The sequence below is a fragment of the Haliotis rubra genome, unplaced genomic scaffold (assembly GCF_003918875.1).
Source record: "Haliotis rubra isolate DU_JTF1 unplaced genomic scaffold, ASM391887v1 Scf513, whole genome shotgun sequence".
NCBI lineage: Eukaryota > Metazoa > Mollusca > Gastropoda > Lepetellida > Haliotidae > Haliotis > Haliotis rubra.
In genome coordinates, this window is record NW_025767206.1 from 656,827 (window position 1) to 801,005 (window position 144,179).

General features: G+C 39.1%; 3 protein-coding genes across 21 annotated transcripts; all 3 read left to right on the forward strand.

The window, feature by feature from the left end:
• Positions 1-3,829: 3,829 nt before the first annotated feature.
• On the forward strand, positions 3,830-72,533 carry LOC124292329. Of its 19 annotated transcripts, XM_046729402.1 has the most exons (41): positions 3,830-3,931; positions 8,865-8,962; positions 9,277-9,390; positions 13,213-13,227; positions 14,413-14,634; positions 14,896-15,108; positions 16,373-16,483; positions 20,897-21,115; positions 24,930-25,124; positions 26,212-26,352; positions 26,549-26,686; positions 27,253-27,387; positions 28,732-28,869; positions 29,236-29,370; positions 39,392-39,526; positions 39,783-39,920; positions 40,297-40,431; positions 45,982-46,116; positions 46,536-46,673; positions 47,331-47,463; positions 47,926-48,065; positions 48,731-48,865; positions 50,205-50,322; positions 51,388-51,467; positions 52,086-52,282; positions 52,831-52,918; positions 53,187-53,260; positions 53,935-53,971; positions 54,269-54,366; positions 54,935-55,066; positions 55,395-55,549; positions 57,283-57,418; positions 58,944-59,090; positions 59,514-59,613; positions 60,005-60,078; positions 66,576-66,707; positions 67,804-67,926; positions 68,486-68,622; positions 69,505-69,640; positions 70,643-70,729; positions 72,401-72,533. In XM_046729402.1, exons 2-40 carry the CDS (start codon positions 8,902-8,904, stop codon positions 70,712-70,714), a joined length of 4,962 nt encoding a protein of 1,653 aa, XP_046585358.1. In that variant the 5' UTR covers positions 3,830-3,931; positions 8,865-8,901; the 3' UTR covers positions 70,715-70,729; positions 72,401-72,533. The 19 variants fall into 19 exon arrangements, 18 of the variants coding, with proteins under 18 accessions (XP_046585358.1, XP_046585354.1, XP_046585357.1 ...); XM_046729398.1 differs by lacking the exon at positions 72,401-72,533 and having other exon boundaries at positions 70,643-71,186; XM_046729401.1 differs by lacking the exons at positions 26,549-26,686; positions 72,401-72,533 and adding an exon at positions 26,905-27,042 and having other exon boundaries at positions 70,643-71,186.
• Positions 72,534-89,570: 17,037 nt separating this feature from the next.
• Positions 89,571-90,635, forward strand: LOC124292324 (variant surface antigen E-like). Its single transcript, XM_046729393.1, has one exon. The coding sequence runs from the start codon at positions 89,571-89,573 to the stop codon at positions 90,633-90,635; it is 1,065 nt and encodes a 354-aa protein (XP_046585349.1).
• A 7,960-nt stretch (positions 90,636-98,595) lies between these two features.
• Positions 98,596-143,989, forward strand: LOC124292325 (carbohydrate sulfotransferase 15-like). Its single transcript, XM_046729395.1, has 8 exons — positions 98,596-98,779; positions 109,678-109,883; positions 120,748-121,009; positions 135,393-135,512; positions 138,679-138,835; positions 141,361-141,529; positions 141,952-142,099; positions 143,802-143,989. The coding sequence occupies exons 1-8, from the start codon at positions 98,596-98,598 to the stop codon at positions 143,987-143,989; spliced, it is 1,434 nt and encodes a 477-aa protein (XP_046585351.1).
• The last annotated feature ends 190 nt before the right edge of the window (positions 143,990-144,179 follow it).

A 144,179-nucleotide genomic window follows, 5' to 3' on the forward strand; every position in this document is an offset into this window, starting at 1 on the left:
CATTGCTACCCCACCCGAAAAACGGCCATACTGACTAAACCTTTTGGCAGGTGTTGCGAAACAGCAGTAATTGGAGAACAGGTCTTTTAATTTGTCTGCATCGTGAACCATGGTTTCAACCAAACAAAATAGCTTAAATGTTTCTACAAAAGAAATAAAGTCTCCATCGTCTAACTTCGACAGGAGTCCGTGTATATTCCATACACAAAAGTCACTCAGCTCACAATGTGAGCTGTGTTGATCATCCCTGTTGGGACCACGGCCGACGTCCTATGTGGACTGGTCTCCCCTGGGAGATGACGTCACGTCTGGAGCCCGTCTATCTGCAGCTGCAGCTGGCTGGCGATCTGCGGAGGAAAACAGCGGGGTAGAGCTCCGGCTGGCCCTGGTCCCCGAGTTTCTCCCGGAGCCAGGGTCAACCGGAACTCTGTTTCTCTGATTACTACGTCTTGTCGCAACTTGCCTGATACTGTTTCCATCGTTGACATCGTCCAGCACGAATACCTTGTTCTCCACGACGAGCTTGTCATAGGAGAGGTAGGCTTCCTTCCCAGCATCTCGTTCCTTTATCATCCTAGGGATCAGAGCTGACCTGATCTTCCTCACCCTGTCGGTGTAGTCGTCACTCACTCGGAGCTCTGCGTTGCCTTTCAGTAGTGCCCTGGCCGCCTCCTGTACACGACGCTTGTCCTTGTATAGGGAGAACTTGACGATCAATGGCCTCACTTTAGCCTTTGAGTAGAGACGGTGAGCCCTTTCAATGGAAACAGACTCGGCGTTGTCCAGGTCCAGCTTCTCCCTCATGAAGTCTCGTACAAGTCTCTCAGACTGGTCCCATATCTCCCCAGCTTTACCAATGAGTCCATGAATGATTAGATTCAACCGTCTGCTCTGCGCCTCTGTGTTATCTATTCTACTTTCCAACTCTCTTAATTTTCCTTTAAGTTCGATGTTTTCCTGTTTCAACAGCTCATGTTCACGTTCCATTTCGGCAGCAACTCTATCAAATTTGTTATTCAAATTCACCATGTCCTTCTTGATCTCCTTAAACATTGCCAGCACATCATTTTCGTTGGGTTCGAACTCACCCTCCGAGTCACACTCACCACTGAAAGTAAGCTTCGCCTGCTTGGATTTATCTTTCACCTGACGCTTTGGTGGTCCAGGATTTAACTCAATATCAGAGCACAGTTCCAGTAGACGGGCGATGAACGGATTGGTCTCAAGGTAGTCGTCACTGGCTGGGTACTTGGCCACACTCATACACATGGTGTCAGAATCCGAGTAGTCAGTCTGGGTGAGGTAGAGAGTCAAATTTATTATCACAATCACCTTTAATTGTCTCTCAATGAAACCCCCTTTGATTGTAATTGATTTAATTGAGTTCAATTGTTTACAGCGTGTCGAGTGGAAACACCCGACGCGCGCTCGCCAGCATGAAATCGACACACACATGTCAAGTCCGTGCTTCACATGAATACAGTAGCTTCACAGCTGAGTTTTTCAAGCATGTTGTTATAAAACTCTTTTATGTTATTTCTTCCAATATTTTTTCTCGCTACAAGTTCTATGAACTTACTATAATGTCTGTTGCGGATTTCAGCTTCTTTTGTATTCTGAGTATAGAGAACACTGTGTATACACACAGAGCACTGAAAACGTGACTCCTCGCTGCGAGCTCCACACACGTCATCCACACGTCATATAAATAGATATTACAACTCACTTTGTGTCGTGTCATATAAATAGATATCACAACTCACTTGGTGTCGTGTCATGTCATATAAATAGATATCACAACACACTTGGTGTTATGTTATGTGATATAAATAGATATCACAACTCATTTGGTGCTGTGTCGTGTCACATAAACAGATGTCACAACTCACTTGGTGTTGTGTCGTGTCATATAAAGAGATATCACAACTCACTTGGTGTCGTGTCGTGTCATATACCTACACATCATAACGCACTGGGTACCATGGCTAATTCAAGTCCCTGGATGTGCTTCTTTTACGCAATAAAGTACATCATCTTGGTTTACATGAGACATTTATGTTTACTGTTACTTATACAACATCAACAGAAGAGTTTACGGTTAGCTTATTTTCAGTCAGAGTGTCTGAATACTTTGGTAGCTAGGTGGTGTATGGTTTTCAAGTACATGTGTTAATGAAACGCTGTTATTTTCCTGCAATACGGTACAGGTTTCCAAACCTAGCACCGCTTGTCAACATAATAATAATAATAATAATAATCCATTTATATTGCGCGTTTATCCATGCACATTGCATGCTCAAAGCGCTGACATATTACCCCTGGTCAACGAGTACAGAACACTCCATGTGGAGAATACAACTGGTCGCCTGTCAGTTAACAACAGGTGGGTTATCAGAAAAGGGCCAAGGTATTCGACCTCTCAATACGCTGAAATTATCTAACGTCCTGTTTACGTCCTGCTTCTACGGTTTCAGCTTGGCTTGAACGGTTAAATGACTCAAAGTTAAACAGAAAGCTTATTTGTCGCGGGGACTCTCGAATATAAATGTAATTATCCGTAGGTCGTGACAATCGAATAATTAGACCAAAATATGGATATGCACATTCTATCGGAATATTTATGTTTCACTGTTATAAACGCCTATTACAATGTCTTGTTTGCTGTTCAACGGATTTGAGATGTTGAGAATTGCCTTTAGTAAATATACGTCTTAACTGGACAAATAACGACGTATTCAGAAATGTGTCATACAAACAAAGAATCCCCGTTCTTGTTTCATTTCTAGTTAACTGACAGTTTCAGATTTACTTTCCTAGTTTTTTACAACACTTATATTGTAAGGGTGGGTTTTAGCTAAATGCGGCCGTCTCCCCGTGGACAGGAGAACCTGTCAGAGCGGACACATGCCAGAGGTCCTCGCCATTGGTCAATGGGTACTTGGCTAAGTTCGTGGACGCTCACGTTGCTGATGTGTGAGACGCTGCATACTTGCCTTTTCATCAAACTTGCAATCAAAAGTTATAATATATCTTATCCAACACTAATGCGTGTTTTATTGCGGCCCAAACCTGTCATTTTATTCTTTCTAAGTGTAAAGTCTTATGTGTATGCATACGCGTATGTAAATGATACATGTAATTTAATTGCTTATATTCATTTATTATAACATTTATCGTTTGATACAATTATATATATTCTTTGCGTACATTTTACAGAACTTAGTTTCTCCTAACTCCTTATATGAGAGGCTAAAATGTCATTGCTTTTTGTACTGTGTCTATTTTATATTGAGTGAGTGAGTTCAGCTTTACGCCGCTTTTAACAATATTCCAGCTATATCACGGCGCGGGACACCAGAAATGGGCTTCACACATTGTACCCACTATTTTATATTGAGGTGGGACATTATAAAGCAGTCTGTCTGCAATAAATTTTGATCCATGTTCCTGTTCAGCATGCATGCAATGCCATCAATGCGATCGCTGAGGTGATCATGTGACTCGCTGTACGTGATGTTGTGTATCACCCTTTATGACCCACGTTGGTCGCCAAGAACATGTTCAAGAAGACTGCATGTTATTGCCGTATGTATAGCATCACAAGACACTAAAAAGAATCATCACTCAGAGTTATTGTCAGTAATGTGACTGTCAAGTTTCTAATTTGTTAAGTATACTACCAATGAGAGAGAATTCAGGAAGTAAAATTATGCGCTGAGTATAAGGTTACATGTGCACATGTGTATGATAAAACTCACGAAACAGGTTACAAAGCAACCTTTATAAGGGTCACGTTGATACATTGTCGGACGATCATTTCAGAGTGACTATATGGGTTATCAGTCATTTGCTGTGAATCCTGTCTCCATCTGGTGATAAGAGATTAATTGTCTTCCTTGTTTAAAACAAGCTGGCGAAGGCTGGAGAACAGGTGAGTGTTTTCCTTACCGGTATTTGTTCGTATCATTTTTAAGTGGATTTGCTTTACCTCTGGACGCAGCGGACAGTACCACCAGTTTTGACAAAAGTGGACCTGTTATACTTCAGATCGAAACTGACATAACTACTACTAGTTTTGACAAAAGTGGATCTGCTTTACTTCGGATTGACGCTGCCATTACCACTAGTTTTGACAAATGTGGATCTGCTTTACTTCGGATTGCCGTTGACATTACAAGTTTAGACAAAAGAGGATCTGCCTTACTTCGGATTGCCGCTGCCATTACCACAAGTTCAGACAAAAATGGAACTGCTTTACTTCGGATTACTGCTGTCATTACCTCTAATTTTGACAAAGGTGGATCTGTTTACTTCGGAATTTCGCTGTCATTACCACAAGTTCAGACAAAAGTGCATCTAGTTTACTTCGGATTGCCGCTGACATTACCACAAGTTCAGACAAAAGTGGATCTGGTTTACTTCGGATGCCGCTGACATTACCACAAGTTCAGACAAAGGTGGATCTGCTTTATTTCGGATTGCCGCTGTCATTACCACAAGTTCAGACAAAAGTGGCTCTGGTTTACTTTGGAATGCCGCTGTCATTACCACTAGTTTGGTCTAGGTCTACTACAGGTTGCTGTGGACAGTAAAGTGATATAAGTGAGATACAGGTGTAAAATTCAACATCACCCTAATTTTCTATAGGCATGAGGCTGTTGTTAAATTTGATATTGTATTAAGGGGGCAGTGGGGTAGCCTTGTGGTTAAGACGTTCGCTCGTCACGCCGAAGACCCGGGTTCGATTCCCACATGGGTACAATGTGTGAAGCCTATTTCTGGTGTCCCCTGTCGTGATATTTTTTAAAATATTATTATTATTTCACTTATTTTGTTGCACAACAAATCATATAATGTCATTCAATATATAAAGTGTCTTTGACGAATTCATAAAAGTTCAAACAAACAACTTATGCATGGCAACTGGTCAAATATTTTACAAATGTATTGTAGTCCCAATTGGAGTAAGCTATGACTTAAGTTTCGTTATTGTAATTTTTTAACTCTGTCTGGGATCGAAGTAAAGGAACGTTTTCTTCTTGTAAGATAAACTTGAAAACTGTGTTTTTATCACAAGACAGACTGCGTTTAACGTGTCGTTTCGTTTAGAAGGAAAGCCCTTAGAATGGTTTCTTTGGTAAGCCGCCATAATATTGATGGAATATAAAAAAAGCTGCGTAAAATTAACATCACCCACTCAAGAATTGAGGAAGTTGCTGAATGAGTGTCGATTTATGCTTCTCTTACAATTTCCAATAAATGGTTTACGGAAACTACATAATTATTATTATAGGATATTTATATAGCGGACATATCCACGCACTAGTGCATGCTCTGGTATTTTTGTCCCTCGATCAATGGATGTCAATCTCAACGGCACAGCGCATTATCAATCTCAACTCCCTGGGGAGTATACAACTCTTGCAGCCACTAGGCGCACCTAGTTATTGTGGCTTTCTCATCCTAACGAGGTACCCATTCACAGCTGGGTGGACTGGGACACATAGTCACAGTACTTTGTCCATGCTCACTGCACGTTGCTGTACCCGCAACTTGGTGTTTGCACGTATTCATGTGGCCACCATCTGGTCATATACCAACGGATTCGTGGGTTCTTCTAAGTGCACAGGGTTGTGTACTGTACACTAGGGGTTGTGACAACACTGAAAGAGTCTGCGCACAAAGTTGACTCCAAGGTTTTTACACCCGGTCACAGGTGGGCTCGATCCCGACACCTCAACCTCGCTGGATCACTAGCCTGGCGCCTTAGCCAGCTCGCCCACCGTGCCATATTAAGGGGAAATACATAAACATACTGATATTCATTTGCATCGCATATAAGCTATCAGTGGGAAATACACGCATGTTGACATTGGACGTTGGATTGGGAGTATGTCTGGTTGAATCCTAAACTGTCTTGAGAATAGAAGCGAATTCACGCGATACCTATAAGTTTGACTCTCATGGTAAATGGCGTGAAAGACAGAAGGGAGCTGAACCATCTAATAAAACGTTCAACGACTTATTCAGATCTGTTCCTGTACCACTGCTTAATTATCTAATTCATTATAGATATAAAATATCAATAGTTGTGACTCCTTTTTACTGAATATCCCCTTTCTTTTCTTGATAGTACAGATTTCAATTTCAAGAAATTCAGGGCTGATTTATCTCAAGTTTGAGCATTGTCAACTCTGCAAATAAACACATTTAATACATTCTCATCTGTTGAGCGAGCTCTACATCCGGGTCTGGGATTGTACATGTGTCCAGTAGTGACTCGGGTGATACAAAATATGTTAATTCGATATCTGCCAAGTTGTTTTGAAGTAACCCGCGCTGATGAGAACACGATATGCACGAGGCAACGTGGCCCACATGTTATAACGTGTATGATAATTGTAGCACACTGAAAAAGATAGGATGTATATTCCATGGAGAGAGAGAGAGAGAGAGAGAGAGAGAGAGAGAGAGAGAGAGAGAGAGAGAGAGAGAGAGAGAGAGAGAGAGAGAGAGAGAGAGAGAGAGAGAGAGAGAGAGAGAGAGAGAGAGAGAGAGAGAGAGAGAGAGAGAGAGGGAGAGAGAGAGAGATAGAGGGAAGGGAGGGAGGGGAGGGAGGAGAGAGAAGGAGGGACATTAGCCACTATTCTGCACTGCACGACCCTGATTAAGCTGTTACCACTTTGCCGTAACCGAGAAATACTCACATCTGTAGCGACGTTGACCTGCCAGGTAACACCTCTCTGGTCATACGTACGACGCAACTATTTCAGTCACATGGCATGAACTTATAGACATCTACAAATATACATTGTTATAAGGGTAACGCTATTTTTCAGGGCATCATCATTTGCAGAAGTTCGAGGTCTTTCATTAACTGCCCGACGAAGGAGGCAGGTGAAAAGATCGAGGGTTATTATAGCTAAAATGGATAGAATTTCTAATAACATAAGAATAAAAACAACGGCATCCGTTTTGAAGCATTTATTGCTAACAACAAACGAGGAGGTCACTGACACACCTTTTACAAACATGGAAACGTCATAGAACAAAACAGGTGACGTCACGATGGAGAGTGACGACATTTGACCTTGACCTTTGCCCATACTACCAGCCGCCATTTTATTCAGTGCTGAACAACGTTAGCGTTCCAGTCAATGTTTTCATTGCTGTATGTTGTAATTTATGGTACAATTGTTATGGTTGACACCGGCAAGAGAGTGCATAAAGGCACAGGTATATGTGACGAATGTGAGTCAGAAATTTCGTCAATATTGAACCCTAGTTCAAACGAACCGTAGGTGATTGCACATCAACAGCTGAGCTACTTATGACGTCACCTAACAACGGGCTTGATAATGGCCCATCATCAAGCATTTTGCGGGCATTATCAAGTTACAGTGACCCGCTCATTTCTGATAACGTGCGGGCGTTTTAAAGATAATTCTATCCACTTTAGCTATAAGTGCATGTAATGCTTAAAGAGGCATTGTGTCTTCGCATCTCAGTATGTATTATAATAGGTGCAGTAGGTTTACAAAGCATTACTGATAAGTAATTTCAGTGGCAGTATACTACAGCGTGACAGTACAACATCCAATGGCAGTACAGTTACGTTGACGGTATAAGTTAGTGATCGGGTGAATTTAGTTTTACGCCGCACTCAGCAATTCCAGCTATATGGCGGCGGTCTGTAAATAATCGAGTCTGACATAACATAAAATGGCTGTGGTAATACTAATTAAGTATATTCACCCAGTAGCAATAGGTGAATCTATGATCTTCACACAACCGCTGCTCTTGGAGTAACGTGAAATATTGGAGCCATGAACTTGCTCTCTTTTATGGTTTTAATGGTTTCCAGAATGTTCCATATTGTGCTGGATTAGCCTATGCTTTACCAGAAGATTTCAGATTTCACTTTCACAAGCTGGTATATTATACTATAAGGGTAATGCTATTTTTGAGGGCATTATCATTTGCAGAAGCCCGAGGTCTTCCATTAACTGGAAAAGACCGAGGGCTTCTGAAAATGATAATGCCCTCAAAAATAGCATTACCGTTATTATTGCTAAAATACATGGAATTTGTGTTGAAAAGAAAAAGGAAACAATGAAGGAATTTGACTGTACGTTTACCCAAATCAACTTCTGACGGGGTTGACTGCGCAAATGTAATTACGTCATCGAACAATTCAAGTGACGTCACAACAGAAAGTGACGATATTCGACCTTGGCCTTTGACAAGACCATAGCCTGCAACATGTCAAACTATGTCAGTGTTCGGTTTTGGTCCATCAACAGCCTTAACAGTGCAACTGTTAAGGTTAGCACCAACAAGAAAGTCAATATTACCGCTATTTAAAGTGGGAATTTGGGTTGCTTTGACTTGTTTGACCCAGAATATCTGCCAGTTGAAAGACAATTAATGTCGAACTATGACGTCACTTGACAACAGAACTGATAGTGGCCCGTCGTTAAGGTTGAGCGGTCCAATATCATTTGCAGCGGACCGCAAATTTCTGATAATGGGAGGGCCGTTTCATGATAATTCCATGTATTTGAGCTATAATGAATGTTAATACATGAGACGAATACCTCCGCCAAAACCAGTATCGACAATATCATAAGCATGACTGTGTATATTCACTATCAAATAGTGATGTTGCCAGCTTTTGCGGAAAGGTGAGCACATCCTGCTCTGAGGGTGACATCCGTCATAAACAAATGCAAAGGTTAGTCACTTGTACACCTGACAAAATACGGTGCGTGTGGTACAAATCAAAACAAGGAATTGCGTGACCGATGCACAATTTGGAAATGTTTTCCTCCTTTTTAAAATATTTTATTTCTGTTTTCATTCAGATAATTCGATTTTTTGTCAGTACCTGACCTGTGTAAGATGAGGTCTGCTGTCTATCTACTGGTGATCATCCAGGCTGCGTCGGGTACAGCTGCACAAGGTACTGCTGTGTTATTTATATTCCTGTTTCTCACCATGTTGGTATTCCGGGTTACAATAGGTCCCTGACAACCTACACGGGTCCCTGACAACCTACAGGGGTCCCCGACAACCTACACGTGTCCCTGACAACCTACACGTGTACTTGTTGGCGGTGGTCAAATAGACTGTGTCGTATCACGTGAATGAAAGAGTAATGTTTTCGAATCCAGAGCTGTGAACCATGTATTTGATTTCATAATATACTCTGTTGTTACATTATGGATTCCACTTCACAATCTGCTCTGTCAGTATGTTATTTATATGTTACCCGAGGACCAGGATCAAGTTGTCACTACAAGAATGGATGCAGTCCTTCTTCTCCCGACGTGTGTTCAGTGCCTCCTCCAGCTTGTCACACAGACTGGTCTGGAACGTTTTGTCAGATACGTAAGTTCTAGATTGCTATGTTCTTTACACGTAGATGCTATACATAAACACCAAGCATTGTGTGTTCATTCATTCATTCATTTATCCATCCTTCCTACCTTCCTCAGAACTCAGCCTACTTTTTAAACCAATCAAATGATCCCATTTCCCTGTGTCAATAGACTCTTAATGATTAAGAACTCGGCATTCAGCAGGCATATAGGACACGCCCAGGTGCAGATGTGTCAAAAGATACACAACAACAATGTTTTCATTTTTTATTGACGTGAGGTTGACGTTACTCGAATGTCGTGAAGACACAAAACTGAAAACTGAAGACTGCTGATGTTGCACTTTAACAACAAACATAATATATCACTTATTAAATGTCAACAGTGACTTTCTTTTCGCCTTTACAGATTACAACAGTTTCAACACAATCGGGTATATCCAAAACAATCCTTTTACCGTTTTCATTATGATCTTTAGAAACAGAGGATTATCCCTGATATTCTGGGTTGGGTTATTAACGCTTTCGTCTTTGCATTCGCGCTGATCACCCCCAGTTGGACATGGCGGCCCCAGGGTGTTACTGATGTCCTGTAGAAGTCCAAACTGTTCACGTTGGTTACTTCCCACAGCATTACTGCGATGTTTACTTCGACTTGTGACGGACTTGTCTGTAAATCCACTGTTGTACAATGTTGTACAGCATGTTACGCGGCCTGAGTGGTTGGAGATATTCCTGCCCTCGGTATCAATACCTGCCTGCTGATAAAACTTCTTATACATACCAGACAGTTTATTGTTTGGAACACAACTTACACTGAACCTGGGTAGGCCGTCATCAATGGCGGCATGCAATTTCCTGCACAGGGGTCCTTTTTCTCGGAATCAACGACAAATACTTGTCATAAAGTTTTACTAGACAGTTCGGGTTTCCGGGTTGTTCAGAATGAATGATAGATTCATTATCAACGCGGCGATGTTTCAACCCTCCTTGCATATTTTGCGAAACACGTGACACATACATAACGTTTTGTCCTTCCTCCGTATTTCAAGGATGAAACTTTGCCTGCAGAAATCAAGGTCGCGATTGTTCAACTGAGAAATATCCTCTGGAATTACACCAAATTCTAAGAGAGTTGAAGCTGCTGATTTCGGTACTGCACCCAGTCTTTCTATACATTTAGTGCCCACTGGTTGTTTTTTCGCGTTTTCTTCGGTATCGCTTCCTTTTGTTCTTGTTTGATTTCAGTACTATAGGATGATAGAGATGGGGCGACACCACCCTCACTTTCCTCATGTTTTACAAAATCTTGAGATGGAATAGACAGCAACTGGGTTAGACTTGGAGTGTGTGTACATTCAACCGATTCAAAGTCAGTATTGCTGAAAAGTTCGTCGAACAACAAATCAAAATTTACGTAATCGGACTGCTCGTTCATGACTCTCCACTTCTGCTCGGAAAATTTGAATTTGTGACGTAAAGAAATGAAATGACGGAGGATATGACCTTGCTAGTGACGTAACTACATAACTGTCGTACAAAAGCAGGTGGAGTTCTAAGCCCGTTAGAATCTATGTAGAGTAATCTTAGTGGCTCAGAAGGGGCTCGCTTGTTTCGCCCGCTTCACCCCTTCTTAACCACTAAGACTTCTCTACATAGATTCTATTTCATCCATCCATCCATCAATCACATCCATCCATCCATCCATCCATCCATCCATCCATCCATCCATCCATCCATCCACCCATCCCATCCCATCCCATCAATCCATCCATCCATCCATCCATCCATCCATCCACCCATCCATCCATCCATCCATCCATCCATCCATCCATCCATCCATCCATCCATCCATCCATCCATCCATCCATCCATCCATCCATCCATCCATCCATCCCATCCATCCATCCATCCATCCATCCATCCCCATCCATCCATCCATCCATCCATCCATCCATCCATCCATCCGTCATCCATCCATCCATCCATCCATCCATCCATCCATCCATCCATCCCATCCATCCATCCATCCATCCATCCATCCATCCATCCATCCATCCATCCATCCATCCATCCATCCCCATCCGTCCATCCATCCATCCATCCATCCATCCATCCATCCATCCATCCATCCATCCATCCATCCATCCCATCCATCCATCCATCCATCCATCCATCCATCCATCCATCCATCCGTCCCCATCCATCCATCCATCCATCATCCATCCATCCATCCATCCATCCATCCATCCATCCATCCATCCATCCATCCATCCATCCATCCATCCATCCATCCATCCATCCATCCATCCATCCATCCATCCATCCCATCCATCCATCCATCCATCCATCATCCATCCATCCATCCATCCATCCATCCATCATCCATCCATCCATCCATCATCCATCATCCATCCATCCCATCCATCCCACACATCCATCCATCCATCATCCATCATCCATCCATCATCCATCCATCCATCCATCATTCATCCATCCATCCATCCATCCATCCATCCGATCCCATCCATCTCATCCATCCATCCAACCATCCAACCATCCATTCATTCATTCATTTTCCATGCAGTTAAGTTCAAATGAGATTGACGCTACAATGTGGAACTATTTGATATCAGGACATTTCTGACAATATATTTCCGTTAGTCTCATTTATAACCCGAAATTCAAGGCCACGGCGGTGAATGTAGTGATCATCTTTTGGGTTAAGGTTTTGTTTTTCAGTGATGTCGGAATATCATAATGCTACGATAATGGCATTTCTACAGTTAACAATGCAATGCTGTAAACATTCCAGCAAATTGTTAGCCAATCAAATGCCACTGAGTCACTTGCGATCTTTTTATTTTTGCTTAAATACGATTTCTAAAACCATAACAGTGGGCAAATCCCAATAGAGATGTATTTTCGTGAGTTGTTTTGATACGTGCTTGGTATTTCTTGTGTATAGCCCATATTCATGGCTAACAATTAACGGAAAGATTCCATGATCCTAAAACAGCACGTAACGCCACAAGCGGACTGTTTTCGTGATTGTTTTGATACATGTAGGTGCTAGGCTTGTTATATGTCGAGCTCGTGTTAGGCAAAGTCCGGTGTTGATATATGTCACGGATTTAGTATTTGGCTTTAGAGTTTTCTGTTTAAGGTTTAAGTAATACACCTTGAAATCTAGAATCTGGTTGACATTACTTTATAAGCATTAACGTTAGTGGAGCTGTACATATAATAGCAGGTGTAACAGCAATACAGTCAGTGGTAATAATATTCACCCAGCTGCAACAGGTGAAACTAGGATCTTCGTTATAGCTCAATATTATTCTCAGAAATTGACATTTACTTTTAAAGGATCTGTTTTATGAGGTAGTGTGTGAGTGAGTGAATGGTTTTACACCATCTGGCAATATTCCAGCAATATCACGGCGGGGGACACCGGAAATTGGCTTCACTCATTGTGCCCATGTGGGAATCGAACCCGGGTCGAATGCTTTAACCACTGGGCTAACCCGCCGTCCCTTTTATGTGGTAGTATTGTGCAGGCAGAACCACAAGTTTATCAAACATCATATATGTACTTTTTGTATGCGTTCATAGATATAACCAACACACATATGCAACATTAGTAACATCATTACTGTTATAACATGTTATCGTTTTGTTGACAGATAACATCGCACATGGTAAACATGCAATATTAGTAACAACATTACTGTTATAACATGTTATCGTTTTGTTGACAGATAACATCGCACGTGGTAAACCTGCAATATTAGTAACAGCATTACTGTTATAACATGTTATCGTTTTGTTGACAGATAACATCGCAAATGGTAAACTTGCAATATTAGTAACATCATTACTGTTATAACATGTTATCGTTTTGTTGACAGATAACATCGCACATGGTAAACATGCAATATTAGTAACAGCATTACTGTTATAACATGTTATCGTTTTGTTGACAGATAACATCGCACATGGTAAACCTGCAATATTAGTAACAGCATTACTGTTATAACATGTTATCGTTTTGTTGACAGATAACATCGCAAATGGTAAACATGCAATATTAGTAACAACATTACTGTTATAACATGTTATCGTTTTGTTGACAGATAACATCGGAAATGGTAAACATGCAATATTAGTAACATCATTACTGTTATAACATGTTATCGTTTTGTTGACAGATAACATCGCAAATGGTAAACATGCAATATTAGTAACATCATTACTGTTATAACATGTTATCGTTTTGTTGACAGATAACATCGCACATGGTAAACATGCAATATTAGTAACATCATTACTGTTATAACATGTTATCGTTTTGTTGACAGATAACATCGCAAAAGGTAAACATGCAATATTAGTAACAACATTACTGTTATAACATGTTATCGTTTTGTTGACAGATAACATCGCAAATGGTAAACATGCAATATTAGTAACATCATTACTGTTATAACATGTTATCGTTTTGTTGACAGATAACATCGCAAATGGTAAACATGCAATATTAGTAACATCATTACTGTTATAACATGTTATCGTTTTGTTGACAGATAACATCGCACATGGTAAACATGCAATATTAGTAACATCATTACTGTTATAACATGTTATCGTTTTGTTGACAGATAACATCGCAAATGGTAAACATGCAATATTAGTAACAGCATTACTGTTATAACATGTTATCGTTTTGTTGACAGATAACATCGGAAATGGTAAACATGCAATATTAGTAACAACATTACTGTTATAACATGTTATCGTTTTGTTGACAGATAACATCGCACATGGTAAACATGCAATATTAGTAACATCATTACTGTTATAACATGTTATCGTTTTGTTGACAGATAACATCGCACATGGTAAACATGCAATATTAGTAACATCATTACTGTTATAACATGTTATCGTTTTGTTGACAGATAACATCGCAAATGGTAAACATGCAATATTAGTAACAGCATTACTGTTATAACATGTTATCGTTTTGTTGACAGATAACATCGCACATGGTAAACCTGCCAGTCAGAGCAGCACATGGACAGACAATACCGGTACATATAATGCCAGTAGAGCTGTTGACGGGAATGTCAGCACAGACTGGAACAGTGGTAGTTGTTCACATACAGACGAACAGGGTGGTGGGAATGCCAACTGGCATATTTTTCTTGGTGGGACGTACCTAATCAGCCGGATCACAATCTATCTCCGTAGTAACGGTAAGTTGTGTTCTCTCTCTTTTATGAGAACAAAATAAAGTGTATGACCATAAACACTTCCTGTCTGACAGCAGACTGCTGAAGCTAAGGATTTGAACTGATGTGTAAAGTGGATTTACGTAACTGTTTACAGACCCGACAATAACTTGCCTTCGATAAAGAGTCCATGTATGTAAAATGAAGGAACATACCACGCGACATTTCATTTTTAAACGTCAGATGTACTTTGATTGTTTATGTGTAACATATGCTCTATTGCAGCCATTGACAAATATCAAGCAATGGAAGTATTGGTCAACAACAGGACATGTCGAAAGCTACCTGTGACAGACATCAGAGATTCTCTAGCTCATCTGATAAGTAACCCTGTGACACTCAGCTGTATACAACCTATAGAGGGCGACACTGTAACCATTGAAATGGCGGGGCCTTGGTTGGCACTCTGTGAGGTGCAGGTGTTTGGCGAGAAGAAAGGTAATGATACAAACAGACCAAACAATAATGTCCAAATGTTGAAATTGAATAACAATAACTACAACCCCTTGAAAACTGCCATTCCACAAAACTGCTCCCAAATAAAATCCAACAACGCAAGCGTCTGAGGAAACCTTGTCTCAGTATTGAAATGTTAAGTGGATACTTTCAAACAATGTCCCTCCAGCTAGCCTTGTTCAAATGTATAGATATTGAAACAACCTATAGAGGGCAGCAATGTGACGGTTGTCATAGCAGGCGTTACTTAACATATTGTCAGGTGCATGTGATTGGTAAGATCAAAGGTAAATATGCAAACAGACAAAAATATTGAAGTCCTCACCAATCACCAAACCCGTTTCATACAACAGTAAACATCGTCTACTCGCTGTCTTCATCTGATGCTAAATGCATATGACTAAAATTCTAATTCTCCTGCCACAAAATCCCTCTTCACCTATACCCCTCGACTCTTACCTCTCACCATTTACCACCCCCTCCTGACGGTAGTAAACATCTAGCACCCGCTTTATCTTCTGCTGCTCTTAAATACATTCGACAAACACGCTTTTCAAACTGACATTAAATATTTTAGCATCTGAGGTGAGGTGAGGTGAAATTGGGTTTATCGTCGTGCTCGAGAATATTTCGCTCATATGACGACGTGCATGCGTGTGTATGTGTATGTGCGGCTGCTTGTACTAGCCCAGACTGAAGCTGGTTTTATAGTGCTAGCCCACTGAGATACCATGCCGCAGTGAAGCATGAATACCCCACTCAGACACATTATACTGACTCCGAGCCGACCAGTCCTTGTTATACCCATTAATGCCGAGCGCCAGGCAGGGACCAACAAGTACCATATTTTAACGTCTTTTGGTATGACGCGGTCGGGAATGGAACCCGCGACCTTCCGCTCTCCGGGCGGACGCTCTAACCACTACACCACGGAGGCGGTTTTAGCATCTGAACTGCATGGTTACTGTTGATATAAGGACTAGCTCCTGTGAGCCACTTCAGGGAAAATATATTTTATCAACATTCTTGCATAAACAGATCACACAAATAATTATGTTTAAAATACAACTTTACCCTCAAAAATTAATTGTGGTTTAAAGTTCCCCATTTACAATGAGAAGTGTTCTTCCATATAAAATTTTCCAAACGACCCGATATATACCACTGTTCAATAGTGTAATAATAATAGGACGTAGGTAATATTCAGATACTATGCTCAAGGTTCTATCAAGTGACTTCTTTGTAGTGTCATGCCACTGCTCTAATGGCTGCTCAGATTTCCCCAACACTCCATGTTCAGCCCCTTCAACGGGCCCAGTTTGCATACCACCATGGTTCGGAAGCTTTTGCCAGATGGGTAAGACAAATAAGGATAAGCACAAGGGAAGATTAATCAAATACCATGTATGTGTGTAGCGGGAAACGCCTTAGGCTGTTGACAGGGTCGGGCGTGCTTGTCAGTCGCTCCGCTGTAAGGGCCTGTGTTGGGTCTAGAATTTGATATTCATAACTGCGTTTGGCTTATATTTCTGTATTATCATTAAGGTAAGTGATTTTTGGCTGCATAGGGTCAAATATTGGCTCATTTTGCCATATCTGTGTGTTTTGTTGTGCCGCGTTGACTTACCGCACTACGTGGCCTCAGTTTTCGCGCATTGTGTCTGAGTGAAAGTTTTCATTTCGACTTGATCACAGAAATTTTTGGGTATGGAGAGCGACACTGATGGGGATTGGGATGATAATATTCCCTCTACCTCATTTGAGGAAACCTCGACAGATGCTGAATTTGCAGACAATTACGTGTCAATGATTTCCAAACGTTTGAAACGAAAACATGAGGATGACCGAGTTATAAATGATACGACTTCGTCATTACCTATCAAATGTAATGTCATTCTTACTTCTGTTGACCAAAAATTACGTTTACAAACTTGAGTCCAATTGCTTTGGCTCGGGATATTCATAAAAACATTGGCGATGTGGAGTATATGACAAAACTGGAAAAGGGAGATTTAGTTATAAACAGCAGGACTACTGAGCAACCTTGAACAGAATGTAGCGTGTGTCTGTGACGTTCGTGTCAAGAGTTCTGTCCCAAAGAGTCGTAGTGAATCTAAGGGAGTTATTTACAATGTTGACACAGATGTAAATGAGGATGAGATATTTGAGCAATTGAAAAGTCAAAAGGTTAAATGTGCCCAAAGACTTTTGCGTGGAAAAGAAAAGGAACTTACTACTTCCATTCTTCTTACTTTCTCAACACCACATTTGCCTGAACGTGTTAGGATGTATTATCACTACTTTCGTGTGCATCTGTATATCCCACCAGCTATTAGATGCTACAATTGCCAGAAGTTTGGCCATGTTTCAACCCGATGTAAAAGTAAAAAGCCTGTATGTCCCAGGTGCAGTGGTGAGCACAAAGTAGAAAATTGTTCGGAAAAAGTATCGAGGTGTTGCAATTGTGGTGGTAGCCACAGTGCTGCCTACAAGGGATGTGAGAAATACAAGGAGGCAGTATCTGTGCAAAGAGTACAGAGTAAACTATCTTATGCTGAAGCAACTCGTATAGTCAAGCCCACTCCAACTCCATCTTATGCAGCTACTGTAACCGCCGCTCAGAAATCACGATCTGTGTCGTTACAAGCCTCGCAATCAACAGATGGAACCCGTCCTGTTCCTCTTGCAGCTAGATCTGGGTCTAACCCTACCTGTATTTGTAAACGTCAGTCACGAGAGTCAGATATAAACCAGAGTGTATCGAATTCACCTGTTACAGCTCAAGTCAGCTCTCCACTGGTAGCCAATCCAATTCTTAGTACTTCTCCTGAAACCTTTTTGATTTCAGGATGCTTTAAAGAGGAGCAGATGAATTGTCTTGTGTCGGCGGCAAAAATACATCTTCAAATCGATGTTCCTAGTGATCTGTTGAGTGAGGTACATGTTGAGATGAATGATGGATAAAGCTTTAGTATTCCTGACCATAATGCAATGGAATGCACAAAGTCTTGTTGCACATGGGGATAATTTAAAGCATTTTCTATCAAATAGGTCACCACAGCCCGATATTATTTGTGTACAGGAAACTTTTCTTTGGCCAGAGAGTCATTTTAGAATTAATGGCAATCTTGGTCTCCGTCAGGACAGACTAACCATTAGTCCGAGTACTACAAATCCCCGGAGAGGCGGTTGTGCTATATTTATTAAGACTGATTTGTCGTATCCGGTTCACGAATTACCAAATACAGTGTATGAGGCTAACGCAGTAAAAATTCATTATGAGGAAGATTTAATATTTATAATACAGGTAAGCCAAACGTAGATGAATATCTGAAATTAATTGATCCCAATGGAGGCCCATATTTTATATGTGAGGACTTTAACAGCCATAATATGTTTTGGGGAAGCAACAAGACGGGTTATAATGGTCAGATAGTTTAACAATTTTTAGATGAAGCAGATCTTGTCCTTTTAAACGATGGTAAAATGACCCACATGGATCTTGGCAAATGGACTTTTTCTCCTTTAGATCTATCAATGATATCATCACACATAGCCAGTTAGTGTAACTGGGATGTATTTCAGGAAGATGCGTTAGGTAGTGGCCATTTTCCTGTTTTTACTGAAATTCAGGTTCGACCATATCGTGATTCTTGTGATAATGTCCCTCGGTGGAAATTCAAGAAGGCTAATTTGGCACTTTTTCTGGTCTGTGTGCTGAACATATTACATCCGATCTTATAAATGGTGATGTTAATATGTCTAATGAAAATATCACAACAAAATTAATAAGAATTGCAGAAGACTCCATTGGAAAATCGTCTGTTAAGAAAGCGGCATTTCCGCCAAAGTTCTGGTGGAATGACAGCTGTAAAAAACCAATAACGCAAGGAAGAAGGCATATAATAAGGTTCGTTACTCGTCATTGCCATGTGATTTGGCTGATTTTCGTAAGAAACGAGCTACGTTCCAACGTATTGTACGGAGTACAAAACGATTGAGTTGGAGGGAATATATTTCTAATATTAATAGATTTGCATCATTTACTAGTATCAGGTCCAAGGTGAAAACGATCGGTAGAAATAATATTCGTTCGCCTTTACCGTAATGGGAGAAAATGGGGAACACATATCAAAAAGTCAGAAAGTAAATGCCCTTGTTAAACAATTTAAATCTGTTAGCAGTTCTGAAAATTATTGTGATGAATACAGAGAATATAAACAAGTCTTTGAAACAAACTTTCTGCCTGAAATGTCTTTTGCCGTATTGGACAGTAGCGTGGAAATTAAAACAGCTATCACTCATGATGAACTTAAGGCAGCCATATCAAGAACACATAATTCGCTTCCAGGTGCGGATGAGTTGTGCTCTGAAATGTTTAAGCATATGCCAGATTCTACTCTAGCTGTTATTCGGGAACTGTTGAACATAAGTTGGTGTTCTGGATCCCTGCCTTGGACATGGGGACATGCAATAATAGTTCCAGTATCCAAACCAGGAAAACATCCATCGCTTCCTGCATCCTATAGACCGATTGCTCTCACTTCTAATTTATGTAAAATCGGTCTTTTCTAACTGTGGCCTTTGCAATTTGGAGACGCCTGAAAATATCGAACATTATCTAATTACATGCCCTGGGCATAACAACATAAGACAAAATCTCACTTGAGGTTGATGATGCATTTTCCTTAGAAACAGTTTTGGGCCCCAATATCATGTATGGTTCTGTGCAACGGGCAGTTTTAGATTTTATCTCGTCATCTGGAAAATATGATGTTATCTAGACAGGCTCTCGAATGGCTTAGACAGATTTAGTTCTGTGGTTTTAAATCATTTTAACACTCTGTCATCTGAACCTATTGCTTTTTTTTGATGAATGAGTATTAAATGTTTCAGAAATGGAAGTGATTACTTAAGGTTTTGAATCCCTAACACAAAGCAGAGGTTATTCGATATTTGTATACATCTATCCAATTTAATATTAATAGTGTTGTCATTTCTTTTATCTTAACAAAATGATGAATTTACCTATGATTGTTTATTAAATCAAGTCAATGTGTTGGGCGCAAATAGGCCTCTTATTGGTCCACGTCGCCCTAAAACTATAAACCAACCAACCAACAAGCGTGTGTGGTAATATTCATACTGGTTTCCTTTTGATACTGAACACACGTGCACGTACATGTGAAATATATGCCATGAATAAAATGTATTGGTGTATTTAAACTCCGCCCCACGTGAATGTAGGGTTATACTAAACATACTGTATTAGTGAACGAATTAACGATTAGCCCCTGCAGGCAATGTCGTTGGTCGAATCCGCTCAGACTGACGTGTGTTAGTCAATTGAACATCTATTCATAGATTTTACATCTTTTTCATTCTGCAGGAAGCATAATGAGCTATTGGTGTTTTAAGCTATGTGTGACCCTTGTAAACGATGCATAGAATCATTTTTTAGTTTGACGCTCACAATGTTATCAACTCTTTCAGCTGAAATTATTAAAGCACATTTTCTTGTCCATCTCCACAATCCGCTATGTGACGGTGGCTTGTAAATAATCGAGCCTGATTGATGTAGTAAGCAAAGACCTACCAAGCCACCGACCCTGAACACCCATCGGTCTGTTCACTTCTTGATAGTGTAATGTATTAATGATATTGATATCATCCAACTCTGGCGTCCTGATTACTATAGTCAAAGTGAACTAAAATAGCTTTAATGACACACGACTGTGCTTCTGATATGTTTCTGTTCATCTGCTTACAGAAAACATTGCCTTTCAAAGGACAGCAACACAGAGTTGCAGTTATAGTGGAGGCGGCATCCCCTACTGTGCTGCGTATGCTGTAGATGGGAACACTGACACAGACTTCAGTCACAGGAGTTGTTCTAACACAAACAACGCAGGTGCCAGCTGGCAGGTTCTCCTTGATGATCATCAGATGTTCAACATCAGCAGCATCAGGATCTACCTGCGAAGCGACCGTAAGTCATATACATTAACTCGTTCTGATTCACCAACATATGCAAGGTTCCACTATCCTGGATAAATGTTAGTTACAAAAACAAATACATTATGCAACGCAAGAAGAAGTTAGATTGTATTGACTAGTAAACACCTTCCTTGGTTACGATTAAATAATTGCCGTGACAAAAGGTTTAAGAGTCCCCTTTGAACCAGCAAAATATAACACAGACAAGTCTAAAATATCAAATAGTATATTGAGCAAACAATGAGCAAGCTACAATAAATAACAATGCAGCTATATAGTACAATGCAATTGAGTCACAAATCTAAAATAATGGGTCACAAATATGAAATATTAACGCATCAGAGTCTTGGCAATTACAATGAGAACAGATTTTCAAACTGAAGGTAGTTTACAATGAGAGCAGTCAGACTCGCACTGTCTTGAATGAAGGTCAGACGATGACAGACAGACGACGACGGTAGGCAGGTGACGACAGAAAGATGTACACAACTCAAGGTATATAAAAAGTCCCGTGTAATTCCGTGTCAACACAATAACTAGCCTTTATATATACTGACACAGTGTCTAGAACTTTTGAGCAAAGCGTGGCTGTATCATTATTCTCTCAGTGCTTTATGGAAATCTGTGGAACGTACGAGCGGTCAAAACAGAAATAAAGCCAAGGGAGGCAACTCTGAAGCGCTATCTCAAAAGGCGTGCAGCTAAAATACTATTGCCATTGAACATATATGATACGAAATGTGACCCACAACCCACACTCAAAACTTTAAACATTGTGACCCAATAATAACTATCACTTAATCAGTGATAATACAAATTAAAAAAACCCACTCTCGTAACACCTTACACAAGTTGACTTTGATATGATAAACAGCCAACTGTTTACAGCTTGTTTTTTCTAATTGTAAGCTATCAGCAGATAGTTTTCAAAACAAACACTTCGCTGAGTTTCCAGAAATTAGCTTGTTTGGTTTAATAAAGTGTAAACTTAAAAACATCCCGTCGTTGTCTATGAGAAAACGCAAGAGTATGATTGACTTTAGCGAGGTCGCGAACGCGACACACGTGTGAGGTACAGAATTAGAATGACAGTACCTGTCCTTTCAATCCACATCGAAATTATCATCCTCAATAAAACCAAAGCATAATAAAATTAATATCCATGAGTTGCCCATTTACTTCTGACACTACAAAAGAATACTTTTATCTTCTTTATCATTCCAATTCTAGAAGGGCGTTTTGGATATCATAAGCCTCTTGAAAAGTGGGAATACTCGGAAATAACTTGAAAATATAAACTACTTTGTAATATATTTCCGCTTCTGGTAATAGTGAACGAATTGGGAAGACATTACAACCGTTAGGGAAGTATCAGAATATGACCGCCAGCGATCACGTTATTAGGTCAGTAATGCATAATACCGATACTATTTCTAAAATATTCATCACTCGACGAGGCATATTGTTTTACCATAGTCGATTACATTGTCTGTCCCAATCGCCTGGCTGCACCTGGCATGGTGGTCAGTGGTCTACCACGTTGAGCAATGAGGAATTGTTTACGGTGAGCAAGGACATTATCTTCCTGAAAGACAAAACGTCGTCTTAAACGCCTTTGCAAATGGGACAACAAGGAATGTTCAGATAGCACTGTCCATGAGCCTACCTTGTACAGTATGGTGTGGAGTAGACTAACAACTAGTCTCTGAAATGAACATATTTTACTGAAAAAAGTTCATAGTAAAAAAAAAAATATAATGAAAAGGAGCCCTGAGACTTTCTTCATTTTCAGAGACTAAACAAACCTGCAGAGGGATAATTTCTTGGAATTTCACAACACATGCAAAGATTCTTATCACCCATTACTGCTTTAATTGTGTGTGACAGGAATATTTACTGCCCCCACCGCCTCCCGGTCCTACTGCCAGTGGTGTGGGCCGATTTGGGGTAATGAGTATCAAGTGTCGCCAAATCTATTTTGAGAGCAAGCAGGGATACCAGCTAAGGGTAGCATCTCTTGATATTCCTATGGCTGGACAACTGGATCTCAAAAAGCAGTGAGTGAGTGAGTTTTAGTTTTATGCCACACTCAGCAATCTTCCAGCTGTCTGTTCCAAGTTTGATGAAGCTTGCATGTATAGTTTGGAAGATCTGCTCCGGACAAGATGACTGACTGACTTACTGAGTTGGTTTTACGCCGCTTTTAGCAATATTCCAGCAACATCACGGCGGGGGACACCCGAAATGGGCTTCACACATTGTACCCATGTGGGGATTCGAACCCGGGTCTTCGGAGTGACGAACCAACGCTTTAACCATTAGGCTACCCCACCGCCCCCCGGACAAGATGAAAACCTCATGGTCACAACAGCCTAGGTCATGTTTCCATGGAAACAGCACCAAAAAAAATTTCATATCTGGGTCTAACCATCAAATGGCACATTTATGGATCATGCTTGATATGTGTACCAAGTTTACCATGTGTACCAAGTCAGGTTTCCATGGAAACGCAAAAAATAAAATTCATATCTGGGTCTAACCATCACATGGCACATTTATGGATCATGTTTGGTATGTGTACCCAGTTTGATGAAGCTAGCATGTATAATTTAGGAGCTTTGCTTCAGACAAGATGACATTCTCATGGTCACAGCCTAAGTCATGTTTCCATGGAAACAACAAAAAATAACATTCATATCTGGGTCTAACCCGCAAAAGGAACATGTAGGGATCATGGTTGACATGTGTACCAAGTTTGGTTAAGCTATCACGAATAGTTCAGGAGATATGCTTCGGACAAAGCGTGACGGACGCACGGACGGACGGAACTCGTTTCTATATTCCCGCAAATTCGTTGTTGCGGAGGATAACAATATGCCATCAGATCCCCATGACAATGTCTTTTTAAAGTTTATGGATAAAGTCACAAATGCCTACATCGTTGAGGTACACTGCTTTGAGCCTAATGATTTATATTTCTCTGTTTGTCTCTTCATCATGCAAATCAAGGATGACACAACAACAACAGTAGCATGGCTTGTATTTTCTACTGACTTGTCTGAATAGGGAGAATTTCGAATGTCCTTGATGGAGAACAAAACAACACATCTTCACCACTTAAGTACTTTTCAATCATTGTATTCTGATTTGGACGAATGCTGTGTATATTTGCTTTCATCCTCATCAAAGTTCCAATTCATTTTTACCTTGAGATGGAAAACTTTTCGAAATGATCACCTCTCCTCGCCTGTGTAAAATGAAACAGTTAAAGAAAATACTCAGATTTTATAAGTCATCAGGTCTCTTGTGTAATCACACACCTTGTTTGTCTGAAGTGAGAGGACAGGCAGAAGCAGGAGGTCTTGGCTCAGTGTGGGGTCTTGGGGAGAGGTGGGGGAGGCTCCCCATGAGTTAATATTAAACACTAGTGACAGCTAGAGATCAACTGATAATTACAAGCCATATTCTGGCTTGTGAATTCAGCAGATTGGTACAGACCCTGAAGCTGAAGCTGAGCCACATTTTCTAGAAATCTAGGACTTTTGCCACATTTTACTAGACTTGTGTGGGCTTTCTTGGATATATTTGCTCTCAGGGTCTGTACCCTGGCACCATTGTTAATCTACTATGATGTTTCTTGGTCTGAATCATAGGTCTTACAGAAATAAACGTTCTTGTGTAGGATGTTTGGCAACACTATTCTTTGTTCAAATACTTGTGATATTTTGGGCATTTCTTTGTATTTCATGATCCCTCTGATAATTTATTCATACATTTTGTATTTCATTTCAATTTTCAATTTAAAGTTTGGGACCGCAACGATGGCCTGCAGGTGCTTGTGAACGGCGACCCGTGTGTCCCTGTGAGTGGAACACCTGACTGGTTACATGGACCTGTCACAAACCCTGTTGACGTCACATGTACCCACGTAATGAAGGGGAACAATGTTACCATCACCAGAAGCGGGACATTTCTGGCATTGTGCGAGGTTCAAGTTTTTAGTAAGTATGATCCGATCGACATCGAGCTCGAGAGTGTGTATGTTGTTTATGATATTGTTGACAAGAGGCTGTGAATTTAATAGAGAATAAAATCAGTACATCATTACTCATGTTTAACATTGCTTCTGATAAGTGAGATATTTTTTTAACGGGTCTTACATGACGGGAGTGAGTGAGTGAGTGTATAAGTATTGCTTAACACCGCATAAGCAATTGCAGCTATTCACGGTAACGTGCTGAACGGACATGTTGCCACCTAAATGTCTGTATGTGTAGATGCTAAGAACCTTTGATTTGCTATTTTGTACAATATGATAACGTGTTATGTGTGTTATGGTGAAAGCACATAATTACAGATCAATCATTATTCAGTGGTGATGGAAGCTCAATGGGCGAATAGACGAAAGAAGAAAACTGAATTGTAACTGTACTTGTAATTGTAATTAATTGTAACTGAATTGAAACTTTACCTCGCTCAGATCACATATAACTAGGATAAAAGGATAGAGTTACATATTACAGAAACCAAAACATACGTCTGGCAGTTATTGCAAGTTTGTCAGGTGTACTTTTTAAATATCAGAAAAGGAATATAATTTGTAAATTTTGGAAGATTTCAATCAACAACATCTTCTAGATAGGTGTGTGACAATGTATGTTTGATTTCATATGGCAAACTCTGCACATGATGAAATAGGAGCTAGTCAGCAGAAACTGATTGAAAATTGGTCATCTGGACAGTGATATCTCTCAGAAGGTTCGGTCAGTGCCAATTGTGAAGTTAGGAAGGTTGTAGGAATTCGAAACTCTAAGTAAATCATAATGTACAAACGGCAGATCCACAGAATCCAACGAGGTTGATATATTCTCGAAACTCCTGACTTTGGGTTCATACCACATGCTGTCCAAAAGGTTATGTTTGGCGATCTCTGTTACTATGAAATTCAGTATCCAGCATGTAGCCATGAAATATGTTCAACATATGGGAAGGAAGTGATCAATAGTCTAGAATTTGATATCCATTGTTAGTCCTGACTATAGAAAGTATATGACGAACATTATCAAACTAAAACTGATGTCCTTGCAGTTTGCGGTGATGGATGGTTTGGGGAGAACTGTGAGAGGCAGTGTCAGTGTCTAAATACATCTGAAGTATGTGACAAGGAGACCGGATATTGCAGAAGTGGGTGTGCTGCTGGGAAACAAGGACAAGGGTGTCAGAACCCAGGTAAAATGGAAATATTCTGTAATATACTAACTGATAATACAATAGTTTGACAAAAAACCCTGCCATAATGGTGAGTTGAAGTTATACATTGTGATACACTTGGCCTTAGTCCAAGCGTTATATTTTCACACTGAAAAATCAAATTTTTTTTTTTTGTTAACAAAGGATTAATGGGCTCTCCGTTTTGTCCGTTCAGTTTGTAACGATAGATTCTTTGGCTCTAACTGTAGCCAGCAGTGCCAGTGTCTAGATCTATCTGAAGTATGTGACAAGGAGACTGGCTACTGTAGGAGTGGATGTGCTGCTGGGAAACAAGGACCAGGGTGTCAGCAACGTGTAACATGTCATTATATTCTCACATCTTCTGACTTTGGCTATATTTCCCGAGCTCTTCTTACGATAAAATAACGTATCCTGCATATCAAGCTTTCAGTGAAACATGTTCTACAAGAAAGTGATACATAACATAGAGTTTGATACCCATCGCTAGTTAAGACTATAGAAAGTATATTACGAACATTATCAAACTGAGACTGATGCATGTCCTTGTAGTTTGCAGTGATGGTTGGTTTGGCTCTGACTGTAACAGGCGGTGCCAGTGTCTAGAATCATCTGAAGTATGTGGCAAGGAGACTGGCTACTGTAGGATTGGATGTGCTTCTGGGAAACAGGGACCAGGGTGTCAACAAGGTCAGGTTTGGTCACGTTGATATCAACTTCAGATTATTCTGTTGTTCTGTCTTTCGAAAATTAAATATGTACATTTGGTGGCATTATGATGTTGTAATATATCGTTTGAAGTAATTATGATATCGTGCATATAATATATAATTACGTATCCATCTCAAGATATTTTTCTTTCTATATGCTGCTATATTGTGAGTATCTTACTCTGTGCAGACTGTGACCATGGTCACTACGGGGTCAGCTGTTCCTACACGTGTGGTCAGTGTACTGGGTCATCTGATTGTCAGAAGGTTAATGGAACCTGCACACAGGGATGTCAACAGGGTTACAGCCCCCCTTTGTGTAAAGGTGAGAATTACATGAAAATGTCCTAAAGTCCGATTTCGTTGTTGAATCAACGATATCACGCAAGTGCAGTAATGAAGTATAATCCAGTCGACGAAGTTTTCTTTAAAGGAATTTATAAGGGCTTTTTTCATGGATTTTCGTCATTTAGTTTGTTAGCGTTTAACGTTCCCTTCCCTCTTCTCCAACCTTCGGAACATTTAAGCATAATTTTCACTGTATCGAAACTTTTGATGGAATTACTTACGGATTTTATATACAGATGTTGCGGATATTCCGAAAATTACGCTAATCATATTTCTGTCTAAATCTCATGCACTTATATAGCTGTTATACATGTGTGTGTCAATTAAAATGAGACTGGTTCACGTATAAATACTTTGACTTGTTGACTTCTTCTCATATCGTGGCAACTCCGCATGGGTTTTTACCGCAGTTCGTTGATATTACTGTTAGTACTATTGTTATAAGACATTTACACGCTGGAACAGATTCACTTCATCAGTATGTTCTTTGTTATGTCAACAAGGTCTGACTGGAAGACTTCGATTTTTGGAACGGTTTAATCTCGTTGCGAACATCTGTCAACTCTGCACATCTGTTGACAATAGTCGTGTGTTTGCCACTACGTATAACTGCTACCAGACTTTCTTTGACAGTGTTAAATGGGTCAATCTTCCATATGTTAACCTGCATGTGTGTGGATTTCTCAGTTGATGTTATCACAGTTTTCGCTGATAACATGGTTACCGCAACATGAAGCTCAATTATGCTTCAACTGATCGACTATTAGCAACTTTCCGAAATAATAACATTGCCATGGAAAATCTAAAGTACTCAATGACAAAATGACAGCACACTATGACAACAGAAGAAATCCGATTGATAGGGTTGTGGTGCTGTTAGCCATGCCCTGTCACGCTTTGAATGCAGAGATCCTTGTTATTGACAATAGAGCCTATGTAGATTACAGTTTCAAGTCCTGGGAGTCCTGGGACGAAAGGAAGGGAGGTAACTATATATGAGGTGACCTCCAAATCTCATATTATATGAGCGCATCGAACAACACAACTTACTTTTCCTTATACGAAGAATGATCATTGACAGTTTCATTTGAATGTATTTCATACGTTAATATATGGTGGTTTTCTCAATGATATTGTCTCTTTCCATATTAGACTGTGCAGAAGGACACATACATACATATATATATGTGTGTGTGTGTGTGTGTGTGTGTGTGTGTGTGTGTGTGTGTGTGTGTGTGTGTGTGAATATAAAACCCCACTACAACAATAACTACAACAGTTATTTACATGTGAATGCTTACTAGGCTTTGAATATTTTCAGTGTGCAGTGATGGCTGGTTTGGCACCAACTGTAGTGAGCAGTGCAAGTGTCAGAATGAAACAGAAGTATGCGACAAGACCACAGGGAACTGTACAAGTGGCTGCCGTGCTGGGAAGACAGGGGTTGGATGCCAGGATGGTGAGATGACGCTGCTTCATGGATGAGAGAATCATACATTATGTAGAGTTTAATTTGCTACAGAACGATATTAGAAAACATAATAGGCATGACATATTTGCTTAGAACACCTTAAAATATTTCCCCCTCATAATAAGACCTCTTCTAGCGCTGGCCTCCACATCGCATTGACATGCTCTAAGCGCACACGATATGATGGACATTATTACCCCGGGTAACGAAAAACCGTCTGTGAGGCGCTAGAAGGTTGATCGGTAATTTGTTATTGAACATAAAATTCTGTTACAATGTTATTATCAATTCATGCGTTTAAAAAACAGACTGAATGAATGTTGATGTACGTCCCTTACTTTATCACCTGTACAGATTGTGACCAGGGTCAGTATGGGATCAACTGTTCCTCCACGTGTGGTCAGTGTAGCGGGTCGCCCGACTGTGATAAGGATGATGGAAATTGCACACAGGGATGCCAAACAGGTTACCTCCTTCCTTTGTGTAAAGGTGAGAAATATATGTTACTGACGAAAAGAGTCTTTCGTCACCACTCGCCCCTTTCCGTAACCTCCATGAAGAACTCGAAGCTTGTTACGTGCGAAAATACGACAAACGCGTAATGGTTGCGGTGCTTTGATAAAAATAATCCCGACTACTTAAATCGTTTATGGCATAATGTTATTGTCAACAAAATCATGAAAAATATATATCGTCATATTGAAAGTACTAAGAAAGTAGCTAACTGAATTGTGCTGTCTAATGTGAAGCTTGATAAGAATGATGCGATTGACAGTGAGAGATTCAAATACACGAACGTGCGTTTGTTTACATAACGGCTCACACTGGTTCAACTGAGTGTATTTCTGACTATATATGTAACTATAGTCTGTGTGCAGTGAAAACGTGCAGTGCAGTGATAAATTCAAATCGCTATTATTGGTTTGTATTACAAGGGGGTGAGCGCAGTAGATGGAACAGTGAAACAAATGCACATGCCGTACGTAATGAGCGTTAACTTAAACCAACACTACATTTCAACATACCCCTTGTAATGCAAACCAATAATAGCGATTTGAAACAACTTTCATCCTAAGTTGAATAAACTTCTGAGATTTGAATGTTCAATTGGAAAGGTAAAATTATGAGGATTCGCAATCTTAATTTCACTTTATTCGATTTACCTTTTGTTTAGAGTGAAATTCATCGGTACGTTTTCACTGCTGACTATAATCAACTTTAATCTTTAACATTGGGCATGTATACTGATGAGCAAAAGTAACTTTCTCTTGCAAAAATTTTTATAATATTAACATAAGAAAATGTAATCAAATGCAAATTGCCCCATAGTTATTGCCAACAACAAGGGTTCGATTCTGACCAACATCAGCGCTCAAACGCACCTCTTGACAACTTTGCATCGAAAACAGCAAAATGCACGTGTTTTGCAAGTAAGGGTGAAATGCACGTGCATGCATGGTATAAAATCACCTCACAGCACAGAGCAGATCGTACTTCAGCAGAAACCACTTTACAATGCCGAGAGAGGGCCATCGGAATGCTGCAAATGGGCGCTACAACGGGTCACGTTGCAAGAACCTTCAATTGCTCCGTCGTGACCGTCAGGAACCTTCGTCGGCGCTACCAACAAACTGGTCAGACCTCAGACAGGCAGACCCCGGGTGACAACTGCGCAGGAAGACCGCCACCTGAGGACGTTACACCTTAGAAACCGCTTCCTGACGGTAACTTCATCAGCGTCAACAGCACTCGGTCACCCAGTGAGTCGAAGGATAGTGTCAAGGAGACTACGGGCCTATGGTATCAGGGTCTGCCGACCGTACCGAGGGAGGCTGCTGACAGACAGACATGGTCGCTCGAGTTGTCCAGAACTTCTTTCACGCCAACAACGTCAACGTCCTGCCATGGCCTGCACGCTCTCCTGACATGTCGTCAATCGAGCACATATGGGACCACCTTGAGTTATTCAACGGAGACAGAATCCACAGCAAATGACTCAAGCCCTTGAAGAATGGAGGCGAATCCCAGCTGACGTCATCAGACGCCTCACAACTTCAGTCAGAAGAAGTGTGTTTGCATGTTTTCTATCCAGAGGTGGACAAACTCCCTATTAGAGACTTCTGTTCACGTTTTGCTGTGTTTCCCCAATGGACCCACTGATCGTGAATTCTCTAGTTTCTGCCCATGTCGACCATAACCTGTTCAATAAGTTATCAGCCTTGTTAACGTTTGTACGTCAGTATATTTCTGGGAATATTTTAGTCTGACATTTTTTGGGTCATTCATATATTTTTCCATTTGTTCATTTATAATTCCACTTGGGGTATGACAGCAAGGTTACATGTATGTTCCTGTTTGAGAAATATTTTAAAGTCATTTCTGCTTTGAGATTTAATGAGCAGGGTTTTTTTATAAATCATTTGCATATTCAATAAAACAAATCCCATTTATGATTATTAAACCCTTTTCAGAAATATAATTGTAAATATTAGATGAACATCTCATAATAATTACGACAGAATATGTCCTTATTTCTCTTTATTTTACTTGTACCATGGATAATTCTTTAAAGTATATAAGCAAAAAGAAAAACAGCCGTGCAATATACGAGTGCTTCGATGATATTAAGTACCATTGGAATGAAACAGGAATGGAGTTATCGTTCCTGTTTAAAGTAGTTCTGATGTTCATGCACCAATATGAAATCCTTCCAGAGGGGCACGAGTCGCTATTCGGCTTGTCCCGGAATAACACGAGTTGGTCACGAATGGAAAAAGGTGTAATTTGGGGTGACGTAATTATTCAAGTAATTCGTGTTAATTAGCTTTCTAAAAACGTCAGTGCATTTTTCAACAGCCGTTGTCTAAATGTGTTGCCAGATTCTAATAGAAATGATGTTACAGAGTATCTTTCACAATTGGCTATAACGTGCTGATTTCGATACTCTCTATTCAAAGTGGAAGCAAAGACATGTCCTGCCAACCATCTGATGTCTCGCTATTGAAAACATGCGCTGATGTCTGTATGCGGTGATAATTTATTTGAAAAGGACCTTGTCAAGTGATTTTAATAAAGTATTCCTGCACACTAGAATCTGTCCTGCATGGTAATTTGCAATACATTTGCATACATTCGCTTAAAAATGGGGAGGTTTATGTCCCACGATACCCGAATGTTTGACAAACAAAAGGTGTACTTTCACGACTGGAGGACAATTACCGTCCAATGGGTGGGGTTGCAAGAAGGCCTGAAAGCCTTATTTATGACGTGTGTCACCGGTGGGGCAGGATACGCTCACCTTTTCGCTCACACCTGGTATCCTCACCGTTTGACAAAGATTCATAAACACATGATAATCTGAAACCCATGCTTGTTGTAAGAGGCGGCTAACGGGATCATCTCTTCCAGTTTACCCAATGACAGTTCAATTTTCACAGCAGAAGCAAAAGCAATACTGACAGCTCTTAAATATATAAATATACACCCTAAACATAAACAATATATAATATTTTCTGCCTCTCTTTCTTGCCTTCAGGCTATTAAAAATCTGTCTTGTAAACATCCACTTTTAATTGAGATTATTGAACTTTATAATGATCTTGCAACTGGCCAATATGACATCGTCTTTTGTTGGCTACCCAGCCATGTTGGTATATCTGGTAATACAATGGCCGATCTTGCTGCCAAGGCAGCACTCAACAAATCTGTGACACCACTACTTATTCCATACTCTGATTATAAAGCTGTCATCAGGTCGTATATCCGTGATTTGATGCAGAAGAAGTGGGACACCCAAGTAGGTATCAATAAATTACATGAAATAAAACCCTATATTGGTTACACCTACTTGGGTTGTCAGTCCAGATTTGAAGGAGTCATTATGCGACGATGTCGTATTGGCCACAGGCGTTATACTCACAAATACCTGTTAAAAGATGAAGATCCTACGTTTTGTATCCCTTGTGATGAGAGAGTTACGGTCAAGCATGTCCTGCAAGAATTCTCCATCATAAGGGATAGATATTTTAATGTGAAAACAGTTATGTATCTTTTTAACACTGTCCTCCTGAGAGGGTACGGAAGACTATGGAAGCGTATTAGGGTCACATAGAAAAAAATATTATCTCCTAATTAGGTGATACTATCTCCTAATTAGGACTTAGTATCTCCTAATTAGGACTTAATATCTCCTAATTAGGACGTCATGATCTTATAAATACGTTTGAAAAGGGTTAATCAGTAGTCATTCTCTTCTTCTGTTTGGGTTTGGCATCTTGGATGAAGTCATGGATGAAACCATACGAATTCGTTTCATGTTGGGCTAGCCGTATTCAGAAATGTTGTCTTGCTTGGCCCATTTATATGTCGTTTGGCCCATTTAAACAGTCCTTTTAACCCAAAGGTGTCCTCACAATGCGCCTACATGCCATTCTGAATAAAATCTTTCATATTTCAGTCTGTAGGTTCTGTCTGTGTAGGCACTTTGACAAATAATGACACCCTTCATCACCCCATAACGACAAAAAGATTAGTCCAGAAACCAGTCCAAAACATATACATTAGACTCTGTCTAATCCAACATTGATTAAGAGTAGACTAAATACACAGTCGTTTTAAGAACGTTGTTTTACTTAGTTGATTAAGAATAGACGAAATAAACACATTTATCAAGCTACAGCTGGCTTCTGGGCTTATGAAGCTGTACTGTCAAAACAAAACATTAGCTGAAGTGAAGATTGATGGCCCTTGGTCCCAGACTAATGACAGTCAGCCTGTGCTTGTTATCGACGATGGTGGAGACAACAAGCTATTGGTGTTCTCATCGCCTGACATGCTGGATATGATGCAACAGACTTCTATTCTATTTTTTTTTTGATGGTACTTTCTACGCCTGTCCAAGTTTGTGGAATCAACTCTATGCCATCCATTGTATGTCTGGTAATACTATGTTTCCAGTTGCCTATGCCCGCATGCCAGACAACTAGATACTTATGTAAGACTCTTGAATCATATCAAAGATGTAGTCCTGACTACATCTGGAGCTGAACTTGGCCCAGACATCGTCCAAACAGACTTTGAATTACCTGCCGTTCAAGCCATCGAAGAAGTACAGCCAATGTATGCTCAGAACAATGCAAACCATTGGACTTGTTACAGACTACAAGGGAGATGCTGGAGTGCAAGCTATAGTTCGTCCAGCAGCATGTCTTCCTCTCTTGCCCATCGACATGGTACAAGAAGCTTGGATAGAAGCACTTGACGACAGACCCAAACAGCCCTTAGTGAATACATTTGCAGACTATGTGACAACAACCTGGGTAGACGACGATGTTATGCTTAAAGTGTCCATGTGGAATCAGTTCGGTAACGATGGCGATCGTACGAACAATGACTTGGAGGGTTGGCATTCCCAATTAAACAAATCACCGAGAAAAGCACATCCCAATGTCTTTGAATTCATCTCTCATCTACAAGGCATTGAGGATGCTAATAGAAAGAAAAGAGCCCAACTAGATCTTGGTGCAGCTCCAATGCACAGAAAACGGCTGTATAGAGAAATTGACTGTCGGCTGCAGAGACTTATGAAGGTCGCAAACCCAGGTTACAGTTCCTTGATGCTGCAAGCCATCTCCTCAAGCGCGGTCTTTAATGAACTATATTTTGAGTAGAGATGATGGATAGGAAAAGTGTCTTTAAGTAATGCTACGTTTGATGCTATCATTACCATCTTAATAAATGATGCACTCTGAATGTTGTTCTTTTTATCTGTTACTTAATTGGATCAGTACGGAAGCGCTGAAGGGACCTCATGAAATAAAAATTATCTTGAGCGCTCAAGTTAATATCTTGAGCACACAAGTTACTTATCTTGAGCGCTCAAGTTAATATCTTGAGCACACAAGTTACTTATCTTGAGCGCACAAGTTAGTTATCTTGAGCGCACAAGTTAGTATCTTGAGCACACAAGTTACTTATCTTGAGCGCTCAAGTTAATATCTTGAGCACAAGTTATTTTATCTTGAGCGCACAAGTTAGTTAGTTATCTTGAGCGCACAAGTTAATATCTTTGAGTGCTCAAGTTATTATATCTTGAGCACGAGAGCACAAGTTAGTATCTTGAGCGCACAGATTAACATCTTGAGCGCACAAGTTAGTATCTTGAGCGCACAGGTTAGTATCTTGTGCGCACAAGTTAATATCTTGAGCGCTCAACTTCGTGTTTAGCATCAAATGGCATTAATGGAACGCACATTTGTTGACTGCTGGCTAAAATGTACAAACTTATATCCTTTTTTGGAAGATTTTCAAAGCGATGCAAAGTCGGAGTTAACTATAGGGTGTTTATGATGAGACTATGTAAAGAGTATGCAAATGTATCATGAACATTGATAATATTTATCATAGTAAACGTTCATCGTCTTTATGCTTGTCAATACTATTCTTTGTATCTGATTTTACCACTTTTTGCTGTATTACATAAAGCAGGCCCTAGGTATGTGTCATGTCATAATAAGAATTAAAACATAAACATGAGTAGGAGTTTATTGCAGGGATGAATAGTGGTTTTACTTACTTCTTATATTGGTACATAGTATTACACTTGGATAGCTTGTTTTTGCCACGGCTATTATGTATATATAGTATTACATGACTCTGAAAAATGTAAACATTGAGTGTTATACTTAATTATCTTTAATTATAAAACTAATGTCTGATGTATTGATAAGTAAAAGTCGACCACTTTCAGGAACTATAGTTCGTAGTCTTGGTTTGCATGTATCAGTAATGTTTCCTAACGTGGGTACAATGGCAGTTTAACTCTGTACAATATCATTTAAAACCCGCCTGATTTATTTGATCCATTAGTATGTGCACGCATAGCATATATACCGACTTTATTTCTTACTAAAATACCGTGTTCCCCGTTTCACTTCTTCCGTATCAATCCCTTTATGTATACGTATGTGTGTTGTAGTTTATGTTTAACATGTTTTAACAACACAGGAAGTTGAAGAATAAAGACGTCGATGAAGACAGTGCCCTGAGTGAAATTCAACACCATTCGGGTCAACAACGACCGTACCAGGTATCCTGTTTCACGATTAAACCGCATTGGATACATTTTTTGATACATCAACGCAAGTTAGTATATATACTTTGAGCGCATATAAGTTAGATATCTTGAGCGCACAAGTTAATATCTTGAGCGCACAAGTTAGTTATCTTGAGTGCACAGGTTAATATATTGAGCGCCTCGTTAGTATCTTGAGCAATAAGTTAGTTATCTTGAGTGCACAAGTTAGTATCTTGAGCGCACAAGTTAGTTAGTATCTTGAGCGCACACGTTAGTATGTTGAGCGCTCAACTTAGTATATATTGAGATACACTGCTTCATAAGCAGTTCATGTGGAAGCAAGGAGGAGCGGAAACGCGAACTGATTCATGCTTATTTCAGTCTTTGGGTTCCAATACAAACACATAACACATCTTCTTGTCAAAACTCAGGGTATAGTATAGTACGCCACTTGAAGCGTATTCTGAGGTGTATGTCCCTCTCTCTCGTACCAGATACCAGATTTGCTGATGTTACAGTGAGTGAGTGAATACGGTTTACACCGCTTTTAGCAATATTCCAGCAATATCACGGTGGGGAACACGAGAAATGGGCTGCACACATTGTACCCAGGTTGGGGAATCGAACCCAGGCGTGACGAGCGGACGCTTTAACCACGAGGCTACCCCACCGCCGCGCTGATGTTACATACTTTATTGCGGACGACTTCGACGATCTGAACAAAGACATGGTTATCGTTGATGCATCAAAATGTATTCAATGCGGTTTAATCGTGAAACAGGATACTGTACGGTCGTTGTTGGACCCGAATGGTGTTGAATTTCGCTCAGGACACTGTCTTCATCGACGTCTTTATTCTTCAACTTCCTGTGTTGTTAAAACATGTTAAATAAACTACAACACACATACGTATACATAAGGGATTGATACGGAAGAAGTGAAACGGGGAACACGGTATTTTAGTAAGAAATAAAGTCGGTATATATGCTATACGTGCACATACTAATGGATCAAATAAATCAGGCGGGTTTTAAATGATATTGTACAGAGTTAAACTGCCATTGTACCCACGTTAGGAAACATTACTGATACATGCAAACCAAGACTACAGACTATAGTTCCCTGAAAGTGGTCGACTTTACTTCCAATACATCAGACATTAGTTTTATAATTAAGATAATTAAGTATAACACTCAATGTTTACATTTTTCATGGTCATGTAATAATATATATACATAATAAAGCCGTAGCAAAAAACAAGTTATCCAAGTGTTCATAATTCTATGTACCAATATAAGAAGTAAGTAAAACCACTATTCATCCCTGCAATAAACTCCTACTCATGTTTATGTTTTAATTCTTATTATGACATGACACATACCTAGGCCTGCTTTATGTAATAAAGCAAAAAGTGGTAAAATCAGATACAAAGAATAGTATTGACAAGCATAAAGACGATGAACGTTTACATGATAAACATTATCAATGTTCATGATACATTTGCATACTTTTACATAGTCTCATCATAAACACCTATAGTTAACTCCGACTTTGCATCGTTTGAAATCTTCCAAAAAGGATATAAGTTTGTACATTTTAGCCAGCAGTCAAGCAAATGTGCGTTCCATTAATGCCATTAGATGCTAAACACGGAGTTGAGCGCTCAAGATATTAACTTGTGCGCACAAGATACTAACTTGTGCGCTCAAGATACTAACTTGTGCGCTCAAGATAACTTGTGCGCTCAAGATACTAACTTGTGCGCTCAAGATATTAACTTGTGCGCTCAAGATATTAACTTGTGCGCTCAAGATACTAACTTGTGCGCTCAAGATAACTAACTTGTGCGCTCAAGATATTAACTTGAGCTCTCAAGATATTAACTTGTGCGCTCAAGATATTAACTTGTGCGCTCAAGATACTAACTTGTGCGCTCAAGATACTAACTTGTGCGCTCAAGATATTAACTTGTGCGCTCAAGATACTAACTTGTGCGCTCAAGATAACTAACTTGTGCGCTCAAGATAAGTAACTTGTGCGCTCAAGATATTAACTTGTGCGCTCAAGATACTAACTTGTGCGCTCAAGATAACTAACTTGTGCGCTCAAGATATTAACTTGAGCTCTCAAGATATTAACTTGTGCGCTCAAGATATTAACTTGTGCGCTCAAGATACTAACTTGTGCGCTCAAGATAAACTTGTGCGCTCAAGATATTAACTTGTGCGCTCAAGATACTAACTTGTGCGCTCAAGATAACTAACTTGTGCGCTCAAGATAAGTAACTTGTGCGCTCAAGATATTAACTTGTGCGCTCAAGATATAAGAAGATACTAACTTGTGCGATATTAACTTATGCGCTCAAGATAACTAACTTGAGCGCTCAAGATATTAACTTGTGCGCTCAAGATAATTTTTATTTTATGAGGTCCCTTCAGCGCTTCCGTAGATCAGACCATAAAGACATGGTTTTCACTTTCCATTGCCAATGTGCAACTCCCTATATATGTTTTAGGAGTGTAGGCAGAATGTCATGTAGGCACAATGTGAGTGAACCAACCCAAACGGAAGAAGTGATTGACTTTTTTACACGTATTTATAAGATCCTTAAGTCCTAATTATGAGATACTAAGTCCTAATTAGCAGATAATATGTTTTTCCTATGTGACCCAAAACTTTCAAAGTAGAATTTGAACATACCAAAATCTTTTAAAACGTAGCATTCTTGTTATTCTAAATTTCGGCTAAAATTTCCTACAATCGCCAGTGGCTGAGGGGATGGTGTAAATCCAGCTAGGGTCCATGCAGGTAGGAAAGGCACTGTAATTCCCCATGGTCCCTAGTATGGTGATCTACCTTCAGTTGCTGGCGATCTATAGCCCATTTTTATATCGTATTGTCTTCATGAATAAATTATTTTTACATTTACCAGCTAGTTTTAGACCCCATCTGTGATACTCTAGATATTTTACAGTCCTTTGATGACTGGTTATTTAACTACTTGTAATTAATCTGTATGTAAACCTTTTCTCGTCACTATATGGTGAAATATTGCCGATGTGACGTTCAATTTTAACTCACTCACTCACTCACTAACGGGATCGGGTGGTCAGACCCGCTGATTTGGTTGACACATGTCATCGTATCCTAATTACGTAGATCGATGAGCTTGCAGTCGATCACTGGAGTGTAAGGTCAAGACTCGCTTATATACGGACCGCCGCGATGTAGCTGAAATAGTGCTGAGTGCGGTGTTAAACAACAAACAAACGAAACATTGATAGTACTACTGGATTATCACGCAACACGGTTGCACCAATAACAATATAACTTAATTGTTTCTAAATGAAAATGAATCTTTGATGTTTTTATTAGAACTTAGTATTTCAGAACTCATTATTTGTTCGTCAATGATATCATTTCTTTCCACTTTAGACTGTGTAGAAGGACGCTACGGTGTTAATTGTTCACAACAATGTGGCTCGTGTAAAGATGGCTCACCGTGCAATACAACTTCTGGTGTCTGTGAGCTGGGATGTGCAGATAACTTTGAAGAACCACATTGTGAATGTAAGTGAGTTTTAATCAAACCCTTCTGATGAATTAATTGCAGTTTGGTAATAACACTAATGATTGAATACTTTGTAGCAACTCAAAAATTAAGCTACATATCGCCTGCGACAGCATATACACGTGTATTCTCTTTGTATTTAGTTTGGGTTAATACAAGACCCCGCCCTTGTTTTCAAATGTTTGTTGTTTTCTCCGAAGGAACGACATAGGTTATTCACATGTGGATGCTTACTGAGGCCTTGAATATTTTCAGTTTGCAATGATTGGTGGTTTGGCAACAACTGTAGTGAACAGTGCAAGTGTCAGAATGAAACAGAAGTATGCGACAAGACCACCGGGAACTGTACAAGTGGCTGCCGTGCTGGGAAGACAGGGGTTGGATGCCAGGATGGTGAGATGAAACTGCTTCATGGATGAGAGAAACATACATTAAGTAGAAGTTGATTTGCTATATCTATGTATGCTCTAACGATATTTGAAACATAATGGGTGGGACATATTTGCTTAGAACACCTTCAAATATTTTCCCCTCATAATAAGACCTCTTATAGCGCTGATCTTCACATCGCATTGGCATGCTCTAAGCGCACACAATATGATGGACATTATTACTCCGGACAACGAAAAACTGTCTGTGAGGAGCAAGAAGGTTGACAGGTAAATTTTTATTGGACATAAAATCTTTTAAAATGTAATTATCAATTCATGTGTTTAAAAACAGACTGAATGAACGTTGATGTACGTCCCATACTTTATCACCTGTACAGATTGTGTCCAGGGTCAGTATGGGATCAACTGTTCCTCCACGTGTGGTCAGTGTAGCGGGTCGTCCGACTGTAAGAAGGATGATGGACACTGCACACAGGGATGCCAAACAGGTTACCCGCCCCCTTTGTGTAAAGGTGAGAAATATATGTTACTGACGAAAAATGTCTTTTGTCACCACTCGCCCCTTTCCGTAACCTCCAAGAAGAACTCGTCCCCGTCTCGAAGCTTGTTATGTGCGAAAATACGACAAACGCGTAATGGTTGCGGTGCTTTGATAAAAATAATCCCGACTACTTAAATCGTTTATGGCATAATGTTATTGTCAACAAAATCATGAAAAATATATATCGTCATATTGAAAGTACTAAGAACGTAGCTAACTGAATTGTGCTGTCTAATGTGAAGCTTGATAAGAATGATGCGATTGACAGTGAGAGATTCAAATACACGAACGTGCGTTTGTTTACATAACGGCTCACACTGGTTCAACTGAGTGTATTTCTGACTATATATGTAACTATAGTCTGTGTGCAGTGAAAACGTGCAGTGCAGTGATAAATTCAAATCGCTATTATTGGTTTGTATTACAAGGGGGTGAGCGCAGTAGATGGAACAGTGAAACAAATGCACATGCCGTACGTAATGAGCGTTAACTTAAACCAACACTACTTGTTCTCGGTGTTTCATTTCAAGTGCATACCCCCTTGTAATGCAAACCAATAATAGCGATTTGAAACAACTTTCATCCTAAGTTGAATAAAATTCTGAGATTTGAATGTTCAATTGGAAAGGTAAAATTATGAGGATTCGCAATCTTAATATCACTTTATTCGATTTACCTTTTTGTTTATAGTGAAATTCATCGGTACGTTTTCACTGCTGACTATAATCAACTTTAATCTTTATCATTTGGCATGTATACTGATGAGCAAAAGTAACTTTCTCTTGCAAATATTTTCATAATATTAACATAAGAAAATGTAATCAAATGCAAATTGCCCCATAGTTATTGCCAACAACAAGGGTTCGATTCTGACCAACATCAGCGCTCAAACGCACCTCTTGACAACTTTGCATCGAAAACAGCAAAATGCACGTGTTTTGCAAGTAAGGGTGAAATGCACGTGCATGCATGGTATAAAATCATCTCACAGCACAGAGCAGATCGTACTTCAGCAGAAAACCACTTTACAATGACGCGAGAGGGCCATCGGAATGCTGCAAATGGGCGCTACAACGGGTCACGTTGCAAGAACCTTCAATTGCTCCGTTGTGACCGTCAGAAACCTTCGTCGGCGCTACCAACAAACTGGTCAGACCTCAGACAGGCAGACCCCGGGTGACAACTGCGCAGGAAGACCGCCACCTGAGGGCGTTACACCTTAGAAACCGCTTCCTGACGGTAACTTCATCAGCGTCAACAGCACTCGGTCACCCAGTGAGTCGAAGGATAGTGTCAAGGAGACTACGGGCCTATGGTATCAGGGTCTACCGACTGTACCGAGGGAGGCTGCTGACAGACAGACATGGTCGCTCGAGTTGTCCAGAACTTCTTTCACGCCAACAACGTCAACGTCCTGCCATGGCCTGCACGCTCTCCCGACATGTCGCCAATCGAGCACATATGGGACCACCTTGATAGAGTTATTCAACGGAGACAGAATCCATCAGTTACAGTACAGCAAATGACTCAAGCCCTTGAAGAATGGAGGCGAATCCCAGCTGACGTCATCAAACGCCTCACAATTTCAGTCAGAAAACGTGTGTGGACAAACTCGCTGTAAGTGACTTCTGTTCACGCTTTGCTGTGTTTCCAGAATGGACCCACTGATCGTGAATTCTCTAGTTTCACCCCATGTCGACCATAACCTGTTCAGTAAGTTATCAGCCTTGTTAACGTTTGTACTTATCACGTGCCTATGTCATTGCTTCACAAATTATAAATTGCAAACTTCGAATTCGTGTTGTTGTTTTTAAGTGAGATCAAATTGAACGAAGAGAAAATTTCTTTTGCCCGTCCGTTTATTTCTGGGAATATTTTAGTCTGACATTTTTGGGGTCATTCATATATTTTTCAGCGAGTTCATTAATTCCACTTGGGGTATGACAGCAAGGTTACATGTATGTTCCTCTTTGAGAAATATTTTAAAGTCATTTCTGCTTTGAGATTTAATGAGCAGGGTTTTTTATAAATCATTTGCATATTCAATAAAACAAATCCCATTTATGATTATTAAACCTTTTTCAGAAATATAATTGTAAATATTAGATGAACATCTCATAATAATTACGACAGAATATGTCTTTATTTCTCTTTATTTTACTTGTACCATGGATAATTCTTTAAAATATATAAGCAAAAACAAAAACAGCCATCAATGTACGAGTGCTTCGATGATATTAAGTACCATTGGAATGAAACAGGAATGAAGTTATCGTTCCTGTTTAAAGTAGTTCTGATGTTCATGCGCCAATATGAAATCCTTCCAGAGGTGCACGAATCGCTATTCGGCTTGTCCCGGAATAACACGAGTTGGTCACGAATGGAAAAAGGTGTAATTTGGGGTGACGTAATTATTCAAGTAAATCGTGTTAATTAGCTTTCTAAAAACGTCAGTGCGTTTTTCAACAGCCGTTGTCTAAATGTGTTGCCAGATTCTAATAGAAATGATGTTACAGAGTATCTTTCACAATCGGCTATTACGTGCTGATTTCGATACTCTCTATTCAAAGTGGAAGCAAAGACATGTCCTGCCAACCTTCTGATGTGTGAAATATCTCGCTATTAAAAACATGCGCTGATGTCTGTAAACGGTGATAATTTATTTGAAAATGACCTTGTCAAGTGATTTTAATAAAGTATTCCTACACACTAAAATCTGTCCTGCATAGTAATTTTCAATACAATTTCATACATTCGCTTAAAAATGGGGAGGTTTATGTCCCACGATGCCCGAATGTTTGGCAAACAAAAGGTGTACTTTCATGACTGTAGGGCAATTATCGTTCAATGGGATAATAATAGTATCCAGCCAGATATGCTCAAAGAAATATAACTTATTTTAACAATGACAGCACTGACTAATTCCAACGACTCATAGTGTAACATGAAACACTCATTTCACATAATATTATCATGAAAATATAAATATTAACTATCTATATGCTTAAAGCTATTATAAATGCATTGCTTAATTTGGAATGTGAACGACAGCAAAACATAACACTTTTGTCTTCATTCTATCTTTTCTTCAATGAGTGTGCATGATTGTGTGTGCTTGTGTCCGAGGGAACGGGGCTTTAACAGTTGTTGAGTTCTAACCATAGGTGGTCCGATTAATGATTTAGTGTAAATATACTTTCTGTGTTCTTTAAATGCATTTCCACTTAGGTACTGCATAAACAAAATATGACATTAACATTACAAATTTAAAGATTTTAACCTACAGAATAATTCTCACTAATGGGTTTTGTGGTTAATGTTGAACAACTCAGAGAAACAAACTCCGTATGATGGTTAACAGTTGGCACCCACCTTACCCTATTCACGACCTGTGACACCTCTTCATACCTGTCACGTGCACAGCTGACCTACATTGACGAACGTTGACCTTTATGACCCAACACTGCCGCTGTTACAGGTCATTGGCTCCCTCCCTCTGCAAGCCGTCTGCGTTCTGTTGTTTAGTTTGTTGACAGTTACATAGACAGATTCTTTAATGCAAATGCATAAAATCGGTGATTTACAATGTGATTAGGTTGTCTGACAAAACATCCACTTGCACAGTTTGAGATCGATTGGATCATTGGATGAAGAGATATTTACAAAAAACCGGGTCCTCATGCATTTCATGCCAAACTATAAGACTCTTTAATCATATCAAAGATGTAGTCCTGACTACATCTGGAGCTGAACCTAGCCCAGACATCGTCCAAACAGACTTTGAATTACCTGCCGTTCAAGCCGTCGAAGAAGTACAGCCAATGTATGCTCAGAACAATGCAAACCATTGGACTTGTTACAGACTACAGGGGAGATGCTGGAGTGCAAGCTATAGTTCGTCCAGCAGCATGTCTTCCTCTCTTGCCCATCGACATGGTACAAGAAGCTTGGATAGAAGCACTTGACGACAGACCCAAACAGCCCTAAGTGAATACATTTGCAGACTATGTGACAACAACCTGGGTAGACGACGATGTCATGCTTAAAGTGTCCATGTGGAATCAGTTCGGTAACGATGTACCTCGTACGAACAATGACTTGGAGGGTTGGCATTCCCAATTAAACAAATCACCGAGAAAAGCACATCCCAATGTCTTTGAATTCATCTCTCATCTACAAGGCATTGAGGATGCTAACAGAAAGAAAAGAGCCCAACTAGATCTTGGTGCAGCTCCAGTGCACAGAAAACGGTTGTATAGAGAAATTGACTGTCGGCTGCATAGACTTATGAAGGTCGCAAACCCAAGTTACAGTTCCTTGATGCTGCAAGCCATCTCCTCAAGCGCGGTCTCTAATGAACTATATTTTGTGTAGAGATGATGGATAGGAAAAGTGTCTTTAAGTAATGCTACGTTTGATGCTATTATTACCATCTTAATAAATGATGCACTCTGAATGTTGTTCTTTTTATCTTTTACTTAATTGGATCAGACCATGTAGATATGGGGATGATGAATGTTTTCACTTTCCATCGCCAATGTGCTACTCCCTATACATGTATATGTTTTTAGGAATGTAGGCAGAATGTCATGTAGGCACAATGTGAGTGAACCAACCCAGACGGAAGAAGTGATTGACTTTTTTTACACGTATTTATAAGATCCTTAAGTCCTAATTAGGAGATATTGAGTCCTAATTAGGAGATACTAAGTCCTAAGGATATAATATTTTTTTTCTATGTGACCCTAATACGCTTCCATAGAAGACCCAAAAGTAAAATTTGAACATACGAAAATCTTTTAAAACGTAGCATTCTTGTTATTTTAAATTTCGACGAAATTGTCCTGCAATTGCCAGTGGCTGAGGGGATGGTGTAAATCCAGCTAGGGTCCATGCAGGTAGCAAAGGCACTGTAAGTCCCCATGGTCCTTAGTATGGTGATCTACCTTCAGTTGCTGGCGATCTATAGCCCATTTTTATATCGTATTGTCTTCATGAATAAATTCTTTTTACATTTACCAGCTAGTTTTAGACACCATCTGTGATACTCTAGATATTTTACAGTCCTTCGATAACTGGTTATTTAACTACTTGTAATTAATCTGTATGTAAACCTTTTCTCGTCACTATATGGTGAAATATTGCCGATGTGACGTTCAATTTTAACTCACTCACTCACTAACGGGATCGGGTGGTCAGACCCGCTGATTTGGTTGACACATGTCATCGTATCCTAATTACGTAGATCGATGAGCATGCTGTTGATCACTGGAGTGTAAGGTCCAGACTCGCTTATATACGGACCGCCGCGATACAGCTGAAATAGTGCTGAGTGCGGTGTTAAACAACAAACAAACGAAACATTGATAGTACTACTGGATTATCACGCAACACGGTTGCACCAATAACAATATAACTTAATTGTTTCTAAATGAAAATGAATCTTTGATGTTTTTATTAGAACTTAGTATTTCATAACTCATTATTTGTTCGTCAATGATATCATTTCTTTCCACTTTAGACTGTGTAGAAGGACGCTACGGTGTTAACTGTTCACAACAATGTGGCTCGTGTAAAGATGACTCACCGTGCAATACAACTACTGGTGTCTGTGTGCTGGGATGTGCAGATAACTTTGAAGAACCATATTGTGAATGTAAGTGAGTTTTAATCAAACCCTTCTGATGAATTAATTGCAGTTTGATAATAACACTTATGATTACACACTTTGTAGCAACTCCAAAATTAAGCTACTTATCGCCTGTGACAGCATATACAGGTGTATTCTTTTTGCATTTAGTTTGGTTAATACAAGACCCCGCCCCTGTTTTCAAATGTGGGGCGGTGGGGTAGCCTAATGGTTAAAGCGTTGGCTCGTCACGCCGAAGACCCGGGTTCGAATCTCCACATGGGTACAAAGTGTAAAGCCCATTTCTGGTGTCCCCCGCCGTGATGTTGCTGGAATATTGCTGAAAGTGGCGTAAAACCAAACTCAGACAGTCAGTCAGTCTTTTCAAATGTTTTCAACAACCGTTATTCACATGTGAATGCTCATTAGGCCTTGAATATGTTCAGTGTGCAGCGATAGGTGGTTTGGGACTAACTGTAGTGAGCAGTGCAGGTGTCAAAATACAACAGAAGTATGCAACAAGACCACAGGGAACTGTACAAGTGGCTGCCGTGCTGGGAAGACAGGGGTTCGATGCCAGGATGGTGAGATGACGCTGCTTCATGGACAAGAGAACCAGTCCTTATGTAGAGGCTGACTTTGGAGAATCTGATTTTAGAAACAGTAACATATGTAGTATATTTGCTTGAAACCAGCACCTAAAATCATTTTCCAATCTTACCCTTATCGGTCAATCAATGTGTATTATTTAAGACAACATGTTCATAACAATGACATCAAGTAGATGTAGAGTGTTCCCGAATTGAATGATGTAAGGCTGAACCAATGAAATCAGTGTGAAGCCTATTCGGAAGGCTGAATTAATACTATTGGTACATGTACTTCACAGCTTGCAATCCACATGTGGTCACTGAATGCTTGGGAAATGACAAACCCCACCCCTGTCCTTTTGCCTTTTTCTGCTAGTCTGTTTCCCAACCAACTAAACACCCTCACTTGACACAGACACAGTTCAGTTGACACATATGTTTCTGTGTTAGTCATACTCAAGAAAACAATCAAATTTGAAAATGTACCTATAAAGTGACCTTGAAGAGATTACATTCAAGAAATTGTCTAGGCATATATTTAATGGATATATAATTATATAATCTGTAATTATCAATAATTCATGTGCATATTAAATAAAACAGACTCCCGTTGAACGATGATCTACGTCCCATACTTTATCACCTGTACAGATTGTGGCCAGGGTCAGTATGGGATCAACTGTTCCTCCACGTGTGGTCTGTGTAGCGGGTCGTCCGACTGTAATAAGGATGATGGACACTGCACACTGGGATGTCAACAGGGTTACAGTTCCCCTTTGTGTAAATACCGTATACCTGCGAAAGATGTGACCATGACAACTTACGATAGGTGACAAAGACTGGGACGGCAACATCAGCGATCGGCTGTGTGCACTGTTTAGAGACGAAGGCACATTTTACCTACTGTTCACAGATGGCTGACGTAACAACGAATAGTATGCCAGGATCACAGTTCTTGTCCATTACCGGTTTGGGCGCGACTGTGTCATACTGTAGGGCAGTACTGCGCATGACAGACGAAATGTTTTGAAACAGCAGGTTGAGAATGCCAGACCACATCACACCCAGACAATTACTGACTATTTCCGACAAGAAGACATACATTACCCCGCCCCGCTACGTCCCGAGTAACCAATTAAAACAGTAACATTGATGGTGATAAGATATGACAATTTTCTCTTCCAACTATATTTATCGGAATCGTCGGTCGCAACACTGCATGAGCAAATTTCCATTTTCCTTTCAAAGAATGCGTACAAGGGAGTTATGGAACCAACTGCACCTCCCTCTGTGGTCACTGCAAGGATGGACAAACGTGTAACAGCATGACCGGCCATTGTCAAAACGGATGTCAAGTAGGATATGAAAAACCATTCTGCTCTCAGGGTGAGATTAGTGAATCATCCTCCTCTATTTCATAGCTTATTCTTGTTAAATGAAAGACAATATCCGTATTTATGACCATCTCTACGTCATCTCTACCGACGTTTCGGTATAGATTCTTATACAACTGTCAAGCAAGAGAGAAGTACTGCAGCACAGAAAAGACTTGTATACATCCGATGCCTTCCATGTGGAATCTTAGGAATGACAAGTCTTTATGGATGATCAACTTCTTTATTTCAAGCTTGAAAACGGTATAGGTATCTCTACCGAAATGTCGCTATCATACAATAAAGAAGTTGATCATCCATAAACACTTGTCATTCCTATTAATTGCAACCTCTAGGATGCTTCTCAAACAGTTCATGAGGAATCTTGTCTACTTAATCGCTAATCCACATATACATTGCAAATCAATGAGATTTTCTTTGTTATGGTTCTCACTGCCTCACCCACACAACATCCAATACACCATCAAAGACAAAGTTTTGAAAACCTGATGATGATGAAAACCAAACTACCTGCAGGGTTACTTTTACCCCAGAATGACAAGGCACTGATTCACCCTGCCATTTTCACATTGGCAATGCCAACACAAACTGCTACTTTGATACTTTTCATCAATTCAAAGTTGTTTCACTGTTGAGTCTGTGTATGTATGTGTACAGGATGTTTCAACAAGACCTACGGTCAGGATTGCAGTTCGTCCTGTGGTAGATGTCTAAACTGGACATGCAGTAACACAGACGGGACTTGTGTACATGGATGTGAGCCGGGATTTGAGGGGGATCTGTGCGTGACAGGTGCGCTGACATCATTTCTACTGGAATCTTATGAAATCAATATTGGTCATGTATTTGTGTATTTCTTCGTTTGTAAGCATAACTGACCATAGGAACTTAACGTACGTTACTTTCCTACTGTGCAAGAAAGAACTGATGGAATCAACAAGAATATAGTGGGTTCACCTTTAAATTCTGAACATCAAAATGAAAAACGCGGACGGATTTGTTAAGAAGGAATTAATTAATAGACTAGCATTTCTCAACGTATGAAACAATTCTCAGATGTGTAACCTCGGAATGGAAAATAGCTATTTACATGGTAAAATGATACCGAAAATGACAGGAAAAATATTCAAACTTCTTGAGACCTTGATGTGAAACAAGACATGCTAATGTGATCTTACACTGATGTAGGAGACGGTAAAATGTGAAAGTATATGAGTATTAAGAGATCTACACAAACCAGAAAATCTCTTGAGACCTGGAATGGGTCATGCGTTTAATACGTGCTGTAGTGCATATATCACTTCACGTGGTTTTGCTTGTCACTGATTGGTTGAATTCGACCATGACCTCATTACATCGCAAATGGGAAGTACTTTCTCATTCATAAGATTTACTACGTCCGTTCTGAATTTCTATGAATGATAGCAGCTATCGTGAATTTGTCGTTAGGAATTGTTTTTCAGTTAAAAAATTGTATACATCTAACACTCTACATTTGTTGACCTACATATCCAGCTTACCAAATCTCGTATTCTTGCGCGCTGAGTCCAAGTGTGGGGAAATCCCTGCCGAGATTCGTGCCGTGAACATCTTATTTTTTATTGGATAAATACATTATTACACTCGCAAGTGTGCCATACGATTTATACGAAACGCGTGCAAAATTATGCATTGCCCGAGCGAGAGACAAAACTTCATTTCGTATAAGTCGTACGACAAACTTGCGTTTGTAATAATCTCTATATCGTCAACATGCCAGAAATGCTCATTGTTTCGCTTGTATTTTGAAACCGATTTAGCTGTTAAAAGCAAACTAGTGTTAATGTTATCCTAGGAAAGTGAAACGGTTAAACATTGTCTTGACCTTGGAAAGGTATTAGTAATAAAGATATTCACAAATGTAGCAATATAGAATTATGAGTATTTAAACAATTAGGATAAGCGTTCCAGAAAGGGTAATAATTTGTTCTTTTAAAAGGCAATGAACCTCAAAACCAAAACTTTGAAAAGAACTTAAATATGTAGCATTGTATTAATCAATTCGGAAAAAAAATATTAAATGTTTAGAGATTACATTTGATGGGCTTTTATGATATCAGTCTTTTACAACAATATGTTCCTTCATCCTCAGAATCACAAACGGGCAACAAGGAAGGCGGCGCTCAGTCGTTGACTGGACTTATTGTCGGTGTCGTTGTAGGGGTGCTTTCAGCTGCCGTCGTTGTCGCTGTGCTGGTTTATATACGACGGTAAGTCTTTAACGATACAGTGTTGATGTTGATACTTTCTGAAACTGGAAGTAAAGGTGATCTAACTGGTTTCTTATCTTAATATTACACGTTACTCTTTCATATACTACGTTGTATCGTCAAGGGATAAGATTTTGTTTTTGCATATCTATCACAGAAATACATCTACCAAACATCTCAAACATCTTGATGTCGCTTACCATCAACAAGGCTCTATATAACTAATGACATGCTTTATGTAAATGCTCAAAGAAGCCAAATTTTCTTACAATTTTTGAAAATTGTGTGAACACAGCGTGTGCACATTGACAATTATCATATCATAGGTCCTACTTTGTGTCTGTCAAATTACACACCGCCTCCATATAGCTTGAATATTGCTGGGTATTGAGGCGTTAACAATGGTCCTACTATGTGTCTGTCATTTTACACACCGCCTCCATATAGCTTGAATATTGCTGGGTATTGCGGCGTTAACAATGATCTTATCATAGGTCCTACTATGTGTCTGTCCTTTTACACACCGCCTCCATATAGCTTGAATATTGCTGGGTATTGCGGCGTTAACAATGATCTTATCATAGGTCCTACTATGTGTCTGTCCTTTTACACACCGCCTCCATATAGCTTGAATATTGCTGGGTATTGAGGCGTTAACAATGATCTTATCATAGGTCCTACTATGTGTCTGTCATTTTACACACCGCCTCCATATAGCTTGAATATTGCTGGGTATTGCGGCGTTAACAATGATCTTATCATAGGTCCTACTATGTGTCTGTCATTTTACACACCGCCTCCATATAGCTTGAATATTGCTGGGTATTGCGGCGTTAACAATGATCTTATCATAGGTCCTACTATGTGTCTGTCATTTTACACACCGCCTCCATATAGCTTGAATATTGCTGGGTATTGAGGCGTTAAACAGCAAACAAACAAACAAACAACAATAAAAAACTTCTATGTGAACTTTAATTTCAACTATTTCATTCAATGTACAAAACTGATCAAATATTAATTTTCTTTAACTTTCTTGCGATCACACTTTTTTACAACTCTCAGAAGACGGAGTTTACAGAAATCCCACACGGAAGACCAACCAGAGGAAGATACAACTGAGAGTTCCTTCAGTGCCGTGTCCAGTAAGTTATTTTGTAATCTCTGTTTTCATTCCTCTTTTAGAACATCCTTTTGGCAATTAAATAATATTTAGAGCGTTTGATCGTTACTCTGGTTTCAAGGTATTTTGGTCAATATGTTGGTGTCGTGACTTGGCTGTAATAATTCTTTCTTAAAAATGCTCCATGCAGGAAGCAAATGTACTGTAAGTCCCCACGGTCCCTAGTATGGTGATCTACCTTCAGTTGTTGGCAATTTATGGCCTGTTTTTACATTGTCTTGTCATTTCTAGTTAACATGTTTTAGATTTCATCAATAGTTTTAAATGGATATCTGTGATACACTTGTAGGTTTACTGTTCTTCGTTAACAGACTTTTAATTTCATTGATCTACAATATAATTATTAATTGTTCTCGTCACGATATGGCTGAAAAATTGCCGATGTGACGTTAAATACTCTTAAAAATGCACAACATTATATAAGTAAATAGAATCAAAACAAAATTACTCATTCAAATCGTTAAGTTGAGTATGTGTATTGGTGTCTCATGGATACTTCGTGGTAAGAGTCAATGTCAGTTGGTAATCATATTGCAATGAACGCATGTGTTTTAAAATATGATGATGCCATGTGTTTTAGGCGACAGGACAGCATCCCCATCCTCCAAATCAGCGAAGCCGGTTAAGCCATCAAAGAAACCAAGATCCCCTGCAAACCACGTGTACGAGAACTCGGACACATTATATAACGTCTCCCCAACCCCCGTACCCCTGGAGAGACTCAGACAGTACATCGGACAAAGAGTGGGAGGTGCGGGATTCGAACAAGAGTACAAGGTAAGGATAATTTCTATAAGGTATGACAAAATTTGTGTTCATTTGCAAATTCAAATGTAACACAATTATTACCTGTGTTCTGAAGACAATTGCTGCCGGGGATTGTAGGGGTGCCGAAAGTTTAAAGGCACGAGTTCGATTCCCTACATGAGTACAATGTCCTTTTCTGGATAGGATATTCCCAAAAGCGTCGCAAAACAATAATCACTTACACACTCAAATACTATGAGAGAGATTGGCGTTGTCTTTGATAAACCATAAGAAAGACGACTAGGCGTATTTCAGATGTTTCGAGTATTCGCGATAACCAAGTGGTTAAAGAGTCAGCCGGCCAGACCTGGGTTTATTCCGTACAGGTATAATGTGTGAATCCCTTTTCTGGCATCCCCGCCACAAGGTTGCATTGTTTGCTAGAACAATATTCATATTTCGATGTCATTAGGTAGTGATGAAGAGTGATCACATTGGCTTCATAGCTGCATATATTTTGCATGGAATAAAATCTATGTATTATTTTCCGTTGTAATTGTACTGCATCTTTTACCAAGCTGCTACGTCATGGACTGGCTAAAGAGCACAAGGAGGGTCTGAAACCTGAAAATAAGAAGAGAAACAGATTCCTGGCTCTGTTTCCATGTAAGTAGTGTGCTATGTGGATATTCTTTATACTGTGTTTGTATACCGTTTATATTTTTCAAAATAAGACGGTGAGATGGAAAAAATTCATTGTTGCTGTGTTGTACAGAGTTGCGCCCCTTAGCTATCGCTTGTAGTTGGGTGAGAGTGAAAATATGTTCGGACAGTTATATATAATTAATGTTTGTTTGTCAGCACGGTACTTGTGGCAACACGTGCCTACGTCATGCTTCTCACTTTTCTGAAGTATCTGGTACTTGTGTTGCAGATGATGAGAGCCGCGTTGTCCTGGCCCCTGATGGAGACGCTACTTGCGACTACATCCACGCCAGCTATGTCCAGGTCAGCTGCTGCTCCCTACAATGTGGTGATTAATGAAAGACTATAGGGACTATAGATGTGTGTTTTCGAACATGCATATATACAGGCGACTACAAACCCGTTTGTAAAAACTTGCAGTGGTTGTGACTTTTTTTAAAATTAAGACTTCTTAATTTATTTCGGCGAATTTGTGCAAAAACACACCAACACCAGAAGGAATAATGTAAATCCAGCTAGGCTCCATGCAGGTAGCAAAACTAGGTCGCCATGGTCCCTTGTGTTGTGATCTCTAGTTAGTTTTAATTATCTGTCTGTGATAATGTAATGATCTTACTGTAGTTTGTCGATAGAATTTCTAATGTAACGTTATTTATTATCAATATATGACTTGTTTAAGTCACGATATTGCAGAAATATTGCCGATGTGACTATGCATTTTAACTTACTCACTCATTTGTAATGTCTTTCATGGCCTTAGTTACTATTTGAATGAAAAGCGAGTTGGAAAACCTGTACCGTCATCTACCTATAATATCTACATGACATGTGTTGTCAAAATTAGGACATATATTCAGCAAGAAACACTGGAAATATATATCTTTTTTATGCTGACGTGTAGCGCACCTTAATTTGGGAATTAAGGTCATACCACAAGTTAAATTGTTAAATTATTAATATATATTCATTTCTTCCAGGGCTTCCACGAAGAAAAGGTTTTCATAGCTGCTCAAGGTATGTTTTACAGAGTGATTTCTTTTTTACCTTGAAATCACCGGTATGTTGCTTAGGAATGCAATATGTTTTTTGAAATATGGATAACACTAAAACACCGTTACGTCATATCTATGCAGGTGTCTGCGAAGCATCTTTCTGGTGTCCCCCGCCGTAATATTGCTTGAATATGGCTAAAAGGCGGCATAAAACCATACCCCTCATTCACACTTTTGTGTTTGGTGTGAAGAAATAGAAATATAAGTGGATTCCATTGTGCATTAAATTTGGCATGTGTAAACACTTTATATATTCCAGGTCCAAATAGTGTAACCGTGAATGACTTCTGGAGAATGATATGGCAAGAAAACGTGTCACAGATCGTCATGCTGACCAGAGTAATGGAAGTGAACAGGGTAAGTCTGTTGAACACTACTTGTCTGCTAATAACTGAACATTAACCGTCCATCCAAAGGCTATACAAACAGCCTTGAGAACACAATTTCTTTGTGTATTTACATAATTATGTTTTGATGCCTGTTTACGCCAGAATGTAATAATACACATTGTTTAACGGTTCACTATACCTAGTTGCATACGATATAAATCAAATTTAAAAAGGTGTTTCTGGATATTGTATCAGGTTTCACAGTTATTGATTGACGTCCATCACAGAACGTTACATAGTCATTTAGAGGTTCAGAATATTATCGCTATTTTTGCTTTAAATGCTTCATAAGTGGCAGAACGTGTATTATGGCCTTTCAGAATGAATAATGGAATTATGCATATTTCTGTTGATATAATGTTTAAAAAAACAACAAATATTGTACATTGAAATTGATGTAATACTGCATGTAACGCCAAATCGAGTAAGTTACTGTACATTTTGTTTAATCAGTGTCTGGGCCGGAGGCCTAAATTACAATAAACTTCTTTTACTGTCTATATATATCATTAATGTATCATTGGGTTTGTTAATAGAAAAAGTGTGAGCAGTACTGGCCAGATGGCACGAGGGATAAGAAGTGTGGAAACATTGTTATCAAGCCACTCCTATCAACTGTCAGGGCGGATTTCACCATCAGGAAATTCCTGGTTCAGCACTCCAAGACGGTAAATTTGAATGACTTTATCGGCTACATGTAGGAATGGCGGTTGGCATGACACTGTGATTTTCCTCGTTAAGTATCTGCATTTTGCCTTTGCTGGGTTTTAGCGACAATGGATCAGTGGTACTATAAGTCGTCAACCTACTTACATTACAAATCATGCTTCTCTGACCCACATAGGTGAAAGGAAACATAGAGATTTGATTCAATTCATTTCGCTGTTTTTGTTGATGTGCAGTACAGTATGCTCTTGTGTGTATTGTCATAAGTACTATATATAAATAACATATCTATCTGCCAAAGTAATGCATGTTAAATACCTTCACTTACAGCCCTCAGACAAGAGGACAGTGACCCAGCTCCACTTCACGTCTTGGCCTGACCATGATGTTCCATCAGCACCGGCTCTGGTTGGCTTCTGGAAGCAGTACAGGAGTCTGACGTCATCAGAGGAGGATATTACTGGACCTGTGGTAATCCACTGCAGGTGGGTAGTTCACACTTCTTGGTTTTGCATTTCCGTTGAGCAACAAACACATACAGACACACGTACGCACGCACGCACGCACGCACGCACACACACACACACAGGCGTTGAGTAGGCGACGCAAGAAGCAATTGTCATATAGCATATCCATTTCAATAATCACACGAACAATGGAAGCCGCGGTGGATGAGCGGGTTAGGTGTCTGACTCTGAGGGTGTAGGTTCGAATCCCGGATGGGACTCAACCCAACACAAGTACTAGCATCTGTACTTTACTTAGAAAGTGTAATCCCAAATAAAACATATGTTACGGGATAAATACATCTTTAAATATGTATGATACTATAAATTATAATACACTCTGAGTATATGGGGAGTGGGAGATGGTGGAGATACACAACGAAAGCGTTAGTTTGTTTTTACTCGGGTTTTAGCCCTACACCAAATATAACATTTGGAACAATTGTCATATGGCATATCCATTCCAATAATAACACGAACAATGTCATATGGCATATCCATTCCAATAATAACACGAACGTTGCCATATGGCATATCCATTCCAATAATAACACTAACAATTGTCATATGGCATATCCATTCCAATAATAACACGAACAATTTCATATGGCATATCCATTCAAATAATAACACGAACAATGTCATATGGCATATCCATTCCAATAATAACACGAACAATGTCATATGGCATATCCATTCCAATAATAACACGAACATTGTCATATGACATATCCATTCCAATAATAACACGAACAATGTTATATGGCATATCCATTCCAATAATAACACGAACAATTGTCATATGGCATATCCATTCCAATAATAACACGAACAATGTCATATAACACGAACATATGGCATATCCATTTCAATAATAACACGTCATATAGACTATCCAGTTACGAAATAACACGAACAATGTTATATGGCATATCCATTTCAATAATAACACGAACAATTGTCATATGACATATCCATTCCAATAATAACACGAACAATGTTATATGGCATATCCATTTCAATAATAACACGAACAATGTCATATGGCATATCCATTTCAATAATAACACGAACAATTGTCATATGGCATATCCATTTCAATAATAACACGAACAATGTCATATGGCATATCCATTTCAATAATAACACGAACAATTGTCATATAGACTATCCAGTTAAAAGATAACACGAACAATGTTATATGGCCTATCCATTTCAATAATAACACGGACAATTGTCATATAGACTATCCAGTTAAAAAATAACTCGAACAATGTTATATGGCATTTCCATTCCAATAATAACACGAACAATTGTCATACAGACTATCCAGTTAAAAAATAACACGAACAATGTTATATGGCATATCCATTTCAATCATAACACGAACAATTGTCATATAGACTATCCAGTTAAAAAATAACACGAACAATGTCATATGGCCTATCCATTCCAATTAATAACACGAACAATGTCATATAGACTATCCAGTTAAAAAATAAAACGAACAATTGTCATATGGCCTATCCATTTCAATAATAACACACACAAGCAAGAAATGACGAAAATGATTCAAAGCTACTCGTCTCTGGACTGCATTGTTGGTGCATGTGTGTCGAATGTTACATAACACAGTCACAAATAAGTAAATGTACCGATATTGTACAGAAATGATTCAACTGTAACCTAGTGTACGTCCCCTGTGCTTATAGTGCTGGCGTTGGCCGGACGGGAACGTTCATTGCTCTGGACAACCTCTTTGATGAAGCCGAGTCTCTGAACAAAGTGAACGTGTTCGCATGTGTGTCCAAGTTGAGGGAAGCCAGGGTGAACATGGTGCAGACTGTGGTGGGTACACACCTTTAATGTTGACGAGAAATCTTCGTGCTTATTATAGTTATATATACAGTCAAACCCCGTTTACTCGGACCCCGTATATCCGGTAACCGGGACGATTTTTAGGTGGACCGAAACTTACCTTCAGTAATTGTACTCGCTTAGCCGGACCCTGCGCTTCCGGTCCCGGACGGAGAAGTTTCAAACCATTCCCATAGATTTCCATTGAAATCCTGTATAGCTCATCACTAGTGGGAATATAAATATCCGTGATGTCTGATATAAAGAATTCATCACACGTGTTTATTTAATTTGGGAAATATCAAACGAGTCATATATTTAATCGGTATTGACCGAGCCGGTTTATGTTGATCATTTCCACATTTCTGTTACCCTCTTTAGAAATAATGGGCGGCGGGGTAGCCTACTGGTTCGATCGTCACGACCCGGGTTCGATTCCCCACATGGGTACAATGTGTGAAGCCCATTTCTGGTGTCCCCCGCTTGGATATTGCTGGAATATTGCTACAAGCGGCGTATAATCATATACATGCGTCAAAAGTAACATCAAGCTTGTGGAAAAGTTGCGTATATACTTCCCATCAAAAGTTTAGACTCACTTAAAACACTCACTGTATGTTATGTATATATATATATATATGTATATATATATATATATATATATATAGTTACAACGAAGATTGATCTCTCCACTAACTTGGGGGAACCAACTGTAAACTTTATGCAGATGGATTGCACGAGGATCATGCACTGAGTTGCCCAAAAGCATGTGCAGATATCGTGCATGGGAACAGCTGCGTTTTGGTGTAAAGTTATGTTAAGAATTCGCCAATTTTCACTTAGTTTTTCATTTATTGAACTCATGACAATAATTGAACTCATGACAATAATCGTTTCAACGTTATGGATTTGATTTACAATACATCAGTTCATGTGTAAACAGTACCTTTAAACAGTATGGAATATTTTGCAAAATTTAGTTTACAACAGTTGCCTGAAGTGGCTGTATTTACAATAGTGAGTCTAAACTTTTGATTGGAAGTATATCTCGTGCATAGCTATACATATTTTCCATTGCTGTGTGCATCAACACACGCACCCTGTCGACTCCCATTTGGCATATTCATTCGCGGAGAAAACAATACCTTGGATGCTTAAAAAATGTAAATGAACAGAGTTTGGCAGAATATTTGAAATTTTATCAGATTATGTCTCGGATAAATTATTTCATTATTGATCTGTAGAACTGGAATCTACTAACTGTTGTACATGGACTGAATGCATATAGCTACACTTGAAGTTGTCTGTAATGAAAACAGACTTCGTGGTTACAGGGGGCGTTGGGGTAGCCTGGTGGTTAAAGCGTTGGCTCGTCACGCCGATGACCGGGGTTCGATTCCCCACATGGGTGCAATGTGTGAAGCCCATTTCTGGTGTCCCCCGCCGTGATATTCTTGGAATATTGCTAAAAGCGGCGTAAAACCATACTCACTCACTCACTCACTCGTGGTTACAGGAACAGTACCGTTTTGTGCATGAGTCTGTCATGGAAGCCATCGACAGTCGGGGAACTTTCTTCACCTTGTCCGACTTCGAGGGAAAGTTTGGTACCGGTCTGAAATACTCCAGACAACAGGACATAGAGATGAACAGACAGTTTCAGGTGCGGAATATCAGTTTTACTACCGTGAGAATATTGAACTATTTATTGATTCTTGTGGCCTCGTGCAGTTGTTTTTGAATTATTTAGTAATTAGTGGCGGCTTTAACGAGCATAAAACAGACTCATTCAATCATACAGAGATAGAAATGGTGCTATTGTTATGTGTCTGGACGTCTCAGCAGCATATTCCTATCAGGTGTGTTGCAGTCGGTATTGATTGCGTTCAAATGGACATAACTCCGTCGACCGAGTAAATGCTTTTCACCCTGAAGACGCCCTACCTCTAAAAGTTTTACATCGATAAAAAAACAAGTGATGTATTGTTATGTCTGTATTAACGATTCTGTACACCGCATGTATTGTAATAATGTATTCCTGTATATGCTGAAGTGACGTGGTGATGTGTTCATTTATTGCTTTCAGTCTCTTGAATCCGTGAAGATGGAGATCCCAGAGAAGCTGGTATCTGATGCTTATCTTCCAGCAAATGTTGGCAAAAACAGAAACAAGAATATTGTCCCCGGTTTGTATTCGATTTCGCATTGTCAGCCAAGTTGATAGCACGATTTTCTTCATTTTCCTTTGTATCTGTTCAGTTTAAAGGTTTATGATTATAGTGTCATAAAATCTCCCACTCCAGCCGACACAGATGCATAATATAAATAAAAGCCGTGGTGGTAAAGGAGTGAGTGAGTTTAGTTTTACGCTGCTTTTAGCAATATTCCTGCAACATCACCACAGGGAACACCAGCAATGGGCTTCACACATTGTACCCATGTGGGGAATCGAACCCGGGTTTTCTACAGGACGAGCAGACGCTTTTACCGACCCCGTGCTGAAGGAATAATCCACGGATCAATTGAATGTTATTTACACGTGTTGTGTAGGTATTTACATCCATCATGTGCTTCCAGCCAACAGAGGTCGGCCTTTTCTCTCAACTCCTGTCGCAGACCACAACGATTACATCAACGCCGTTATACTTCCAGTAAGTACGTCGACTGTATTTGTTAATGACAAAAAAAGACGTACGATATGTTATGATAAAAACAACGTACGATATTTTTTATGATAACAATAAAGTACGATATTTTATGATAAAAATTTCCTACGATATGTTATGATCAAAACAACGTAGGATATGTTATGATAACAATAAAGTACGATATGATATGAGAGAAATTTCGTACGATATGTTATGAGAAAAACGACGTACGATATGTTATGATAACAGTAAAGTTCGATATGTATCATAGAAATTGCCTACGATATGTTATGATCAAAGCGACATAGGATATGTTATAACAGTCAAGTAAGATATGTTATGAGAGAAATTACGTACGATATGTTATGAGAAAAATGACGTACGATATGTTATGAGAAAAACGACGTTCGATATGTTATGATAACAGTAAAGTACGATATGGTATGAGAGAAATTACGTAAGATATGTTATGATCAAAACGACGTAGGATATGTTATGATAACAGTAAAGTACGATATGGTATGAGAGAAATGACGTACGATATGTTATGAGAAAAATGACGTACGATATGTTATGAGAAAAACGACGTTCGATATGTTATGATAACAGTAAAGTACGATATGGTATGAGAGAAATTACGTTCGATATGTTATGATCAAAACGACGTAGGATATGTTATGATAACAGTAAAGTACGATATGGTATGAGAGAAATAACGTACGATATGTTATGAGAAAAATGACGTACGATATGTTATGATAACAGTAAAGTACGATATGGTATGAGGGAAATTACGTAAGATATGTTTTGATCAAAACGACGTAGGATATGTTATGATAACAGTAAAGTACGATATGTTATGAGAAAAATGACGTACGATATGTTATGAGAAAAACGACACAGGATATGTTATGATAACAGTAAAGTACGATATGGTATGAGAGAAATAACGTACGATATGTTATGAGAAAAATGACGTAGGATATGTTATGATAACAGTAAAGTAAGATATGGTATGAGAGAAATTACGTACGATATGTTATGCGAAAAATGACGTTCGATATGTTATGATAACAGTAAAGTACGATATCGTATGAGAGAAATGACGTACGATATGTTATGAGAAAAATGACGTACGATATGTTATGAGAAAAACGACACAGGATATGTTATGATAACAGTAAAGTACGATATGGTATGAGAGAAATGACGTACGATATGTTATGATGACGATATGTTATGAGAAAAACGACGTATGTTATGATAACAGTTATGATCAAAGCGACGTACGATATGTTATGATCAATGCGACGTACGATATGTTATGATCAAAGCGACGTAGGATATGTTATGATAAGAGTAAAGTACGATATGGTAAGAGAGAAACTACGTACGATATGTTATGAGGAAAATGCCGTACGATATGTTATGATAACAATAAAGTACGATATGGTATGAGAGAAATTACGTACGATATGTTATGATCAAAGCAACGTACGATATGTTATGATAACAGTAAAGTTCGATATGTATCATAGAAATTGCCTACGATATGTTATGATCAAAGCGACATAGGATATGTTATAACAGTCAAGTAAGATATGTTATGAGAGAAATTACATACGATATGTTATGAGAAAAATGACGTACGATTTGTTATGAGAAAAACGACGTTCGATATGTTATGATAACAGTAAAGTACGATATGGTATTAGAGAAATTACGTAAGATATGTTATGATCAAAACGACGTAGGATATGTTATGATAACAGTAAAGTACGATATGGTATGAGAGAAATGACGTACGATATGTTATGAGAAAAATGACGTACGATATGTTATGAGAAAAACGACGTTCGATATGTTATGATAACAGTAAAGTACGATATGGTATGAGAGAAATTACGTAAGATATGTTATGATCAAAACGACGTAGGATATGTTATGATAACAGTAAAGTACGATATGGTATGAGAGAAATAACGTACGATATGTTATGAGAAAAATGACGTACGATATGTTATGAGAAAAACGACGTTCGATATGTTATGATAACAGTAAAGTACGATATGGTATGAGAGAAATTACGTAAGATATGTTATGATCAAAACGACGTAGGATATGTTATGATAACAGTAAAGTACGATATGGTATGAGAGAAATGACGTATGATATGTTATGAGAAAAATGACGTACGATATGTTATGAGAAAAACGACGTTCGATATGTTATGATAACAGTAAAGTACGATATGGTATGAGAGAAATTACGTAAGATATGTTATGATCAAAACGACGTAGGATATGTTATGATAACAGTAAAGTACGATATGGTATGAGAGAAATTACGTAAGATATGTTATGATCAAAACGACGTAGGATATGTTATGATAACAGTAAAGTAGTGTTATGAGAAAATGACGATATGTTATGAGAAAAATGATGATAACGTACGATATGTTATGAGAAAAAAAAATGACGACACAGGATATGTTATGATAACAGTAAAGTACGATATGGTATGAGAGAAATAACGTACGATATGTTATGAGAAAAATGACGTACGATATGTTATGAGAAAAACGACACAGGATATGTTATGATAACAGTAAAGTACGATATGGTATGAGAGAAATAACGTACGATATGTTATGAGAAAAATGACGTAGGATATGTTATGATAACAGTAAAGTAAGATATGGTATGAGAGAAATTACGTACGATATGTTATGGGAAAAATGACGTTCGATATGTTATGATAACAGTAAAGTACGATATGGTATGGGAGAAATGACGTACGATATGTTATGTTATGAGAAAATGACGTACGATATGTTATGAGAAAAACGACACAGGATATGTTGTTATAAAAACGACGTATGATAACAGTATGAGAAAAACGACACAGGATATGTTATGATAACAGTAAAGTACGATATGGTATGAGAGAAATAACGTACGATATGTTATGAGAAAAATGACGTACGATATGTTATGAGAAAAACGACACAGGATATGTTATGATAACAGTAAAGTACGATATGGTATGAGAGAAATTACGTACGATATGTTATGATCAATGCGACGTACGATATGTTATGATCAAAGCGACGTAGGATATGTTATGATAAGAGTAAAGTACGATATGGTAAGAGAGAAACTACGTACGATATGTTATGAGAACAGTAAAATTACGATATGTTATGATAACAATAAAGTACGATATGGTATGAGAGAAATTACGTACGATATGTTATGATCAAAGCGACGTACGATATGTTATGAGAAAAATGACATACGATGTGTCATGAGAAAAACGACGTAGGATATGTTATGATAACAGTAAAGTACGATATGGCATAAGAGAAATTACGTTCGATATGTTATGAGAAAAATGACGTTCGATATGTTAAGAGAAATATGCCGTACGATATGTTATGAGAAAAATGACGTACGATATGTTATGAGAAAAATGACGTACGATATGTTATGAGACAAATGACGTACGATATGTTATGAGAAATATGCCGTACGATATGTCATGAGAAAAATAAGGTACGATATGTCATGAGAAATATGCCGTACGATATGTTATGAGAAATATGCCGTACGATATGTTATGAGCAAAATGACGTACGATATGTTATGAGAAAAATGACATACGATATGACAAACACAGATCCAAGTGTAGGTCCCATGACATACACTTGACGAATCTTTGGAAGTTGTTAACCAATAGGTATCACAGAGATTCCTTAATGCAAATGATTATGAAAAAAAAAGTATGTATACGACCAATTCAGCCAGGATAGTGGAAGTTTATTTATGTAAGTGCCTTGAACCTTTGAAGTATTCAAAAGGTCTCAACTGATATGTGCCTAAACACAACTTCCATATTAACAATCTGGTGCAGGACCCATACATCTCCTAACACTGTCAAATACAGTGGAATCCCTCTAAACCGGCTCTCAATACCGGTACAAGAATTTGGTCCCGTCAGAGCTAGTTAATTTATGATCATATACACGCCCTCTAATCTGGCGGAAATCTATTCCGTATTTCGGCACAACAAAGACCGCCCACTTGACTGTTTGTACAGTAATTAACGCTCTCTAAACCGGCATCCGGTATCTTGGCTCTTCTGTTGATTGTCTGAACGTGTACACACTTTCTCCTTAAGTTGGTGTGGGATCCATACATCTCCTAGCACTGCCAAGTGAACACCTTCTCCTTAGGTTGGAGCGGGAGCCATGCATCTCCTAGCCCTGTCAAGAAACACCTTCTCCTTAAGTTGGTGTGGGATCCATACATCTCCTACCACAGTCAAGTATACACCTTCTCCTTAAGTTGGTGCAGGATCCATACATCTCCTAGCCCTGTCAAGAAACACCTTCTCCTTAAGTTGGTGTGGGATCCATACATCTCGTAACATTGCCAGGTACACACCTTCTCCTTAAGTTGGTGTGGGATCCATACATCTCGTAACACTGCCAAGTACACACCTTCTCCTTAAGTTGGTGCAGGATCCATACATCTCCTAGCCCTGTCAAGAAACACCTTCTCCTTAAGTTGGTGTGGGATCCATACATCTCGTAACATTGCCAGGTACACACCTTCTCCTTAAGTTGGTGTAGGATCCATACATCTCCTAGCCCTGTCAAGAAACATCTTCTCCTTAAGTTGGAGCGGGATCCATACATCTCGTAACACTGCCAAGTACACACCTTCTCCTTAAGTTGGTGTGGAATCCATACATCTCGTAACACTGCCAAGTACACACCTTCTCCTTAAGTTGGTGTGGGATCCATACATCTCGTAACACTGCCAAGTACACACCTTCTCCTTAAGTTGGAGCGGGATCCATACATCTCCTAGCCCTGTCAAGTACACACCTTCTCCTTAAGTTGGAGCGGGATCCATACATCTCCTAGCCCTGTCAAGTACACACCTTCTCCTTAAGTTGGAGCGGGATCCATACATCTCGTAACACTGCCAAGTACACACCTTCTCCTTAAGTTGGTGTGGGATCCATATATATACATCTCCTAACACTATCAAGTATACACCTTCTCCTTAAGTTGGTGTGGGATCCATACATCTCGTAACACTGCCAAGTACACACCTTGTCCTTAAGTTGGTGTGGGATCCATACATCTCGTAACACTGCCAAGTACACACCTTGTCCTTAAGTTGGTGTGGGATACATACATCTCGTAACACTGCCAAGTACACACCTTCTCCTTAAGTTGGAGCGGGATCCATACATCTCCTAACCCTGTCAAGTACACACATTCTCCTTAAGTTGGTGTGGGATCCATATATATACATCTCCTAACACTATCAAGTATACACCTTCTCCTTAAGTTGGTGTAGGATCCATACATCTCCTAGCCCTGTCAAGAAACATCTTCTCCTTAAGTTGGAGCGGGATCCATACATCTCGTAACACTGCCAAGTACACACCTTCTCCTTAAGTTGGTGCAGGATCCATTCATCTCGTAACACTGCCAAGTACACACCTTGTCCTTAAGTTGGTGTGGGATCCATACATCTCGTAACACTGCCAAGTACACACCTTGTCCTTAAGTTGGTGTGGGATACATACATCTCGTAACACTGCCAAGTACACACCTTCTCCTTAAGTTGGAGCGGGATCCATACATCTCCTAACCCTGTCAAGTACACACATTCTCCTTAAGTTGGTGTGGGATCCATATATATACATCTCCTAACACTATCAAGTATACACCTTCTCCTTAAGTTGGTGTAGGATCCATACATCTCCTAGCCCTGTCAAGAAACATCTTCTCCTTAAGTTGGAGCGGGATCCATACATCTCGTAACACTGCCAAGTACACACCTTCTCCTTAAGTTGGTGCAGGATCCATTCATCTCGTAACACTGCCAAGTACACACCTTCCCCTTAAATTGGTGGGGGATCCATACATTTCCTTACACTGCCAGGCACACACATTTTCCTTAAGTTGGAGCGGGACCGATACATCTCCTGGCTCTGTCAAGTACACCCCTTCTCTTTAAGTTAAGCAGCGTTGGGTCACATAGAGTCCTTGGAGGGGTAACCGTATTTGGCAGCTAGGAGTGATTCAATCCTGTCCCACAACGACGCACACGTGAACATGTCTTATCTCAGGCATTTTCACCCAGCAGTGAATGGGTACCCGGAGGGATATGCGAGTCTTACGCCGCTTTTAGCAATATTCCAGCGGGGGACACCAAAAATGTGCTTCACACATTGTACCCATGTGGGTATCGAACCCGGGTCTTCGGCATGACTAGCGAACGCTTTAACCACTCGGCCACCCCACTATCCCGTGGGATAAGAGGATCATTATATATTACAAATACATTATATATTCTATATATCATATGTGAGTAGCCAGTACACAGTAGGCAATAACCATGCTATTGCCATGAAGAGAGATTAATCGACTGACTGATAGTAAATGAAAGTCACTTTTTGGATGATCTTTCTCCCTGCAGTCGGCAACACAACCCTTGGGTTTGATAGCAACCCAGACCCCGCTAAAAGATACTGTTGTAGACTTCTGGAGGTTGGTCTTTGACCATGACTGTTTCACCATCGTCTGTCTGGAAGATGAGGGGGAGAATCAGGTAGGTAATACAAGAACTACAACAACACACATATACATGTGTTAGGCTCATGTAAGTATACTTTAGTCCGTTTGGCTCAAAAGCGGACCGATGAATTGCAATCTAACTCGAAAACTAATAAACATAACATACTCAATGAAACGCTGATCATAATCAAAACATCATACCCACTCTGTGAGGTTTTTGCTGAATTTTTGTCCTAAAAATAATAAAGTTGTTTAACAAACTATCGTTAAAATAATTGACACAGTTCACTGTTTGTTACGAGGGAGGAGTGCAGAGAAAGGGACAGCCAGGTGTTCGAGAAAGGATGGAGACGGCACAGCACAGGTTAATGAATCAATAACTTTGTGGGCACTTGTGCACGTGCTTCCCTAACACCGTCCCTTTCTCTGCACTCCTCCCTCGTAACAAATAGTGAACTGCGTCAATATGTTAATGATTGTTTGTTAAACAACTTTTTTATTTTTAGGACAAAAAATCTGCAAACAAATCACAGAGTGGGTATGATGTTTTGATTATGATCAGCGTTTCATTGAGTATTTTATGTTTATTAGTTTTCGAGTTAGATTGCAAGTCATCGGTCCGCTTTTGAGCCAAACGGACTATAGTATGCCGTATTACCAAGACCAATACAAAAGTTGCTCATGAAGTCATGATAGTATTGGTTCACTTGTTTGTTGTTTTACGCCGCACTCAGCAATATGCCAGCTATATGGCGGTGGTGTGTAAATAATCGAGTCTGGACCAGACAACCCAGTTATCAATATCATGAGCATCGATCTACGCACTTGGCATACGATGACATGTGTCAACCAAGTCAGTGAGCCTTACCACCCGATCCCGTTAGTCGCCTCTGACAACAAGCATGAAGACCATTTCTTCACGGGTCTTGTTCAGTTAGAAACGTATAATGAGAGGAATAGCTTTGTAACGAAATAATACGTGTCTATTGCTTGTAAGGAGCCGTGTTAGGATGCATTTCATATGACTGGGTACGTAGCACCAACACAGAGAGTAATTATTGTTGTTATTGCTATCATTCCAAGTGCATCATGGAAATTGCTGAGTTATGTCGTTATCTTACACATCGTAGGCCATATATCCAAGAAAGAATGAGTCGTTGAACATAGGACCGTTCCGCCTCACCACACTGAAGGAAGACACATCACGAGACAGTTTCACTGAGATGGAGCTTAACCTGGCTCTCAGAGAACAGGTATGGTTGCACAACTAAACATGGTGTTGTTCCTGACCCAACTGATACTTTAGGACACCAATCATTCTGAACATATTGCCTACGGCTGTGCGGCCGATTCTGAGATCTTTAAATATTAAACGTTTACAATTCTTAAAACATTTATACAATACACTCTGTATAGTGTCGATATACTTTACGAGACTGAAAAGTAGCACATCCACACCAAATATGTGTTCCCCCAATGATGTTAAAGTTGATGTATAACGGTCATTTCTATATGGTAGCAGTTTATAAAAAAGATCGCAATTGGGATTCGATGACATGTAAGTCAGCGAGTCTGACCACCCGATCCCGTTTGTCACCTTTAACGACAAGCATTTGTTCCTGAAGACCAGTTCTAACTTGGATCTTCACTGGTCTTCACGGGTATATATTTGGACTAAAGTGAGTAGAGTATATGCTGTAAATGCACCTCAGGGAGTTCTACAGTTGACATGCATTAGGAGTTAGCAACAAAACAGTCCCAATGTCTTGCTACGTGCCCCTTTTATCCACTAATCATCTTCTTTATCTTCAGGATAACACACTCCACCAGATCCGTGTGTTCAAAGTGAGATCCCAGATCCCCGGGCCTACAGAACCGATGCTAGAGTTTGTGAATGAGATTGGAAGAAAAGGCAGTTCTGAAGAACACAATACTCTTGTACACTGCCTGTATGTTGCACTTTAATTACGACGGATGAACCATTTTCAGCATCGCGCATACTATTTGTGTCATAATAACACAGTGTCCGTTAGTAGATTTGTCAGCTCTTAGAGTCTTATACCTACTTCTATGGTATTGTATATGCCCCTATAACAGATAGAACGTTATATGTTCTACAGTAGATAAACCAATGAAGGTCCGGGTTAGAATATTGATCTTCAGTAACCCATGCTTGTCGTAAGAGGCGACTAATGGGATCGGGTGGTCAGGCTCGCTGACTTGGTTGACATATGTCATCGGTTCCCAATTGCGTAGATCGATGCTCATGTGTTTGATAACTGGATTGTCTGGTCCAGACTCGATTATTTACAAACCACCGCCATATAGCTGGAATATTGCTGAATGCGACGTTAAACTCAACTCACTCACTCTACAGTAGCTAAGATACATACATACAAGATGCCTAAAGTATTTTGCAATTGGACACGTTATGCATGCTGATGTTGATGGGGTAGGTTATGCTTGTAATTCTGCACATCTACCATTAGTTTCAAAGGTTAACTGTGATAGCAATTCAGTGATTACATTATCTGTTCTCTTAACGTCATTGCAGATCGGACAAATCATAAAAATATATTAAAAACTGTACGTCAGCATATAAGCAAATCAGAATGATTCCAATAGTTTTCCTTCTGCAAACATTTTGTACTGTAATATTTCCCCTGAAATGTCAGTCTTCCTCTGTTTCCAACGATTACGTGCACTGAAATGTGTTACTGTAGATATTCCGGGAGAGGGGCTACATAAGTTATAAGAGCTTGACCCCTATCCTTTTAACTTTGTGAATAAAATATGTTTAAGCTAATCTAAAGTTTCCTCGTCCAACACAGCGACGGTGCCCGACTGTGTGGAGTGTTCTGTAGTGTCCTCAACATCATGAGCAGACTGAGACTGGACAAAGAGGTGGACATCTACCTGACCATCCGAGAACTTCAGTGTATCAGACCCCAATTCATCCAGTCGTATGTGAGTATTAAATACTTCATCCAGGAATGACAGAACAGTAGAATGAAGAAAAGCACCCAATGCTCACTGCTTCGTCAAGTCGTATGAAATCAAGGGGCGGTGGGGTAGCCTGGTGGTCAAAGCATTCCGTCGTCACGCCGAAGACCCGGGTTCGATTCTCCACATGGGTAGAATGTGCGAAACCCATTTCTGGTGTCACCCACTGTGGTATTGCTGGAATATTGCTAAAAGCGGCGTAAAACCACACTCACTCACTCACTCACTCATCCTTCACAGTTTAAGGAATGTAAAACAACCCGGAGTTCTATATTCTCCCAAACTGTATGAATCCTTCTTTAAGATATTTTCTTTGTGTTTTCTGTAAAACATATGTATGGCAGGCATCCATAATACATATACTAGAAACACCAAACCAGGTTTTAAATGGCATTAACATATATCTCTTTTCAAAATCTGCCCTCGAGCGGATTGGTGAAGAATTTCAGTCAGTGGTCATAAATTTTAGATTCCACGGTTATCTGATCGACACGCATAGTTTTTAAACTGAGACCTATGTATTTTAAGGTTTGGCTCAGAATTTGAAACATGCGCACGACTTGGCTGTATTTCATGTCATCGTCCATTTCATTTCAAGTCGTGACCTTCGGAACTCTTAGTCAACGCATATTGGACATATTGAATTATGAGGGAAGAACCAAACAATTAGTGTTTGAACCACATCGTATCTTTATTCAGATTGCACATTATTCAAAAGCTTTCGTCGGGTAAAACATTTTCTGCATACGATACTAGTCCCCCTGACATTCTGAAACTGTTTCGAATTCACGCTTCTTTCAGTGATTAATGTAATGTGTTCTCAGTTCTACTTTCGATCAGTATGAAAGATAAATGCTTAAACGATAAATCGTTGTTACATTCCATTCAGGGAATGTTTTACAGTTTCACTTATCTGAGGAAACAACAGCACAAAATGCTTTGTTAGTTTATGGTCGTTTTTTCCAGGATCAGTACAAGTTCTGCTACGACTTGGTGAAGGAGTACCTGCGAGATACCTGCATGTACGCTAACATGTAATCAGAGAACCAACACGTATGGCTGAATGAAGGACATTACTTCCGTCATGGCCATCATCTGTTATAGCGATGATGATATACTGAGTTCCATTGACTCAAACCATTTTATTTTGTACATTATGTTACATTCTTGTAGCAATATTTTGAGATGAATTTTTTCTGACAACTTCACAAAAATAATAATTTTCGCAATGTTTCATGAATTTTTGTATGACATTGTACACAACGTATCTATGTAGTCAATAGTACTCTTGCTGTAATCATATCATCTATCAAAGTGCACTTGTTCATTGTACATTCATACTATCCTGTCCCACTGGCTTTGGCGTTATAGTGTTATCTTTGTACATTGACCCTATCTCATTTTCTATCATTGTTCATTAATCCTGTATCACTGACTTTGTCAATTCATTGTTGGCTTTCTTTATTACTTTCACCTTGTAAATATAAACATGAACTCATCATTAACTTGACAAAGGAGGTTCTATTCTTATAAGTGTCATATATTCATATCTATATATAACATCAAACATGGGCCAGATGTACTGAAATAAGAAAAACCCAGAGATATGCCTCTACTTTTTGTCATACATGAACAGTCACTGAACTTGTGACGCTGCTAGCGTCAATTATTGTCCCTTTGTTCCGGGAACTGGAACACAGAAAGAGCAGTTTGGTTTAGTTCGAATCCTCCAAGCTTAAGTAGACAGCCTCCGTGGTGTAGTGGTTAGAGCGTCCGCCCGGAGAGCGGTAGGTCGCGGGTTTGATCCCCGACCGCGTCATACCAAACGACGTTAAAATATGGTACTTGTTGGTCCCTGCCTGGCGCTCGTCATTAATGGGTACATCGAGGACTGGTCGGCTCAGAGTCAGTATAATGTGTCTGAGTGGGGTATTCATGCTTCACTGCGGCATGGTATCTCAGTGGGATAGCACTATAAAACCAGCTTCAGTCTGGGCTAGTACGAGCAGCCGCACATACACATACACACGCATGCACGTCGTCATATGAGCGAAATATTCTCAAGCGACGACGTTAAACCCAATTTCACCTCACCTCCAAGCTTAAGTGTATCCTATGCCTTTTGTTTGAGAAATACACTGTTGTAGTCAATCCATAACGTTGGCAATTACTGTAGTTATCACTTAAGATACTTCCAAAACCCATGCAATAAAATACATAAAGATATAAAGAGGGAACTGATTGTTGGTTTTCATACCAGCTGGGTTTTCCAATGTTGTAATACTTTTACTAATAATGCTCATCTGAAATCTATTTTTCTGACATTAAATGATAATAATAAAAGTTTTTCTTCCGTCATTATGTTACTGATGTTTTAATATGATTAGTCATATTTATAATGCTTATGATTAATCAATATAATATTACCAATAAGATCGGTATCATTTACATATTGTTTCATTCATTTTTATGTTTGGTGCTTACATGTATATATTTTTTATTGTATTTTCTAAAATACCAGAATGATGTCACAAAGTAATAGTCATCACTCATGTCGTTTCCCTGTACTTTACATCGAGGTATATCAATTTGAATTTGAAAACCATGTATGAACGGTCTGAAATGGCATTATGTCAAGTCTTCAAATGAATATCCAAACGTTTTGTGCTTTGAAGAAATAAATCACGTTTAAGATCCTCATTTTGTCATTTTTTATTTTCACAGATGGAGCGGTGCGGAGCCCAGGCTCTGTTGGTTTGTACGCATAATTTTGTTGTAAGAATTGACAATATCCACGGGAGAGAATCACATACTTTTGTCAGCAAGACATTCTGTGGGTTTCATCAACGTTGTCAACTTCAATGACAACACTAGTCTCAAGTACCGAAAATCAGTGTCAAGCATACCATTAAAAACACTAGTCTCAAGTACCGAACACCAGTGTCAACCATACAATGACAACACTAGTCTCAAGTACCGAAAATCAGTGTCAAGCATACCATGACAACACTAGTCTCAAGTACCGAAGATCATGGTCAAGCATACCATGAAAACACTAGTCTCAAGTACCGAAAATCAGTGTCAAGCATGCAATGAAAACACTAGTCTCAAGTACCGAAAATCAGTGTCAAACATACAATGAAAACACTAGTCTCAAGTACCGAAAATCAGTGTCAAGCATACAATGAAAATACTAGTCTCAAGTAGCGAAGGTCAGTGCCAAGCATGCAATGAAAAAACTCTGAGATATCAAGTTTAACTATGTTTCCTGTCTGCCTGAAAACCATTCTAAGGTAATTCGCAAATTCACGGAAATCCTACACTGTTCATAGTGAGTGGGCGAGTTGGGTTCTAAGCCGTTTCAGCAATATTCCAGCAACATCACTGTGGGGACACAAGAAATGGCCTTCACACATTATACCCAGATCAGGAATCGAAACCGGGCCTTCGGAGTGACGAACAACGATTTAACCACTTAGACACACCTACACCCATATTTACCATACCATAGCGCTACTCACATGATCTATATCCAAGAAACACGACACTCGTGATATGGCTTAAATATGTTTTCCAACGTATGCGTTCAGATTTTGACATACACTAAACACCAAAAGAAACATTACCCTCCTACCTTTATGAATTACTAAAAAACAATCAAAGATATGTCAGAAAGGTATTAGCTTAAAAGAAAGCTTAATAACACAGCTTTATGCAAATCACGAAAACAAATTCCCAAATGCATTTATATTTAGGTGAAATGCATCTTTTTCAGGAGTGTTAAATTGTTGTGTTTTCGTTCATGCCGAAATAAACCAATAACAGTGATTTTGATGTGCAAGAGAAAGGTTGAAATAAACTTCAGGGCCTAGATTTTCGAAGCTCTCTTAGCGCTATATATATTTGTTAACATTTTTGCATGCAAAGTAACATTTTGTTTACACATAGCAATATCAGTCGCCAAAACGCGTCAATATTCAAGCAGTATTTGCATCCATTTCACATGTATAATGATTCTGTAGTGTATGAAGAGAGCCTAAATCGCATGATATGATACACAAGTACGAGAAATATGTCACGATTAACAGCTGAAGAGAGAGAAAGAGCCATTGTGATGGTGCAGATGGGGTCGACATACATTAAGTTATACATTTATAATACAAAGTAATAAGAATCAAACATAATCATTCACAGTCTAACTTATTACTCCACAAAAGCTTCCATGAGGGATTGTCTCTTTGTAAAACATCTCTTCATTTCCTTCTCTGCAATATAGTTGGCCACCATGTTGTAGCCTGTCATTACACTGTCTCCATCGTCTTGTGATGTCACGTACCACCTGACAATTTCTAGGGCTGTTAAGGGATGTTGGGGGTGCAAGGATCAACTTCTTGTACAGAAAATGATTTTGGAAGAGGCTAAAACATATCACCGCAACCTCTCCATGTGCTGGATTGACTACAAAAAAGCATACGACTCTGTCCCTCACGAATGGATTCTGAAGTCTCTTCATTGTATTGACCTCCCTGAGCGACTACTTGATTTACTCAAGTCTTTAATGAGTTGCTGGTCGACTCAACTTGAGATGTACTCGCTGGGGCAGGTGCAGACTTCGGAATCTATTCCAATCAGAAGGGGAATATTTCTGGGGGATTCCTTTAGTCCTTTGCTTTTTTGTCTGTCTATAAATCCCTTGAGCTTTCTGCTTAATAAAGAGGAGGGTGACCATCCCGGACCTCCTCAGCACACATCCCCAACACCTCTTACTCATCTCCTTTACATGGATGACATCGAGCTCCTTGCCAAAGGAGATTCCAATTTGAAAGAGCAGGTTCTCCTTGTCGAGTCCTTTTCTAATGATATTGGCATGACATTTGGACTCTACAAATGTAATACCCTTCATTTGAAACGAGGAAAGGTAACTAATGATGGATCGGTCAAGTTACAAGGGGGAGGAGTTATTGAGCATCTTGTGGAAGATCAGGCCTACACCTATCTTGGAATGCAAGTTCCAGACAAGCTCCAGAATGCCCAGATTCAAGACAAACTTCGGGCCGAGTACACATCTCGTTTAAAGAACCACTAAACTTTGTTTTTTGTTACTCTTTTAACCATTACATATGAAAGATTTGTGGTTAGTCTTATGCGGAACACCAAATTTATTCTTTAAAAACTTGTGGTTAATTAATACCGAGCGATTAAAAGTGGCCAAAAAGTCGCCTGCTTCCCTCTCGCCCGCCAACGAAACCACAGACAGGTTACGTAACTCTGTCGCCAGAGCACTGCAGTGACGTCATATGAGGAACGATTTTCAGTTAGTTGTATAGAAAGTGTGTAGCACGCTCATCATTTTGATGATTTCTCGACATGAACGACGACATGCCGAATCGTTGCTTTGTCGTCAATTGCTCCTAGGGGTCGGGTGATGGTGTCACCATGCACAGATTTCCACAGGACCCCGCAGTTCGTGCTAAATGGGTTATGTTTGTGAGTGCGAAGCGAGCGTTGTGGAAGCCTGAAACGATATCTTACTTGACAAGTTGTGTTCAGATCGCTTCACGGAAGTTAAAGAATCAAAACTACTTACTAGTTATAGTAAAATATGTATATGATTGATGACCATAAAGATTTTCCATAACACAACTTGTAACATAACAATTTCTTCCTCGGAAGTGAGGTTGTGGTCGAAGTAACAATAATATTGTAAGTAGTATTATATTGACACCCACCTCGCTGCCAGGAGAGAAATTGTTATGTTATACGCTATGTCATGCAAAATCCTATTGGCAATCAATAAAATACATATTTTACTACCAGTAGAAAGTAGTTTTGATTTTGTAACTCGGTGAAAACAAACCTAAATAGCATTTATCCACAGACTGGCGGATGTTCCCGACAGGGCGCCGCCATTTTTGAAAATCGTAAAGTCTGTTAGAATTAATGAGATTATAGTTTGTTTTCATCAAGTTAGAAAATCAAAACTACTTTCTACTCGTAGTTAAATATGTATTGGAATCATAACCAAAAGGATTTTGCATGACACAACTTATAACATAACGATTTCTTCCACGGAAGCGAGGTGGGGGGTCGAAGTCACAATACTGCGCGATAAATTTCTTGCTACATTCACATGGTTAATGTCCACTCACCAGTATGTAGATACTAGTCAATGTGCGTCTTTATATTTGGTCTTATAATCCTAATTAGTTTATTATCATACAGCAGACGATCTGCTGATACTTATAGTGAATTTATAACAGAACTGTAATATCTAGACATTTTATAGTTTGCCAATGTGAATCATAATTCGCACACACACCCTAGTGTATGTTGTCTGTATCATTACACTTCACGGCGAAAACAATGATTCTGTTGAATGCTACGACAAATGAATAAAAAACAAAATGCAAATATTAAAATTAAAACAGATTAAAGTTATAGGAACAATATCAGGCCATTACCTTGTTTGAGGAATGTATCCATCAATATCCACAAAACTGTTCCAAATGATGTGTCTTTTAACAGTTTAATATACGAAAAAGTGATAAATCTTTTCAGGTATTGGTGTATAGTCTCATTGGTCACCCAAGATAGCACACCTGGCAACTAATTGCATAATGTCCGCCTTTCATTAAAACAGTAATTTAGTTAGCCAATAATGGGCAATCAATCAATGTATTGCCGGTTAATCCTTTGAAAGAAGGACGTTGTTTTTACGCAGAAACCGACACGGCAGAGTGTATTCAGTATAGATTAGTAAATCTACATACATAAACACTACCTTTTGACAATTCCGCTGTGTAAGATAAAAGTAATTAATCAATCAGCGTGTTATCGGTTAATCCTTTGATCGATGTTTATAATGTTGAATATTTACTCCAGACACAAGAAATGCCAAATGGGAACCTTTGTCGGGTAATCTAAGTGTGTTACCACTAATTATACCTGTTATAAATTCATTAACTGACCATCAAGTGAATGATGACAAATAACATGTGTAGGTTTATACCACCTAACACGGGTTACAACAAGGGAGTATTAATTGCTGTATTGCATGTGAAAACTTATGGGCCGACACTGTTTTGAGAATACAAACAGATTTTTACATGACATGATTAAATATCGAGGTAAAAAAAAACACAGAAATGGGATCAATTTGGATCAGTCATTATACAAATAGGGCCTAACGACACCAATCAATTGTGACAGAAGCGTCTATGAAAACAAGTTGTAACTCGGAAACTAGGCAAAGCAGGAGACAAAATTAAATGACAGTAGATTGTGAGAACATATACCTTTCATTTTCCACAAACAATTGTCACGATTTCAGGTTTATACAAGCCTGTAAACAAGATAATTTACCCCCCTAAAATGTAGATGAATTCTGCATCGGCCCTCAAAGCTATTCCTCATATGACGTCACAGAGTCGCGCCGCTCTGATTGGTTGAAATTTCGTTCGCGGGTGAGAATTGTGCACTGTTGTCAAAAGGTCGATTTAAGTCAATTAAAGGTCGAAATGAGTAGTTTTAATGACGGGGTTTCATTTATAACGATGCCAGTTAGTGATTTATGTATTTTTACCCCCTAGGGTTTATGTGACCTTTAAAGAAAATCTGGAGCTCAGAGCTAAATGCTCGAAACAAGGTCAAAACCACCAATACTTTTGCTGTGCCAGTCCTTTCCTATTCCTTTGGAGTAGTTGATTGGACAAAAAGAGACATCCAGAGTCTTGACCGTCTGACCAGAAGGATCATGTCTGATAACAGAGCCCACCACACTCGTTCCTCTCTTAACCGTTTATACATGCCAATCAATTCTGGAGGTCGGGGTTTGATTAATGTGGAGGCTCTTCATGATAGAATTTTATTGTGTACTTTTGCACATATTTATTTATCGGATGATCCTCTAGTGATGCATGTGAAGACTAATGATGAAAGCAAGGAATTCCACAGCTATTTTAAGCGTGCCAAGGTTGTTGGACAGAATCTGAGATTTGAGGTTGATTTTGTTGATGGCGATGTACTGCTGGACGGTACAGTGATGGCAGTAAACCAGGTGAAGTCCTTCACAAAGTCTGCCCAGAGTCGGTCTTTTGTGGAGAAACTTTCTGAGAAGCCATTGCATCGTGTGTACATGCAGTGTGTTGAACAGAATAGCAGTCCCACCGACTCCTTCGCCTGGATGAAGTCGGCTGGTCTTAAATGTGAAACTGAGGGCTTCCTTTTTTCAGAACCAGTCACTTCCCACTCGCAATCGCCTAAATGTGATTTTTAAAGAAAATGTCAATATGAAATGTCGACTTTGCAATGAATTCACCGAGAGACTGTCCAACACCTTGTCAGTGGATGCCCTTCCTTGGCACAAACATCATATCTTAAACGACATGATGGCATGGCTCGTTGCTTTTACTACCGTCTCCGACATGCCTGTGGCTTTGACTCCGAGGGCGTCATGTCCAGGGCGTCATGGAAAATGATGCTTTCAAACTTCTCTGGAATAGGCCCATATACAGCCTCAGAAGAATTCCAGCCAACAAACCTGATCTTGTCCTTTTTGAAGAAGCCAATGAATTGATTTATATCATTGAATTTTCTGTCCCCTTTGACACCAATGTGATTGGCAAGATTCAGGAAAAGCATGATAAATATGCGGACCTCGCCTTTGAAATGTCTCGCTTGCATCCCAAGTACACTGTCGCCATGCTCCCCATTGTTCTCGGTGCCCTTGGTTTGGTACCTCCTGATCTCTTGGTGCAGATCAGGAAAGTGCCCGGATTCTCCACCGGGAGTACAGCCCTTCTGACACTCTGGGTAATGCAGAAGGCTGCAGTGTTGGGGGAGCCTTCATATTCTCCGGAAAGTTCTTGGTGGGTTCGACTAGGCAGCGTTTCCTGGGAGAAGTCCCATTCGCTGTCTGGGCTGCGTGTAGAGGTGGCAAGGGCCCTGAGCTGATGATGAGCCTTACCAGCCTGACTGTGCCAGGATTACCCGAACCCTCTCTGCTGCATACTATCTTTAATCTGTGAAACATAATTAATAAATAAAAAAAATAATAAATAATAAATAAAAAATAAATAAATAAAAATGAATATTTTTTTTTTAAAATGGAAATATTTGATATCGGTATGTAGTATACACAGTGGGTGAGTTGAGGTATTAGCAATGTTCCAGCAACATCACGGCGGGGGGACACCAAACAACAGGCTTCAAACATTGTATCCAAGTGGAGAATCGAACCCGGGTCTTCGGGGCGAAGAGTTAACACTTTAACCACTAGGCTATCCAACCGCCCCGTACACAGTCAGAGGATTGATAAAACCTAAATAACAGATCATCACAGCTCTAATACCAACACAACTACATTGACACAGTTATGTAAGTATATCGGTGAAGCATTTAAATATCGAGAACAATGATGATTTTCATGAATATACAACTTCTGTATTCTGTGAAAGGCGACATTTTGATATAGATTCTAATATCGTTGTCAAGCAAGTGACGACATTAGAACGACATTAGACAATGGCATTAGAATCTATGTAGAAACGTCGAATCATGTCTAGATACATTACTGTTTCTTGCATTTTTTGGTTGGGTATTTCAAATGCTTTTCGGCGAGTTTGAAACTAAAAGTTGAGTGTTATAGTTTCAAAGTTTTGCTAGCCAATCGGGCTAGCTATGCCTGAAAGTTGCTAGCCCACAAAATACCTCACTAGGCCGAAATTTGATTGTAGACACGGGTTTCCTCATTAAGCTGATAATATGATAACATTTGTATCAGGCCATAGTCTAGCATGATTAAAAAGAGTATTATAGCTTAACAGGTCTGTGAGAGTGATATATTTACAAAATGACCACATGAAAATTCACTAGCCAGTCGGTCCAGCGACCGTGGAGAAAGATGAAAGAGTTGGTAATCCAACTACTACTTTGAGAAACTCCGACTGGAGGGCTAGCGGGCCAGTGGCTATTTCGCACACTGGTGTTATTCAAGCAATATTGCGGCAGGGAACACCATGAATGGGCTTCACACAGTGTAGCCATGTGAAGAATCGAACCTGGGTCATTGGCGTGACGAAATGCATAAATATATGGTCAGTTAACAAATACCGAAGCAAACGTTTAATAATTTGCTATTTTTTTAGACGTTTCTTTTTTAGGTTTTTGACGATAGCGGCAACCTTTTGCCACAGTAACCAAACTGAATCAGTTGAGCAATATTCCAGCAATATCACGGTAGGGGACACCAGAAATGGGCTTCACACATTGTACACTACTGCCTAAAAGTTCATTCCCCTTACAAGCGTGTGCAACGCGTGACGCAACCTGTGTGAGTCGCGTTGGTCACTCATGTGGAACCAGTTGGCCACGCGTTGCACACGGGTGTGAGTCGCGCTGGTCACTCGTATGCAACCCGTGACACACGCATTTCGGAGGGAACAAACTTTTGACCAAAGGGGGACCCATGTTAACGTAAAATTGGAGGTCGTAACATAGAGATCAATTTTTAATTACGTGATGAAGTCTCTTTAGATGTGATCTTGCAGGACAATAAGAGTGATGTGATCAATCAGACCCATCTTATACATATGACCTTTTGTGTCAACATTGTGTTCTTGTCATTAAAAGGTTTGTTTAAATTCACATTAAACATTTCCGCAAGACTGTTTATGCATGGTATTCGCCGGTGTACTTCTATTGTTTTTATTGGATCTTAATTACTTTATGATGCCTTCGGTCATTTTGTGCCAGCTTCTTGGCCGTGATGCTGGGAAGAGCAGCATTTAATTAATGAGCGTCGGTTACTGCAGGAGGAAACACATAAAGGAGAGGGTTGTAATAATTGCTGTACCACAGGAAGAGACTATTACACGTGAGCGCGGAGTCATGGCATAATGGCCGCAAAGAGAGGGGGGATATTCTTACGGCGATAATCTTACCAAAGATCTAGAATATCGTTTCCCATTTTATTACCGTACAACGGTTCCCTATTTGTTTAAGACATGCTGTGAGGCTTAATGTCTCTCAATGACAGACTCACCGGGGTCGGGGTCAGACGGTGTCCCATCACTTAGCCAGATTCTGTCAAAACCGGTCTCTCATATAGCCAGAGTGGGATTTGGCTGACTAGGGTTAGTGTTTTGATAAAACCTAGTCAAGATGAGCAATAGTCTGTATCAACAAAATGCTCGATTAGTGAGAATAGTGAAATGTGTATCAAAGTGAGATACATGTACATTGGTATTTTATTATTTGAATTTTTTTGAGGATTTGAGGAAATTCTCAATTGGTGACATTAGAGACATTTGTATTTAAGCGAGATACATTGATTGAAGAACTCAGACTAATGCAATCACCAGGTGAATTCAAGAATAAGATTACATCATATTGTAATACTTCATTTGGGTTCGATATCAACATTGGAAACAGGTTCTGTCAAATATTCCACTGCAGACTCCGATCAGAATGTAGTGATTTAAATGCCCATAAAGTAAGTAGATTTATATCCGATAACCCACCATGTTGTTGTGCTGCCTTTGAGGATACCCTTCATTATATTTTTATATGTCACAACTATAATGCTATAAGAAACGATTGGTATGTAACCAAGAATTACCTAGATCTATAAATCATGATATTATCAAATCAGTACAAAACTGTATTATCACTTCAAGAAGATTTAATCAATCTTAAGTTTTCATCTGACCCTTTGCAGAATTAATATGTTTAAACCGAATTTTCATGTTACAAACAAACGCACACACACTTGTATACTTCTTAAATCGTGTCGCATTGTAGATATAGACTATGGCCCTAGAACAAAGGCTCAAAGGCTGCCACGGTAACCGCCAAGCTCTCCGCCGAGAAGCTGAAGCGCTAACAATCGTATGACGTCATAATATGACGCATGCCGTGCCCGGAGTTCGAAAACCGTTCGATCAAGTGTTTTGTGTTCACTTTGTATAGATTTATTTTGCCGACTTTCATTGCTTTATTTAAGCTATTTTATACATTGAGTGGTTTGTTTGCACACTCAGCTTAAACATAATTAACAATTTTTATAGCAGTTCTAAGCTTGTCAGATTATGTTTCACTGATTTTAAAAATCAAGTCTAGAGGCAGACGCCTACTGCCTCTGGTGACACTGCTACAAAGAGGCGAACATCAGACCGTATTACCCTCGAGAGAAGCATACAACCTATATTATTGAATATTGTATAAAAACGATTTGCTTCGTTTTAAAATATCAGTGCAGGATTTGGCGAATCCAGGACAAAAATTCCCCCCCCCAACCCCAACCCTCCCCCAAACAAACCAAAACCAAAAAACAACAACAGTAAAATAAAACAAACAAAACACTTACAACTGTATTGAAATATGTCTTGTCAATCCCATAGTTTTCCATGGAAATAACATATTGTTACCTCCATCAGGACACTCGTAACTAGCTCCACAAAAGCCATGTATGCTCTAATTAAAGAGGCACGAAATATCAATCTACCTTTAGACTTGTTTTTGAAAGCTTTTGATGTGATGGTAAAACCTATCCTTCTGTACGGTTGTGAAGTTTGGGGATATGAAAATATCGATTTAAGTACATTTAAAATTTTGACGAATCGCAACAGGTCCAGAAACATCAACACCAAAGTTTATGATTTATAGAGAACTTGGACTATTCCCCCATAGGGTAACGATAATCAAGAAAATGGCAATACTACAATGTAACGACTACTCAATTAAGCTGCCTAAAATAATCTATAACTATCTGAAACTAGATTATGGCAGAAACCTATCGCAAAATACTTTAGTAATATTTATTATATTATTATTATTATTATATTCTAGATAACTGTGGATTAACACATGTTTTAAACAACGCTGAATTCAATGACTATTTGTAATCTACTTGGCAACTACTATATCAATCAATCAATCAATCAGTTAATTGCATGAAGGTCAGAGGCCCATATACAAAAGAAATATATATGATATGTACAACACATACAACATGCGACACACACGTTACATTGAATCTCTTCTCAATATAAGCGCGTGATAAATAAATAGAGCTACCTTATATTGTAATAGGGATGCTTTACATGAAAGTATTGAATACAGTTTTGTAGCATTAATATTTGATTGTAGCCATTGTGGAAAATACAGTTGCCTTAAATCATTATATACAGGACAAAAAAATAGAAAGTGTAATTCATTCTCTACAGTATTACAACATGGACAGAACCTTTGTGATTTTATAATAGATGAATATCTTCATTGATTGATATATAAATCATTTAGGCCAAGTCTCAGGCGTATGAAAACATTACGAAGCTTTTTGCTACGCAAGTTGTATAGATACGACTCAGGTTCCAGTAAAGATTTAAACTCACGATAACAATCATATCTTGAACTTTCATATAAAGATGAATGCCAGTCTTGTAAAGGTTTGCTGACAAATAACTTGCTGTGGAATAGCCATGGTTAACAGATGTTTGCGAAAACGCGATCAATGTCTACCTCACCACAGGTATCTGTGACCAACTAATCAAACGAATAAAATCAATAACATAACATAATAACATATGGTTCACACAAAAACGAAAAGGGAACCCATGGTACAGTGAACATAGGCCACTTCATCTGCTACTTTTGTGGTCGTTGCAAACTATATCTGATTTATACTGCTTCAATACCTTTTCAATATACCATCAAATCCCGGTGTCAGAGATTAACCATAATGTCTAAATAAGTCGAATTAAGTCCAAATGATTTATTTTTTTCTCATGATACCTACAAACATACTGTCACTCATTTACAACCTCATGGGCGAGATTTTTTATTAACGCTCTAAATTATTCGAATTAAGTCAAAATGAGTTGAATTTTGTGTTATGATACTTATAATCATACATTCATTCATTGACAACCTCACAAACATGGATTCTGAACTAAACTTAACATTGCTGCCCATGGGCCACTGTTGTAATCATATTTATTCTCATCCAAATTTAAAACTAAACTGAATGATGAAAAAGAAGCAGGAATATTTTCACGCCTCCCCGCAAAAAAACCCAAACACACCAGAAATTGATATTTCCCTTGTCAGTCACATTGTAAACACTTAAACTAAATCTACTAGTTTCAACAGCAAAGTTATGGTCTGATTGGACAATTCGTAGATTTCAACAGTTTCCAACATCAAGGTGCATATTTCATATACCCAGAAGACGTGAATGTTTGCTTCTTGGCTTTGTTCGATACGAAATATATCAGAAAACGAAAACGAAACATGAAGGTTAGATGACAATGTAGAATTATATACACATTTGAGTTACTCAAACTGAAAACGAAGACTACCAGTTTCACCCAAATACTATATCATTTTGTAACTTCTTAAAAAGCATTGTCCATCCATAAAATATACAAATTATCATGAACTACCGAGACAGCCAAGCACCTACATTATTAGGAAATGTCCAATAGGTTGGCAATAAGTTTTCCGTTGCAATATAGTTGACACAGTTGTGACTTTTTAAAACAGAAGGGAACCGTTTTGTCAGGTAAAACATAACTCATATGTGTCCACGAAGCATATTTCTTTCACTAATTCCACATTAATATTTCCTACAGCAATGCATTTCACATGTTACCTCGGGAAACTTCATACGACTTTTGAGATATATGGCACTTGGATGAAGGAATGAAGGTTTGCCGCATGGAGTATTATTATTGATATGCCTACTTTGTGAGACCGGAATTTAGTAATTGCCAAATCCTGCAATATTTTATTAGCATGTGGACTTTAGAATCCAGAAGAATGGGCAGGTCTCAAGGTGTTAAAATATCACTGAATGTCACTAGTATGTATGCAAGGTTAGGGCAGATTGAATTTTCAGTTTCAGGCTGGACACAAATCTTTTCATCATTGTGTAGCTGCACGTCGCAGGAAAATTGGTTAAGCTTCGTAAACAAGTTTGGGCCTGAAATCAGAAACAAAGGTATAGATCTTCACAGTGAGTGAGTTTGGTTTTAGGCCGCTTTTAGCAATATTCAAGCAATATCACGTCTGGGGACACCAGAAATGGGCTTCACACATTGGATCCATGTGTGGAGCGAATCGAATCCGGGTCTTCACTGCCTCAGAGTTCACATAACGCTTTAGCCACTTGGCTACCCCACTGCCTCAGATGTTCACATATTACTGGCCTTGATAGAATGTGTGATCAGAGAGATAAGCGATTGTCCTTTGTATATGGTCCTACATACAAATCTGTTCCATAACATTCCGTAACAATCTTGGTGAGACTATTCTTGGCAGGTCGTTCCTGTTCTAGAAGTTTCCAGATTACTTTTGACTCCCAGTCTAAATATGGCAACTTATAGCTGCTCTATGCTGATTCTTAACAGAAATATAATGCAATCAGGACATTGTCTTTCAATGAAATACATTGCGAGACAACGCCAGACATACTTAGAAATATTTCTGTTAATAGCTGATTTATGTTTAACACGCGAAAATAATATCAGATATGTCTCTCTAAAACGCGAAATTGATACATTTAATGTGGTACTGCTATGTGTATACACTGAAATAAGCAGTCAGTATTTAGTCTCGTTAGTTGTGCTGCAATATCTACAGACTAGTTCTTGAGGATAAAATATTTACATGTTTCCAACCAGGGGCTTCCACATATCGACCAGGAATATACTGATGATCCTATTACAACCAACGTTGAGAGCAAAAAAGTCGAATACGCATTGCCAAGCAAACACTGCTATGGTACTACCACTGTCAGTGTGATCCAAGAGTGAAGCCACGCAAACAGTCTGCATCAGCTGGAGTTATTACATTTCACAAAGTTGTAGTTGGATTACCAACTCTTTCATCTTTGGCTGAATGAAGGAACGTAGCATTTTCACAATGACTGGTTTTTGTATGTTTGCACTAACGCTGGGTAAGCTAACATCAGCTGGCTCTCAGGGGATAAAGGTATGTAGGGAGGTGTGCACGAAGACTAACGGTTGTGTGCTGGTTCAAGAAGGAATTGTCACCTTTGCCTGCCACAAACCAATCGATTTTCATGGATCCACTGGAGAAGTAAGTTTCATCAGGATATTTTATGTGGAGAGTACCGGCATTTTGACATGACTGACTAGATTTTTGTAGGCAGCAACTTTGAATTCCCTGTAAGTTTTCCCATACGTTTTAAGATTGCATGACACTCATCTTGGATAAATTGAAGCATCTGCAACAAACAAAAGCAACAACAAAAATGTTGAATGCTTTTTTCTATTTTGACTTGTGCCACATGTTCCCGTGTTTGTTCAGGGGCTCCTTTCACGAAGCAACCTTTACTTAGGTTAACTTTAACTCCCATTTTTTAACATTGCACTGAGGTTACCTTAGTGACTTACAATCACCTTAGTGCTCTGTGAAAGGAGACCCAGTCAATATCGACCTTTACCAGTTAGTAGATATGGACATTATGGACTCTTAGAAGAGACATTGTCGCGCTTTTGCATTGTCGTCCCTATAAAAACAAGCATAATCAACCAAACCGCTACAATGCAGCATCTTGGCCAATTGTTGCATTGTCGGGCTTTGAATAACATTATTCCAAAAAAAAGCGACAATGCGACAACACGACAGTTTTTAAACACCAAATAATGTCGCCCCATTTAAATGTATCAAACAAGCGTAAAAACACAGTATGTACAACGCCATATTGATAATGCTGCATTGCCACTGTACATTTTTATTAATGGTGCGCCTCAATAATAAGTAAATTAATTGACGCATGCGCAAAAATATTGCTATGCTCCTTTCGAACTCGCAGGTGTCTTTTGTTCCCGGTAATGGTTCATCATTGTTTTAAAAACATAAGAAGCTATGTCAAAGAAAATTGCTTTTCTTACGGTAATTCACATCTTTCATCTTGATAAGATATATATTGTTTGTGTCGCTGCTGTTTTCAATAAACCCAACGTGCTTTCACATCAATTCTTTGAAATTCCATTCAAATTAATACCTGTTTCCGACAACCTCGAGTTCGAGGACGACTCACCGTGGCCATTTAGTTGGCCCTGTCTGGAAAGGCGTTTTCACAAAAGAGCGTTAAACACACCCATATTAACTACCTTCTACTGCCCAATTTCAATATAATTCATTTCTGCAAATGTCAAGTTTCTCTTTTTGTTCAGTACTATCGTGGTGACTGACTTCGATCCCTGGGCATCTCTGCCATACACATATATCTAAAATCATTGATCATGTTTCTTGAAAACCTGAAAATCTACAGCAGCTAATAATAACGCACCCGTGGAGATCTGGGTTAGAATTGGTCGTCAGCAACTGATGCTTGGCGACTAACGGGATCGGGTGGACAGGCACGCTGACTTAGTTAACACATGCGATGGTATCCCAATTGCATAGATCGATGCTCATACTGTTGATCACTGGACTGTCTGGTCCAGACTCGATTATTTACAGACCTCCACCATACAGCTGGAATAATGCTGAGTGCGGCTTTATACAATCAACCAGCCAATGATAACTCGACAACGAGACATGTGGTGAATATTAAAATCTCTATAGGTACCTCGCTTACTGTAGAGAGAAATATATTTTTGATGACGATTAAACTGCATATTAAATTTTCAAAAGACAAAATACCCAAAGGCACTCGATTTGTTGAACGTTCCAGTGACATTGTGGTTGGAATATTGTCGACGAGGCTGTATATTTGAATTTACTCATTTTATATTTTTTATATATACTACCCATCAAAAATTTAGACTCACTTAAAGCACTCACTATATGTTATGTATATATATATGATTACATCGAAAATGAATTTCTCCACTAACCTGGGGAAACCAACTGCAAACCTTATGCAGATGAATTGCACTAGGACCATGCATCAATTTTCTGAAAAGCATGTGCAAATATCGTGCATGTGAACAGCTACGCTTTGGTGTAAAGTTTTGTTAAGAATTCGCCAATTTTCACCGAGTTTCATGATTTATTGAACTCATGAAAAAGGGTTTTGCAACCTTACGAATGTTTATACAATTCATCAGTTCATGTGCAAACAGTACCTTCAAAAATTATGGAATATATAGCAAAATCTAGCTTAAAACAGTTGACTGAAGCAAGTGGCTACATTTACACTAGTGAGTCTAAACTTTTGATGGGTAGTATATTAAGGAAGTATATGTTTCGAACCGTAAATAAAATGTGCTAATTACTTGCCATTTAAGTACACTCTTCAAAACAAGAAACGCATAAGCCGATTTTTTAGAAGACGTTATTGCGTTAGTTTAAGAGCAATTATTTCATGTAATTTCAATGGTAAAAAATGGAAATTCACACGTCTATAGCCAGCGAGTTCGCCAACACAACATCAGACTTTATTGTTGTGTTTCTGTTTACTTGAGTCCACAAGATGGCGTCAAAGTCCGTACCTTGCATGGCCACCATTGGCAACAATTATTGCTCGGCACCGTCTCGGCACATACTGGATAATTCGACGAATTTCGAAGTCGAAGTCTTGCGGGATTTTCCCCAACACTTCCTGCAATGCGATGGCCAGTTGTGGAAGTGTCTGAGGCGTGTTTCGAGTTCATTCTATATGTGTTCTATCAGGTTTAGATCTGGTGATCGGGAAGGCCATGGCAAGACATTGACGTTAGAGGTAGCAGACCGTTCCACATGCTGTATGTGAAGTATCGTTGTTATACTGGAACAGCTCGCTCTGTTGGTCCATAATCGGAAGCATGTCACGTGCAAGAACTTCGTTGATGTAACGATTTGCTGTCAAATTCCCCTGAACCACCACTAAATCAGATCTTTGTGTGCTGGATATCGCACCCCACACCATGACACTGTATCTACCGAAACTATTGACTTGTCGAATGCAATTAGGGGCAATAAGTTCATTTCTCAGATGGTCAACACGCTGTCTTCCATCTCGCCGGTGAAGAGAAATCATGATTCATCACTGCACCAGACTCGCCTCCAGGTTCTAAGATTCCAGTTCCAGACTCGACGACACCACCGCAAGCGATTGTGCCGACGGAAGTCTCTCAAAACAGGAACGACAACTGGCCTTCTTGGTCGATTTCCAACTTTACACAATTGATTCCTGGCTGTTTGGTGGAAAAATCTTCTCAAACCAGTGATGCTTTGCGCAGTCTCCATGGCTGTGGCTTGACGATGACGGAAAAAAGCAACCCGGATGTAGCGGACCTGGGCTTGGGTGGTAACGCTCGGACGGCCGCTTCTCGGGCGATCTTGGTCTGCAGGAAACAATCCTAAAGGCGAGATATGGTGCCCTGATGAACATTGAAATGTCGAGAAACTGCAGACTGCGACTCCACAGCCTATGGAGATGTTTCGATTGGCGGCACTCAGTCGTGTCATGATGATTTCCTCCTGTCCAGGCCAAAACGAATGACAAAATTAAACACAACGTTTGCCTTTCTGTAGTGATCGATAACGCATGGTTGTCCGCTTACTTGTAAGTGCATTTTGCTTTGCATGTTTTCTGGCCGCGATTTGGCGCTGAAGCTGTTTACAAGCACACAAAGATGCGTTTTGGGAAGAAATAGTATATTTGTATTGTGTTTTTCCGCAGCTACATGAGTCCAATATTCTCAAAATCACCTATGCGTTTTTTTTATTTAAAGAGTGTAGTTAGGGGCTGGTTGAAAGTAATTAACTTTATCGTTCTTTTGACTTTGAAATTTAGGACGTTCTATGGAGAGGATTTAGAAAAGGGAGTTGGTGAGTTGCTTCTGTTTTTGGAATGATGTTACTCATTCCTGGTTTAATGTATTGTATTTACAAATGTTCTGTTTTAAATTTCTGGCACAAATAGCAGTCCAATCAAAGTATGGAAACAGACAAAGGAATGGAGTGTACCCAGCTCTGCACATCTGAGTTGGAAAACTCCATAATGATGGGACAAGCAAACCTGGGGAAGAAGACTCAAGATGCCCTGGACATGGCACATCGAAACCAAATCAGCCCTGATCATCGGACGGAAGAGATGAGACGAAGCAACTCTCAATCACGCACTGATGCTGAAACACACGTTTCAAAAGGAATGAAAACAGAAGAAGTTGTACCAAATGAAACTGCAACTGCAACCCCACGTGGCTCTGCAACACACATTGCTGTCGTGAAGGATTCAAAGAGTAAGCTTATTGGAACGGGGAATGGAAGCAAAAAAGAAACAATACTGAACTCCTCTACACACTCCTCTGTCCTTAAACAAGATTCGAAGAATATGGGAACAGAAGGGGGACGTATTTTCTATACCAAATCCAGCTCAGCATCACACCGCAGGGGTCAGAACCAGGATTCAAAGAATAAGGGAACAGGTGCGATAAGACTAAATGAAACCACACCCAGCTCACCCAGTGAGCGAGCCATCGATGCCCTTAACCCGGATTCAAAGATTCAGGAGACAGGGAAAGGAAACATTTATCAAACCAAATCAGGCTTACGAACAAGCAACAGTGTCCTTAGCCAGGATCCGAAGAGAAAGGCAACAGGACCAAGAATAAAGAATGACAGGAAACCCAGCTCACCAACAGGCAGCAATGTCCAGGATCCACAGAGTAAGGCAACAGGAACAAGAATAAAGAATGACAACACACCCAGCTCACCAACAGGCAGCAATGTCCAGGATCCAAAGAGTGAGGGAACAGGATCAAGAATAAAGCATGACAACACACCCAGCTCACCAACAGGCAGCAATGTCCAGGATCCAAAGAGTGAGGGAACAGGATCAAGAATAAAGAATGACAACACACCCAGCTCACCAACAGGCAGCAATGTCCAGGATGCAAAGAGTGAGGGAACAGGATCAAGAATAAAGAATGACAACACACCCAGCTCACCAACAGGCAGCAATGTCCAGGATCCAAAGAGGAGGGAACAGGATCAAGAATAAAGAATGACAACACACCCAGCTCACCAACAGGCAGCAATGTCCAGGATCCAAAGAGTGAGGGAACAGGATCAAGAATAAAGAATGACAACACACCCAGCTCACCAACAGGCAGCAATGTCCAGGATCCAAAGAGTGAGGGAACAGGGAAGGGAAGAACGGATGCATCTAACACCAAACCTTCGCAGGGCATCGGTTTACAAAGTCGTGACTCAACGGGACAGGAAACAAGTCATTCCGGAATCAATACGGCTGTACTTAAGAAGCCATCCTCTAAGTTGGATCTGAATACGTCAAATACAAGGGAACAGACAAAATCACAACCCAGTGTCAATATGCAACCAAAAAGAGTAAATGGAAAGAAGACTGGAGATGGTGACATCACTCAAAAGGAACGAAACGTTCGTGCAAGTAAGTTGTGGAATATCAGATTCTAGATGGAGTTTGGACTACAACATTATAGTCTGGTTATATGATATAACGTGTAGGTTTTTCTGCAGGATAAAACGGTATCTGAATATATTAATATGCAAATACAGGTCGGTACTACTTTTAGTGTTTACAACCTCGCCGAGCATTTCCTCGAGCTTGAACCATCGAAAATATGGAGACATCATTGCTGCATTTTTTTATTAAAACATACCAATAGTTTAATTTTTATAATTTTGAGGAACTAAGGAGATATAAATTGCAGAGCAATTTAGCAACTTGGGTCCTTTACAAAAAATGTTTGAATTGGCCGACATATATGCCTTGACTCATATTATCGATGTGTGCAGATAAATTACTACATTTTATAATGTTATGACCAGCTGCTGACAGGATAAACGCACATACGAGACGTCTGATCGACAAGGGTTGAGCGGGCCTATAAACTGCCGAGATATACAAATACCAGCGTGTGTAGGCAGTTGTTGCTTTGCCAGGTTGTAGTTAGGACACTGTCTAAAAACAGGTTTCAGTTGGAACTATATTGACTATTGTCACTGTCCTTGTGACGTCATCTAATTTAACGCGGACATTGGCCACTTCCAGAGCTTGCGATATATATGGCAGGTGTTTCGACGGCAGAACATAAGAATGGCATTTGATGAAGAGGTCATTATCTGTATGGGCTGGGGCAGCAAATATTCTGTACTGGGTATATAGTCAATGCATTTAGTACGCCAAGGCTCGCTTCACGTTGATTTCTACTCAAGTAGAGGATATGAAAATCACCACCCAAAGAGTAAGTGAATGGGGTTTTACGCCTCTTTTGGCAATATTCCAGAAATATCACGACAGGTTTACTTGGAAATGGGCTTCACACATTGTACCCATGTGGGGAATCGAACCTTGGCCTTAAGCGTGACGAGCGACTGCTTTAACCACTAGGCTACCCCACCGCCCGTTTCACAAATGAAAGCAGTATCGGTAAAAGCAACCAAATGTCGTGCATGTCAACACAATTACTACAATGGCACAATGGTGGTAGGGTTAAAAATACATTCCCGTCACTCTATTTCTGCTTGTAAGTTGCAATTTAATTGGTCCATCAACGTCTGCGATTTCATTGATTGCAGACCCGTGAAGATCCGAGCTAGAATAGGTCTTCAGCAACCCATGCTTGCCACAAAAGGCGACTATGCTTGTCGTAAGAGGCGACTAACGGGATCGGATGGTCAGGCTCGCTGACTTGGTTGACACATGTCATCGGTTCCCAATTGCGCAGATCGATGATCATGCTGCTGATCACTGGATTGTCTGGTCCAGACTCAATTATTGACAGACCTCCGCCATATAGCTGCAATGTTGCTGAGTGCGGCGTAAAACTAACTCACTCACTCACTCATTGATTGCAAGTCACGCTTCCCAGTAACAAGGACATTCGTTATAACCACTGCTTTGACCAGTCCAGGCTCAATTAATATTAGCCATCCAACAAAGCTTGGGAAATGAAGCCTTTACGCGCCTAATCATGCACTCAACGATGACACTCGTTGTTAAAACGTCAGTAATTTAAACCAATTGTCAAGGCAAGTTCAATATAAGCAAATCAACACTTGGCATTGTATAGTCTTCTGTCCATTTGCCAAATGTTGACCTTCAGTGTCCATTGATTTGGTGACATTGGTTCTTCGAGTTGTATCATAAAATTACTTATTGAATACATTGTTTTAAAAGGTCGACTGGGTTATGAGAAGCTGTCGGCGGGGAAGACAACGTTTAATGTCAAAAAGTATGCTGTAAAGAAGACGTGGGGGGAAGCTCTGGAACAGTGTCATTCTGATGGAGGAACACTTGTGAATATAAACAATCGTTTGAAGAACCGATCACTAACAAAAAAATATGCTTTCTTTAGTAAGTGTGAATTTACCTGGGTTTTTTATCCGTGGACATATATTTTCAGCCATGCAATATACTGGCAACACGTACCTTACAACAAACACACAACACACACATGCACGCACGCAATCGAACAAATACATGCATACTTAGTACTGGACTATCGTATTTTCGGACGTTTGTGTATTCAGTCTCATAAAGACCCCTAGCCTAAGTTTGTTTATCATCAAAAACTGTTCCACTGGAGACATTGCTTGTGTGAGATCACACGATATTTCTCAGGAGATGTCAGTTTGACAGTAGATTTTATACAATGCCCTGACAATGCTATGACGTCATGAACTTGATGCCGTCACAAAGCCATGACATCGCTACACTGCAACTCTATTGGTAGTACAATGTTCAGATATGTACATTTTTCATTGAGAACCAATGAGGACTGATTTTTTATGCTAAATAGAATCTTACCCTCGTGTCTACTGATATCATTTATATGAACACTCGTTGATAAAAGTACAAATATTTGTAGCTTTATCAACTAGTGTTGATATAATTCATATCAGTAGACACGAGGGTGAGATTATCTATATATTTCCATAATAATATTTACGGATATAATTTTTTTGCACTATTTAACTGTGGCGGTTCGCTCTATTGACATCAATAAGTGCACAAGTACGGCTTGGATAATTGAAGAAGTGACTTCAGGTGACTATGAGCCAGCATGAATTGTTGGAATATGTTTGTACAGTTGCTAGCAACAACTACAACAAGGGTGAAAAGGTTACATTTTCAAATATATATTTTAGATAATCAACGCAAACCCGAAGAACAAAATTCAGCATTTGCGTACATTTTAGCCTCATCCATTATGTAAGGTTATTAGTGGACAAGGGAATTACCTGATGACGCTGATAACAAGGTCCCTTTTGTCTGAATTCCTTTGACGACAAAAAGTCAGAAACATTATATCGTGTCATAAAGTGTTGGCATAACAATTTACAGGAATATACAAAAATAACTATAATAACTAAATTATTCTTTAAATTGAAATACCACTACGTTTAGATTGTTAATGTGCAAGCTTTTGGGTACAGAATGACATTTTCATTATTTCCAGCTGACATGTTTTGGATGTTGAATTACCGTACATATTTTTGCAACAACATTTGTCTAATTTCAGAGTCCCACTGGATTGGTTTGAAGGATCTCTATGACAACAATACATTCTTCTGGACTGATGAGTCACCTCTGACATTCAGCAAATGGCAAACTGATCAACCAAGTCATACAGGTACAGGAGGGAAGGAGAACTGTGCTGATCTTTCTGTAAGCTTTGTTAATGGACAGGGCTGGAACGACCAACCATGTGATACATTATATCAGTTCATTTGTGAAATATAACTTGGTTTATATCTTTATCATTTTACACCTTTAACGGTCGCAAAAATGTCGTGGATGACATTTTATGAAATATATGGTACTAGGGACATAGACTGTCCCTTCATCCTGTCTGGAAAATATAATAATGGGGTCTCTCGTCTGTTGGACTGGACCTAGGAGCATATTTAAACGTCATCGCGGTTTTTTGAAAGGTATATTTCAATATTTTTCCAAATGATTCATGGAGACTAAGACAGGGAACAACAGTATAACAACATGATGTTTTACTGAACCTGAACAATGGAGTGAGTGAGTGAGTGTGTTATTATTTAACGTCACATCGGCAATATTTCAGCCATATCGTGACGAGAACATTTGAGATTGAAATAGAATATATATAGATAATATAAAACCTGTCCACGAAGGACAGTAAAAATACTAGATAATCACATATATGAATATAAAACTAGTGAACAAAGCTAAAACATTCTAATTCAAGAAGACAATACAATATAAAAACGGGCTATAGATCGCCAGCAACTGAAGATAGATCACCATACTAGGAACCATGGGGACTAAATTTACTTTCGCTACCTGCATGGACCCTACTTGGATTTACATCAGCCCTTCAGCCATTGGCGACAGAAGAGAAATCTAGCCATAAATTAAAAGCACACATATTCTACGATTAAAAACTTGGCAAGCCTATATTTGCTTTGAAAGTTTTTGGGACTTACGTACCCTCCTGAACAATGGAACTTACATTTCCAAAGTCCTACAAGCTTACAAACTGGTACATCTGATAGTCGGTTCTTTCAATATCAGAATCGTTTATATATATATTTAAATATGAATGGCCAATATGTATGAGTGTTTTTGGTCAGGTAGAAATATATACTGGATACAGATTAATTCATCATGTTTATTGTTTCAAGGCCAAATGACCCATTGTTAATGTAAATATATACAGAAAGAAATACATATGCGTGTTACAATTTTTGTAGATGGATCGTAAAGATATTATATAAGCATTTACCTAATAAAAGCAAAGCATTTGTATCATTTGAATTCAGTAAATGTTTAAGATTATCCGGACGTATGTTACATTGTAAAGAGACAGTTAATTCCATACTGTAAAGAGACAGTTAATTCCATACGGAGACTATTATGGACACTGATAACATATATGATTCTCGTCTTCTAATACATTACGCAGGGAGGGCATTTAGCATCATCATTTTCAGTATTACACAAACCTTTTCTAACTTTTTGTTATCTTAAACGATTAAAATTTGTTCTAAATAGAAGTAATTACCTTCTGTATTTTTGGTTTCTCACTGCATTAATAAATAACTCTTAATTAAATACGGTTTTAATGGATGAATAAAAACATAATGATTTCTTTTCTAATAATTCGGAATGACTGTTTTGATTTTAACAGTCAATGACTCTTTGAGTAAACATTATATAAAATTATACAACACCTTGAGACAGCCACACACGGCCAAACCCGAACGTGAATAACAATTCATTTATGTGGGTTGTCCAATTTTTTACTTAAGAGTTACTCAAATTGTGTTTTCAGTCCGTAGGTATTCTAAACATGCTGAAGAATAATACTGTGACTCGTGTAAGGGTTGATTTCGGTCGAGGTTGCCGTGCCAGTTTACCATGCTGGTGAAACCATTAGAACGGTAGTGTCAACAAACATAGGTCGCCCAATGGCTTCGATTTACGTCCAAAACTGAATACTTTGGGTTCGACATTGGGCCGAACAAAAAGCATCTTTCCTGGAGATAATTTTTTGTACTTCAAACAGGGAGGGAGAGTGTACACAAATAAATGTGTGCTTTACCTTGAAAATATAATTACAAATGTAACCTTTGTTACAGTACACCAAATGTAGTAATTTGGTGCTTTATTCTGAGAGTTTGGGTTCGAATCCCAGACGAGGCCCCACCCAAACATAAACTGAGGGGAAAACAAAATGGGATCACATGAAAACATTCGTGTTCCCTTATTTTTCTCCAGGTTTCTTCACAAGCTATGCGATACAAAGCTTATGAGGAAACCTTAGAAAAAAAAATAAAGGAACACTTGACCTTTCAAGTGTTCCCTTATTTGTTTCCCTCAGTATATTACTGGAATGTGTAATGTACTAAGAAAGTGTGACCCAGATGTACCATTGGTAACACTGTGTATCAGTTCAGGCTATCGTTGAAATCCTGGTGCAATATATGCTCTGCTTTGACTATATGAAAGTAATCATTGATAAAATGCCCTGAGATATTCAGTAAATGTTTCAGTGAGAACCCTTCGAGTCTTTAGTCTTTTGTTTGCTTGTTGTTTAGCACCGCAATCAACAATATTTCAGCTATATGGCTAAGTAAATAATCGAGTCTGGACCAGACAATCCAGTGACCAACAGCATGACTATAGCTCTACGCAATTGGGATACGATATGTCAACCAAGTCAGCGAGCTCGACCACCCGATCCCAATTCCTGTCACGACAAGCATGGGTTGCTAATTCGAGTGATAGGTCCACATACAAAATGTATGGTCTTTCTTAAATATACGAACGTTTTCAAGTTGTTGCAGAGTGAGTTACTTCCATGATTTTAGGCTTAGATTTCCTAAATACAACAAAATGTTGTCATGGATATTCAGTCTTGTACTTTAACTATTCAAAATGGTTCTACAATTGATCCATTGAGGGTAAATGATACTCTGTTACCACCTGTTAGTGTTCAACAATCAGTCCTCAAGGAATTCGAACATATTCCTGCTCGCTCATTGACAAAACCACAATTCCTTCTTCATCAAAAGAAAATTACTCAGCTCTCTAATTCAAACAAGTATCGACGAGTCACCCTTCGGTTACAATGCCTTTCCAGGGCAAGCTGGCTGGCCGTTTCCCTCGCATTCTCGGTCGCACGTGAGGTTCATGCACGTGATGTCCTTCACATATGAAAGAGGTGAGGTGGAATAGGGTTTAACGTCGTACTTGGGAATATTTTGTGTGTATGTGTGGCTGCTTGTACTAGCCCAGACTGGTTTTATAGTGCTAGTTTACTGAGATACCATGCCACATTTAAGCATGAATACCCACACAGATACATTATACTGAGTCTGAGCTGACGAGTCCTTGTTGTACCCATTAATGCCGAGCGCCATCAGGGACCAACAAGTACCATGTTTTAACGTGTTTTGGTATGCCGCAGCCGGGGATCGAACTCGCGACCTCCTGCTCCCCAGGCGGACGCTCTAACCACTACACCACGGAGGCGGTTCTATGAAAGAGGGTTACGTACCCTAGTTCTCTGTCGCATATATGCCATAAAACCTCTATAACCCTGTGGGTAAATTTCAAGGCCATTTAAGGGAATCAAAATCATCTGCCTCAACAAACATTTCGAACGCCTCCACAAACAAAGATTAGCTGTCCACTGTTCGAAAACAAGCAGGTCCCCCAACCACCACAATAATACAAAAAACCGAACACACACCAAATAAGCACATGCACACCTTCAATACAATCAACAGAACAGAACTTTCATTACACTCAGTGGGATACTCGGCATATGAGGTATGATATGATATGATATGATATTTATATAGCGCACATATCCACGCAACTAGTACATGCTCAAGATGCTTGAGTGGTCCATTGATCAACGGATATTTTTTTCTGGCATTCTTTTAACCAACTCAACTCCCTGGGGAGTATTCAACTCATGCAGCTGGTTAGGCGCAGCGAGTTATCACACAGCCTCATCCTCACGAGGTACCCACCCAACTTGGTGAACTGGGACACAGTTCTCAGTATTTTGTCCAATGATACTGCACGTTACTATACCCGCAAGTAGGTGCCTGCACGTGTTCGTATGTCCACCATCTGGTCACCTACCGTCGGATGAGTGGGTTCTTTTAAGTGCACATTGCTGTGTACTGCACACTAAGGGTTGTGACAACACTGAAAGATCAAGTAATGTTAGCTCCAAGGTTTTTACACCCGATCACAAGTGGGGATCGATGCAGGCATCTCTCGCTTACTAGCTCGGCGCCTTAGAAAGCTCGCCCACCATGCCCCCGTATAAATATACAGTAGAGAGTACATGGGTTTACAAGGAAGATTGTACAGTTTTCATGATAATACTACAAAATATAACACTAATTCGTTTACAGTTAAACAATTCGTTAAATCTTAAAACATTGGGTTTTTTAACATAATGCCTTAGGACATAAGCTTTCCGATGGTGTTTGAAGAAAGGACAGAGAAAAATGGAGTGAAATTCATCGCCAACATCACGCGTGTCCCAGAGGTTACACATTCTTTCTTCGAGTGGAATTTTGTGCCACCTACCTACTTCTATAGGTCAACGATGGCAGGAAGTTCTATACAAGAGAAATTGAAAAGCCAAGAAGAAAGGGATATATGTGAGATATTTTTCAAAGACAAGTTCAGATTTGAATAAACGATACATGGTACCCTTAGAAGAATTCGAATTCTCTGTGCGTCAAGTTTGGGTTGCTATATCATGTAACCGTGAGGAGATAATAGTTTTAATTTAATTGGAAAAACAGCTTGTTGACTAAACCAGTAGAAGCTATAGCCAGTTTCATTAAAAACGGCTTCCACGGATTTTATCCATTTTTGGTTGCTATTGTTTATACAGGCTTCTTTATATAACATTTGGTATAAAATTCTTGACACCTTTTGTTCTTTACCAGATATGAGTCTAGCCCAGAGACATACCGTACGACATTTGATAGAGTTAATTAGGGGTACCCTTCCAAGTTCTCCATAAAGAATATATAATGGCGTGCTTCTCCTAACGGGGAGTAGTGTGTGTAAAAAGTTAACATGAACGAATTCTATAGACTTACAGTTTTCAAACCCCCAGATTTCGAAGCTATAACAGAATTGGCTTAACCATGGCATCAGAGAGATATAGTTGCCATTTTATTGATTGGTTAAATGCTGGTATGCGACCTTTCCGCAGAACGAAATACATTGCTTTAGTGGCAAATTCGGGCGTTTATAGAGGGTTTGAAAGAATTATTGTTTGTAAAATGGATTCCAAGATACCTATAATCTTTGACATATTCGATGGTTGTACCATTTAATTGTTTACTCATATTTCTTTTTGTACCGCCAAAAACTAAAAATGTTGTTTTGTTAAAGTTGATGGCTCATGTCCATGTTTTACAGTAAAAGGTAAATGCGTCAAACATCATTTGCAAATTGTGATGGTTGAATGCTAATAATACTGTTTCGTCGGCATAAAGAAGCGCAAATAACACGATGGACACATCTAACAGTCCGCCGAGAGACTTAGACTCAACAGAATTTTGAGAAAGTAAAAACAGTTCCAAAACACTCAATCGACATGAATTTCAACCTTAAAACAAAACACTTCCCCAAACCACAGGTTAAGTCTATATAAGGTTCATAATCCTCAACCATCTTCCCACCAAAGTGCTATAATGACTCTGCCAACGTTTCAAACAAATCTGGCTTTATGACAATATACTCCTATGGAGGTAATCTACATTGATGGTGCTAGTCTACAAACCAGGGAACCCCCATAATAGCCATAAATGGTGGAGTTCTAAATTTCATTCACGCTTTCTTCAAAGACAGGGACATAACACTAAAATCCAACACATACAGCTACCCACTTGAGGACGGCACACCAGAAGGAGGAGCCTATCATCTACCCTCTTTAACTTCATGATAGGCAACATATTCATAAAACAAGCCAAAATCTCTCAGATTTCTCTTTAAAATCAATTTAAGTGGCAGAAACTAATTTTTTTAAATAGTAACTGACATACAAAACTGGGCCTCTTAAGTGGGCCTCACGCTTAAAGTAGCAAATTTAACCCCCAAATACTATTTATTACAAAAAACAGTCACGACACAACGGTCACAGCATGTGAACACGATGCCAACTTAATTAGAGCAATCAGTGGTTTCGGTTTTGGAGCCTGACAAACACACTCTCTTAAATATAACATATACAAAACATTAGTACAATCAAAACTAGGTTACCCCGCTCTGGTCCCAAACTCCATCTCCACCTCAGATAATGCTAAAAGTATATTCCATACATAAAGTCCTCCATTCAATAAAACAAATCTTAAACAAGCACTCCAAAACCAAACCAGACATAATAAATGACAGTATCGACTTAAAATCCCTATCGCAATACTATGGATACCCAGTCACTCTCACATACCTGGTAATTACTTCGCGGAACTGGCAGCCAAAACAGCGCCACAAAATCCCTCACCACAACACAAGCAAACCGAATAGAGACATTAGTTAAACAGAACACAAAAATTCAAGTTTCTTTTATTAAAAACTGCAAATCCCCATGGATAAAATCCCTTTATTACAACGGACCCATTGCAAAGTGCCAAAATTTCTCTTCTATGACCCTTCTGGACTAAATAATGTCTGGAACACACAGTGGAATCGTACTTACATGAACTTAAAACTATCTCACAGATAGATGCGGTGAAGATTTACGTCTCACTCAACTACACAGCTCTGCCCAAATATTGAAACCTTCAAAAAGATTCAACCCCTAAAACCCACCAAAAATATACACAACCATTTCATAAATCATATAAGCTTGTTAGGGTGATAACTCAAGAAATGATGGATTTTGTTCAAATTTGGTACCAAGGTGTCGTGGCGAGATTCACCGACACCAGTTGAATTTAGTGACCTGGAGATAATTTGCAAGGTCACAGCAAAAACCTCAGGGTTTTACCAACATAAAGATTGTTAGCGCGAAAAAAATTAATATATGCTTATCCACTTTTATATCAAGGTGTATTTGGCGGGATTTCCCCTACACCAGTTAATTGGGGAACTTGTGTTCATTTTGAGTTCACCGCGAAAATTGTATTGTTTTGCATACGAGTAACTTTTTAGTGCGAAAACACAAGAAAGAATTAATATATTCTGCTTAAAAGTAGTACCAAAATGTGTTATGAGTATCGTCTAACGCTTGTCGAATTCAATGATCTTCGGATAATTTTCAAGGTCACAGCGAGTATTCTTGCGATATCGCCCAAACTAATGGATGGAATTTATTCGCATTTTGTATCCGATAAGTTTCGGTATAGTTTAGATTATTAGTACGGTCACGCAGAAGATTATTGCGATATTCAGATATTGACATGTGGCGGGGTTAATAGCTGTGTTTGTGACAAAAAACCTTTTCATTACGGATTTTCAAAATGGTGTGTGAAATTGGTTTTTATAATTTCATGTTAGTTCTACCAGCTGTGAAATCATTCGTGACACGTCTTAAAACTACCAGAGATTATTTGTGTTTGTTTTGAATATTAAAGTTAATAGTTTTTCATTATGGATTCATGTTCACTGTTGACGCAAGGGCACATTTCACGAGCAACAGCTTTCAATATTTTAATGTTAAATCTATTATATTTTGAAGTTCTTCATGGCATATCCAAAAATAACAGGATATTGTTTGTTTACGCTTTGAAAAGTACGTTTATTCTTCTTCATTTTGGAATTATTTTCAATGTTGACATTAGTTTCACAGCCCAAATACAACAAAGAAATCAACGGGTGACATTAACCTCAAAGAATGATGATAACAATGCTTATAACCAACGAAGGGTCATATGTTTTCATACGACATGCACCCAGTAAAATATCACTTTGACATGTTAAGAAGCCGCTTTCTAAATACAATGATGCCGGTGAGCCTGCCTGTTTTGGAAAGTAGATTATCGCGTAATTTCCTCAATTAAAGACTTCGGTAAAGAATCGAAAATTATATTCGTGACCATATCCTACTATGTTAACGACCTAAATGCCGGCATATTTCTTGATCTGGTTCAGAAAATACCAAGATATAGGCAGTTGTGTCGTAAACATGATAAGACAAGGGCACTCATATTTATCTTGTATAACGTCGGCTAACTTTCCAATAATATCCATAGATTTTAGAATCTATAATAAAAATGCACAACTTAACTACTTGTTTGATAAATGACAACCAAATTAAAAGATTTTCAGGCTGGAAGGACGAAGTTCATTAAAAAACCATCGCCAGCTTTTCTTGGGGACTGATGAAAGGTTCGAAACTGTGGGTCATAAATACATGATAGCTTTTATTGTTGTATGTTAGATATACCCGTTAGACCTAGCCCTTCTACATGTATTTGGGATATATACCTGTTAGAACCAACACCCTATACGTCTTTAAGTATGTTAGATATACCCGTTAGACCTAGCCCTTCTACATGTATTTGAGATATACCCGTTAGAACCACCACCTCCCCCTCTATGTCTTTAAGTATGTTAGATATAACCGTTAGAACACCCCACCCAACCACCACACCACCCCAACACCATCCCAACCCACCCCACCCCCTCTACATGTATTTAAGTTTGTTTGTTTGAACATACATGCATTTTATTCAGTAGTGAAAGGAACTGGGCTCAAGTTATTCAACTTATTAAAGCCCATTAAATAAGTACATGGAGAAATACATGTGATGGACAATGAACAGAGGAAACACATATTACACATTGATTGAAACGCTTACTACGTACAATGAATTTATGGACTTGACTAAAAACATTTGCCTTTATAGTTTGTGGCCGACAAAGGCTGCCGTCCAGAATGGTGTTTATATCGAAGCTAACTTTTAGGATTTCAAAGCCTTGTATCAAAGCGTTGTATCAGCAGCTGACACACTTTGGACATTTTAGAAATAAAGGATTGGCATCTATCACAAGAGCACCACAATGGCAAGCTTTACTTTCAGATAAATTGACACGAAAAAAGATCACCATTCTGGAACTACATGAATGTCTTTACTTAGTATGTAGAATATTCATCTTCTTTTCACCAAATTGGAAATCTTTAGGAATTTTATCATTTTTTCAGATTGTTTCAATTTAAATGATGGAAATGTATTGATATATTTTATTGTGGAGGAGAGATGATTCCATAAACAAGCACAACCATATCTAAATGACTTTTGAAGAACCGTGGTTCTAAACGTTGGAATAGCCAAATTAGACTTGAACACGCAAATTGTCTTGAGAAATAGTTCACTAGATGGTGGATGCAAGTCTGTAAGGCGCTTGCATGTTAACAATTTTGTAAAAGGTTCAATGTGTCTTATGTGTATGTCTAACTTATAAAGGTAACCAACTCGTTTTACTGAACAAACTAGCTCTTGAAGCGAATTTTGGCAGACTGGTTACAATTTTTGCTGCTTCAAGCTGAACCATTTGACGTTTATCAGAAATATATGCAGGGCAATAATTTATTATCCGTCACCTCAAAGCAATCTTCTACGATATGTCTAGCGTACATGTCATATATGTTTGATAGACTATTTCTAGATAGGACATACTTTAACGACCGTAATGAGGAAACTATTTTAGAGGCCTTTTCTATTACAGCGGGTACATGATGAGACCACTTTGTATTGTCTGATAAGATTACACCAAGATGTTTATGTTGATGTTTATGTGCACGCTCCAAATGTTCATTGAGGAAGATCAAGTCAGGGACTTGAGGCGAATGTCTGTGGTTGAAAAGCATAAATTTAGTCTTATTAAACTTTTCTGCCCATTTATTTAATTTTACTAAATCATAGTTGAGAGTAGTCTATGGATTATACATATTTTCCCGCAACACCGATTGATGCGTCATCGGCAATCATTCTTTTGATATTTTATAAATTTCCAGGTAAATCATTGATATATACAAGGATCACAAATGGACAAAGGGCAGATTCTTGAGGAACCCCTGCAGTAACATTTAGTTTTTCATAATGTTCCATTAACAGAGACACACTGTCGTCTATCAGATAGATACTAAGTACGTTTCCACGAACACCAGAGTTTTCTAATTTGTGCAATAAACCTTTATGTCAAGCCCTGTCAAAAGCTTTTGAAATGTCACAAAATACCATACAGTAAAGGTGGCGATTATGTAGGACTGACCATATATTATGATAAATTTCTATGAGTTGAGATGAACTAGAATGAATGGAATTTACTTAAAATGCTGTGTTCATGGAAATGGTTATGCACATGCTTTACCATTATTCTTTAAAGAATTTCCCCCAGGATAGATAGTAAACTAATAGGTCTGTAATTAGTTGGGAGGGATGTATCTCCTTCTTTCAAAATAGGAGTAACATTACCCATTACCCGTTTTGAAATACAGTCACACAGTGATATATTATACAACAAAGAGGTTCAGCTATAACCTTTTCGGTTACAATGACATTGGTTATACCGTTAACACAGCGATGGCTAACAGGTGGCAAAGTCTTGTCGCCATCATTAACATTTGATTCATATACAAAATATTCATTTAATGTTTGAGCTTTATCCAAATCTGTAAAAACTGAAGGTATCCCAGAATCATCAGTTAGTGAGTGAGTGAGTGTGTTGGGTTTTAAGCTGCTTTTAGCAATATTCCCGCAATATCACGGCGGGGCTCTCCAGAAATGGGCTGCACACATTGTACGCATATGGGGAATCGAACTCGGGTCTTCGGCGTGACGAGCGAACGCTTTAACCACTAGGCTACCCCACCGACCAACAAGATTGATGTGTCCCGATGAAGTAGTACCTTTCAACAAAAAATTAAAGATCATCCAATAACTACCTGATTGAGTAGATTGAGGTGATAAATAGTTATCAAAATTAGAATAAAAGTTTTCCTTGGCTATTCTTTTCAGATTATTTACCTTATTTCTTTGCATCAAAATAGGTCAGATGTATTCAGAGATCGAAATGTCTTTTTTCCTTCAGCGTTCTCTTTTTTTTAAAGTATTGTACGAGGGGCGTTGAAAAAGTAGCCAGGCTAACTATATTCTTGATGTCCAATGTTTGCAAAGCTTCTATTTTATTTAGAAGTAATTGTTAGCAAAGTCATTTCACGTATGTGGGTAATGTGGTTAACGAGATATTAGTCATCACAACAAAAATTGGGGTATAATATTTCTTAAACATTTTCAGAACATGAAAAATGATCTGTCATTTGGTACCTCTTGGAAAATGGTATGCCTTCAGATAATAGCATATAAAATATGTTCAGTATAGACTAGGATGACTTCCCGTCAGAGATTTGGATTGCTTGATTTATATTTAGGCGGGGACTGTTTTTTTGAAGGACACCCCCATTTTAATCTTTCAAAAACATTGTGTCCAGATATACAACATATTGAGAGCTGACACTTGTGTGGCCATTCAGTATTTAGTTTGAACGCTTGGAATCATGCATGAATAGAGAGAAAACATTAGAACAAGTTATGTCCTTATGACTCCGTCATCTGAAAGGGGGTGGTCTAGTGTTTCCAAAACAAGCTCTTTTCAGTAAACGTGAAGGGGGAGTCACTTGAACAAGCGATTGTAGTTTCAAATTGCCTTTTTTTGGCACTTTAATATCTAAGTTTGATTCTAGCGGACTTCTACCAATCTCAAACATACAAAATGTTTCTTGCATATTTTGAACCTGATAACCAACATTCAATGTGGTTTTCGTAAAAACAGAACTACCATTGATCACTTAGTGCGTTTAGAATCATTTGTTTAAAACGCTGTAATTAATGAACATCACAGTGTCGATCTTTTTGTAACCAAATGTTTAAATGACAGGCAATTTCAAGAATAGTGGGTTCTACCCTGTCTGATCATTATTAATCAGGATCAGGGTGTCCCACAAGGCAGTATTTTGTTTGTCACATTGTTTAGTAAACAAAATAACAGTTTAGCAAAGGTTTTAAATGATTCAGTTGATGGATCGTTACCCCCACTGCTTGTCTCACACAGTCCACGTCTAAGATATGAGAACGTGGGTGACAAGTATTCAGATTGAGATTAACAGTATAAACGGCATAAGAATGGTGCAAACTGTAAATTTACTGTACATAAACAAAGGAGCAGGGTTCAAAGCACGGGCCTGAACATGAACCTTGGAAAGTTATAAACTACTATATTACGTAAGTGTGGATAAGTCATGAGCCGAAACTGCAAAGAGCGACAATGGCGAGTGACTTCAGGCAACTGATTGATCATGTACTGTAATTAATACGTTCTTTTAGAATTTGGTCGAATGAATAGATAACTATGATTGCTAGTGGCTGTACACTCGGAGCGGTTGAAGGAGCTAAAAATATTGTCCTCCGAAGAGGGTACTTAAGGCCACATCTTTGTTGATCATTGCCAGACTTTTTTAATCGTAAATGTTTGACGTTGTAATTTATGGCTTCGCCAAAATTCGTCAAATCCAGATAGGGTCCATGCAAGTAGCAGAAGTAACGTACGTCCCCATGGTCCCTAGCATGGTGATCTACCTTCAGTTGCTGGCGATCTATAGCCCGATTTTATATTGAGTTGTTTTGAAATAATTTAGCATTCTACACTGAACTCAAGCTAGTTTATATTAATATGTGATAATCTTGTCGTTATATTGTCCTTCGCTGACAGTTTATTAAAAAGTAGTTTATATTAATATGTGATAATCTTGTCGTTATATTGTCCTTCGCTGACAGTTTATTAAAAAGTATATAATAGTCTATATATTGATTTTTAGTACATACCGTTTTTGTCGATATGGCTGAAATATTGCCGATGTGACGTAAAATGTTAACTCATTCACTTGCACATTTTTCCCCTGAAGTTTGGGATGCTTTTATTGGAGATTTTGCGTTTTGTGGGAGTACCAAGATAAAAAATCAAACAAAATTGGGATCGTGAGGCTAAAACATAGCAAAACAAATTTGCTTGAGGTTGACAGATAATATGTAGAAAAAATAAAACCTAAGAACAGCTGTATCATATTCTAGGTGAGTCTGACTACCTTTTGGACTCCCCATGTAGATATACCCGTAAGAACACTACACCATCCCCAACTCTACATGCATTAGTGTGTTAGATATACCCGTTAGAATCTCCCCTCTGTATATGTTGACATATTAAAACCTCAACATATATTTGCCAAAAAATCAAGATCAGAGGACATTTGGAGATTTTATATATATCAGAACGAATATTAGCCAAGAGCACCTTTGATACTACGGTTATGATATTTTCCATAAGTTTTTATAAATGTGAAGGTCGCCCAGTTCATCTGCTGTTCGCACATCGTTCCAACGCACCTGGGTACTACTTTTAAGCAAAATTTATCAGTTCTTTCTTTAATTATCGTGCTAACAATTTTTATATTCGCAAAACTCTCAGATATTTGCTGTGTTGCAAGTTATCTCAAGGTCACTAACTTCAACTTGTGTCGGTGAATCGCGCCACGACACCTTGGTACCAAATTTGAACAAAATCCGTCATTTCTTTCTTGAGTTATCGCCCTAACAAGATTCTATAATGTATGAAATGCAACGAAAAACGAACACACGCGTATTTACGAATGATTAAAACTGTTATTACAATTTACATAAATATTTATTACATTTTACCGCAACTAAAATTATTACAATTTACGTCCATTTTTATTACAATTTGCGTATTACAATTTACGTCAATTCTTATTACAATTTACTTTTTTTGTACAATTTACGTCAAGATATATGACAATTTGCTGCAAGTATTACAATTTACGTTTTTATTACAATTTACGTCGTAACATTGCGCCTCTAAAATCTCCCACTCTCATTTACACGTACAATACAAGTTTATTGTATCGGTCATCCATTCAGTAAAAGCGCTACTCCATTCATTACACACCAAGACCGCCTCCGTGGTGTAGTGGTTAGAGCGTCCGCCCGGAGAGCGCAAGGTCGCGGGTTCAATCCCCGGCCGCCAAAAAACGCTAAAATCTGGTACTTGTTGGTCCCTGCCTGGCGCTCGGCATTAATGGGTACAACAAGGACTGGTCGGCTCGGAGTCAGTATAATGTGTCTGAGTGGGGTATTCATGCTTCACTGCGGCATGGTATCTCAGTGAGCTAGCACTATAAGCCCAGTTTAAGTCTTGGCTAGTACAAGCAGCCACACGTACACACGCATGCATATGAGCACGACGTTAAAACCAATTTCACCTCACCTCACCTCATTACACACCAGTTGACACCGTCTAGCCGTTAAGGTCTCACAATAACACACCGCCTTCTTGTTCACCCTCATTCAGGTTTGTCTAAACTACAGCCCCATATTTACATTGTTTTGGAAGGGTTTATCAATTTAATCTTGTGGTCCTGCACATAGAGCTCAGGTCACAATCAGGTGAAGTTAAGGAACTTCAACGCGGAGAGTCCTTGGATGGGTGACCTTATTTGGCAGCTTGACTCATGAGAGGTTCGTGGATTTCAAGTCTTGCCCCACAACGAAGCACATGAGACATGTCGTCTCACCTTAGGCAAGTGAGTTTGTTCAAAATTGCCTCTTCAGTTTCATTCACTCGTCAACGAAATTGGTAATGCAAACGTTTACGCTAAACCCCAAAATTGAACTGAACTGTACATCACTTGCTTGCTATATATACTCAAGTACTTGGAATAACACTTAATGAGCTCCGGTTATATATGCGCCAGCGCATTAGCAACTTCAGTTGAATCTGTCGTGGTCAATAGCTACATCTACCACAGATACCTCAGACGCTGTAGCTAGTCTTTGTGTTGCTCCTTTTCATTTCCACTAGCCACTTGGGTAAAAATTATCCATTATTTCAGAACTGGGGAGAAAGACCTGAACTATGGGTAGTGGTCTCATTGTCAATCGATGGCAAAGCGTTTCATATGAACGGAAGCCTCGACAAGTCTATGGTCGGATAAGTAATGCACTCACTATGCGATGGCAAAGAGTTTTATATGAACGGAAGCCTCGACAAGTCTATGGTCGGATAAGCAATACACTCACTATGCGATGACAAAGAGTTTCATATGAACGGATGCCTCGACAAGTCGATGGTCGGATAAGTAATACACTCACTATGCGATGACAAAGAGTTTCATATGAACGGATGCCTCGACAAGTCGATGGTCGGATACGTAATACACTCACTATGCGATGACAAAGAGTTTCATATGAACGGAAGCCTCGACAAGTCTATGGTCGGATAAGCAATACACTCACTATGCGATGACACAGATCACGAGTTGCTATGCTGGCGAGAGGCCGTTGTATTAGGACCGTGTGGTTTGCCACCAGACACTGGTCTGTGCTGGGGGCGCTGCTTGCTCCCTTCGTTCTTCTATATATGTTACGTTATTACAACATTACCTACAGAGTTCCAGTAAGAGTGGATGTCCATTCCTCGGATGTGAAATACATTGAGCATGTGTTACATACAATTCACATTCCTCCAGTTGAGATCACGAAGCATGACAGTGTCTATCACTCGTTCGCCAACGTTTCTATGACAGAAATTGAGACCAGCAAACGTGTAAAGGACGCTATGAAGAAACTACAACCATATGCTGTACCTAAACTGGAGACACTGAGACATGGTGCTAATCAGTCAGATATCGAAAAATACAGACAATACTTAAAAAATCTGGACATCATGGGCATGGTAAGTGTTAATTTCTATGTTGTTGAGATCTAGTCCACATGACGACAAATTAGCGCGTTGTTAAAGCGTTCGCTCGTCAGGCAGAAGACCCAGGTTCGATTGCCTACATCGGTACCATGTGTAAAGCACATTTCCAGTGTCCTTCGCTGTGATATTGCCGGTACATAGATGCAATTAGGTAATAATACTAAATCACTAAAAAATATCTCAGTTTCTTATTATGGTGTGGTTTCAATTTAACCTTGAAGTTAAGGTAGCATGTTCATGTACATCTGATGACAGTTATTTATAAAATGTGTTTTTCATAATAGTTACATATAAAACATAGTAAATATGTACACACTTGCTACAATGACATGTTGTCTTGGCCAACAACTTGCTCCAGGCGCTTCTGTCAACGACGCGTCCCGTAGGGCAGGATGTGTAAACAATGTCTGTCAATACGTGCTCTATATTATCGGGGCAATATCTAAGTAAGTGAGATATAAATTCTGGAAAGCGTCAGATAAAGATAATAATACCACGAGTAAACAGTTAGTGTAGACTCAGTGATGGGCATGTAAGGCCAATTGGGTATTTACACACGGGATCTGGCCCTGGGCCCACTTGCACAAAGGGAACCTAACCCTGCGGCTGTATTATGTCCATTTTAGACCATGTGAGTTAAGATCACGGTATATCGCTATCGCTCTGTGAGCACAAACTGAACTGAACTTTGTTAATCTGAGGACGTGGTCCAGAGCATTTTTACTACCAGTCACTGCACGACAAGGCCGATACATTGATGTTTGGAATAGTGTTGGTTATATTCACACGTGGTCCATGTAGATCCGGCTTGTCGGAAGAGGCGACTATGGGATCGGTTGGTCAGGTCCGCTGACTTCGTATCCTAATTGCGTAGATAGATGTTCATGGTGTTGATCACTGGATTGTGGGGTCCAGACCCTCAAGATATAGCTGAATACTGCTGAGTGCGGCGTTAAACAACAAACAAACAAGGAAACAAATATTCAGTGAATGCCTTCTATGGGGATGTTTGGAAAAGTTGAAGAATAGCACTCATCTCCATCAGCGTCTGCCGTACGTCCTCACGAGTTTTTACGTCCTACATGTCAGGGGTAACGACACTAAACCAAATGAATGACATGCACATTAACCATTTGGAATAATTCGGACAGTTTACATTTTCAAATCTTATTCAAATGATTTCATTGAATTTCCAGAGGGAGAAATAATTAGTAAATTGACAATTTCAAATGTTTTGCGCACGTTTTGTATAAATGAGATATCCTTTGTACCTAAACATTTAAAATACATGTACTTAGATATACTCATGTCATATGAATGAGCTGTGTACCGGTTTATTTCCTTTCAAAATCATACACAGGCATGAATGCTCAAACCAGTCACAAATATAACGCTCAAACCAGTCACAAATGTAATGAGTCTCTACACTCTCTGAATTAAAAAGGTTGATAACATCATTCAGTTTGACTTAAATTTCTGATCTCGTTTGTGTCAAATTATACACTGCAGCCTTAGGCTTGGTTGTAGTGACCATAGCGCTGACATGTATAACAGATATATATATATATAGATATATATGTATATGTATGTTGTGATCAATCTGTTATACATGTCAGCTCACTACAACCAAGCCTAAGGCAGCAGTGTATAATTTAACTCCTGGGGTACAATAATTTGTAGCTGAGCAAGTATTCATGCATGTGTTCATCTGATATATTTAGATAAAATTACAAATACACATAACAGCAACTGCTGTCTTTCTGTGTAACTCGCAGTTATTAACTTGTATGATAATCTAGTCATGTGCTGACTTTAATTTGTGTTATATGTTGTATGGTAGCAATGTTGATATAAGCCATAACAGCATGTTCACCAATCCCTATTAATTTATTGAATAAAAATATGTGTAAAATCAATATTTTGAACATGACCAGTTTAGCTTATTAAGAATTACGATGACCATGGCGAAATTTAATTATTTAAAGATGAAAGTCAGTCAGTCGAATGGAAAGAAGAAAAACAACTCAAACACTACAGTTATTTCCTGGATTGTCTTAAAATCAGTGGAACAGTATGATATCTACCTAAATACCACTTTATAGAGTCTTACAGCGAAGTATTTGAAGCAGACACGTTGCTCAAATTAATCCCTCTTTGCTATATTCTTAAAACAGACTCGGTACCGCAATTCTTTGTCGATATTTCTGTAGAATAGTACTATATATGCCCAAATATCACTTAATAGAGTCTTAAGCGAACTATATTAAGCAAACACCTAGCTGAAAGTGACACTTTCTTTCCCACACTCCCAACATAGTGTCTATATCACACGATTTCGGTCCGGCGTGTGTTTATATCTATAGAATTGTATAATATCTACCTAAAACCACTTTACATAGTCTTAAAGTAAACTGTTTTAAGCACACTTGTTGCTGTAATTAAAGTCCAGTGTTCAGTCATATTTGGCCCCGGCTAATTCAATTAACAGCCAATGACACCTGCGTCCAGCCTGCTTATTTACCCCTTCTATAATTGCAAGCTGATGTTGTTTTTCAATCACCCCAACTGCCGTTAATTACCTGTCAGGAGTTCATTGGTATTGAATAGCCTACCGTTTCACTAATAACTTGTTTCACGAATAAGAATGCAATCACTGGACACTGAATAACATTGTAAGTAATAAAATGAGACACGTTACCTTATTACAGTATGGAGTGATATATTATATGGTTTGAGCAACCAAAGGTATTAAAACCATCGTTTTAGAAAGAGCATAACCCCGACTGAGGAGCTCAGGATCGGAGAAGTTTGTTTTTAATGTGAATATTTTGTGAGGAAAAGGTGCTTGCATATGCCGTTTCGCGATGTGATAAATTGTAACCATCTCCGATAATCCAGTTTTCCTAAACACACTTTTCAGTTTTCCCTTAGATACAGTGTCCCATCTGATCTGACCTCCACATGTATGAGTGAGTGCGTGAGTGAGTGCGTGAGTGAGTTTAGTTTTACGCCGCACTCAGCAATATCCGAGCTATATGGCGGCGGTCTGTTAATAATCGAGTCTGGACCAGACAATCCAATGATCAACAGCATGAGCATCGATCTGCATGTGTCAACCAAGTCAGCGAAACTGACCACCCGATCCCGTTAGTCGCCTCTTACGACAAGCATAGTCGCCTTTTATGGCAAGCACATTGGTTGCTGAAGACCTATTCTACCCCGGATCTTCACGGGTCTCCACATATATGGCTATAACTCACCGAGTTGTACAGTATTGCTATATTTACAGTACAGCAGCATCCACTATTGGAACTTTAGAAATATAGTACAATGTTAGAACATTTCGTTTCTGATGTTTGATCCTTCAAAGGTAATGGAAATTCGATATATATATTATATATATATTCGAGATATATGCGCATCTCTCTAGATGCTGGTGAAATAAATTCACTTCTCTCACTGAGAGATTTAGAAGTTGTATAGTCAGATAAGGACAAACTTATGCATGCACTTTATTCAGGTTATGCGACGTTTTGATACATATTCTTGTATCGTTTCAAGCAAGTATGAGTTAGGTAGAAACAGTGTTATATATAAATGATTAACAAAAACAACGAAAAGTTAATTGGGAAGTAGAGTAACAATGTGATGACAGTGGATTACATGTAGAAGTCAGTGACAAGGGAATGCGTGGTGGCGGGTGGTCCTGGGTCACAAATCAGTTGAAGTTAAGCAACGTTGAGCGCGGAGAGACCATGGATGGGGGACCATGTGTGGCATCAGGACTTCTGTCCTGCCCCACAATGAAACACCTTACGCAAGTGAGTTTGTTCAAAATTGCCTCTGTTCAAACAGCAGAAAAAATGGGTACCCGGTGGGATAAGTCATATGACTATTACATTCTAGCGGCTAACAGCTATCCGGGCAAATAATGTTGTGCTGTTTATGCGCGCTTTGAACATGCCCCTTTGTGGTGTGGAGAATTTCGCGGTATAAGTACCCTCATTATTCTTACATGTAAAAGCCAACGGGATGTACAGAGCAGGAGAATTTGGTCATGTTTATACAAGGTAAACAAGCAGTATGTAGAGGGGATGAAATAACTTTGATCTCTATTGATCAGGGGTCGGTGTCGCTTGATGTGGAAGGCTTCGGTTAATCTTCGTTTGGTCAGGCTGGCTGGTTGCCAGTGTTGTGTACTCTGTCCAGTTGAGTTGATGCTTGGGGTTGGTCTGGATATGTTCTGAGATATATTTCACAAGACGTTTGTGTAAATAAGCATGTTAAATTCCGAGAAGCTAATTATAAGTTTACTTTCTCTCATTTAAAATACCCTTTGGCGGTTAAATATGAATAATGGGTGTAAGGCGGTGTCACGTGTACATCCTACACACATAAAGTGTACATGTTACCTTAACATTTGTACGTTTACCGTCGCCATACGATGTTTTCATCAATGTTGCGTTTCTTTATTGTGCTAGTATATGTCTGGGAGATACATGTGTGCTATCAGTGCTGTGTGAATCAGGCTATCAAACACATTTACTACCCGAGAGCCGAAAACCACGTAGGGGACGTGTAACATCTGTAGTCAAGCATATGAAGTCGTTATATATTGAGATGTTTGCACAAGCTGTTGGTAGGCCGCGCCCGTTGTTTATTATGACTTTTATGATCTACTGTTGATGATTAATATTCGCTAAGAAACAGACTTGATGAATGTAATATAAGAAGCTTAGAGAACAAACAGGGGCTGTCCCCCTTTCATATAGGGTGCCGCAATTCTCTATGCAGTGTTGCGTCCCTTAGGCGTAACAGGCACGGCAATCCGTCAGTTCGAATCTCGGATTCACCCTGATTATGATGTGTTGGTCAGCAACATGGCTACATTCGGGATATCACCGAATAGTGGGTCGGATCAGTCAAAACTTGAGCACTTTGGGTTAAAAGCACCCACCTTGGCACACTTATATGTTGAATCATTCAGAACATTTCTAGATATGGATCAGCCTCAGCAGTGCCACCTGGTGGCAGAAAATCCAAGATGGCCGCCAATTTGACTAAAATACAATCGATGCTCAGTATAATTATCATAACTATCTAGTCATATTCAGTATTTTATTAAGGATTAATTGGAACAGTGATGTACACGTTCCTTATTTATTATGCAGCGCTACCTGGTGGTAATTACTTAATTATCAGAAATTGACTTGTTGTACTGCTATTATTCGTAAGTTACTATCTTTTGGCTTTGGATAAGTTAATGATATTTAGATAAATCTAATATTGTGAAAAATACATTTTAATTAGCAATAGATGAATGTATATATATGACTATTATTTTCACTCTTGTGTATGAACTGTTCCTACTATGCTTCATAATGTAAGAAGTATTCCGGCTAGTATTTTACAAATGCAAAGTTTCAGAGAACAATTTAAAGCAGATGCCTTTCAGTACCTACTTGCATGTAAACAATTCTGTTGTATTATGAACCCACCATCACATCACAAGACAGGTGTACATGTATATATTCTTGTGATGAAATATCCGCTATAAGGGTGAAAATTTATTTTGGGGAAAGTGCGTTATAAATAATTAACATTATATCCATGAAACTGAACCTATGAAACCACCTTACTTTGTTTACGATATGGCCAGGAACATCAGGTCAATACATCTCTCAACAGTTCCATGATTCAGTTACTTGAAACCCTTTCCTTGACAGTGGCATACAGCAGTGCACTTTAGACCAGCTTTGCTACATTTACAAAGGCCTGTGCAATATTTCTTACAGGTGCAGTGTGTCAGTTCATGACACTGTTCCTGTGCCTGACCTAGCGTTGTCCACTACGATATCCATGCCTACCTCCAACCCCAGTCAGCAGGACGTGGCAGATATGCACCTGACCTTCCTGTAATGTTTGCGTGTTGGTTTAAGGCTGCCTGTGTCTGTCTTGAAAAGAGATGCTGTCTCGCGTTTATCTGACTGACGTTCCCAGTCATGCATAAGAATGACAAACCACTCAAGGAACTGCATTGTATTGTCAGATATATTGCTGGGGCATCTGCTAGTGACAGGAATGATTGGTGACTTCACTGATATACATCCCAAGACTGTGTAAGCAGTCCTAATCAGCACCATTTCGTGCCCACCATGTGAAGCAGCAGATATGTGCAATACAAGACTACCATGTACAAGACTGGCAAGAAGCTTTGTCAGTTACTTGGCACAAGTGATGATGGTTTGATTATTCTCCATAGACCACGTTTTTCTCTAGTGAATGCTTTAAGGCTGTCTGTTTAGGTGTCCCAAACAATGTCCAGCCTGTCCTGGTGTTCAAGATACAGGGAGATGTATGGCAGAAATACACTCTGGATATAGTCTTGAAATATTATGGATGTTCTTGGGTGAAGCATCTGCACAATCATGTCGCCATCAAGTATCACTGCAGAAACTTCTGGAGTAGCATCTGGTGGCTCTGCTTGTAGATGTTGTACAAGAGGATCTGCTTTGCTACGAGGTATAATTTCACCCACCAATAAAGGAGGCCATTGTTGATTTTCATGCTCGATGAAATCTGTATGTCTCCTCGTCTTCATAGGAGGAAGAGCCTTCCGTCTTGAAAACAGTGGCAACTTGTTCTCCGTTATTGGTTCCTATATTGGTTTTGATCTGTCAATGAACCTTTCTTTTACAAAACTCTCATATTGAATTGAATTGTTGAATCATTCTAGACACTTTTGGTCCTGCAACCACCCATCCTAATGGGTTTTCTGTCAGCTCAACTGCACCTCCATCTACTTTCACACTTGTTCATGAGCCTCATCTAGTGTCATGGAAGAGAACGGTCGTTAGTTTTATGTGCTACAGGTCTACCAGAACAAAATTTGTGGTACAGTGCTGAGTGTTCCACTGATATGGAAGACATGTTCCTTCTGAGAACTGAAAGCCATCGTGCATAGATGACATGATCTAACATAAAGACCCATTCTATTAATATTTTGACAAGTGATGCTAAATACTTTGGGAAATCTGCTTTTCGAATTGCTCCAACCAGGCACAATATGCAAAGCTCAAGTTAAAGAACAAGGGTTCAATACTGAAACTGGGATTGAGAAGCTGACTTTGCATCACACCAGCTTCTAAAAGTCAAAATGTCTTCTTTTTTTGGTTCTGTTTCCTGATAGTGAGCATATGCCTGGTGTTGTAGTGGGAAGAGTGTAGCAATGTGGGTACACTTGATAAAGGAATCAGCAGCCCCGCTTGAGGCAAACCCAGCTACGCAAATTGGTGTTGTTCATCCACTTCCTTCAAGCCAGTCTTCAAGGATCCTGAACTCATACAGTGGTTGATCCATGGTAAGCACAGGTAGCTGAGCTGTGTGTAAATGCTCAACAGCTTTTTTACCACATTCATTGAATGTTGTATCATAGCAACAGAGTGTTCACATTCACGAAATAGTGGCATAAGGGCAATTTTTGTTGGAGGGTCTGTTTCCCATGACAGGAAATCATCATTGCCCATCTCTTGTTTTCCCAGTAGTCCTTTCATGTGTTCTCACACCCATGATCAAGTGTTGTGTTAACACCACAAAGGTGTGTAAAAGTTCCTTTAAAGGCGCACAAAATGATAACACAAAATTGGGGCACACTGGTACAGACTAACGGCAGCTTGACAGTGATCTTCCTATTTCTCCAATGAGTTGAATTTTATCTTAGATTGTTCAAGGGAGATAATTCCAATACTAATTGCAAAGGAACTGATTGCATTTAAAGCGACCATACACATATGTGTATACATTAACAGAATATATTTTAAACTTCATAGCTATAAAACAATAAACATTGTGGAACACAATTAAATGGATCAATAATGTATTCATCATGTTAATCAGGTGTTAATTATTTTATAAATAACAAAAGGTATAATTCTAAATGTACAAGGAAAATCATTTTGGTATTAATAGCTAGAACATTCAGTAATGCATAACAAGGATTTTTTTAAATCCTAAATTGAATTGACAAATAATACTGATATTGTGTACAAACAAAATTATAGCCATAATCGCCCCAGTAGAGATGGTGCATTTTAAATACCTGCATCAGAATCGTGTTACCTCCAACAGATCGACATCGTGAAACACTTCACCTGCATCACTTTTGTCTAACGTCCTACAGTTCGACACCGTGAAACTCTCCACCTGCATCACTTTGTTCTGTAGCCTTCATAAGTTCGACATTGTAAAACACTTCACCTGCATCACTTTGTTGTGTAGCCTTCATAAGCTCGACATTGTGAAACTCTTCACCTGCATCACTTTGTTCTGTAGCCTTCATAAGCTCGACATTGTGAAACTCTTTACCTGCATCAATTTGTTCTGTAGCCTTCATAAGCTCGACATTGTGAAACTCTTTACCTGCATGACTTTGGTCTAACCTCTTACAGTTCTACATTTTGAAATTCGTCGCCTAAATCACTAAGGTCTAACCTACTACATGTACAGTAGTTCGACATTGTCGAACGTTTGGTCTAACCTCCAATAGTTTGACATTGTGAAACTCGTCACCTGCATCACTTTGCTCTAACCTCCAAAAGTTCGACATCGTGAAAAGATTCACATGCATCAATTTGGTACAACCTCAAATAGTGTGACATCGTGAAACACTTCACCTGCATCACTTTGGTCTAACCTCCAACAGTGTCAACATCGTGAAACACTTCACTTGCATCACTTTGGTTTAACTTCCTTCAGTTCAACATCGTGAAACACTTCACTTGCATCACTTTGGTCTAACCTCCTACAGTTCGACATCGCGAAATATTTCACTTGCATCACTATGGTCTAACCTCCTACAGTTCGACATCGTGAAACACTTCACTTGCATCACTTTTGTCTAACCTCCTACAGTTCGACATCGTGAAACACTTCACCTGCATCACTTTAGTCTAACCTCCAACAGTGTCAACATCGTGAAACACTTCACTTGCATCACTTTGGTCTAACCTCCTACAGTTCGACATTGTGAAACACTTCACTTGCATCACTTTGGTATAACCTCCAAAAGTGTCAACATCGTGAAACACTTCACCTGCATCACTTTGGTCTAACCTCCAACAGTGTCAACATCGTGAAACACTTCACTTGCATCACTTTGGTTTAACTTCCTTCAGTTCAACATCGTGAAACACTTCACTTGCATCACTTTGGTCTAACCTCCTACAGTTCGACATCGCGAAATATTTCACTTGCATCACTATGGTCTAACCTCCTACAGTTCGACATCGTGAAACACTTCACTTGCATCACTTTTGTCTAACCTCCTACAGTTCGACATCGTGAAACACTTCACCTGCATCACTTTAGTCTAACCTCCTACAGTTCGACATCATGAAACACTTCACTTGCATCACTTTTGTCTAACCTCCTACAGTTCGACATTGTGAAACACTTCACTTGCATCACTTTGGTCTAACATCTCCAATCAGTTCGACATCACAGACATATTGAAACACTTAACTTGCATCACTATGGACTAACCTCCTACAGTTCGACATCGTGAAACACTTCACCTGCATCACTTTGGTCTAACCTCCTACAGTTCGACACCGTGAAACACTTCACTTGCATCTCTTTGGTCTAACCCCCTACAGTTCGACATCATGAAACACTTCACTTGCATCTCTTTGGTCTAACCCCCTACAGTTCGACATCGTGAAACACTTCACTTGCATCCCTTTGGTCTAACCTCCTACAGTTCGACATCATGAAACACTTCTCTTGCATCACTTTGGTGTAACCTCTAACAGTTCGACATCGTGAAACACTTCACTTGCATCACTTTGGTCTAACCTCCAACATTTTCGACATCATGAAACACTTCACTTGCATCACTTTGGTCTAACCTCCTACAGTTCGACATTATGAAACAATTCACCTGCATCACTTTGGTCTAACCTCCAATATATTGACTTTGAGAAAACTTTCAGCTGCATCACGTTGGTCTAACCTCCAATATATCAACTTTGTGAAACTCTTCACCTACATCGCTTTGGTCTAACCTCCTACAGTTCGACATCGTGAAACAATTCACCTTCATCACGTTGGTCTAACCTCCAATATATCAACTTTGTGAAACTCTTCACCTACATCGCTTTGGTCTAACCTCTTACAGTTCGACATCGTGAAACAATTCACCTTCATCACGTTGGTCTAACCTAAAGGGGTGTAGTGTAGTGTGGTGTGGTGTGGTGTGGTGTGGTGTGGTGTGGTGTGGTGTGGTGTGGTGTGGTGTGGTGTGGTGTGGTGTGGTGTGGTGTGGTGTGGTGTGGTGTGGTGTGGTGTCGTGTGTTTAAAAGTAAATGATTAACTGCAGCCGTTGTTAGTTCTTTATGTAACGATACCATCACTGGGAGTGAGTGAGTTAAATTGTAGTCCACTTTTAGAGATATTCCAGCAATATCACGGCAAGGGACACCAGGAATAGTCTTCACACATTGTAGCCATGTGGGGAATCGAACCTGGGTCTTCGGTGTGACGAGCGAACGCTTGATCCACAAGGCTACCCTACCGCCCCTATACTATCACTGTGTCGCCTTACATCAGGCATAACTATCTGCATTTCAATTTGTTGTAGATGAACGAGTAGCCATAGAATAATGAACAATTGCAATACATCAAAAGGTTCGATCAATCGGTACAGTTGTTCCAGTTTTCGTGAATATAAATGTTGCATATTAAATAACAGTCGTGATCAGGGAGTCGAAACTTCGGAAAAAACACACTGACATGGATGATCTTATTTGCAATGTTACGTATTGATTGTTTTTTACTTCAGACCATGCCTGCATTTTTAAGTGATTATAAGAACCCATGTTGGAAGGAAGCACCGGGTCCGTCGTCTTACTGTAGACTTTTAGCTCCAAAGAAAAGACATTCGCCAGTTCGAGCCACTCCAGTTCTGCGCTGCTTGCCGTACTTTATTTTCATTGGTCAACCCAAATGTGGCACAACTGGCATATACCATCGTCTTGGAAAACACCCGGATGTGACTCTACCTAACAATAAGGAACCTTTCTGGTTCAACAGGAAGCGGTTTTGTGAGTTTCACATGTGATGATGCAAAAATTATTATGCAATTAGTACTGGTACCCAACAAACATCTATTGTACTACATGTCTGGAAGGTTAGAATTGGTCTTCAGTAATCCATGCTTGGCTTAAAAGGCGGCTAACGGGATCGGGTGGTCAGGCTCGCTGATTTGGTTGACCCATGTGAACGTATCCCAATCGCGTAGATCGATACTCATTCTGTTGCTCACTGGATTGTCTGGTCCAGACTCGATTATTTACAGTCCGCCATCATAAAGTTGGAATATTGCTGAGTGTCAATGGGTGAGCAATGGTCGTTCTGTTTTCTTGAGAACTAAGCATGCAGTGTAAGTGTAGAACACGGAGTGATAAATATTTCAGTTGTAAAATGGATATTATTATTGCATCTTAGAGAAAGTAAAAGCCATCATTGCATTGAATAGAGAGTGGCATGTCAAGTATAATTTAGTTCCGGATAATGGTTTTCTCATTAATAGAAGTTCAACCGATCGTTGACAACTTTTTCAAAAACCCGTTTTGTCTTTTGAAAGCAACAAAAAAAAAAAAAAAAAAAAAAAAAATAAACAGAAAAGGTACTCCGACCGGTAGTCAAGTATACAGTCTGCAAGACGGCTGTGAAGATGCATATTTGGCGTTACCGCTCCGCTTCCATATAAACGTTGAAATTCCCGACAAAATGACATGGGTTCTTCGTGTCCCTGTCTCAACTGAAAGGAGCAATAGCAGTTGCCATAGCTCGTGGCAGGTTTCCACAATGAGACACACAACACAAAGTATTTCCCAAATGTAACCATGTGATTAGATATATGTATCGTCCAAGGCCCATATGATTACCTCTGAAATGTAGGGTTCATTTGGCCGCCAAAGTTACCTTGGTTTCGAAGGTCATGACCAGATTTTACTCTTTTGAATGCTCGGTCATGGGTAAATTGATTATTAACACATTGACAGAAAATAGCATTTATTGAAATGGTTCGTTAGCGTGCAACATTCCCGTTAGTTACGTTATGCGGTAACAGGTAACCTATGGCATGGACTACCATATCAACTGGGAATACACCATGACTATTAAGAACAATAGATACAAATTGATATGAAGGAACTGTTGCTTGGTTATGATGACGTGACTGACTCATCATTCTTGGATGAGCAAAGAAAGATAGAATTATATATTTAAGAGGTTTCTGTTATGTTTTCATGTGATGTTAATCATAGTCCAACAGTATATCCGATCCATCAGCAACATCCGTCATTTAATAACCGCAGAAGCTGAAAAGGTACTTGTCCGTGGTCTAATAACATCAAGACCTCCACTGGTTGCCAGTAAAAGCTAGAATAGAGTTCAAGCTTCTCTGTATCACCTATCGATGCCTGCATAACACCAGCCCTGACTATCTGTCTGAACTCTTGACTCCATACACTCCAGCACGTAAACTCCGATGAAACTCCTCGAAGCTCCTAAACATCGACTGAAAACATTTGGCTCCAGATCCTTCTCCGGCACTGCCCCTATCCTCTGGAACTCACTTCCATCAGAGTTGAAATTGTGTCCAACCTTTGAGAAATTCAATGAAGACTAAAGACCCATATGTTCTCCAAGTACCATAGTGACATTTAGTCAGCACTGACTTTTATCTTTATACAATCCCCTTGTGGCGCCTTGAGCAGGCATATCTATCTGGATTGCGCGCATTATATGTACGTTAATAAATATTATCTTTGGATTTTTTCTTTCCAAAATGATGTTACAAATATCATAACAGCAGTGACACTATTAGTGACACATCATTAAGCTTGCATAATTTATGTTGTGTATATTCAGAAAAAAATATTATGTTATGTATACCCAAAAATTCAAAAATAATCCCCCAAAATTAAACAAACAATGGGTTGTTGTTATTTTCTTTATTTAATGTCGCACGCACAACTAAGGTATTTCGGCGACGGTAAACAATGGGTACATTTGTGCGTTTTAAATACAATTTCAATTTGACACTGGGCGATTTCAGTTGAGTAAATGTACTTAAAATATCAAAGGTTGCGATGTTTTCACGCTAAATTGGGATGCCCTTTCCAATCACTGTCGGCACAGTAGATGTATTTGGTTGAAACATATTTTTATTTCGTCAAAGAAACCTGGATAGGCGAACAAGCCTGGTGGCTTATACAAACGCCGCTCCAGTACATTGTTCCATTAGTTGGATACATAATTGAAATAATTTACCGTATAAAGTAGTTTTCACATCGTATCCTTGAATATAAAAATACATCGTTGTTCTTAAATTTTGATAGTTCCGACATAATAGAAGGTGCATTTACCATCTAAACATTCTGCAATCCAATTATCTAATAACAAACTAGTTTTCCCCCATTAGATTTTAGTTGGTGCCGTTTTCGCCATAAGATTTGTAGCCGTTTTCGCCAAGTCGAGGTTCCGTTATATCCAAATGGTGCCGTTTTCGCCAAGTGCCGTTTTGCTGTGGTGACGTTTTAGCCTGAACCCAAACATTATGACGACCATCTTAGTTCTATTATTTCTGAGAAACCTTTCTTTACACGTGCTATATATCATTTGATTAATGACGCCTAGTATAAATGAAAGATATTAAATATGTAATAATTATCAACTCCTGAAAGACTTAGCAGAATCATGTTTAGGGACACTTGTTTAGGAAACCAATCACCTACTAACAGACACAGCAAAAATAACAAGGTTTCCAGATTTCCGGAAACCTACATGAAACTGGGTAATGCCAGAATCATGTAGGTTTCCGCTTTCGGTAACTATGATTGTTTGTTTCCGGCAGTTTCCTGTTGCTGAAACTAACACGGAATATAGAATTGTCGGAAACAAACAAGGTTAGTTTCCAGAAATGGAAACTGACAGTAAAGTATCATTGTTAGTTTCCATTGCATAAAGCAACTGGAAACCATCATTGATGGTTTCTATTAGTGAGAACTTGAATGAAACGATCGTAGAAAATAAATTTGACTCCATATGCATATATCCATAAACCTACATTAACCTACGTTAAACTGCCTATGTATCAATAGGTTTTAGTTTCGTGATGTCAGTGTTTCTGTACATCAGAATTCAAATAAAAGATATTGTCACATAAAATAAAATTTATTTCAGGAAAACGGAAACCTAATTGAAAGAATATGGAACCTGAAGATTCTTTACGTTTTGTTTGGTACACTTACGGAAAACTTAAATTTATAAGAGATTGATGGTACATTTAAAAGCTATTTAAGCAGTGTAAATCAAATATAGTTTGCAACGACCACAAAAGTAGCGGATGATTTGGCCTATTTTCAGTGTACCATGGTTTCCCTTTTGGTTTTTGTGTGAACCATATGTTATCGATTTTATTCGTTTGATTAGTTACAGATACCTGTGGTGAGACAGACATCCATTACCATAGCTATTTCACAGCAAGTCGTATGTCTGCAAATTTGGCAGTTGCGAATGAGATTACATATAGTCATTGAAGACAGCGGTGTTTATCCAGTTATCTAGAATATCTATGATAAACATTAGCAAAGTATTTTGAGGTAGGTTTCTGTCATAATCTAGTTTCACATAGTATTTATACTTTTACCTCATAATCCTAGCATAATTAATTATTATTATATTTATATGCGCTTTGACACCTCTAAGAGATTTGCACGATCTGTTTTCAGTGAATTTTTAAAATGACTTTAATTTCTAGATATGTTAAAGTATAAGTGAATCATATTTCACACACATTTGTCTGTCTCGCCTAGAAGAACTTCACAGCGAAACGTTTGAAGGGGAATGATTTTGTTGAATGCTACAACAAACATAAGAAGAAAATACAGATAACCAAGTAACGTTATAGCAAAACTATTAGGCTATTACCTTGTGGGTTGTAGTCAAAAGGGCCAAAGGACAAAAAGGACAAAATTGAAAAAGTCAAAAGGGCCAAAGGAAAGTCAAAAGGGCCATAGGTGAAACGAGAACATGAAAACTAATATATACAGTATATATTGTATATTTTTTATTATGTTAATATTTATTATTATTATTTGTATCAATATGTAAATAGTAACAAAAGTAATCATTTATAGTGTGACCATCATACACTCGATAGTTGATATTTGATTAAATATTTATGTAATCATTACACAAACAGTTGTATGGTTGACTATACTCATAGCATAAACACGTTTAAAACCACTACTGTTATCTTGTTTTGATTACTGACTACTTGTAATCATTACACAAACAGTTGTATGGTTGACTATACTCATAGAATAAACACGTTTAAAGCCACTACTGTTAATCTTGTTTTGATTACTGACTACTTGTAATTATTACACAAACAGTTGTATGATATAAAGTAAATAATTAACCACTCTGAGATTTTTTAAATAAACAACACTGAGACACCTCTGATATGTTTAGAATGTTTAAGATTAGAACTACTGCAACAACATGTAGTGAATTTCTGTTAATCTTAATATTTTCTAAAAGTTTGGCCCTTTTGACTTAAGTCTATGGCCCGTTTGACTTTCCTTTGGCCCTTTTGACTTTTTCAATTTTGGCCCTTTTGGCCTTTGGCCCTTTTTAGCCTGTTCTCTTACCTTGTTCGAGGAATGTATCCATCAATATCCACATAAAGGAACGATATGCCATTCATCTGCAGCTGACAAAAAACTGCTCCATGTCTAATAGTTACATAATGTCCAGAATTCTTTTTTAAAAAACAATGAGCGATCAACGTATTGTCTATTAATTCTTGAAGGAAGGTCGTTGTGTTTACACGACAGAATGTGGGTGTATTCAGTATAGGTTAGTAACTCTACAAACATAAACCCTACCTTTTGACATATCCGTTGGGCAAGATAAACGTAATAAATCAATTAGCGTGCTATCGTGTAATCCTTTCATCTGTGTTTTTTTTTTTAACTCAGTTGATAATTCCTTTTGCTGCACCTCCATGCATGTATTACATAATATGAAATACATCAGATCTTAATTTGAATATTTAGTGCAGACTTGAGAAATGCTAAATGGGAATCTTGTCGGGTAATCTGAGTGGTGTTACCACTAATTATACCTGTTATAAATTCATTAATTTGACCATGAATTGAATGATGACAAATAAACAGGTGTAGGTTTATATCACCAAACACGGGTTACAGCGATGGAGTAGTGACCGCTGTATTGCATACAATTTTAATTGCCTAAAACACTTAGGGGTCGACGCTGTTTGAGGATATGAACGGAACTTCATCGTTGCATAAGAAATGCAGCATTTGCATTCTAAAGTTAGAAAGTGTGTATACCTAAAAGACAATTTATTGCAAGTAAATCTTGCAATGGCAAAGTGGGGATGGTTTACTTTACGGATGCCAATATATCAAATGCGCGCTTTTAATATAACAGGTCATCAGACATCACGTTGTTTCTTGTAAAAAACACAGAAATAGGATCAAATTGGATCGGTCATCATATCGTCGACGCATCAGAAAATCTGAAAAAGCTTACACTGCTGCAATACTTTATTACAATCAGACTAGAACTACATCCACCGTTCTTATTGTTTCATTGATTAGGTTGAAGAAATTCTGCTGCCAAGGTAGACAGCTTCCCGGTCCCTGTGTCCGTCCCGGTCGATGGAGCAGGTGCTGTCCACCTGGCAGCCAGATCACGTAACCGGAAGCGCTTGATTAGGAATGAATAAGGCCCCGCGAGATGTGATGGTCATTGTAAAAAACAAACAATTTACATAAACACATATTGCAGCTATCAGTGTTTTTCTAAAACTGTGAAGGGTAAGCAGACTATAGGCATGTTTACGATAGAATTTTCAAAAATAATTGAGCACCCATAAGTCGTTGTTTGAAATGCCGCCATCTTTGTTCAAACGTACAAGCACGAGATTGGAAAAACTTCGTAATTGTTGTTTTGAAGTGAGGTCTATGAGAGGAAGGTACATGTAGTAGAAATGGTCTGTATACAATTTTCTTGAAACATGGCAATATATTTCACAATCGAAGCTTTGGAACTGAGGATCCGGAGTCTTGAGCGATCTCAACGGAAACCCAGGGCAGAGAAATTAGCTGTAGCCCGTCCTTGTCAGGTTAGTTTCAGATCAAATTGAAATTCATTATTTTCTTCTTATCATAGCAGTCAGTTTGCATTGAATTAAACGTTTTCGGTAGCACCGTTATTTTAATGGTAATATGCAGCAAAGAATTTAAACAAATATTGATGAAATAAGGAGATTATGGTAATTAAGTGGAAAATATTACCAATCGACATATGCTATAATCCAAATGTGTGTCTCTTTATGTTTTAGACTGTTGTGAGAAGAATCCTGCAAAAAATCGTGGAGTCCCTTGAAAATCCACTAAAACGGACTTATTTAAGGTAAAATAACTTTCTCCAAGTTTTATTATTGCTCGACATGATCATAATATATATTTTGGGTTTTAACATTTATAAGATTACGAATGTCATTGCCTCCACCATTTTACACATAAATGCAAACCGAAATTAAAATTGTCATCAACTCGTTTTTTGTTCACACTTGGGTTAATCTAGCATATAATTATTTCATTCTGTCAATTAGCTATATTTAGTAGAATTGACATAGCATACCAAAGCTTTGTGTAGTGCATAATTTCTACTTAATCATGTTGACCATCTTAATAAAATACTTCTGATACCCTCTCAGTAATGCATATACCACAATTACGAGGGACAGTCAAAAAGTAGTGAGCCGGACCTAGTAAATGATACAAATGCAGCTGTTTTTATGTTTTATTTTTCTACATATTATCTGTCAACCTCAAGCAAATTGGTTTTGCTACGTTCCAGCCTTACGATCCCCATTTTGTTTGAAGTTTTATCTTCGTACCCCCCAAAAGCGCAAAATCTGCAATAAATGCACCACAAACTTCAGGTAACAAAATATGCAAGAAACATTTTGTGTGTTTGAGATAAGTAGACGTCCGCTCAAACTTAGATATTATAGTGGATAAAAAAGCAATTTGAAAGTACAATCGCTTGTTAAAGTGATTCCCCTTTCATGTTTAATGAAACAGCTTGTTTTGAAGACACTATCCACCCCCGTTCAGACGACGAATTCATAAGGACATAACTTATTCTAATGTTTTCACTTTTTCACACATGATGCTAAAGGTTCAAAGTAAATACTGAATGGTCACACAAGTGTCAACTCTCAGTATATTGTAATCAGGGCCAGCTTGAATATCTGGACACAATGTTTTTGAAAGACTAAAATGGGTGTGTCCTTAAACAAACAGCCCTGTCTAAACATAAATCAAGCAATCCAAATCTTTGAATGTTGCATGACGGGAAGTCATCCAATACTATACTAACGTATTTTATATGACAATATCTGAGGGCATACCATTATCCAAGAGGTACTAAATGACGGATCGTTTTTCATTTTCTGCATTTTTTCTAGAAATATTATACCCCAATGTGTTGTGATGACTAATATCTCGTTAATCACATTACCCACATATGTGAATTTTTTTTATAGGACTTTGCTAATGATTCCTACAAACTAAAATGGAAGCTTGTCAAACATCGGACATCGAGAATATAGTTAGGCTGACTACTTTTTGACCGACACTCGTATTATCACACCACAACATAACTGTAATAAAATTATCTAATGAGACCAAGTGCCTCTCTCAAAAATACATGCTGGACATAACTTTCAGAATGCATGAATTGTATTTTTCCTCCAGAAACTCCAACAGCGCCCGATGAATCTAGTAGTATTAACTGGACTGAGAAAAGAAAACAGAAGGTGGCTGCATTCCCTAACCCCAGAATTGACATCGCCTGTGGTTTCCGACGAAGAGGACTGTAATCTTGTCCACTCTGTTGGATTTATATGGGAAAGCGAGAAGCTGCTGCACTATAAGACTTTACTGGACGATTGTAGGACAAAATCCCCTGTGGACAAAAGCCCCCTAGGACAAAAACCCTTAGGACAAAATCCCAAAAGGACAAAACCTCCAAATGAGGACCTCTGGACAAAACCCCAAAATATGTTTTAACTACTGAGTGATTGACTTAAGTGACATGTTTTGATTGAATCAGTAAAAGAGATTATCCCTGATAGGGATTAACAGGCTTAATTAATTATCTTAGTATTTAGATGTGTATACATTATTAAGTATTTCAACTCACTATCATATTACAACTGGTATAAGTATATGCTCCATAAACTAAGCAGACAGTAGCATTCCAGCATGGAGGTAATCCAATCGAAGAGATGCTAAGATCTCCATTGAAGACTTTCTGATCGGTGTGGGACATAACATCAGGTTGTGTTGATGGTTAGTGTCCAAATTGTGAAGGGGGTTTTGTCCTACATGCTGGGCTTGTTTGTCTCAAGAGGTTTTTATCCTGTTTTTTTTCCTAGGGGGCTTTTGTCCACAGTTTTTTTTTGTTCACACACCTGGACAATGAACGAATGGCTTCATCATGCTCCAGAGCCATGGCAAACATGAAGACCTTTCGACAACGAATCCCCCCCCCCCCCCCCCCCGATCTTCCATCCTGGTCATTGAGAATATGATTCCTGATAATTAGGGATAGGATAGAATGTACATTTGGTTATTGCCTGTGTTCACCCTGTTTAGGAAAAACAACAACGGAGTCACCATTCCTTCACACCCTCCAACCATTTAGGTTTTGAATACACTTAAACCTGTTCCTTGCATAATGATAAATAATAAATATAAATATACATATGGGCAAATGCTTTGTGTGTCTTAAGTGTGCAATTCATTCCTCTCTGAATATAGAGAAATCAACTGACGAGACAATGTATACATACTATGACTTACTATGAGGACAATGTGATTTCTTACACACCCGTAGGTGAGAAACCCATGTGAGAAAACTGGTATCACACATATGTGTGAGATCGATTTCTAAGCCCGTGATTGGCTACTCCATGGTGATGGCCTAGGGTCAGGGTATGACGGACTACTTTCCTGATTAAAATTCATTGATAAGTTACTCGTGCTTCAATCGAACAGAAACCTGTTACTCGTGCAAAAAATACCCTTTACACCTACCTGTTATTTTCGCGATTGCAACATAATGAGTCACAAGTAGAATAAATATAACACAAATCTATTTATTTTCTAATTCCTTTTATAAAAACTTTTGATTTCTAGTCATGAATTCAAAATGGCTCCAACAATCAGTGATACCCGTGTAAACAATTATGTAAAAATCACCGTTAGAGATAAAGCCCTTGATTCCCTTCGAATATTCAAAATGTACAACATTGGTACTTTTACTGGAGAGATGCGACAAGTGTCATGTGTCGTCTTGCAAAAATACCTGACACGATAACGTCAGTGCCTGTCCATTATGAGATCGATTTGCCTCGTTGTTTCTTTGATGCATTGATGAAGATGACATTTTTCACTGATACACACGATAAAGACCCACTTCCAGCTCCGAGATACTATTGTGATTCCAATGTTATCAAATTCACTCATGAGAATCTGAACCAAAACACACTCGTTGAAACAATGTACAACACGGTACGTTTTGCAAGGCTTCATGAGTGCAAATGGCGGCACACGTCCTTTCTATTCAATCGAACATGTACAGGAACGGTTGATCTACACATAAGTCATTGCTCAAGATATTTTGATAATGAAAAGTTTATGTCTTGATAACTTACAGGATGTAATCAACTCACATTTCATACTGACAACTCCGTAAATTCCGTTACATTCCAAGTGGCAGTTTCTGGCTCGGGAAAACGAGAAGGATGTGGCGAAGAAGAGTAGTCCCCCATTGACAGTGAACGTAACCTCAGCAATGTCACATTCAAGCACACTAGGTGCACCTAATTACACACACTCAAAAGTTTTGGCTCCGGTCGATGGGAGAACATTGAACGTAAACTGGTACACAAGTACAGATCCCCAATGTGCAGAGATATCCAAAACAATCTTCCGATGACGACAACCACCAACCGATAACGATGACGTCACTCGCTCAAATATTTTACGCTTGCAAGAATTAAAATCATCCACATTTGCATGGTATCATCATGGTTGCAGAGGGTTTAATTACTTTTCTGTGATCTTATCTAGTTATCATTATCACCATTGCCTTGATGATGCGAAGAGGTGGCAGAAACCTTTTTGTGGAGGGTCACCATGGGGATGAGTAGTGATTAGGAAGCCAAGTGACGTCACTCATTCTTAAACGTTGTGTTGTGTATTATTGCGCACCTACGATGAGAAAACATGAAATTTGAATCTATTCGACCATAAAATGGTGCGATTTTATGGTGTGTAAAAAACAGATTACTGTACTCGTGTCTGTCAGATACCATTTATCTTACAACTCGTTGTTTCAAAACGTATTTAACTCGCTTTTGCTCGTTAAATACGTTTTAAAACAACTCGTTGTAAGATAAATGGTATCTGACAGACGCTCGTTTAGTAATCTCTATGTATATATGGGTGTTATTGGTTTGTGGGCTTATTCCTACATGTTAGTGCTATTGAGCATATTTTGTTGATATTTAAAACCAAAGTGTTTATGATGAATAAAGAGAAATCGACTGACTGACTTAGTTTTGTTTTATGTCCAGGTGGTGTTGAGATAACTGAAGGGGAAATGTATTTGAATGTATTATGTCATGTAATTTATTCAATCATCATTTAATGTGGACATTTGGTAATTACTGTAGAGCCATACAGATTCCGATTTACTGAAACTTATGGAATATGGTTAATGTGATTAATAGAAACGGAAATCAAAGGGAAACCTAATTGAATTAAGTATATAACTGAAACCAACTGAAAGTAGAGGAACTAAAAGTAGAGGATAGCAGAAACCCAATGGCACCTCTTAGGAATCTGGGTAACGGAAACTCACTGGAAACTTACGGGAATCTAGGTAACGGAAACGCACTGGAGCCCTACTATACGGGAATCTGGGTAACGGAAACGCACTGGAGCCTACTATACGGGAATCTGGGTAACGGAAACGCACTGGAGCCCTACGGGTATCTGGGTAACGGAAACGCACTGGAGCCTTACCGGATTGTGGGTAATTTGTAAGTTTCCGTTTTCCGGAAACTTGAAGGAAATATACAGAAACGGTCCGGAAACCTAACTGAAACTTAAGTTTCCATTTTGTTTCAGTTAGGTTTCCGGTGTCCGGAAACGAAGTTATTTTTGCTGTGAGATATACAATGTGGTTTCCATAAAAACGGTCTTTCAGTGTGTTTAGAATCATTTGTTAAAATGTCATAATTGATAAACAACATACAGTGTCGATCTTTTTCGATCTGGAAGAAGTGTATGACACTACATGGAAACATAGCATTTCAACAGATTTACATGACTTTGGACTACGAGACCATTTGCCTCAATTTATATCCAACTTTTGAAATGACAAACAATTTCAAGTCTGTCTGGGTTCCACCCTGTCTGATCATTATAATCAGGATCAGGGTGTCCCACAAGGCAGTATTTTGTCTGTTAATTTATTTAGTATCAAGATCGACAGTTTATCAAAGGTTTAAAATTATTCAATCAATTGGTAACATTTTGTAGATGATTTGAATATTCCCTGTTGTGGAAAAAAATATCCAACTATTGATCGACAACTGCAGTTGTGTTTAAATAAAAAAGAAATAAATGGTGTCGTGAAAACGGCTTTAAATTTTCTAAATCGAAAACAAATTGTATACATTTCTGCCGTAAATGAACAAACGACATAAAGACCATGAACTAACTCCAAATGTCACCCCAATCAAATTATAAATTGTAAAGGAGGCCAATTATTTTCGACTCCCATTTAACTTTTATAAAATATCTAAAAAATAAATGCAGGCACTTGAAAGTTTCCATTTCTAGGTGGGGATGGGATCAAGCCTCCCTCCTACACCTACATAGATCGACACTTGATTATGACTCCATTGTGTATGGTAGAGCCTGCAACAGCAACCTAAAACTATTATGATGCTGTTCATCATTGGATCATTTAGAACTTCACCTGTTGACAGTCTCTATATCGAGGCTGATGAACCATCTCTTTACCAACGCCGTATAAAATTATCTTTACTAAAATCCCCCTATGAAGATTTGTACAACAAGAAGTCTTCTCTCGTTCCGCCTCAAGAACTAAGAGTCAAACCTTTTCTTTCTGCTACTGGCATTGAGCTACACAATATGTCTCCTTCCCGCCTTCTTTCTTCTCCTCCTTGGCAATTAGTGAGGCCACAAGTTGACCAAACATTGACATCATTCAAACAACCAGAAACTAATGAATTACAATATAAACAATAATTTAGCCATTATAGAAATAAATATGATACATATAAATATTTATATTTATTCAGATGGGTTCACGGATGGTGGCGCAGTTGCTTGTGCTACTTTCGTTGTATCCAGAACAATATCTTCTCGATTAATGGCTAACAGCCCTCTTATTACAGCAGAAGCAAACGCCTCTTAAATGTATTAAAGAACACCCTAATATAAACAATATATAATCTGTTCTTGTAAACATCCACTTTTAATAGAAATTATTGAATTCTATAAAAATGATCTTGCTACTGGGCAATGTGACATCGTCTTCAGATGGTTACCCAGCCACTTTGGAGTTTCCGGTAACACGATGGCCGATTTTGCTGCTATGTCAGCACTCCACAAATCTGTGACATCTCTTCTCACTTTCTCATTCCATACTCTGATTACAAATCTATCATAATAATCTATCATAGATCGTACATCCGTGACACCCAAGTAGCTATCAATTAATTACATCAAATAAAACCAATTGGTTACACCTACCTTGGTTGTCAGTCCAGATTTCAAGAGGTCATTATGCGACGATGTCGCATTGGCCACTCAAGATATACCCACGAATATTTGTTAAAAGGTGAGGATCCTCCATTTTGCATCCCTTGTGATGAGAGAATCACGGTCAAACATGTTCTCCTTGACTGTATAGATTTTGCCATCACAAGGGATAAATAGTTCAGTGTTAAAAGCGTTAAGGGTCTTTTTAATAATGTTAATTATTATCTAATTATTGATTTTGTAAATGAAAGCGAAATTTTGATTCATATGTTTTGTAGATAGACGTATCTTGATGACTCATATTACATGTAATTTGTGGCTAGATATAAGCACAATCGCTAATGGCTGAAGATGGAGTGTAAATCCAGCCAGGGTCCATTCAGGTAGCAAAAGTCCCCCATGGTCCCTGGTATGGTGATATACCTTCAGTTGTTGGCGATCTATAGCCTATTTCGGTATTATGTATTGTCCACATAGTGCTATTATTATTACCCTTACATGCTAGTTTCAATTCTAATTGTGATAGTCTAGTAGTTTTACTTTCTTTTGAAGACAGGTTTTATGAAATACACGTACCCCATTTCAACGTCAAATTTGTTCTCGTCACGATGTGGCTGAAATATTTCCGATGTGACGATAAAACTTAACTCACTCACTGTTTAAGAAATCGTCTTCAAAATCCAAAATCTAAATCTATAATTGAATGCAAATTTTATCAAAGAAGTTACCTTGCTCATTACTGTAAATGTATCTCTAATATATTATATAAGTTGTGAATATATGTTATATGTATGTTGTGAAATTAAGCACCGTATGTATGTATCGTATGTAATCATATTGTGGTTTGGTTTGTGACCTTTTTACTAAATCAATTGTTTTAAAAGGAACAATAACCACATCGGATTGAAACAACCGATTTTACAGAAAAGTATTGTATTCTAAGACACTTTGAAATAATTATGTATTTGCTACAAAGAAAGCAGAATTGTTGTTTTGTATGTTAACAAATTTCGGAAGGAAAACACGACAGATATAGACTTATTGTAGGGAAAAGGATTTTGAGATTTGGAGCTTGGTATATTTGCTTTTGAGTTGGCTTATGAGGAGGCTGTACCATAAACATTTGATGTCTATATATGAAGTGTATCGATGATGTAAATATAGCCAAGTGGAAATTTGTTTAATGGCTACTTACGCTGTTTCCTTAACTCAGATTGAAAACCCACTGAAAATAGAAAGCCCTAGTTGAAATTGATTTAGATACCAGGTACATTTAAATAACACTTTATCTCAAATTAAACATAAACCAGTCAGAATGCAGCATTCTAAAAAGTCACGGTAGAATGCTTAAATCTGAAACACATAATATTCACTATCGACATTGTAAAATGCAAAAATTTAAAGTTAGTCTTTATAAGTTCTCTCAATTAGTCTCTCTTTCTATGTTCTTAGTAATTTCAGATTAACTCCACATCTGAACAGCACTGCATTATTATTTCACATGTTTCAGTTAAAGAGTGCTCCTCGGTGTCGACGTATTTGGATTTTTTTCAAAGACATACTGAAATCATCGAGAGAAGATTCCAGGAAAATGGTTCGACAAATGTACAGTTTCATCACATGGTTACAGGTAAACACTTCATCTAACTCAACCTTGATGCAGTAACATTCTGAAGGTATAGTGTGATTTGTCCGATGGGGGCATTTTCACTTTAAACCAACAAGTTAACACAATATTGAAAAGTTCAAACTTTGACCATTATTTGGTTTATAGCAGGTTTATCTTACCTCACACATAAATGTCGGTTGTCAGAAGCAGCTAACGAGTGAACCACTCGTAAAATATCGAATGGTGAGGTGGCCAGATGTTACCAGGAGGTGTCACTGAAAGGTACCTTCTTCAGTGCGTATATTATATATTTCTTTCTTACTTTAAGACTAAACCGTAAACTTTGTTTGAACAGAATTTGTTGATTATTTATTGATCTTGTCAGATCGTTTACTGATTTCACAATTCAGTTCTGATCGAATCGATCTCTTCCGTTGGCTATTTACATCCGAACAAAGGCAATAGGTAATTCATTGGTTTATTTAACACCGCTCTAAACCGTGAACCAGACACGCCACGTTGGCCTTTCAGTAATATAGTTTAAATTGGACTAACCGATGGTTGATGTTATGAACAACGTATGGTTTATATGACAACGAGTGTAAAGTTGGGTACTAACCTCTGTTTCACCCCTCTCAACAGGAGAAGGCAGTGTTGACATCATGTGTAAAGTCGGGTACTAACCTCTGTTTCATCCCTCTCAATAGGAGAAGGCAGTGTTGACATCATGTGTAACGTCGGGTACTAACCTCTGTTTCAACCCTCTCAACAGGAGAAGGCAGCGTTGCCATCATGTGTAAAGTCGGGTACTAACCTCTGTGTCACCCCTCTCAACAGGAGAAGGCAGTGTTGACATCATGTGTAAAGTCAAGTACTAACCTCTGTGTCACCCCTCTCAACAGGAGAAGGCAGTGTTGACATCATGTGTAAAGTCGGGTACTAACCTCTGTGTCACCCCTCTCAACAGGAGAAGGCAGTGTTGACATCATGTGTAAAGTCGGGTACTAACCTCTGTGTCACCCCTCTCAACAGGAGAGGCAGTGTTGACATCATGTGTAAAGTCGGGTACTAACCTCTGTTTCAACCCTCTCAACAGGAGAAGGCAGCGTTGCCATCATGTGTAAAGTCGGGTACTAACCTCTGTTTCACCCCTCTCAATAGGAGAAGGCAGTGTTGACATCATGTGTAAAGTCAAGTACTAACCTCTGTGTCACCCCTCTCAACAGGAGAAGGCAGTGTTGACATCATGTGTAAAGTCAAGTACTAACCTCTGTGTCACCCCTCTCAACAGGAGAAGGCAGTGTTGACATCATGTGTAAAGTCGGGTACTAACCTCTGTTTCACCCCTCTCAATAGGAGAAGGCAGTGTTGACATCATGTGTAAAGTGGGGTACTAACCTCTGTTTCACCCCTCTCAACAGGAGAAGGCAGCGTTGCCATGATGTGTAAAGTCGGGTACTAACCTCTGTTTCACCCTCTCAACAGGAAAAGGCAGTGTTGACATGATGTGTAAAGTCGGGTACTAACCTCTGTTTCACCCTCTCAATAGGAGAAGGCAGTGTTGACATCATGTGTAAAGTCAAGTACTAACCTCTGTGTCACCCCTCTCAACAGGAGAAGGCAGTGTTGACATCATGTGTAAAGTCAAGTACTAACCTCTGTGTCACCCCTCTCAACAGGAGAAGGCAGTGTTGACATCATGTGTAAAGTCGGGTACTAACCTCTGTTTCACCCCTCTCAATAGGAGAAGGCAGTGTTGACATCATGTGTAAAGTGGGGTACTAACCTCTGTTTCACCCCTCTCAACAGGAGAAGGCAGCGTTGCCATGATGTGTAAAGTCGGGTTTCTAACCTCTGTTTCAACCCTCGGGTCTAACCTCTGTGTCAACCCTCTCAGGGAGAAGGCAGTGTTGACATCATGTGTAAAGTCAAGTACTAACCTCTGTGTCACCCTCTCAACAGGAGAAGGCAGTGTTGACATCATGTGTAAAGTCAAGTACTAACCTCTGTGTCACCCTTCTCAACAGGAGAAGGCAGTGTTGACATCATGTGTAAAGTCGGGTACTAACCTCTGTGTCACCCTTCTCAACAGGAGAAGGCAGTGTTGACATCATGTGTAAAGTCAAGTACTAACCTCTGTGTCACCCCTCTCAACAGGAGAGGCAGTGTTGACATCATGTGTAAAGTCGGGTACTAACCTCTGTTTCAACCCTCTCAACAGGAGAAGGCAGCGTTGCCATCATGTGTAAAGTCGGGTACTAACCTCTGTGTCACCCCTCTCAACAGGAGAAGGCAGTGTTGACATCATGTGTAAAGTCAAGCACTAACCTCTGTGTCACCCCTCTCAACAGGAGAGGCAGTGTTGACATCATGTGTAAAGTCGGGTACTAACCTCTGTTTCACCCCTCTCAATAGGAGAAGGCAGTGTTGACATCATGTGTAAAGTCAAGTACTAACCTCTGTGTCACCCTCTCAACAGGAGAAGGCAGTGTTGACATCATGTGTAAAGTCGGGTACTAACCTCTGTTTCACCCCTCTCAACAGGAAAAGGCAGTGTTGACATCATGTGTAAAGTCGGGTACTAACCTCTGTTCCACCTTCCTCTACAGGAGAAGGCATTGTTGACATGTGTAAGTTGGGTACTAACCTCTGTTCCACCTCCCTCTACAGGAGGAGAAGCAGTGTTGACATCATGTGTAAGTCAGGTACTAACCTCTGTTCCACTTCCCTCTATAGGAGAAGGCATTGTTGACATCATGTGTAAGTCGGGTAGAAACCTCTGTTCCACCTTCCTCTACAGGAGAAGGCAGTGTTGACATCATGTGTAACGTCGGCTACTAACCTCTGTTTCACCCCTCTCAACAGGAAAAGGCAGTGTTGACATCATGTGTAAAGTCGGGTACTAACCTCTGTTTCACCCCTCTCAACAGGAAAAGGCAGTGTTGACATGATGTGTAAAGTCGGGTACTAACCTCTGTTCCACCTTCCTCTACAGGAGAAGGCATTGTTAAAATCATGTGTAAGTCAGGTACTAACCTCTGTTCCACCTCCCTCTATAGGAGAAGGCAGTGTTGACATCATGTGTAAGTCGGGTAGAAACCTCTGTTCCACCTTCCTCTACAGGAGAAGGCAGTGTTGACATCATGTGTAAGTCGGGTACTAACCTCTGTTCCACCTCCCTCTACAGGAGAAGGCAGTGTTGACATCATGTGGGACAACCATCTATGGCAGGATCTTCCCCGCAACAGCAAGTGTACAGAGCCTTGTCTCACAAACGCTGACTACATACACCACCTCAACCCCGGCACCAAGATCATTGTGGCTCTCAGGAATCCTGTAGACAGGTGCATAGTGTGTTGAAGGATGTAAACAACGGGGCTGTGGGTATAGTTTGGTGTGGGAGTGAGGGTGTATGTATTGTTGAATAATGTATGTATGTATGTATGTATGTATGTATGTATGTATGTATGTATGTATGTATGTATGTATGTATGTATGTATGTATGTATGTATGTATGTATGTATGTATGTGTGTGTGTGTGTGTGTGTGTGTGTGTGTATGCATGTATGTATATATGTGTGTGTATGTGTGTATATGTCTGTCTGTCTGTATGTATGTATATATGTGTGTGTATGCGTGTGTGTACGGGTGGTTGTGTGTGTATGTGTGTGTATGTATATGCATATATGTGTGTGTATATGTATGTATGTATGTATGTGTGTGTGTGTGTATGTATGTATGTATGTATGTATGTATGTGTGTGTGTGTGTGTGTGTGTGTGTGTGTCTGTACGGGTGGTGCTAACTATACACTAACCGCCAAAAGAAACGTTACCCTCCTACCTTTATGAATTACTAAAAAAACTATCAAAGATATGTTAGAAGGTATTAGTTTACAAGAAAGCTTAACAACACAGCTGTAAGCAAATTACGAAAAAAAAAATCTCAAATGCATTCATACTTAGGTGAAATGCATCTTTTTCAGAAGAGTTAAATTGTCCTATTTTCGTCCATGCCGAAATATACCAATAACAGTCATTTAGATGTCCAAAAGAAAGGTTGAAATAAAATTCTGCTTTGGGACAAAGATAAACCATTAAAAGTCACCATTTTTCAACTATTAAAAAACAACTTTTGTAGAGTGTGTAAAATTGTAAAATAATCGTTCCTATGATTTCAGCCTTTTAAAACATTTTCTGCTGATTTCGCATTAGTGAAAACAAGTAAAACGTGTGCGTGATAATGTGAAAAATGTTTAGGAGCATCTAAAATTATCTTGCTAACATTTTGGCTTGCAAAGTAACATTTTTTCCATTTTCTGTTTACGCATAGAGATATCAATCGCCAAAACGCAGCAATATGCATGCAGTATTTGCATCCATTTCACATGTAGAATGATTCTATAGGGTATAGAATACATGACATGATACGCAAGTACGTGAAATATGCCACGATTAACAGCTGGAGAGAAAAAAGAGCCACTGGGATGGTGCAGATGGGGTCGACGTACAATGCTGTTGCCAACGCCCTCAGATGCCACCGTATTACGGTTATAAGACGTAGTTAGGGCTTCAGACTGACTGTGATCACCGTAGACAGACCAAGAAGTGGACGTCCACGCATCACAACGTTAGCTGAAGATAGGTACCTCCGTCATTAAGGAAGGAGGGTAACGTTTTTTTGGCGTTTAGTGTATATTGCTGGTAGAATTAAGCAACTTCATAGCGAGAAACAGATGCTTGTCATAGTGTAATTCTGTGTTAATACACACATACTGAACTGTACCTCTAATGAAGCAACCTTAGTGTACAAAGCGGCCTAGCACTAAGATCTTCATAACTCCCATTCCTTAACCGATGGCGTGGGGTAGCCTAGTGGTTAAAGCGTTCGCTAATGACGCCGAAGATCCGGGTTCGATTCCTCGGATGGGTACAATGTGTGAAGCTAATTTCCGGTGTTCCCCGCCGTGATATTGCTAAAATTGGTGTAAAACCAAACTCACTCACTAACCCATGGCATGTAGTAATGCCAAGGTTGTTGTGTACAAAGGCGCTAAAAGTGTAACAAAGATCAGCTCAGTTCACAACTAACTCCATTTCAAGGGAACATCTTGGCATTGGCATAACAATATATATACATTTCCCTCATTGATGTCTTGATGTGGCGACATCTATCCATATGATAAAAGACAGTAAGATTCCAGCCAAACATACCAGACAAGTCTGTCTATTTCCTGTAGGGATGCATCATGTTGTGTGGATTTCACACTGGGCCAGATCTTGGTAATTCATCTGAACTGAATGTCGGCTTGTTTTATTTTCCCAAGGGACGGTGGGGCAGCTTAGTGGTTAAAACGTTCGTTCGTTACGCCAAAGACCCGGGTTCGACTGTCCACATGGGTACAATCTGTGAATCCCCTTTCTCTGATATTGCATGAATATTGCCAAAAGCGGCGTAACGGTAAACTCACTCACTCTATTTGCCCGAAAGATATCATATATTAACAGGAAATCCATACAAAGTAAAATGGCTTTTAATGTTTGATTGAGTGATTCTGGTTGGTTGGTTTGTTGTTTAACGCCACTCTCAGAGCAATATGGCGTCAGTTACTAAATAATCGAGTTCCGACAATCCTGTGATTAATATCATAAGCATCAATCTGCTCAGTTGGGATACGATGACGTGTGTCAACAAGTCAGAGAACCTGACCACGTGCTGATCCGTTAGTCGCCTCTTACGACAAGCATGGGTTGCTGAAGACCAGTTCTGACCCGGCTGACTCTAGACTCTCCCAACACTTACAGGCACTTTTATCATTACCTCACATTCATGTGAGGACCTTTAAATAACGTATTGTTGTTTGTTTCAGAGTCTATTCCGACTACCTCTATGAGCTCAAATATCTCAAATACAAACCAGACACATTGGATTTTCACAAGAGGATCATCCAGGCTATTTATCGTTTCAAGGGTTGTTTGAAACATTATTCTCTAAGACGCTGTGTATACGACTCCAAACTGGAGAACGCAATGTCCTTTGTAAGTCAAGCTACATGTTTAAAACATTGTACCCGAAAGATTAAATACAAGTCGTCAATGCCTTATTGGCAGTGAGAAGCCAACATTTGACTCATCCATGCCTTAATTCTACTAAAACATGTATTGGATTTAAATTTTCTTAAGAATTCATTTCAATATGGTGTTACGATTATGGATGTATAAAAATATGAATATACAAAATCAGTGAAGTTTAGCGCAAAACGCAACATCAATTCCGTTGACTCCACTCTCCACCAATCAGGAGACAGCAGTCCGGTTGAGGGCGGGGCCTGATTTGTTAAGCACGTCGACCACCACAGTAATAGACATCATTTATACTAATAATTAGTTTAATAACAAAGTCGTTACAACATATATGGTTCGTTCACTGCGTCAGACTATTCTTCATCTTTCTGTTCAAGGTTCGTCCAATCATTGGAATATACCACGCCTTCCTCGAGGATTGGTTGAAAGTTTTTCCACGTGACCAGGTACACGTGATCAGGTTTGAGGATTACGTAGCCAACACACGTGGAGAGATGGAAAAACTGTTCGACTTCCTTTCTCTGAGTAAGTACCGGTAAAGATGCATCATCAAAATAGTGTGAGGGAGATATGTGTCAATATTGTTCCAGGTGACGTACATACACTTTTGAAGTATCACAGTCACACCTAGTCTGTTCACAGTACTGGGACCACATTATCATCTCTACTGCCTAGCCCTACCTGCAATGCTAAAGCCCTAGATGAAGCAAGTCTAGATTTCGCCAGGTTCAGGAATCTCCCAACTCAATTGGGCTCCTTCTCAATTTAAACGGGTTTATTTGTTACTATCAGATACATGGTCACAGCATGCGTTAGTGAGTGAGTTTGGTTTAACATTGGGTTAGAAGAATTCCAGTAACGTGACAGCGTGTCAGGGTGATGCTGGCAACCCACAAGTGAACTGATACAATTGTTAGATGTTTCCCACATTGGTGACATTATAATGTGAATACGCATAAGAACATAATCAGTGACAATACGCGATCTCATAGGCTTGTGGCACTCGAATGTAATTTGGCCATCCGTTCCCGTAATAGAGAGTGAGTGAGTATGGTTTTACACCACTTTTAGCAACATTCCAGCAACATCACGGCGGGGACACCAGAATTGGCCTTCACATTGTACCCATGTCGGGAATCGAACCCGGATCTTCGGCGTGACGAGCGAACGCTTAAAGCACTAAGCTACCCCACCGCCCCCATTCCCTAAAACGTTAATGCTATCTGAAGTAGCCATGTGTTTACATACTGATGTTATTGCATTCGTTAGTAGTCCCTACTGCAGCTACCTAGAAATATGGCCGTTCCACATTGTCAGGAGATGTAAGTTCAGGCTCTACACTCGCTTCGTCCGTCGACTGTTGCTAAGTCACGGGTGAGGGGTCAGACGGGTGTACTGGTGATGAAAGATTAACACAGCACCAGGTTCCATACTCACATAGGTTTACTTTGCCCCAGTGCATCTCTCTCACGGGGCTCGTCACGCTGATGACCCGGGTTCGATTCCCCACATGGGCACAATGTATGAAGCCCTTTTCTGGTATTCCTCGCCGTGATATTGCTGGAATATTGCTAAAATCGGCGTAAACTCAACTCAACTCACTCACTCACTCACTCGCACATCTCTCTATTTATCTCTTTGTAACTTTAAACCAAGCATGAGATTAACCACAAATCTATCTCAGAAATTTGTTGTAATTTTCTGCGTTTTATCTTCTGGTAATACTCTTCTATTCCATTAACATAATGTCTTGCTCTCTCAGACTGTAAGATTACATTTACATAATGTTGACATTGAGCACTTTGAGATGAATCTGGTTGCCTGAAGGCAGTACTTAGATTAACGATTCCCATCTACTCACAACACTAACAAAACTGATGTGTCTTTAGTATCAAAGGTCAGAACAGGTTCCTGCTACTGATCTGGATCGGGTAGTCTTGGATCCAAGTGACTTGGATGACAATTTAGTATTGAGCCATGAGATAGTTTCGTTCGTCGCGACTAAATGCATCGGGTTGTCAAGTTGTATGACTTAAACGACTGTTTGTCATAGTACTGTATCGGTGTTGGGCTATAATTACAGTACGCCATCCTATTGTTTGAAATGTTGTTGAGTACGGTGTAAAACAAGACACGCACCAAGAAACATTGAACCTATAATTCTGATATGGATACGTTTCTCAGTGACAACACTCAACCTTGACCTGTATGATCCCTGTGCTTTCAGGTCAACTTTCTGAATCTCAATGGATGGATGTTCTCAACAAAACGCAATCCAATCCACGACCCAAGTCCAGCCGAAACACGGGCAACATGAACAACGATACCAGGACGATATTAGAGGAGTTCTATGAACCTTATAACCAGAGACTTGCCCAACTGTTAGCAGACGAAGCATATTTATGGAGAGATTGAAAGAAATGATAGTAGAAATGAGCACTTGACCTGCCATATCTTGTCATTTATTTATTTGAAATTTCATAAATCCATAAACTTGATATTCTATCATCGACATTCAACCCCACACGTGTTCATCCTTTACTTAACGGCTGCAGCTTCTCGCCGTGCAAAACAAATAACCACAAGATAAATAAATTATGACATA

Coding starts and splice junctions, on each gene's coding strand:
- LOC124292329 (XM_046729402.1), top strand. CDS start 8,902: ATGAGGTCTGCTGTCTATCTACTGGTGATCATCCAGGCTGCGTCGGGT. Junction 15,109..16,372: donor GGTGTTTGGCGAGAAGAAAG/GTAATGATACAA, acceptor ACTTCTTTGTAG/TGTCATGCCACTGCTCTAAT. Junction 52,919..53,186: donor ATTCCTGGCTCTGTTTCCAT/GTAAGTAGTGTG, acceptor CTTGTGTTGCAG/ATGATGAGAGCCGCGTTGTC.
- LOC124292324 (XM_046729393.1), top strand. CDS start 89,571: ATGGAAACAGACAAAGGAATGGAGTGTACCCAGCTCTGCACATCTGAG.
- LOC124292325 (XM_046729395.1), top strand. CDS start 98,596: ATGGTGTTTGAAGAAAGGACAGAGAAAAATGGAGTGAAATTCATCGCC. Junction 98,780..109,677: donor CCAAGAAGAAAGGGATATAT/GTGAGATATTTT, acceptor ACATTCCTCCAG/TTGAGATCACGAAGCATGAC. Junction 142,100..143,801: donor GTTCGACTTCCTTTCTCTGA/GTAAGTACCGGT, acceptor CTGTGCTTTCAG/GTCAACTTTCTGAATCTCAA.